Source organism: Crocodylus siamensis, chromosome 3, assembly GCF_052110815.1.
Source record: "Crocodylus siamensis isolate JL-2025a chromosome 3, ASM5211081v1, whole genome shotgun sequence".
NCBI lineage: Eukaryota > Metazoa > Chordata > Crocodylia > Crocodylidae > Crocodylus > Crocodylus siamensis.
The window spans coordinates 103,983,549-104,127,727 of NC_143397.1; the positions used below are offsets into that span (position 1 = coordinate 103,983,549).

General features: G+C 47.4%; 2 pseudogenes; both read right to left on the reverse strand.

Moving 5' to 3' along the window:
* Positions 1 to 30,544: 30,544 nt before the first annotated feature.
* Positions 30,545 to 89,384, reverse strand: LOC149868611 (fibrous sheath-interacting protein 2-like; annotated as a pseudogene).
* A 35,131-nt stretch (positions 89,385 to 124,515) lies between these two features.
* LOC149868612 (uncharacterized) lies at positions 124,516 to 142,557 on the reverse strand (annotated as a pseudogene).
* Positions 142,558 to 144,179: the final 1,622 nt, after the last annotated feature.

The following is a 144,179-nucleotide window of genomic DNA, read 5'->3' on the forward strand; positions in this document are numbered from 1 at the left end:
CTGGAATGGACTTTGTAGATCATCAGGTCCAGTCCTCCTGCATTAGGCAGGAAAAGACAACTGGGGCATCAAGTGACCACAGCAAGGTGACTGTCCAGTGTCCATTTGAAGAGTTCCAGGATAGGCGATTGCACCACTACTGGAGGGAGTTTATTCCACAGTCTGGACACCGTGACTGTGCAGAAGGTTTTTCCCTGGAATTGAGCCTGAAGTGGCCTTTCACAAATTTGTATCCATTGCTCCTGGTCCTTCCCAGGAGTGCCCTGGTGAATAGCTGTTCACCGAGTTCTTGATGTACTCCCCTGATGTAGCAGTAAGCTGCTACCAAGTCCCCTCTCAGCCTTCCCTTCTGTAGGCTGAAGAGGCCCAAGTCCCTCAGCCTCTCCTCATATGGTTTGTCTTGCAAGTCCCTGATCATACAGGTGGCTCTTCTCTGGACCCCCTCAAATTTTTCCATGCCCTTGTTGAAGTGCGGCACCCAGAACTGGATGCAGTACTCTGCCTGTGATCTCACTAGTGTGGAGTACAGTAGGAGTATCACTTCCTTAGTTTTGCATGAGATGCAACGGTTAATGCATGCCAGCATTTCATTTGCCCTACTGGCCATAGCATCACACTGCAGGCTCATGTTCATGCAATGGTCGATCACTAACCCTAGGTTCCTTTCAGCCATGGTGCAAGTCAAATTGGTTCTGAGCCTGTAGATATGTTGGGGATTTTTTGGCCCCAGGTGGAGTACCTCACACTTCTGAGTGTTGGACTCCATATGGTTCTAGTCCACCCAGCTCTGCAACCTGTCTAGGTACACCTGTATCTGGAACCTATCTTCTGGCATGACCACGCTCCCCCATAACTTGATGTCATCTGCAAACTTGGCCAGTGAAGTTTTCACCGCTACATCCAAACCACTGATAAAGATGCACCAACAAGTGCAAAGTGATGCACCAGGGGAGAAACAACTGGCACCATACCTACAGGCTGGGGAACTCCCTTCTTGTCAGTACAAAAGTGGAAAAAGATCTTGGAGTTATCATTGACGCCAAGATGAACATGGACCGGCAGTGTGGGGATATAGTCAGGAAGGCCAACTGTACCTTGTCATGCATCCACAGATGCATCTCGAGCAGGTCCAAGGAGGTGATCCTCCCCCTCTATGCGGCAGTGGTCAGGCCGCAGTTAGAGTACTGCATCCAGTTCTGGGCGCCGCACTTCAAGAGGGATGTGGACAACATGGAGAGGGTCCAGAGGAGGGCCACTCGCATGATCAGGGGGCAGCAGGGAAGGCCTTATGAGGAGAGGCTACGGGACCTGAACCTGTTCAGCCTCCACAAGAGAAGGCCTGTTACAAACTAGTGGCTTGTTACAAACTAGTCAGGGGGGACCAGAAGGCACTGGGGAAGTCCCTGTTCCCCCAAGCACTGCCAGGAGTGACCAGGAATAACAGTCACAAGCTGGCAGAGGGTAGATTTAGACTAGATATCAGGAGGTGCTACTTCACAGTCAGGGCAGCTAGGATCTGGAAGTAACTTCCAAGAGAAGTGGTGCTGGCTCCTACCCTGGGGGTTTTTAAGAGTAGGTTAGATGAACACCTTGCTGGGGTCGTTTGACCACAGTACTCCTTCCTGCCATGGCAGGGGGTCGGACTCGATGATCTGCTCAGGTCCCTTCCGACCCTAGAAAATATGAAACTATGCTGAAAATCACTGGTCCAGGCACAGACCCCTGAGGGGCACCACTGGCCACTTCTCACCAGAAGGAAACAGATCTGTTCACGACAAATCTCTGGGTCCTACCATGAAGTCAGTTTTCCACCCACTGAACTGTTGAGCGGTTAAGCCCACAGTTTTCCAATTTTTCCACAAGGATATCATGGGATACTAAATTAAAAACCTTTTGGAAGTCTAGGTATATAATGTTGACCTTCTCTCTCATGTCCAGGTGGTGAGAGACCTGTTCGTAGAAGGAGATGAGATTACTAAGACAAGACCTATCCATCATGAAGCCATGCTGGCTGTCATTCAGAATCTTACCCTCAATGAGTGCATCACGCATAGATTCTTTAATGAGTTTTTCCAGGATTTTCCATGGGATGGAGGTTAGGCTGATTGGCCTATAGCTCTCTGGGTCCTCCGTCTTCCCCCTTTTGAAGACGGGCACAATATTGGCCCTCTTCCAATCCTCAGGAGTTTTGCCAGGGGTTTGCCTGGAGTTTTGCCTCAAGCCCTTCCTAGAGGCCGCTGAAACCTTCAGCGCTGCCGATGCCCTCCTTAGTTAGACGATCCCTGTAGTGAGGGAATTTCAAAACCAAATGGAGAAGTTCCAGGGAAATCAATGTTCCTGACTGGGGCAAGCTGTTGCCAGCAGATGTGCAGGCACTGGTGACTGAAGGAGGGCATCAGGAAACGGCTTGATCTCTTGTGGTCTAGTACAGTCCACATGCTGGCTGCCATGTGTAACCTGAGGGTGAAGGGCAGTATCAGCATATGTGGCAGCAAAACTCTAAATCAGTAGATGGAGGTGCTGGTGAAGAGAGTCATGGAGGCAGAAGGCTGGAGACAGGGGGACTTGGAAGAGCAGGATACACTGTCCCATGCCAGCACAACATCCAGCAGCCAACGGAAGCACCTGTTCTGTCCCAGAAGCATCTGTCCTGTCCACCAACCAGTGTTCCAAGTAAGAGGGTGTTCAGCATGGCTGGTGATGTTGTGATACCCCACCACACCTCCTTGGATCCTGGTTTGGTGGAACAGCTGGTATTCCTCAAGGTAAACCTCCCGCTCCTAAGGTTCCCTAAGCTCCATGTGCCGATGGAGTGAGTACCAACCTTCTCTCTCCATCTACACTTTCTTCTTTTTTTTACCCTTGGGTTTCACAATGATTTGGTGCCCCACTCTCGGAGCTGGAGGGGGCACTCACTGTATCACAAGCCAGCAGGGGTAGAACATATCCCTGCTGAGCTCCCGTGCCAGGACAAACTTGGAGGTATGGTCAGGGGCTGTGGGGAAGGAGGAGGTCCCGGTCCTGGGCATGACCAGTAAAACTGTACCCTGCCAGGGTCGAGAGGTATGGTGGGACTGCAGGTGGTATGGCAGTCCCAGAAAAATGCCTGGACCAAGGATCTTCTTGCTGAAAAGTTAGTAGGAGGCACCTTATAACCTCCAGCCACCACCACATGCAGTCATGATTGGGGAAAGCCCAGGCCTGTCACGTCTTTGACAGGCCTGAGGTTTGCTGGTTGCAGTGGAGTTGTGAGGCTCCAGGTGAGCTCAGTTTAGCTGCCTGGGATGCCAGCTTTTGGATTGAAAAATGCTTCATCAGGCTGAGGAAGCACCTGCAGTTTCTGTGAGTGCTCTTCCTGGATGGAAGAAATAGTAAAGCCAGAGGCTGGCATGAAATGAAGTAAAAAAAATTTCCTTTGAGGATCAGGCCTTAGAGATTGGAGACAGGTAGTTGGGTGTTCTTGTCTTTGATAAATTTTCGGTGTGCACTCATTCTGGCGTATAGTTGTTGCTCAGTGTTGCACCAAGTGCCCTGATGGAGAAATGTATTGTGAAGATATCTCCACACTGGAGATATTGTTAGAAGGTTTTGCATGTCTTGTCATGGCATGGTCTGGATCCATTCAGTGTGTTTTGGGCTGCAGGAAGTTGGCTTCTGGTGATGAAGTTAGTGAAGTTCAGTGCTTGTTTGTTTTACAAGCCACTTTTCATGGAAAAGCCTCTGAATTGCACTTCATCAACCTCCTAGGTACAGAAACTCATTGACTCAATATACACATTGGAATTCTGACACTACAGCCTGCTGGACATCTGACTTCCCAGGTACCTCTCCACTTTTAATTGCTACATCCCCCTTCCCTCCCCAACCCAGCCTGTCCCTCACCCCCTGACACCTCCATTTCCATTTTCACTGACTGGCTTTCTTGCCTGCATTGCATGCCTGCCTCTGGCTTCTTTACTATTCCTTCCATCCAGGAAAAGCACACACAAACTGCAGGTGCTTCCTCAGCCTGATGAAGGGTTTTTCAACCTAAAAGCTTGCTAAGATATATTTCTACAACTATTCAGTTGTTCTACTAAAAGACACCAGATTGACCCAAAGAACCTTGATTGCCAGTGCCATGTCCGTAGACCAACACAGCTACACCCTACGCCCCTAGCACCTATCCCTGGTCAGCTGACCAGAAGAAGGCAGGGCCCTGGGGACATCTAAGGGCTGGGGTGCTGGGGAGAGTTCCTTCAGCAGCTTCTTCTCCAGCAGCTGCCAGAGAATGGAAAGAAAAGCTTTGTGACAGTTTGGCTGTATGAGATGCTAGTGCTATTATGCTGCTTACTTACCTGTTGTTATTTAAAATGGTGGACTGGGCTGAGTCTGTAGAGGAGGAGGCGGCCTCATTGGGACACACCACCATATTACGTAGAGGCCCCAGCACCAGCGAGGGCGCGCCTTAACACAGTCACACATGTCATGAGTTTTGCTTGTCACCAGCTTGAGATGCAGTTTCCCAGAAACTCCTATACTTATCTCCTTAAAACCTGGTAGGCTTCATGGCCTCAGTAGGGGCTACCGTGCCTGCTGTTTTCATCCTGCTGCACCTTCATATTTAGAAGTGACATGAGTTTTGCTCTGAACAGTTTGAAGTGCAGTTTCCCAAAAGCTCCTACACCTATTTCCTTGAAGTTTAATAGGCTTTGTGGTGGTCATAGGGGCTACTCTCCCTCCTGTTTTCATTTGAATCAGGCAGGAAATGACAAAGGTATAGGCATTTTTGTGATTCCTCAATATAGCGTGTGTGCAAAACAGTTACAATGAAACAAAACAGAGCATTACAAAATGTAATGAAACAATGAAACAAAACACTGTCCCTTTGAAATGGACAAATGAAAGTCGAAATGGAACAGTGCTGTTTTGCACAGCCCTACAATGCAGTGCCCCTCTTTAAAAAAAGGTGAGGAGGAGGACCTGGGGATATACAGTGCATTTAGTTTACCTAACAGATTACTGTGAGAAGTTATTGGAGCATATCCTAAGGTCATTTACTAGGATCTGGACGAGGAAAGGCTGACTACAAGCCAGCAGCATAGATTTATGAAAACCCAGTCATGTCAAACAAACCCGATCTCCTTCTTTGACAAAGTAACTACTTGGATGGATGAAGGGAAAGCTGTGGATATCTTGTATTTGGACTTCAGCAAGATTTTGACAAAGTCCCGCATGACTGTCTCATAAACAAATTGGAGAAATGTGGACTGGATAAAACTACTACAAGGTAGATAGCTAACCGGCTCAAAGGCTATAAGCAAAAGGAAATTATTAACGGGTCCATGTCAGAATGGCAGGAGGTTTCAAGTGGAGTTCCACAGGGGTCTGTCCTTGGGCCAGTGCTGTTCAATGTGTTTATTAATGATTGGGATGCTGGCATATAAAGCTTCTTGAGCAAGTTTGTAGATGACCCAAAATGGGGAAGGATTGTGAACATGTTGGAGAATGTGAGTGCAATTCAAAAGGATCTCAACAGATTGGAATGTTGGGCTAGAGCTGAAAGGATGAAGTTCAATGAAGGCAAATGCAAGGCCCTACAACACGGGAGGAATAATCAAAAACAAAAGTACAAAATGGGGGACACCTGGCTAATGGCAGCACTATAGAAAAGAACTTGGGTGTCTTGGTAGATCAGACTCAATGTGAGTTTGCAGTGTGATGCAGCTGTGCAAAAAGTGAATGTTGCTTTTGGGTGCATGAGTGGAAGCATTAGGTGCAAGACATAAGAGGCGATAGTGCCTCTTTACTTGGTACTAGTTTGGCCTCATCTGGAGTGTTGTATGCAGTCTGAGCCCCACATTTTTTAAAGGTTGTGCAGAAGTTACAGAAGGCCCAGAGGCAGGCAACGATGATGATGAAGGGCTTGGAAAGCAAGTCATATGAAGAGAAGCTGAAGGAACTAGGCAAGTTCAACTTGCAAAAAAGGTGCTTTAGAGAGGACTTGAAAGCAGTCTTCAAATACCTGAGGGGCAGCCATAAAAAAGGAAAGTACTTTTTATTTCGTGCTGCAGAGGGGAGGACACAGACCAATGGCTTGAAATTGCAGCAAAGTAAATTTAGATTGGATATCTGGGAAAAAAATATCTTCACTGTGAGAACAGTGAAGTAGTCGAATAATCTGTCTAGGAAATCTGTGGCCTCTCCATCACTGCAGGTGTGCAGGAAGACATTGGACAGCCACTGATCAGGGTTGATATAAGCATAGCTATACCTATATTCTACCATGGGTATTTCCCATGCTTCTGGGCTTTGCTGGTTGCTCCTGCCTCCCCCCCTCACTATTCTCCCTTCCCCCTGCTCCTGCCTCCCCCCCACACTATTCTCTCCTTCTCCTGCTTTCCCCGCCCCCCACTTCCTCCTATTGGTTCTTTTAATTTCCCGGGAGACACTGGGTGTTGGCTAGAGCTAAGGTTGAGAACTTCAACTGGGGTGTGCTGACACTCCTGCTAGGAGTAAAGTCAGAGGTTCCTGGTTAGAGGGTCCCTCTGCTCAGGGTCAGACCAATCACTATATTTGGGGTCAGGGAAGAATTTTACCCCATGGTCACACTGGTATGGACTGTGAGGCTTTTTGCCTTCTTCTGTAGTGGGGAACATAACCCTCTACCCAGGACCTCTTATGCATATATTGACAGCATTTTATAGAAGCAGGACATTAGCTTCTGTGGTTCCCTGGGGCAGGTTAAAATGTTAGATCTGTATTGTTTCAGGGTTGAGGGTAGTTTTATGTAGAGTTTAAATTATGGTTATATGGAATGGCTTGGATAGGGATGATCCTGCCTTAGGCAGGACTAGATAACCCCTGGAGGCCCCTTCCAGCCCTACTTCTCTATGACTCTATATACTGTGGGGTAGACTTACAGAAAAATAAGGGACCTCAAGAAGTTATCTAGCCCAAAACATCAAAACCACCTTTTAAGGTACCACAGATAAGAGCACTCTCATTGGCCTGACACTGCAATGGCAATTCCTTAAGAGCTTCAAGGAAGAGGATCATACTCAGCCAACCCATTGTTCCTTCCCACTACTGAGGAAGATTAAGACATGCCAGAGTCCTTATTAAGTGAACTGTGGGGTAAAATTCCTTCCTGACATGAAATGTGATAATTAGTCTGACCCTGAGTAGAGGAGCAACAACCTCTAACTAGGATCTGTTTCTTTCTCTATTCTAGCAGGGAAAGCAGCACAGCCCAGTCAAAAATACCAGCCGCAGTTGTGTCCAATACCCAGCATTTCTAAGGCGAACATAAGAATGGTGGAGTGGTTCCTTTTGAATGTTTCAGAGTCCCAGGGAGCAAGTGGGTCAGTTCTTACGCATTCTCATGCATTTAGTCCCTTGGATACATCTATCTTTTCTAAGGCAATGAATCAAGAATTCAAAGGGAGACTGACAGGAGGCCTAGGGCTTCTGTCACTTTAGGGGGAGAAAATGCTGCAGTTAGGACTGAGAAAAGCCAGACAGAAGCTAGCTGTAAGAGGGTAGGCAGCTAGAGATCACTGCTGACAGGGCAGGGAGCTGAGTGTTATGAAAAAAAACACCTGCTGCCAGTCAGAGGACTACTGCCTAGAATACACTGGGTGTAAGAGAACTGGCAGCTAGGAGCCAGAGCAGGTTCCCAGGGGCTTACAGACAAAAAGTGACTGCTGCAGCTCCAGAGGCTTGGCCATAGAACAACAGGGAGAGCCGTGCAAGGGAGACAAGATGTAGTTGCTGCTGCTAAGCTAGGAACAGAGTTCCCCAGAGCCAATCCAGAAAGTTCAATTCAGAAACACCTGTGGGTAATTGAGGAAGTTGCATGATGAAAGGGGCAGGGTCTGGGAAGTGTTTAAGCTCAGGATCTAAGATAAAGCAGGCAGTCTGGCTTTGCAGAAGGCAGGGGAAAGAGCTTCAGGCTTGAAAAGCAGTAGGGGAGTGCACTAGGGGACTCTTGAGCTGCCTAAGTGATTGGAGCAAGGTGCTAAAGGGTTGCTGGTAATATGGGCAAAGGGAAAGCTTTCTATATAGCCTATAGGTATGACATTTTCCCAGGTATGGCCAGGGTGCTTGTTTTCTGTTTGTGTTTGAACCCAGTGCAGGGAGAGTTTAGGTGGCAGCTAGAGGGCTTATTCTTTTGGTATAATAAACCAAACCATTTCCTTTGTAATAGCATGCTGGTGCTTTGGGTGGGACTCTGGGGATGGTTTGGAGGTCCTATTAGTGTCCAGGGGCATTAGTGACTGCCTTGAGTCCTGTTAGGGCTAAGGCTCTAGCTGAGTCAGAGGGCTCACAGCCAAAGCGGAACAGACAGAGGGGCCAGGGAACCCAATATTTCCCTAGAGTGGCAAGAACCAGGGCCAGGGGCCTAAAGCCCACAAGGAGTGTAAGCACTGCCTGGGAGCGGTGAGAATCGGGTCTAGTGGCCCAAAGCCCAGAGAGGTAAGACCCAGAGGCCAGCAGGGTGAGACTAAGGGAAGGGCAAGACTAGGAATAGGAGTTCAAAGCCAGGGTGCAGGTCTCACTGTGCCTTTGGGGACAGCTCCTTCCTTTAGCTGCCCTGACAGCCCTCCCTGTAAGTGGGGCTCTGGGCCTTCCCAGTCTTTTGCCCCTGTGGGCAGCGTGGCTAGTCAGATGGACCATGTCCTGTAACAAGAGTGCAAGTCCTGTGCCTCTTGGTGGAGGGCTGGGTTCTGCAGAGCTGTGGACGAGGGTCCAGGTCACTACGTGGCTTTGAGGAAAGCTTTGTTCTTTGGCTGGCCTGATGGACCTCCCTGTAAGTGGGGCTCTGGGCCTTTCCCTTTTGGCTCTGTGGGCAGTCTGACTAGTCAGACAGGCTGTGCCCTGTAAGGAGAGTGCCAGTCTCAGCCTTATTGCCTCTAGGAGTGGAGGAGGATTTTCCAGTGGAAAGCTGGAAGTGAAGCGTTTTGCGGCATGGAGCTCCCTTCCAGCCTGGGAATAGTCTTTTTTTCTCCCTTGTCAGAGTGTGGATGGCGGGAGACAGGAGTGCCTGGGAATGAAAGTGTTTGTTATTTTCTTTTTGTTCTTAAAATTGCTGCAGCGTACTTTATTTTCTTCGCACTGCTGGAAAAGGGGGGAGAGATGTCCTTGTAGCCTTCTCCTCCCATCTCCTCACCTAGCGGGGGAGAGCACTGCTATACATTTCCATGCCTTCAGGCCTGGAGGAGTGTTAGGCCCCCCTAATACTTTTGGAAACAAGACCTATGTGTATCTCAAGGTAGGGTCCCCATCTTTTTGGGTGGCTAGCATGTTCTTGTGGCCAGCTGGTAGCTCTCAAGAAGGGTTCCTTCCATGTGAGAGGAGGCTAAAGTTACGGCCTTTTTATTCTCCAGACAAGGGGTATCTTTGACCCCTGATCAAAACCACCTGAGGCACCTGTCAAGCGGCATTCAGGTCTTTGCAGGTTGTCTCTGGGCTTCATGCCCCAGCAGTCAGCTGTGTGGAGGGCGTACTGCCCTGTAAGCAGGGTTGCCGTTGCTTGTAGTCACTGTTCATGGTGCCGCCCTAGCAGTTCTGTCCAGAGTCCTGGCCCATTGCACTGTGCTCCTGGCTGCCCTGGATGTCGACAGCTGAGCTGGCAGATATCTGCCCTCCCCCATTTCCATGGATAGAAGACAGATTAGCAGCAGATTCAGGTATGGGTTAAAGAGGGAGAGAAGCTATGGCCTGTGGACCCATCCTTCGCTATGGTGAGTTAAATGTACTGTGTGTCTGTATTTATTATAGGCCCTGGTAAGAGAAGCAGGAAAGATGACACACAAGCAAGAGTCAGCTGACAAGGAGGGAAGAAAACCATGGCAGCCCATGGACAGGTAAGGGTGTTTCCACACTGACATTTTGGTTCCATTGCCAAGCTGTAGACCTGGGATCAGTGGGCATTTGAGGGCTGGATCGCTGTCACCTCCTTATAAGGAGGATTCATGTCTTGGCTCCCAGTGTTGTCATACACAGATAGGTTTTAGGTGGAGTACTGAGGATCCTGTAAACCAGAGATATGTCATGTCCTCCTTCTTTTTACAAGGCAGCCAGCTCTTTAGGACAGTGGGCATTGTGAGCTTGCTGTCACTTGGGTTCAAGTCTGTTCCAGCTGCAAGTGGGCAGTGGCTCCTTCCCCTACTCACTGCTGTCATCTGGGGCTTTGTTACATCCCCCGATTGAGTGCAGATGTTTTGAACCTTTTTTGGTCCTTTGAGAGCTTTGACTTCCCTGTCAGGAAACCATGGTTTTTGCCCAGTGTCCTCCAGGTGTGGGGCGGCTTGCTTTTTTTTGAGCCGCACCATCTCAGCAACCATTGTTCAGTTGGCTTTCCACCACAGAAGACGGTGTTTGGGAGGGGGCTCCATCCTATAAGTTTAATTCCTGGTGCCTTGTGTTATCACATATTGTGCCATAGTATGAGTTCAGCCCAGGCTTCTGACCCATGCTTTCCATTTCCAACTGACTCAGTCTATGGAAGCTGAACAAGGAGACTCCTTCTCGTCCCTCTGTCAAATACAAGACAGATTAACAGGGGTCATAGGGAGGGACTAAACAGAGAGATGTTACAATTTCTAGTCCCAGTCCATGAGGGAAGACTAAGTATTCCATGCCCAGGTCCTTGGAGATGAGTGCCCTGGCACTTGTCCAGCCATTTTTCTGTGCCCCCATGCAGAATCCCCTTGATTCTCTGCTTCTTGTTCCACTTGGTGAGGCTGGCCAGAGATGACATCCACGGATTGCAGGGAAGGTTGTAGGCTTGTGGAGGATACTGAACGTGTTGGGACACTGAGGCTTCATGACCTTCCTGTAACTCATGTCCAGGTCTCTGCTCCTCTGCTCTGCTGCTTTGGCATTATTGAGATGTCCTCCTGGCCTCCGGTAAGCAGGGCCTGAACCCCTTCTGGCCTGGGGGGAAGAGGCCACGTTTAGCTCTTTGGGCTCTGTGGCTTCTGTGACAGAATCATAGAAGTAGGGTCGGACGGGACCTTGTAGATCTTCAAGTCCGACCCCCCGCCTGGGCAGGAGAAAAACTGGGCTCAAATGACTCCAGCCAGGTAGGCATCAAGCCTCTTCTTAAAGACCCCCAGGGTAGGAGCCAGCACCACTTCCCTCAGAAGTTGGTTCCAGATCCTAGTCACCCTAACTGTGAAGTTCTTACGGATGTCCAATCTAAACCTCCTCTCCAACAACTTGTGGCTGTTATTCCTTGTTATGCCAGGGGCCCCTAGGGGAAACAAGGTCTCCCTTAAACCCTTCTGGTCCCCCTTAGTGAGTTTATAGACTGTCACCTGGTCCCCCCTCAGCCATAGCTTGTGAAGGCTGAACAGGTTCAGGTCCCGCAGTTTCTTATTGTAGGGTCTGCCCTGTTGTCCCCAGATCATGTGGGTGGCCCTCCTCTGAACCCTCTCAATGTTGTCCACATCCCTCCTGAAGTGGGGTGCACAGAACTGGACACAGTACTCCAGCCTGACCAGTGTCACGTAGAGGGGGAGGAGCACCTCCTTGGCCCTACTTGAGATGTACCTGTGGATGCACGATAAGGTCCGGTTAACCCTGCCAGCCGTGACCTCGCACTGTCGGCCCATGTTCATCTTGGAGTCAATAATGACTCCAAGATCCCTTTCTGCCTCCGTGCTCTCAAGGAGGGAGTTTCCCATCTTATAGGTGTGCTGCTGGTTACTACTGCCCAAGTGCAGCACCCTGCACTTGTCAGTATTGAAACGCATACTGTTTTTTTTTTTTTTTTTTTTTTAGCCCATCCCTGCAACCTATCCAGGTCTTGCTGCAGTCTTTCCCTCCCTACTAGCCTGCTCACCTCACCCCAAATTTTGGTGTCATCAGCGAATTTAAACAAGTTACTTTTCACCCCGTCGTCCAAATCGCTGATAAAGAAATTGAACAGTGCAGGCCCAAGGACTGAGCCCTGGGGGACTCCGCTGCCACTTCTCCCCAGGTCGAATATGACCTGTCCACCACCACCCTCTGAGTATGACCCTTGAGCCAATCTGCAATCCATCTGACTGTGTAGTCATCAATGCCACAGTCGCCTAGTTTTTTAATGAGGATGAGGTGGGAGATGGTGTCAAAGGCCTTGCTGAAGTCCAGAAAGACTACGTCCATGGTAACACCTGCATCCAACGCTTTTTTAACCTGATCATAAAAGGCAATCAGGTTGGTCTGACATGACCTGCCCTTAACGAAACTGTGCTGGTTGTCCTTGAGCATTATCCCTGAGGCTGGCCAATCGCAGATGTGCTCCTTGATGATCTTCTCAAAGAGTTTCCCTAGCATTGAGGTAAGGCGGACAGGCCTATAGTTGCCCGGGTCCTCCCTCCTCCCTTTTTTAAAGATAGGGACCATGTTGGCTATCTTCCAAACATCCGGTACCTGGCCTGAGTGACATGAGCACTTGTAAAGCTATGCCAAAGTCCTTGCAATAACCCCTGCTAGCTCCCTCAACACCCTGGGATGGAGAACATCTGGACCCGCTGATTTTGAACACGTCCAGCCCCTCCAGAAGCTCTCTAACCCGGTCCTCCCCACCCTGAGGTCTGGAGGCGTTCCCCTCGAGTCCGTCTTGCATCACAGTGGGGAAGTCCCAGTCCCTGCCCAAGAAAACAGAGGTGAAGAATTGGTTAAAGAGGTCTGCTTTCTCCTCTGGAGCAACCAACAGATTGGCCAGAGAATCTTCCAGGGGCCCCACATTTCCTGGTGCTTTCTTCATCCTCCCTATATATTTGAAAAAGGACTTTTTTTATTATCTTTGATTTTGGATGCTAGTCCTATCTCTACGTCCGCCTTAGCTTCCCTGACAGCCCCCTTCCAGGCCCGAGCAGAAGAGGTATACTCCTCTTTGGAGACAGCACCCCCCTTCCACCAGTTGTACACCACCTTTTTAGCAATCAGGCATTCCCGGACACCCTTGTTGAGCCGGGGGGGCTTTCGGGCTCTCCTGCCCTGCTTTCTTCTTGTTGGGAAGGTCACCTCTTGGGCCCTGAGTATCATCTCCTAAAGGAACCACCACTCATCTTGGGCACTGAGTTCCCCTGCTCTCGAACACCAGCACCTCTCCCACTAATCTCAACTCATTGAAGTTGGCCCTCTTGAAGTCTAGGGCTACCGCCTTGCTGCAGGCCCTTGACATCCTGCACTGGATGGTGAATTCCAGCAAGCAATGATCGCTATCACCTAGGTGGTCAGGAACCTGGAGGCCCTTTATCAGGTCATCACCTGTGGCCAGGACCAGGTCCAACAGGGCATTTCCTCTGGTGGGACTGTGTACCTCCTGAATTAAGTGGAGGTCCTGTATCTCAGCCAGGAACCTCCTGGAATGGTTCGTCCTGGCTGACTGTTCCTCCCAGTAGATGTCCGGGTAATTTTAAATTGCTCATGACAACTACATCCCTTGCCTTAAGTGCCTCTGCAAGCTAGCCCAAAAATTCCTGTTCCAACTCCTTCCCTTGGTTGGGGGGGTCTGTAGTAGACCCCCACAGTTAGATCCCTCTCCCCACGGCCCCCTTTGTATCTTGACCCAGAGCACTTCATCTTGCCCCTCCTCTGACCCCATTCTGCTGGCAAAGGATGTGTATTGCTGCTTAACATAGAGCACCACACCCCCGCCTTTCCTTCCTTCTCTATCCCACCTGTAAAGCCTATAGCCCCTAATGCTAACTGCCCAGCTGTGGGATGAATCCCACCACATTTCTGCAAGCCCTATTATGTCTTGGTCTGAACTGACTATTCTGATGGCAAGTGCCTCCTGTTTATTCCCCATACTATGAGCATTGGTATATAGGCATTTAAGGCCTTGCCTAGCTGTGTGTGCCACGCCCGGATTTTGGGAGACTGTCTGGACCCCTGTTTCTTACCTGGGCACTCCTTGCATTTGTCACCTGTCTTGCTTGGGTGGTGTCTCCTCATCTTTCTGCAGCCCCCTCCCCCAGCGAGGCTAGTTTAAAGCTCACCATATGAGATCAGCCAATCTGGAAGAGAAGACACACTTGCCTTTAGGAGACAGGTGAAGCCCATCCCACCCCAGCAAGTCCCCCACCCAAAAGCATAGGTCATTATCTAGGAACCCAAGGCCTGCCTGGGAGCACCAACTGCATAAGTGCCGGTTAACCTTGCCAATGCAGGCCCTGTGTCACCACCCTGCCTATTCAACGGAAGAAGAGAGGACAATACCACCTGTGCCCCTATCTCCTTAAGTTTGTCCCCCAGAGCCTTGAAATCCATCAATCCCCTACCCTCCATCAATGCTGACCTCGTGAAGGAACACCTTGAGAAGCTGGATACCTTCAAGTCAGCTGTCCCTGACAATCTGCACCCCAGGGTACTCAAGGAGCTGGTGAGCGTCATAACCCAGCCCCTGGCATGGATCTTTGAAAACTCCGGGTGCTCTGGTGTAGTGCCTGAAGACTGGAAGAAGGCCAATGTGGTGCCGATCTTCAAGAAAGGGAGGAGAGTGGATCTGGCTAACTACAGGCCCATTAGCCTGACTTCTATCCTGGGGAAGATCCTAGAAAAGTTTATTAAGGAGGCCATCCTTGAGGGACTGGTCCAGGCTAACATCCTAAGGGACAGCCAGCATGGGTTTGTTGTGGGTAGGTCTTGTTTGACCAATCTCATTTCCTTCTATGACCAGGTGACCTATCACCTGGACAAGGGAGAAGAGATTGATGTCATATATCTTGACTTCAAAAAAGCTTTTGATCTGGTATCCCATGATCACCTCTTGGCCAAGGCTCCACCACGATCCGCTGGCTGGGAAATTGCCTTCGTGGTCGGACCCAGAGGGTTGTGATTCATCGCAGTCACTCATCATGGTGCCCTGTGACCAGTGGGGTTCCTCAAGGCTCTGTCCTGGGACCCATACTGTTCAACATCTTCATTAATGATGTGGACATTGGAGTCAGGAGTGGACTGGCCAAGTTCTCCGATGACACCAAACTTTGGGGCAAAGCATCCACGCCAGAAGATAGGCGGGTGATCCAGGCTGACCTGGACAAGCTCAGCAAATGGGCAGACGAGAACCTGATGGTGTTTAACACCGAAAAATGCAAGGTTCTCCACCTGGGGAGGAAAAACCTGCAGCATCCTTATAGGCTCGGCAGCGCTACGTTGGTTAGCACTACAGAAGAAAGAGACTTGGGGGTCATCATTGACCACAAGATGAACATGAGCCTGCAATGCGATGCTGCGGCTAGTAAAGCGACCAAAATGCTGGCGTGCATCCATAGATGCTTCTCAAGCAAATCCCGGGACGTCATTCTCCCCTTTTACTCAGCCTTGGTGAGGCCACAGCTGGAGTACTGCGTCCAGTTCTGGGCTCCACAATTCAAAAAGGATGTGGAGAAGCCTGAGAGAGTCCAGAGAAGAGCCACGCACATGATCAGAGGTCAGGAAAACAGGTCTTACGATGACAGGCTGAGAGCCATGGGACTCTTTAGCCTGGAAAAGCGCAGGCTCAGGGGTGATCTGATTACCACCTATGAGTTTATCAGGGGTGAACACCAGGATCTGGGGGAATGTCTGTTCACCAGAGCACCCCGAGGGATGACGAGGTCGAACGGTCACAAACTCCGCAAGACCGTTTCAGGCTGGACATAAGGAAGAATTTCTTTACTGTCCGAGCCCCCAAGGTCTGGAACAGTCTGCCATCGGAGGTGGTTCAAGCACCTACATTGAACACCTTCAAGAGTAAATTGGATGCTTATCTTGCTGGGATCCTATGACCCCAGCTGACTTCCTGCCCTTTGGGCAGGGGGCTGGACTCGATGATCTCCCGAGGTCCCTTCCAGCCCTAATGTCTATGAAATCTATGAAATAATGTGGTCAGGGTTGCCCCTGGCCATGTCATTCGTTCCCACGTGGATGACAAGCATGGGGTACTGGTCTGCAGGTTGGATGTAGGCTGGGATCCTCTCTGTGATGTCTCTAACTCAAGCCCCAGGCATGAAGCAGACCTTTCTCGTCATGGGGTCAGACCAGCAGATGGGACCTACCAGTCCTCATAGGATGGAGTCTCTGATGATGAGGACCCAGCATTTCTTCCTGCTAGTGTTCACTCTCTGCCCATTCTTTGTCATGTAGGGAGTGGCATTGTCCCCGCCGCAGATGTCTCTTTCTTTCTCCATCACAGCTGCCAGGGCATCAAACCTGTTCCCCAGGGGAACCTGGGGAATTTCCACCACCCTAGGCCTAGCAGCTCTGGATTTGGACACCTTCTGCTACTTCTGCATTGGATGCATCTCCTGTGGAGCCTCTACAATGGGCAACCGGGCCTGCAGAAAACAGAAATAGGCATCAATTTCATCCTCTGCATCCCTGATCCCCCTCAGCCTGCTCACATCTGCCTCGAGCTCCCTCACCTGCTCCTCCAGGGCTCTAAGTCGTGCACAGAAGGGATAGGCAAGGGGACCACCAGGCCCCATCCCCCCCAGGACCCCACTGAGCACCCCCACAGATGGGGGGGCAAGGGGCCACCAACCCTGCCATGAGCTCCGTCTGGGCAGAGGCCTCAGAAGAGCTCATGGCAGGTGGCTGTGCCTGGGTGGGGCACCTGGCAGCTGCGCTCTGCATCTGCATCATGTCTGCAGAGCTGCGTCTGCTGCTTTTGCTCACTGGAGGTGCCGTTCTGGGCAGCTACCTTGTGCCCACCTTATGCAAACACCAGTGTCCCCTTACAGAGCACGCCTATTTGCATGCACTGTTCACATGCGCTATGTGCGCGCGGCTTGGGAGTGCGGCTCCCTGTTGGACAAGCTAAGAGGGCTCCGGAGGGCTTCCCCTCTGGATCTGCGTCAGCTGTGCTGTACCCCCTGCCCCACTTACCTTAGGGGGAAATCAGCTGTTGCTGACCCCGCTGCTGTCTCCTCCGCAGCTGCTGCCTTTGCCGCCAAGGTAAGGTGGGTACGCATGTGGCACACGTGCGCTCTGCTCCTGCTCCCCAACTGCCAAGAGGCTGAAGTTTGTGGTCCTCTTGTCCTCCAGACACATGGGGCACCTTTGACCCCTGATCGAGACCACCTGAGACACCTGTTAGCTGGCTTTCAGGTCTTTCCCCGTTTTCTCCCAGCTTCATGCCCCAGATGCCAGCTGTGTGGAGGGAGTACCGTCCTGTAAGCAGGAGAGCCGGTGCTTGTGGTCATTGTTCATAGTACCATCCTAGCAGTTCTGTCCAGAGTCCTGGCCCACCGCACTCTGCTCCTGGCTGGATGTCAGAGGCCGAACCTGCAGATGTCTGCTCTTCCCAGTTTCCACAGACAGAGGATGGAGTGGCAGCAGGTTCATTTTACAGGTAAGAAGAAGAGAGAAGTTGGAGCCTGTAGTTCTGTCCTCTGATGTGCTGACTTAAATCCAATGTCTGTTTTTTTTAAGCTCCCAGAAGGAGAAGCAGGGAAATGACAAATGTGCAGGAGTTAGCCATTAAGGAGGGGAGAGACCCACGCCAGCCCACCCAGGGGGAAAGGTAAAGGAGTTTGGACACAATGTCTGTCCTCTCTGCAAGTTGCATCCCCAAGTTGTTGACCTTGTGGTTTAACATGTCGTGGAAGGTTTGGAGCACTGGGACCTCCTTATACACAGGGTTCGTGTCTTAGGTCCTCCTGTTGTCATACATAGGTAAAGTTAGTGGGGTATTCCTCATTTAGGAAACCAGACATATGTCACATTTCCCTTGTTTTGAAAGGATACCAAGTTTGAGAGTACAATAACCATTGTGAGCTACATTTGTTTATATTTTAAGGTAATATGCATTTCATTGCCAGTCAACTTCACTTCTGTTTTCGGTACTATTGCAGGTCCCTGAAGGGCACCTGGAGAAGAACAAACGGAAGCAGGAAAAGAAACTCTGGAATGAAAAGGGAGGATTGGGGTGGGCAGGAGGGAGGGAGGGTAATTTTAGATAAGTACAGATGGAGACTGTGTATCTCTACACTTTCAAACACCCATTAGAAACAAACAGCCCCACGCTTCAAGTTGCATTGTGCATTCAGTCTTGGGTTTGCCCCAGTTGTGTGTGACAAGGTTGAGGCATTGTGCTGGTTGTGTATATCGATATGCGGCAGTCAACATTTTTGCGGGTAGTTTGGCTGGTTAAGCGGTTGATGAAAATAGATGTGATTGGAGGCAGCGTGTAGGTTTTTGTTGGTTGGGTTGTTGAGTGGTTCCTGGTGGTAGTGTAGAAATGCAGGTTTGTGCATAGTTCTGTTAGTGCCTTGGCTGTAGCTTGCTTCAGCTGTAGGTTGCGATGCCAGTAGAACGACAAAAGGTATAAAAAAACTTTTCACTTTGTGGCTGGAGCTTTTCTGAACTGAGAATATTCAGTCATTATCCTTCCTACTGTGAGCTGGCTGAAGGAATAAACCTTTTCATTCTATCTACCGATCCGATCTGTGTTCTTACTTGTTTAATGCAAATATTTCCTGTTGTGATTTACGTGATTTACAAGTGGTAAAAGAATGTATAACAGATGGTTCCTAGTCATCAATTTACAGTTGGTAATGCACTGTAGGAAATCAGTCCTGATTCTCTGAGCAACTAAAAATAAGGTATAGTGAAGTTGTGATGATTTGGTATGATCTGTTGAAGTTCAGCTGATCCTTGCCTAAAAAGAAAAACCTGTCCCAATAAAAGTAAAATACTCAGGAAACTTGTGAGCTTCTTGATGTCTTTTTAGTTCCATTGTTTCAGACCGTGTTGTCTGCATGCCTCTACTATGAGTCTTACTACTTCTAATAGCATGGTAGGTGCCTTTTTCTGTAAGGGGCTGGGTCAGGGCCGTGGGAAGATGCACTTGTCACCTTGCAAGAAGGAGAATGACTGTGTCAAACCCTGGAGGCAACTGGGGATTCGTGAGTCCCTGAAATTCAGCTGTGGTCCCCCCACCTTGCCTGTTCAATGTAATGTCTGTGGGCTTTCAGCCATCTCTACCTGTTTCTTCCCTTAGGGGTTACTGAGTTGTAAGGGAGCCAGACACATTTTCTTACTGCCATTATATTTTTTTAAATAAAAATTAATCGAAAATTTTATATAATTTATTTTCAGACATATTACTTATTTTAATTATTGGGGAAATGTTAAGTCGGTGACAGTCAGCATATTTCCCAGCACATTTGGCTGGAGGGAGGTTATGAATATTTTTTTTTAACCACTGAAACAAAAATGCATTTGACTAAGCAGAGGCTTCTGATTAACACAGGGTATAAGATACAAAGCTACTCTTGCTTTTGGCTGATCCACTTCAAAAACAAAAAAAAATACCAAAGAAAAAAATCCTGCTCAGTGCTGCTGTCCTGAGGCACTGGCTCCACAGGGCAACCCATAGGTGAAGCTGGGGAAAGCAAACCCTGCTTGGGGCAGGGCTGAGCTGGGAGCCACAGGGCTTGGCAGAGGTGGTGGGCCCAGCCTATGGGACATGGTATTTGCAGGTCCGGAGAAGAGGTGTGGGGCAGTATGAGCCAGTGCTGCTCCATGGGATGGTGAGGCTGGCTGGGGGGATAGGCTTGTATTCGGAATGCTGATTAAGGGTTAGGGGAGTTGGGTGCCTGGCTGCTGGTCGAGTAAAATTGGCAAACTTTTCAGCCTTTACTGAGATGAAGTTCTTGCCACCAGGGAAGCCTTAAAGTGAGAGATAGAGGTGACTCTGTCTGGTCACCTCCAGGGTTGGGCAGTTTTCCCTTATCGGGGCTTGACCTCTAGTCTTTCTTACATACTAGCTTGGGACTTAGTTCTGAAGACATGCTACCCACCAGGCTACTGGAAACACTGGCTAATATATGTCTTCCGTTAAGCTGGTTCCTCCTTGTAGTCACTAAGTGCCCCCAGGTGAGAGCCTCAGAAAGCACAATGGTTACAGCCCTAGCCTGAGGTACTACGGCCTGTTGGTTTTAGTTCAGGGTCCAAACCTCCATTTTTCACTTCCCAACAGGGGAATGGGTCCAGCTAGGTGAGAGCTGGAGTACCTCACCCAGAAACCCCAGCAGCATGGCGGACAGCTCAGCTGCTGAAACTTAGACTGGAGACCTGGGATCACGGCTCTGCTCCAGGTCAGGTCAGTCTATCGGGTGTACATTTACCCTGACTTTTGGGGGCTATGTGGTGAAGTGCTACGACCAGGTTAGGCAGCCTGGGAGGTGAGTCAGGTTCCTGGGTGGGCATAGATACTGCCTGCCTTTCGCACAAGTTGGCCTCATGCAGCTCCTGCAAGCCCCAGCCATCAGGCCTTATTTACTCCCTGCACTGCCTCCCCCAGGCTGCGCCAAGTTTCTCTGTGCCTGACTTACCTGGAGCATGCCAGGAACTGTGGCTGCACATGGGCACATCCATCTGTGCAAGGAGGCTGCAGAGGCCTCTGCTGGTCCTGGCCACCAGTGCCCCAGCTGTGGCACTTGGGCACGAGTGGTGGGGCCAGAGCCAGTTGCACCACACTGTCAGGAGTGCTCACCAGGTTCATGACAGATGTTGCTTGTGAGTAGTGATTTATGCTTTGCTCAGTTACCTTCCACCTGTATTAGATGCTGTGTGGGGCAGCAGTCCAGTGGCCAGGGACTTGCACCAAAGCTGCAGGGAGTTGGGAGCTCCAGGTTCCTGGGGGAGCAGTGGGACAGGTGCTGATCATGGGCAGTCAGGCCTGATGGGCAGTCAGGCCTGATGGGCACTCTCAAGGCTCCTTCCCAGGACAAGCCACCTGTGGCTCCAAGCAGCCCCTGGGTAGGCAGGGAGTGGACTGCTGGGTTAGCCACTCATGCCTGGGATGCAGCAGGGACTCAGGCCCCAGCACAGGCTAAGACAGGGAACCGGGGATGGTATGGGCTCCATGACACGTGGCTCTGACACCCCAGAGGCAAGGGCTCCCCTGCAAGGGCCTCTGCCTCCCCTTCCAACCAGCCTTGCTGTGGGGGCACTGCCAAGGGCTCTGACTTGGACTCATCTGCCCCGGCTGGGCAGAGGCAGGCCTGCTACAAAATGGACTGCAGAGATAGCCATCACCTCTCACTGTGTTTGCTGTGAAAGTCCCAGACCCTATGAGACATACAGAGATATAGATAGAGATATAAAGTGATATATAGAGCTTTATATATCTCTATCTCTATCCCTATCTCCATTTCTCTCTATAGATAGAGATGTATAGAGAGAGATTATATATCTCTATTTCTGTCTATCTCTATGTCTACATAGAGATAAAAATTTATATGAGATGGAGACAGACATATATCTATTTATAAAGAAAAGAAAGTAGCAGCCAATGTTGTAAGCTGATCCTCATGGATGTTGCAGCTTTCTTTTCTTTTATAGCCAGTCAGTAGTGATGCAGCAACATGAGCCCAGGCATGCTGTCATCCATATTTCTTAAACAGTGTGCATATATGTATGTATGTGTTTGCTGCATCACTACTGACTGGCTATAAAAGAAAAGAAAGCTGCAGTCTCACACAAGAGACATCCTGCTTCTCTGACCTACAACCAGACAGTAGTGAAGTAAAAGGTGGTACATACTTTTCAGGAGTAGGAGGACTCTACTGCATGACTATATGGGTCTTGAAAGAAGCAGCATGGTTTTCAAGCAGAGAATGAGGGGTACTAGCTGGTGGAAGAGGTTCACAAAAGTTGAGGACAGCACTGTCAAAGCAACATTTTTAGAAAATCACAGCAATTACTGGCAAAGTGCAATTTAAACACTCAGGAAACACCTAAAAATGTTTGCTTACAATGGTATAAAATGACTAGCTTCCAAACAAATGAAACAACCCTTTTAGCTTTGTTTGAATCGCTGTGAGTTGCAGTACATCTGCTCCATAAGCATACTTGAGCAGGAAGCACAGGGGCAGGAGCCCAGGAACCTGGGGCCCTGGGGTGAGTCCACACAGCCATCTGTGAGACTGGCATCAATCCCATGACAAACGTGCACGTGGCACGCTGATTTTTCCCAAAATGTTAGTCCCCTCCTCCTCTTCGGCCTTGGCACCTTCTGGACAAAGAGGTATTTGTACTTTGGCTGACTTCCAGCAGACAGGGCTAAGGCAGGGTATGTAGCTGCATTTTTACAGACTACATTAATCCCGAGATCCGTAGACATCCATGAGGATCAGCTTACAACATCGGATGCTGCTTTCCAACAATTCTCTGACGCTGCACTAAGCCCATTCTTCTCCGTGCGAAAAAGCTCCTCTCATTCCCTCTTCCTTCCTACCTCAGCTGAGATGCCGCCAACTTCAGCCTAACTCTGAGACATCTCCTCCCCATAAGAGGGAAGAAATGGGCTAAAGCCTCAGCTCTGCACCACCCCCAGACAGGGTCCACCCTGAGATCCTGGCATCAGACACCCCCCACCCTTGACCTTCCCCTGGGGAGGTGCCACCTGTATCACCAGTGCTGAAGCGAACAGAAGCAGTGCCAGCAGCCTCAGGAACAGCCACAGACAGGACACACCATGAGCAACACCATCTTGGGAGGACCAAGGTTCAAAGAAAAGGATGACACCCTAACAATGCAGGAAGAAAAGATGGGAAGCAGGTGTGTGACACAATACCAGAGCAGCAGGGGAGCACAGCAGGAGGAGGGATGTAAGGGAAGAGGAGGCAAGTGCGAGCACAAATGAAAAGGGGAGGGCTGAAATTGGGCTGAAACTCCAGGATCAGCAAAGAGGCAGGAGCTGAGGGCAAGGAAAAGGGGAACAAGGTGACAAACTGAACAGGGGAGTCAGGTAAGATGGGGGGTTAATAGACAACAATAAACGGGGCGGGGAGAAGTGCAGCTGCAGTACCATCCCACATTTCACATACGCTAAAGGTCAACACAGTCGGACTTCCCTCAGCAACCTACAACCCACCACCAGTGTCAAGCCCCAGCCTACAGCCAACCAAACTAGGGGCTGCCTCCGTTCACATCCTGAAACCAGGCCTATAGGTTATGGGCAGTTGCCACCAGCTGTGCCCGGACAGCCCTTCCCAGTTCAACTCCCAGCAAATTCCATCAGGAATCCAAATTAGTGGCCTCCAACCAGAACCCATGAAGCACATGTTCTCCATGCCAGCCCCACCCCTCATGTTGCACCAAACATGGTAAGATTTGCACATGTCCTAAGCTCTGAGGTGCAGCCAAGCAATCCTCGCATCCTGGTCACATCAAGCCTCTGTCCCCAGCACCGCCAGCCTTCGCTCTTCCTGCCATGACAAGGCCCTCCCATGTGCACCCCACTAAGAAGGAGCTCCAAAGGGAGCAGCCAGTCAAGCCAGCCTACGACCATACCAACTTTAATCCAACAAGCCAGGACTCCCTTGCCATGTGGAAAAACCCACCAAGTACTAGTTAAGGGATTGCTCACAACACAGCAAGACAGGGTGACAACCTGCCCCACACCCAGACCAAACATCTGTCTCACCACCATCACACAGCCCAGCCAGCCCCCCACTCACTGCCACCACACAATGTCTAGTTCAAACCAGAGATGTTCCTATCCCTGTCCAAACCCAAATATGGAACCCAATCAAGACAGGTATCCAAGCCCTATCTGCATACAACCAATCAAGGCAAACTACCAATTAGTTCAGCCCCCTGGCAACATCCCACCTGAGTATCTGGCATGACCCAAAAATGTCTCTTCCCTGAACATCAAGTTTAGATTCAATCTACTGAGGACCTCTCTTGCAACCCAAGCCCCAGGCCACAGCCAATGTCACTGCCCCATCTACTTTCCAAAGCCCCCAGGCTGCAGGAAAATAAGCCCCATAACCAGACTCTGGGTGCAACTCCAGGATGCTCCCAACCAATCAAGCCACCTCCCCACCCTAAGCCTGTGGCAGGAAGCCACCTTTGTTTCTCCCTAAAATCTCTGCTTTGTGACAATTTGGTTAAGATGGGCCCAGCAGAGGAGACACACCTTTACCCTATCTCTTTAGGTAACCTGAGCTGGCTACATTCCTGAGGGAGGGGGGAAACCTGCTCCCTCTGCCTACGTGACTGGTATCACCTACCTGGGTGAGAGGCACCTACCTGGTGGGCTAGAGTCTGCTCAGCAACTAGTGATGTATTTCAAATTGGTAGGCTGACAGCCAACCACAGCTGGCCTCCACTGGACCAGGTGAACGAGGTCACAGGAGCTATATAAGTTAAGACTGCCCAGGAGGAGGGGCAGCAGCCATGTGGGGGAGTCAAACTAGCTCTCTCTCCCATAACTCATGAGCTAGGATCAGCCTGCCTCCAGAGGAAATCTCCAACAGCCTTGGGATGATGCTTGTGAGTAAGCTACTCAAGATCTGATTAGATATATAGCTGGCAGTAACTCAGATGCATGATCAAAAGGCTACCTCAGCCAGACTGTTTTGCTCTATGGGACTTCTATGATATCGCTCTATCTTGTACCCTATTTTTACCCTACCCCTGTAATCAATAAAGTTCTCTTTTGTGACTGGTGTAGGAGACTTATTGAGGGGTGGGTGTAAATTATGCCTAAGAGGCCCCTTAGGTCTGCGGACTAAGGGAGACTTTCCTTTTTGGCCCGCGATTTGGGGAAGTGCCCCAAGTGCCTGTACTGGGTCGAGTACCCATAGAACCATTAGGCCTGTGTTTCCCCGAGGACACAGGGCTGAGGCAGTCCCTTCTCGGGGTGGTGGCAGCTTGTGTTACTCCCAGGTTAGTGAGTGTGCTCCAGGAAGGGGGTCAGTCAGACGTGAGGCACCCCTAGGGGGGCAGTTGGAGCCTGGAAGGTGGTTGGGTGCAGTGAGGTGGGTGGCTCAACACAGGAGCGCCCCCTACTGGCCCGCCAAAGAGCCCACAAAATCCAATTAAATGATGCAGAAGCCTCCAAGCTTCCTAGCCTGCTCCTAGCTCAACAAGACTCCAAGCTCACACATGAAAGGAGCCAAGACTCTTCTCTCAAAGCCTCAGAGCTCCTGCCTCCGGAGTCCCTGAAATACAGTGCAGATACAACCTACTGCTTGAGTACCCAGGATGCCCCACCACCTAATCAGTGCCCCCACAACTACATCCCAACCCAAACAAGATGCCCTGCAATCCTACGCAGGTTGCAGCCATCCCAGCCAGCCCTCACCCAACACTCAAAGCTGTTACCAACCCCACCCAAACAGAGCACCCACCCTAACCCCTGATCCTCGACATCTCCATTCTCAGTCAGCCTCTCCCTTGCCAAAACACCCCAACAGCAGCCAACCACAACAGGTTCCCACCGTCTCGGTACAACCACACAAGGCAAAACACCAGACCACATCCTTTATGGAACGCTTCCCCAAACTCCCCCATGCATCCAACCAAGCCACAGCTCTAATCTCTCCTACCTCCACCCACAGTCTGTACTGATTGAATGACCAACCACCCTTCCTGGCCACACGTGGCACCCAACCAGGCTAGGAAAAAGCAAATGTCATTTTCTAGCGGGATGATAGTTTCTTTATGAGTAGAAGGCATGCCTGTTTAGGATGCGTCGGAGACTATATGATCAAGTGCACACCAACACTGAAGGATGCCTATTTAATACCAGTGCACCACTGCTCTAATTCCAAAGCATGTCTCATGGTCAGGGGTATGTTTATGGTGGAGATTTAATAAATAATTCAGTGCCTAAGCAAGTGTTTATGGCCCTGGGTAAAAGAAAGGCTAGAAAAAACAGTTCATTCAATCAAGTGTCAGGGGTCTCACAGATCGAGCCACAGAGCAAGCACTTTATAGTGATACCTATCTTATTCACAAAGTCGGGCACACTGCTTAAGAAATGTGGGTGACTACTGACTGGCTGTAAAAGAATGATGCAGCAGCACAAGCCCAGGCATGCTCTCTCACACAACTACCATTCTGCTTCTCCAACCAACAATCAAAGCATAGTCCGGTAAAAGGTACCAAATATTCCAGTTGCCCTATATGCTAAATATCACCCTCCCTAAACAGCATATCCCCACTAGACTCATAGCATAATGCACCCATGCACTGAAATAACTGGGGTTGGGCACAAAACCTGATTGATTTTGAAAGTTTAGCTGTAAGACTTCTGCTGTTTTTCACAAAACTAAATCATACTGGGACTGAGATGGTCGAGGCCACAGTTTCCCAGCTTAACCATGAGGACATCATAGGAAACATGTGCTTTGGGGGGCAGTGGGGTAGTGCTTGAGTTAAACACCTTTGTTTTCATCTCACACACTGCTGGGCATCTTGCACGCACTACATGGGTTTTGGCAGAACTGTCCCCCCTCTGGCCAGGCTAGCCCCGCATTGTGCAGGACGGGCTTCTCTTGTACTGTTCTCTCCAGCCTTGGGCACTGGGCATTATCAGGGATGGGATACAGGATAGCTAGACTATATGGTGAAGGGACTACTATGGTTAGGCGATGAGTCCAGCTGGGTGGGGCAGACCGTGAGCTCACAGAGATGAGTCGGTAGGATATCAGCCATTGGGCCAGAGGGGCAGTGACCTCACAGAGGGCTGACATCAGCCTGCAGGGCCAGTTCCAGAGCCCCAGGCCACAGGCTCAGACTTGAACAGCCCTTCATGGTGGCAGGTCTCTCTGGCTGAAGCTGATACAGGTGAGGGAGAATCTGATTCCTATTTCTAGTCCCAGGGCCACCTGTCTCATCTTCCCATCCCTCCTGCCCCACAGGTGACACCCCCAGAAGCTCTTGGGTTTGGGCCAAGTGATGCAGTTGGGCCCCTCTCTTTTCTTAGTCCCCAACCCTTCCTCATGGTTAATGAGTTCAGGGCTGTAGCCCTTCTCAGTCACAGGCTGTAATTCAGGCCCAGGTCACAGGGTCCTGGCATGCAACAACATGGGAGTAATTTTGGTGTAAAAGTCAGTTGTGATTTCTGCCAAATCTCAGCCAGTTCAGGCCCCCTGAAATATTTGGACTTGGGATGAAATATCTAGTTGTGCCCTTCGAATGGGTGGGGAGCTTTGATCCCCATATTCCCCTCCAGCTCTGTCTGTCTGTCCAGCTCTCTGTCACTCTGTACTTCATCCCCAGTGGCTGAAACATGGAGCAACCTTTTAGTTTTCAGTGCAGCAGCACCCGAGTCGTACTGCTGCACATTTAACAAAAGCTCCGCCACCACTCCTCTGACGTCCACAGGGGCCTTTCCACCCCCTCTTAGTCCTCCCTTAATTTCTCCTCCTGCCATTTCCCTAGTCCTACACCTGGTTCTGCAGAGCAGCTGTGCTGTGTCTGAAGGGATCTGGGGAGACTGGGAGGGCTCAGGTGGGTGGTCAGGAAGGAGAAGGGGTGGTCAGGGGAAGGGGGGGTTAGGAAGTCAAGAGTGTGGCTAGGGACTCTGTCTTTCTGTGCCTGACAAAGGCAATGCAAGTGAGAAGCAAGGGTGTGGGGACACTTTTGGGAGTGACTTTTATTGGACTGGGTGTAAAATTTGGGAGCAAGGACACAGAAGAAGGGCACCTGGTACCCAGAAACTTCTCTCCCTTCGCACCCTCTTTGCCAAGGCCCCGCCAAACTTCTTTGCCAAGGCCCCGCCCCTACAGCTCACCACGGACCATCCTGGAGCCCCGCCCTGCCTCTCCCACTGGGCTGCAGTGTCGTCTCACCACACCTCAGCCTGGCCCCTCGCACTTCCCTTGAGCCGTTGGCTCTGTCCTTCTGCCGCAGCGTCGCCCCGCTGAGGGACCCTAGTGCTCCGGGCCCCGCCCCCTCCCTTCAGTGTGCGCTGAGTCTCTGAACCGCGCCGGCCCCGCATGCTGCGTGCTTGCTGCCCACGTCTACACCCCACAGGAAAGCTTCCTTGGCTGGCGATGTGCCACAAAACCCTGAATGTCTGATTGATTGATTGAAACAGAAGATACCTTCCCTTCCATATCTCCAGGATAGGTTTTTTGAGCATTAAAAATTCATATTGTTTTCATCCTTTGAGAATGTACAGATATTTGGGAGGAGCAAAGGAGGAAAACCACCGCTGACTGCAGGAGAGTGAAACCAGATCACTGCAAGGAGTTTAGGGCCACCCGGGGCTGTAGTATCTGATTGCGGTGTTACACAGGCCAGGGAGCTTCCTGCATCAAGCCCGGATCTGATGATTGAGCTAAAAGCTTTTTCTAGGAAGAGACAGAGGTTGTTTCAGATACTGCCCTGCCCCTGCATCAGGTAGCAGGTTACAGGGAGGTGTCCTCAGTCATTCCTCTCCAAAACTCTGCAGTATGGGTTCATTTCGCAGGGGTTCCATCCCATTCAGCTGGTCGTTCACTCCATGTCTGCGTGCAGTATCCATAGCGGCAAGTGCAATGTGTAGCCAGGCTGACCGGGTGGCATTTACAAGGGGCTGCCTGGGAGTCCCACCCTGTGTAAGTGAGAGCTGCATCTTCTTGCTCTGATGACAAGAATCACACTGACAACGCCGCGCCAAAATGGGACTCCGGTCTGGCTCGTGCATCACCAACAGGAACATCCAAGTGGGCTTCCCTTACCATGCTGCTTTGCAATGCCACAAACGGGGAATAACAGAGGGTGGGATTACACCTTGCTCGGTGGAAACCAGCCCGCCCTTCAGATCAGTGCTACGCTGGCTAGCGCTATGGAAGAAAGAGACTTGGGGGTCATCATTGACCACAAGATGAACATGAGCCTGCAATGCGATGCTGCGGCTAGTAGAGCGACCAAAACACTGGCTTGCATCCATAGATGCTTCTCAAGCAAATCCCGGGACGTCATTCTCCCCTTGTACTCGGCCTTGGTGAAGCCGCAGCTGGAGTACTGCATCCAATTTGGGGCTCCACAATTCAAAAAGGATGTGGAGAAGCTTGAGAGAGTCCAGAGAAGAGCCATGTACATGATCAGAGGTCAAGAAAACAGGCCTTACGACGACAGGCTGAGAGCCATGGGGCTCTTTAGCCTGGAAAAGCACAGGCTTGGATGATCTGATGGCCACCTATAGGTTTATCAGGGGTGACCACTAGTATCTGTGGGAATGTTTGTTCACCAGAGCGCCCCAAGGGATGACAAGATTGAACAGTCATAAACTACTGCAAGACCATTTAAGGCTGGATGTAAGGAAGAATTTCTTTACTGTCCAAGTCCCTAAGGTCTGGAACAGCCTGCCATCGGGGGTGGTTCAAGCACCTACACTGAACACCTTCAAGAGCAAATTCGATGCTTATCTTGCTGGGATCCTGTGACCCCAGCTGACTTCCTGCCCTTCGGGTGGGGGCCTGGACTCGATGATCTTCTGAGGTCCCTTCCAGCCCTAATGTCTATGAAATTTATGAAATCATCCCCCCAGCCCTTGCAGCACATCCTTGCTGACAACCTCTAACCCTCATCTTCTCAGTGTCCAGGGCCCAGACCTTGGACACTGCCACCAAACCGTCTGTTCAAGAGCAATGCACCAAGATCGTAGGGCTAGCACTAGAAACCCTTCTTTCACACGTCAAAAGGTAGACAGCTATGTTCCAGCCCTGGCCTGTGAACTGGTCGCCAGGTGACCTCATGTGGGTCTGTGGTGATGGGCTGGTGAGTGCTTGATAGGGCAGGATGTCGTGTTTCCCACCGGAGAGGCAGAGTAACCCAAACACAAGGTTCAGAGAGGATCTCGAGGCGTGTGACTGCGACCCAGGAATCCCAGGCGAAGGATGCAAACAGGTTGGTGTGGTAGGCTGTTCTGAGCTATGAATTTACCTGGGTCAGTCACCAAAAGAATTCACTTCTGTCTACTTCTTCACCTAAATCTTGAGCTGAGAGAGGGGCTGATTGACTAGCTTCAGAGGGGCAATGGTGACCCCATTGCTGCCTTGGAGTGAGCTGCTTGAGAGAGATGTGATCTGAAGATTTTACTTGTGGTTATCAGCTCATCAATGAAAGGGCATCAGTGAGGCAGTGGGATGGACTGCCTAGAAGAGTTGTAGGCTCTCATTCATTGGAGGTATTCAAGAAAATGAAGGCTAAGCATTGCCAGGGATGACCTGGGAATAGCTATGCCTTTGCTCTACTGGGAGTATTTCTCATGCTTTGGAGCATTGCTGGCTGCCGCAAGGGTCAGGAAGGGATTCTCCCTAGTTGTCAGATGGTACCGGCTGTGAGGGTTTTGCCTTTCATTGTAGTGGTGGGTCATGTTTGTACTTGTACAAGTGCTAACACTGCATGGCACCCTGCGGCACCCCTAAAAAGATCTCAAGACACTCCACAGTGCTGTGGCACCCAGCTTGAGGATTTTATCCTAGTGAATTCTGGATGTACAGCAGGTGTAGATGGAAGAGATGCTCTTGCTGTAATGCCCCTCTGCTGAAAATATCCTCCCACCAGCTGTGGTTGTATAGCTTGATCTGGGCATGGGGAGGAAGCATACAGCATGGTGGCAAGGTAAATTAGCCTTGTATGGAAGCGGAGAGTCCCTGACACATGCTGGTCCCACTGTGTTGCACCAGTGAAAAGGTCTGGTTACAAGCAAGAAGAGAGTTGGGCAGAGCACTGCGCACCTTCATACTGAACCTAGTCTAACCTAGGGACCGCTCTGTCCAGAGACCTCAGATGATCCCCCTGCACCAAAGCTCCCACTCTTGCTTTGCTGCATTGCCAGAAAAAGTTACCTTGATTGTTCAGTGTTCATGGATGCATCAAATGGGTTCCACAAATACAGAGAAGATTCAGCTGGAATGGTCTCCTCGATTTGCTGCAGCTCTTCTTCCTCCTCCCACTGCTGCTCTGATTCAAGGTTGTCTTCCACCCTCTCCTCTCCCTCCTTATCCTCAGTGTAGTGAGCTGCCAGTTGTTCAAGGAGGTCCACCTTGGGCTGATGAGCTTTCAGAGTGGTCAACACAGGCTTCAGCACCTTCCCCAGTGAGGTCCTGCTGAAGGCCTGAAATCAAAGAAAGTTTTGAGGAGGACACCTCAAAGTCAGTGCCACATGAGCATCTTAACAAAAGATCCAACTGGAAGCAAAATAGCATTCACAAAAGAGGATTGCCCCTTCCTTATTCTTTCCACTTACCTGCCCTGGTCTTCCAACTGCTTGTCCTGTGCTACCCAGAGGGAAATGGCTGTCTTCTTGTCTCTGTGCCTCAGATCTGGATCTTTCATCTTGAAGCCACTTCTCAGTCAGCGATGCTCGTAGGTCTCTTAGGGCACCCCCAGCTTGAGCAATGAGTGCTTCTTGGGGTTCCTCAAGAGGTTCTGGTTTTATGCCAATGACTTGTAAATGATCAGATCCCAAGCCTGGAGCAATGGGCACACATTTGATGCTAACACAATGGATTCTTTGCGGAAGCAACTCCTCTGTCCCTGCTGGGGTCTTGTTTGCACTTGTACGTGGGATTGCCTCCTCAGAACTCCTTGTCTTGCCAACAAAAATGCCAAAATCAGCAGGTTCTGCACTGCTTGTGCAAGCTGACTTGGATGGGTCTCTCATCACCTGGCTATCTTCAGTAGGTAAAAGATCTTATTCACTGATGTGTTCATTCATGTTCATCTGTTCTTTTAAGAGGACTACTTGTAAATTCTTTTTGTAGTATTTTTCTAGCTGCATCCTTCAGTAACAAAGTCTTTTCAGCATCCAAGTCCACAATGGGAAAGAGGGAAGGAAACGTGGTCAGAAGATTTGCAGCTAGTTTTTTGATGATAAGATGAACTATTTTACTAAGGACTGATGGTGAGCTGTTTGGGTTCTCCAGAGGCTCGGTAACATCTCTTAGTGTATCTCCAACAATATTGTCAGCTTCGGCACGGTGGTGAAGTGGTGATTCTTCAGAAAGAATGCTCTGCAATGGACTTCCAGAAATCTCTTGGAAGACCAAGTCACAAAGAGCTTCAGAAATAACCAGGCACACATTTCTTAAACAGTTCTGCATGTTGAATTGAGACTGAAACTGTGCCAAAAGCTTGTCATAAACTAAATCAGCAATGGTTTGAATCACAGCATCCTCTCTGGAATGTGGATGTTCAGTATGCTGGCTACAATTGTCATCATCTTTAGAGATTTTTGCCATCACTTGTCTGATTACCTTCAGGTGAAGCAAGTCAAATTTTGCAAGCTCCATTTTCTTTTCTTTAGAGGAAGATGTGCTGGTGGCAGCAGGGAAAATATCAGATAAAAGCCTGCTGATTATATCTTCCGAATATCTGAGGCAGACCTCTGGAGTTGATGGTGTGGGACTTTGGCACTGGGAGGTGCTTGTGGTAGCATCCCCTAAAAGCTTCTTATCAGTTTTGCCAGGCTCTAGAGGTTTATACAGAGCTGAAGGGGGTGCTTTTGCTAAGGGTTAGTGATCAGTAACTTCTCTCCTTCTCAAAACACTTAACCCCTCTGCTGACACACTCTTGTTGCTTTTCATGTTTTTATAAACTGTAACTTTAGAAGCACTTTTGTGCAGAAGGTCAGATAAACTAGAGTGAATAATTTGGGCTGTCAAGGTATCTATGTCAGGGAAGAGACCCTGATCTTCAGAAACCTTCCAGGCTTTGGCCTGGCATCCAGAAAGCTTACTTAACACCGAATCAACCATCTCTGTACTGAAATGTGAAGGATCACTTCCACAGATCACGCTGTCCTAAGCAAGTAAGTTTTGGGAAGGGACATATTTGTTCCTTAGGTCATCACATGTGTTTTTCAAAAAGGCATCAGCATAAATACCGGCAAGAGACTGCAAGGGCTGAGGCTCAATGGTGTATCTTGGCAGTGGTGGTTCCTCTTCAGGGAATATTTTTCTGTGTGATGACAAAAAGGGCTTTCTCGCAAGCTGTTTGCCAATCTGGGGTAGAGTTATACTTGACCGAACTGCCCTTGGCTTGGTAAATATGTCCTGGGGGGATGCAGAAGGTTTGAGCCCCAGAGCTCCTGTGCAGTAATACAGCTTTCTGATGCCTCCTGTGGTAGGTTATGCAAGCTTGGGGACCTGAAGCTGTCGTGGCATTTGCTCTTCCCTTTGGACTTGTTCCCTAGAACAGAGTTCTCTTTCCTGGGCATTGATCAGTGAAAATAATTTTCTAAGCTTCCCTGTTTTAGGGCACTCTTTTGTGACATCAGAAGAAATATCTTCCCCAGTGAGATGGGTTTCTAATTGGCCATCTTTTTGTGTGGATTTGTATTGAAAGTAACTTTGGCCATGGGGAAATTGCTCAGCTTGGAAATTCTGCCCAGGATGCTCAAGAAGAGCTCCCATGCACATACTCTTCCTCCACAAATGAGAGAAATTATTAGCCAGATGAGGAGGTACTGCTGCCGGTTCAGTCTCAGGAGGATTGTCTTCCCAAAACTGTGGCAAGACATGGAGACAGGTCAGGTGAGTGTTGAGAAAAATGTGAGGTTAGTTTTCCTCTACTCCCTTTCTTCCCACATCCTGGTGAGCTGCTGGGTGTTATCTTTCTACCTGTGCAGACACACTTTTTGGCATTGGCCTTGTTGTCACTCGTATCTCTCTAAGTTACTTTTCTCTCTTCATATTCTATTGTTGCGGGATAGATGATATCTGTTACCTCATGTACACACCACACCATTATATTCATAACTGCATGAGTCATCTCCTTGGTCTTGTTCTTCTGTAGCAGGAACAATTGAGAAAGGACAGTAAAGATGTTACTTAATTCCTTCATTCTCCCTTCTGCACAGGACAACAGAGGTCTACTGGGTGCGATTCAAACTTTTAGGATAAATAATAATAGCCCCCCATGAAACGTGATATCAGTTCATAGAAGCTTAGGTCAGAAGGGACCACAACAGATCACTGCGTCCGCCCCCCTGCCTGGGCAGGAAGGAGGGCTGGAGTTGGGGTGAGATATAAATCTAATAGAATAAATATAGTAAATAAAGAAACAGCTGGTTCAGGAAAGGTCAGTGAAGGGCAAACTAGGATCAGCATTGCTTCTCCCCAAGTTTGTTCCTGAAGAACCAAATGTGTTGCCCCCATTTTGCACTTTGGCCCTACAGCCTGAAGGACCAACGTGAAGACCATGGAAGAAAATGCTGACCATCTTGAAGGCCAGGGGAGGTTTGTCACTGATTCCAGCGGGGCCAGGGTTCCCCCACATGAGCAAAGAGATGACCTAATTTTGCCAATTGACCCTACTACAAGTGTCAGGGGAGCGAGGAGTTGGATACACCTCTGGACACCCTCTGTGCAATAGACCCTGTGTCCAGAGACTCTGCCACGGGCTGAGTGGGAAACGAAAGCAAATCTCACATCCCGTATTTGAACATGTGCTTAGGCCTGACATTGGGACTATCTGTCACACCCTGCCCCCCTGCAAAAAAACACGTAACAACTAGCTTGCTTCTCTATGCGGAAAAAGAATCAATTAATTGGCAGGCATTTAATCCATCTCCTACCAAAACGCAAAGGCTGTGCTCTCCCTGGGCAGTGCTGCCCCCTGCTCTTTCTCATGATGAGGCATCTAAACACTTTGTCTGCTGTGCAGCTTTTGTTTTTCAAGGATGGCACAGACGTTTGCTAATGAGCACCCTCACCCGTAGTGCAGGAAGAAAATAGTTTTGTCCCCATTTTGCACTTTGCAGAACTAATCTGTGGCCACCAGGCTCTAGTGCCTTCTGTAGTTTGGTCACACTGTTGTTTCCCTTGGTGTTAAGAAAAGAGTGTCTGTCACACAACCCATCCCAACACAGCACATCTAGCATTATATCCTGCTCACTTGTTTCTGAAAAGAATGTGGACGATTGTGCAAAACAATGCCACTTGGGAGGGCTAGTCCCATACAACAATACATGTCATGGCCGGTGCACTTTATCTTCCAGTTTTGACATCTCCCCATGCCCTGACTTCTTACTTGAAAGGATGATCGTTTCTTGTTTGTGCCTTTATTAGCAATTGACACAAATCTAGGCTGCTAGTTACCTGACATGAAAAGCAATAAATGCTAGGATAGCCCTAAATGTTGAGTGTAAACTGCTTGCAGGTCTAAGAATTTGTATCGCAAGCTGTGCTATAAAAGCCCAACTCTGGGGGTGAGAAAAGGTAAAAGCTTGGCCCTACTGAATTAAATGGGAGTTTGGACATTGACTTTGGTGTAGCCAGAGTTTTGCCTGAGGGACATAACCGTTTTAATGGAAAGACAGTGAAAAGACCGATACAACAGTCGAGACAATACCAGGAGATCAGGACTTTTGAGCATTATAGCACTTTGCTCATCAAACTTAGAAACCACCACGCCCAGCTGGTTCTGTGTTGTACCCTGATCCTGCAAACATTGATGCAACGTGCTAAGAAACAAGCACGGGAGCAGTCATGTTGACCTCCCTGTGATCACAGACATACTTGGAATAAGGCATGTGCATCTTGTTAGATTAGGGCTGTAGTCATCAACTTCTTTGTGAAAGCCTAAAAAGAATTGCCAGCAGATCCATAGGCCACTATTGACTCTAGCCATTTACCGACTGCCTTGTTAAGGTATATATGATAAATATACATATATATGTAAATTGTACTGTGGCTTTGTTTCTAACCTTCATTGCTTTATGAAGCATGCGGTGTTTCTTTTTGCTTTGTTATTTTTTAAGTACATCCAACTGAATTTTTTTCTGAGAAGCTTTTGAGTTTTTTGTACACTGTTGAAACCTTGGCTGAATCTGCTGAGAAAAACATAAACTGTTGGTTACTATCACTTCTGCTGCAGTCAGTGGCTGCTCCACTCCCTCCTTTACCTGGGTTTCTTTTTGCTAAAGCGATTGTGGCTTTTTTGAACAGATCCAAGAAGTTACTAATACCATTTGTGAACTAGAGCTTGGAGGTTGGCAAACTGTTTCAGTGGAGTGTATTGTTGATGAATTTACACAGGCCATGTCCTGCCTTTTCATCAGCACAATGAGAGTGGAAGGATGCATCTTTCTCTTAGGAGCCAGAACGGGGAGCATGCTCCATGTTTCTCTTTTTTAGGAGATGTTCTAAGTCACCTCCTCAATGCATTTTAGAGTAAGGCCTTGCAGTGGGATCTGAGCTATCCAATTGAATGCTTGGATGCTTGGCATGGAGCCAAGAATAAGGAAAAATGTCACTGCAGCGGGGTCAAGTTGGAAGGGACCCAAAAGCAGAGGTCAGGCTTGTTGGGGGCAGAGAGTATGCCCAGGGCCCTGGGTTCACTCGGGTGAACCCCTCTTCAGATGCCTGAACATCCGTGAGTCTCCCCATTCTTGTACTCCCAGCAAATTTCTGCGAGCCATACTCGTAAAGTGTGTCCTGCTCCCCTACCCCCACCTCACTCTAAACCAGTGGCCAGAGAGGTGGCCAGCCCATTGAATCACAATCACCTTGCGCTTAGCAATCACCTGGCCATGGTCTCCTAGCATCAAATGTGGGGGCGGGGCCTTGGCAAAGAGGGTGGAGCCAAGCTGAAGCTGACGCCAAGGGGGCGGGGTATGGGGAAGCAGCAAGGGGTGACGGCAGGTGGGGCGGGGCCTGGCAGGAAAGGCAGTGCTGGGCCTGACAACAAGGCGGCAGGGCCAAGCGGAGCCTGCGGAGAAGGGTGCGGGGCCAAGCAGAGCCTGAGAAGGGGCGGGGCCAAGCGAAGGGTGGAAGGGGGTGGGGCCAAGTGGAGCCTGGGGAGAAGGGGCAGCTGAAGAGAAGGGAGCGAGGCCACCGGGAGCCTGAGAAGAAGGGGGCGGGGCCCAGTGGAGGCTGAAAAGAAGGGTGCGGGGACTAGCCGAGGCGGAGGAGAAGGGGCTGGGATCAAGGTGGGCCTGAGGAGAAGGGGCCTGGGCGAAAAGGGCAGGTTCATGTTGAGACGCTGAAGTGGGGCCTGGGGCAGCAGCAAGAGGGTGACCACAGGCAGGGTGGGCCTGAGGGGAAGGGGGCGGGGCTGAGCCGAGGCTGAGGAAAAAAGGGGGTGTCATTTCCTGCCCAAGCCCCCACTCCTCCTCCAGCTGCCCGTCTCCGTGTCTGTGGTGGCTCTCATAACTGCTGCGTGCCTAGCGCCCATGCCCCAATTACCCAAGATGCTGACTCCATTGCTGAAGAATGGCTAGTGGCAGATGTCGCTCCACTTGGCTTTCTTGGAGGCAGGTGTTGGAGATTGAACCAGCTGTGTGAGGCTGCAGCCCCAAACAGCCTGAAGTGGATCCTTTTCGGGATCAGCCTGCATTGGCCCAGATGACCTCCTGTGCCTCCTGGCCTGCAAATGAGGTCCAGGTCTCCTGCCCTTATATCAGCGTGGGCAGTTATTTTGGGCAGAGGGCCACTTGCTGAGTTGTGGCAAGCCACCGAGGGCCTCATGACAGGCTGCTGGGGGCAGGTTAATGTTTTCTATATTTTTTAGGGGGCCCGTGGGCTGGATACAATGGTCTCGTGGGCTGCATCTTGCCTGCCCCTGCCTTAAATCTTCTCATCTCAGGTGCCTTTGTGAAGTTGACCAGAGGTATTGCCCATGGGTTATGGGGAAGGCTGCAGGTTTCCGGAAGGAGGATCAGATTGGGGAGCAGTGGGAAAGAGACAAAGAAGGAGGAAAGCCAAACAGAAAAACTTGATGCGAAGGAAAGGGACTCTGGACAGAGTCTTGAGGGCTCGATCATGTATTGGCCACGTTTTGGCTACAAGAGCCTTTCAGCAAGTTCCCCATAACCTGGAAGTGGGTCTCTGGCCTTGGAGCTCCTTCCCACTGTAGGAACAGACTTTTTTCCCTTGTCAGAGTGTGGATGGTGAAAGAGAAGAGTGCCTGGGAGTGAAAGTGTTTGTTATTTTCTTTTTGTTCTTAAAATCGGTGCAGTAATCTTTATTTTCTTCCCAGTGCAGGAAAGGGTGAGATTTCATAGATTTCATAGACATTAGGGCTGGAAGGGACCTCGGGAGATCATCGAGTCCAGCCCCCTGCCCAAAGGGCAGGAAGTCAGCTGGGGTCATAGGATCCCAGCAAGATAAGCATCCAATTTACTCTTGAAGGTGTTCAATGTAGGTGCTTGAACCACCTCCGCTGGCAGACTGTTCCAGACCTTGGGGGCTCGGACAGTAAAGAAATTCTTCCTTATGTCCAGCCTGAAACGGTCTTGCAGGAGTTTGTGACCGTTCGACCTCGTCATCCCTTGGGGTGCTCTGGTGAACAAACGTTCCCCCAGATCCTGGTGGTCACCACTGATAAACTTGTAGGTGGCCATCAGATCACCCCTGAGCCTGCGCTTTTCCAGGCTAAAGAGTCCCATGGCGCTCAGCCTGTCATCGTAAGATCTGTTTTCCTGACCTTTGATCATGCGCGTGGCTCTCCTCTGGACTCTCTCAAGCTTCTCCACATCCTTTTTGAATTGTGGAGCCCAAAACTGGACGCAGTACTCCAGCTGTGGCCTCACCAAGGCCGAGTACAAGGGGGGAATGACGTCCTGGGATTTGCTTGAAAAGCATCTATGGATGCACGCCAGCATTTTGGTCGCTTTACTAGCCGCAGCATCGCATTGCAGGCTCATGTTCATCTTGTGGTCAATGATGACCCCCAAGTCTCTTTCTTCTGTAGTGCAATCCAACGTAGCACTGCCGAGCCTATAAGGGTGCTGCAGGTTTTTCCTCCCAAGGTGGAGAACCTTGCATTTTTCGGTGTTAAACACCATCAGGTTCTCGTCTGCCCATTTGCTGAGCTTGTCCAGGTCAGCCTGGATCACCCGCCTATCTTCTGGCGTGGATGCTTTGCCCCAAAGTTTGGTGTCATCAGCGAACTTGGCCAGTCCACTCCTGACTCCAATGTCCACATCATTAATGAAGATGTTGAACAGTATGGGTCCCAGGACAGAGCCTTGAGGGACCCCACTGGTCACAGGGCACCACGATGAGTGACTGCCATCAATCACAACCCTCTGGGTCTGACCACGGAGCCAATTTCCCAGCCAGCGGATCATGGTGGAGCCAAAGCCACAACCGGCCAGTTTGGCCAAGAGGTGATCATGGGATACCAGATCAAAAGCTTTTTTGAAGTCAAGATATATGACATCAATCTCTTCTCCCCTGTCCAGGTGATAGGTCACCTGGTCATAGAAGGAAATGAGATTGGTCAAACAAGACCTACCCGCAACAAACCCATGCTGGCTGTCCCTTAGAATGTTAGCCTGGGCCAGTCCATCAAGGATGGCCTCCTTAATAAACTTTTCTAAGATCTTCCCCAGGATAGAAGCCAGGCTAATGGGCCTGTAGTTAGCCAGATCCACTCTCCTCCCTTTCTTGAAGATCGGCACCACATTGGCCTTCTTCCAGTCTTCGGGTACTACACCAGAGCGCCAGGAGTTTTCAAAGATCCATGCCAGGGGCTGGGCTATGACGCTCGCCAGCTCCTTGAGTACCCTGGGGTGCAGGTTGTCAGGGCCAGCTGACTTGAAGGTATCCAGCTTCTCAAGGTGTTCCTTCATGAGGTCAGCATTTATGGAGGGTAGGGGATCCCCATCACCCGGATCTCCCTGTCCCATAGCAGGCATGGGCGTCCCATGGGATTGATGAAAGACTGACGCAAAGTACCTATTTAATAGGTTGGCTTTTTCCTGGGCGTCAGTTGTCAGTTGCCCCATCTGGTTTAGCAGGGGTCCAACATTGCCCTTGCTTTTCCTCCGACTCCCCACATATCTGAAAAAGGACTTTTTGTTGTCCTTGATGCCTGACGCTAGTTGGAGTTCAGTTGCAGCCTTGGCTTTCCTGGTTTGCTCCCTGCAGGACTGGAGCAGCATGGAGTAATCCTCCTTGGAGGTGAATCCCGTCCTTCATCCTTTGTAGGCTTTCCTTTTTAGCCACAGTAGGTCCGCTAGGTCTCTGGAGAGCCAGGGGGGCTGCTGTGCCTTCTTGCTGCCTTTCCTCCGTGTTGGAATAGATTTAGCTTATGCACTGAGGATCGCTTCCTTGAGAAGCAACCACTCTTCTTGAACTCCCAACTCCCTGGGGTCATGGTCCCTGAGGGCCTGACTGACTAGCCTCTTGAGCTTGTCAAAGTCGGCTTTTCTGAAGTCAAGGACTTCTGTGTTGCTGACTGACTTGCCAGCTTTACGGCGGATGGTGAAGGTGATCAGCTCGTGGTCGCTGTCACCCAACTTCCCATCAATCACTAGGTCGCTGATTAGGTCGTCCCCCGTAGCCAGTACCAGGTCAAGCAGCGCTTTGCCTCTCGTTGGCCCATAGACTTCTTGAGTCAGGTAGAGGTCATCCACGCACAAGAGAAAGCTTTGTGCCCGGTCAGATTTAGCTGAGTGATCTTCCCACGAGATGTCCGGGTAATTGAAGTCACCCATGACAACCAAGGTCCTGGAGCAAGCGGCCTCAGTCAGTTCCTGGGTGAACTCCTGGTCAAGCTTGGGACTTTGAGTGGGAGGTCTGTAGTAGACTCCCACCGTTGTGTCTCCTGTGCCGAATTCCCCACAAATTTTTACCCAGAGGGTCTCTAGCTGTCCATGCCGGTCGCCAACATCAGCTTGCAGGGACATGTAGCTTTCCTTCACATAGAGAGCTACACCCCCGCCCCTTTTGTCAACACGATCCCTCCTGTACAGGGTATAGCCCTCTATACCCGTGGTCCAGTCATGGGTGGAGTCCCACCAGGTCTCCGTTATCCCAATGACATCATATTTCTTTGCACTGAGCAGGAGGACGAGCTCGTTCTGCTTGTTGCCCAGGCTCCTGGCTTTAGTGTACAGGCAGGCAAGTGTGCCCTTGGGGGCTCTTGCCTTGCCCACAGATTGTGCCAGGGCTGGGGCGGGGTGGGCTCCCTTAAGTGCCCCTTTAAGTGCCTTGGTCCGCTGGCTTTGCAAGGGCCGTTCAGCGGGCCAGCAGGGGCAGTAGTCCCCCCATCCCCCAGCGGCCTTAGTTTAAAGCCCGGTGGAGCAGGTCAGTCAGCCTGGCTGAGAAGAGCCTCGTCCCCAGGGGAGAGAGGTGGATGCCATCTCTTCCCAGCAGCTCGCTGCCTTTCTCTCCAAAGAGTGCGCTGTGGTCATGGAAGCCAAAGCCTTCCTGATAACACCAGCGCTGCAGTCTTTGGTTCACCGCGTGGATCCTCCTCTCCCTCCTCAGCCCATAGCCCGAGACTGGGAGGATCGACGAAAACACCACCTGAGCTCCCAGATCCCAGATGCGTCCTCATAGCCTTCCCCTCCCACCTCCTCACCTAGATGGTAAAGCAACATAATAGCTTTCCATGCCTTCTGGCCTTGCAGACCATTGCCCCCCCCGCCCCGCCTTAATATGTGTGGACACATGATCTCCCTGTATGTCAGGGGTCTGATTTTATGCCCCTCTTTTTGGTTGGCTAGCGTGTTGTTTTGGCTACTTTGTAGCTCATGTGAAGGGCTACTGCCCTCCTGGCAGTGAGTGCCCGGGCAGTTGGCCAGCCGCTTCTTCTGCACTCCTGCCCTGGCCTGCAGCCTGTAAGCAGGTTCCATGTCTGCTTGATTCTCTGGGTCGGGTCTTGTTTCACTTGGTGAGGTTGGCCAGAGATAATAGCCACGGAGTACAGGGAAGGTTACAGGCTTCTGGAGGATACTGTGTGTGTTGGGACCCCAAGGCTTAGTGACCGTCCTGTAACTCAGGTCCAGGTCTCTGCTCCTCTGTTCTGGTGCTCCTGGCAGTTTTGAGATGGCCTCCTGTGGCACCCTGTAAACAGGGCTGCACCCCCACCCCTTCTAAACTGGGGACAGAAGGCCTTGTTTAGTCCTTTGGGCTCTGTCGCTTCCATGACAGGAGGCTGAAGTCATGGCCCTTGTGTCCCTGGACATGGAGCAGCTTTGAGTCCTGACTGAGACCGTCTGAGGCACCTGTCAGCTGGCATTCAGGGCTTTGCAGGTTGTCTCTGGGCTTCATGCTCCAGCAGCCAGCTGTGTGGTGGGAGGACCACCTTGTAAGCAGGGTTGCTGGTACTTGTGGTCACTGTTCATGGTGCCACCCTAGCAGTTCTGTCCAGAGTCCTGGCCCATCACACTCTGCTTCTGGCTGGATGTCAGAGGCCAAACCTGCTCTTCCCATGGACAGAGGATGGAGTGGCAGCAGGTTCATTTACAGGTAAGAGGAGGAGAGAAGCTGGGGTCTGTAGTCTCATCCTCTGATGTGCTGACTTAAATCCAATGTCTGTCTGTGTCTTTTAAGCCCCCAGAAGGAGAAGCAGGGAAATGACAGACAAGCCAGAGTTAGCCACAAAGGAGGGAAGAGACCCACATTAGCCCACTCTAATGGAAGGTAAAGGAGTTTGGACACAATGTCTGTCCTCTCTGTAAGTAGCATCCCCAAGTTGTTGACCTTGTGATTAACGAGTCATGGAAGGTGTGGAGCACTGGGACCTCCTTATACACAGGGTTCGTGTCTTAGGTCCTCCTGTTGTCATACATGGGTGGTTGCTGGGGGGGTACTCCTCATTTAGGAAACCAGACATATGTCAGATCTCCGTCATTTTTTAAAGGATAACAAGCTTGAGAGTGCAATAGTCGTTATGAACTACATTATTCTATATTTTTAGGGGGGTGTGCATTTCATTGCCAGTCAACTTCACTTCTGTTTTGGGTACTATTGCAGGTGCCTGAAGGGCAGCTGGAGAAGAATGAACAGAAGCAGGAAAAGAAACTCAGGAATAAAAAGGGAGGGTTGGGGTGGGCAGGAGGGAGGGAGGGTAATTTTTAATGTATACTTAGACAAGTACAGACGGAGACTATGTGTATCTCTACACTTTCAGACACCCATAAGGAGCAAGCAGCCCCACGCTTCAAGTTGCACCGTATGTTCGGTCTCGGGTTTGTCTTGATTGTGTGTGACGAGGTTGAGGCATTGTGTATACTGATATGCGGCAGTCAAGGGTTTTGCGGGTAGTTTGGCTGGTTAAGTGGTTGATGAAAATAGATGCGATTGGAGGCAGCGTGTAGGTTTTTGTTGGTTGGGTTGTTGAGTGGTTCCTGGTGGTAGTGTAGAAATGCAGGTTTGTGCATAGTTCTGTTAGTGCCTTGGCTGTAGCTTGCTTCAGCTGTAGGTTGCGATGCCAGTAGAATGACAAAAGTATAAAAAACTTTTCACTTTGTGGCTGGAGCTTTTCTGAACTGAGAAGATTCAGTCATTATCCTTCCTACTGTGAGCTGGCTGAAGGAATAAACCTTTTCATTCTATCTACTGATCCAATCTGTGTTCTTTCTTGTTTAATGCAAATATTTCCTGTTGTGATTTACTAGTGGTAAAAGAATGTATGACAGATGGTTCCTAGTCATCAATTTACAATTGGTAATGCACTGTAGGAAATCAGTCCTGCTTCTCTGAGCAACTAAAAATAAGGTACAGTGAAGTTGTGATGATTTGGTATGATCTGTTGAAGTTCAGCTGATCCTTGTCTAAAAAGAAAAACTCGTCCCAATAAAAGTAAAATACTCAGGAAACTTGTGAGCTTCTTGATGTCTTTTTAGTTCCATTGTTTCAGACCGTGTTGTCTGAATGCCTCTAGTATGAGTCTTGCTACTTCTAATAGCACAGTGGGTGTTTTTTTCTGTAATGGGCTGGGTCACGGCCCTGGGAAGATGCACTTGTCACCTTGCAAGAAGGAGAATGACTGACTGTGTCAAAACCTGGAGGCAACTGGGGATTCATGAGTCCCTGCAGTTCAGCTGTGGTCCCGCCGCTTTCCTGTTCAATGTAATGTCCGTGGGCTTTCAGCCATCTCTACCTGAGTTGTGAGGGAGTCAGACCCATTTTCTCACTGCCATTATATTTTTTAAATAAAAATGAATTTAAAAATTATATAATTTATTTTCAGACATATAACTTTTTAATTATTGGGGAAATGTTAAGTCAGTGACAGTCAGCACATTTGGCTGGAGGGAGGTTATGAATATTTAACCACTGAAACAAAAATGCATTTGACTAAGTGGAGGCTTCCGATTAACACAGGGTATAAGATACAAAGCTGCTCTTGCTTTTGGCTGATCCACATCAAAAACAAAAAAAAATACCAAAGGAAAAAACCCTGCTCAGTGCTGTCATCCCATGGCACCAGCTCCGCATGGCAGCCCTGTTATGGGCCAGCTGGGCACTGGGAGTATATCAATTTAGCCACTCAGCTGTTTGGTTTGGGATCGAGGAGGCAGAGTTGGGAGTAAAATAATGGTAAATTTATTATAGGTTATACACACACACACACACACCAGTTAACAGAAGGATAAATACAATAAGCAGAAAATGCAATATTAAAGAGGTAATAGTAAATAATAACAGATAAATAGATCCATCTGTCACAAGCCAGCTAGGCACTGTGAGGGTATCAGCCTCTGGACTGTTTAAAACAACAAATAGTCGGACATGGGTTGGCAACTTATTGATAGTCCCTCAATGCCAGGTGTGCACCAGGTGATTCCAGCAAAGTCAGGCATCCCCTATCAATGCTGTCTGAAGGATTACCAGGCAAGGTCCCTTGATCAGGATCTGATCCTCACTCACACTGGGAGTCTGGAGTCCGGGCTTGGAACAGCAATTTCTGTCTTGTTCTCTCTTTCCTGTTGGACATGAGCTTTTTATACCAAGTCTTATGCTAATCTGCTGGTCTTAGGGCAATTTACATTCTTGTTTTAACACCTTTTAATCCCATAAGGTAATAGGTATAAAATTATTATAAAAGGTTACTACCCAGACTTGGGTTTATCCAATACGCAAATTGCAATAAAGCATCTTCAGGTTTGAAATTAACATTACCCCACTTAATCCAGCCTCTTTAGAACTCTGACTATGCTTTTTTGAGAAGTCCTTTCCTGGAATGTGCTGAATAAGCTAGGCAGTGGAATCCAGTTTTTATCATCATCATGATGAAATTCTGAGCAAGAAAGAACTATTACGTCAGCTAATTTCACAGCTGTAGCTTTGTCTTTGAGGCCTAGTCAGTTCCACAAACAGTTACAAGTTACATTTGTGGGTTACAAAAATACAGTCTTTATATTAGACAAAAGTTCCAAATGCCTCCAAGAAGCACATATTTATTGCCTATTAATTCCTTTGGTTCTGGCCATCACAAGCCTGCAGGTGAAATTGGGGAAAGCAAACCCTGCTTGGGGCAGGGCTGAGCTGGGAGCCACAGGGCTTGGCAGAGGTGGTGGGCCCAGCCTACGGGACATGGTATTTGCAGGTCCAAAGAAGAGATGTGGGGCGGTGTGAGCCAGTGCTGCTCCATGGGGTGGTGAGGCTGGCTGGGGGGATAGGCTTGTATTCGGAATGCTGATTGAGGGTTAAGGGAGTTGGGTGCTTGGCTGCTGGTCGAGTAAGACTGGGAAACTTTTTGGCCTTTACTGAGATGCAGTTCTTGCCACTGGCAAAACTTAAAATCAGAGATGGAGGTGACTCTGATGTCTGGTCACCTCCAGGATTGGGCAGCAGCTGAGTAAGTGTTTTCAGTTAACAGTATAGGATTCAGGCTCCCAGCTTGCAACCTAAGCCCCACTTTACATGTGCAAAGTCCTTTTTTGTTTGGCTCTGCCCCTGAGTGTCAATCTGAACCTCATTTCCACGCACGAAGTGTTCCATGTAACAGGTCTTCGCTTCACAGGGGTGCAGTGATGATGATCCCTGGGTTAAGTAAACCAAGGGAAGACTGACAGAAGTCTAAGATGGCCCTAGGTAGGGTCTGCATCAATACAGTAACACAACCCAGTATTTAACCAACTCCCTGTGAGGGCAGGGGGCCAAGGCCTGTGGAACACCCTTGGGTCTCCAGCTGTCTCCCTCCTATGTCACATTGCAGGGTTTTTTGCTTTGTCTGTATATCTCTATATAGCTCTCTGTATATCTCTATGTCTGCCTTACTTGCTTGCACTCACACCTCTGCCCCAGCACTGACACCTGGGCATTGCAAGTGGTGCCATGCAGCTGAGCTGGGCCTCTAGAAATTGCTATGGTTGGGAAGCCCTGGCTCCAGGTGGGAGGACTGGGAGCTCTTTTGCAGCCTCTCTCTTGCCCCTGCCAGGTGGGAGAAGGACATGGCGCTACTCATTTCCTGGCAGGTGCTAAGGGGTCTGCTAAATGGGAGCACCTTCAGCACCTGCCAACTCAGGCTTTGGCTCTGGGGACTGTGCAGGAAGGGGAAAGAACCCCTGGAAGAGCAGTGGGCACTTTCCCCCCAGGGGAAACCCCAAACAGCTAGGCATGGCAGTGTTGGGGCCGTCTCCCTGCCAGCACCGATGTCCTCAGTGACTCCCTGATGCTGGCTGCTTTGTTCCTGATGGGAATATTCAACTCTAACTTGAGCCCTCCCTCCACCTTGGTTCCCAGCCCCTTCTTGCATATCCTCCCTCTGGTGAGAGTCTGGTGGAGCATGGGACCAGACCTGAGGCCCCTCCATCACCTGCTCCTTCCTCTGTATCCCATACAGCTACAGCAAGATGTGGCCGCATGGTCCAGGGCTGACCTGGATGCTGGCTGACGCTTGAGAAAAGCCCCAACAGCAAATTTAGGGGTCACCCACAAGGCGGACATCTAGCATGGGGCCAGTACCAGGCAGCAACTACAGCACTGGAAGGCTCTGGTCTCTGCCTCAGAGGGAGCAGTGATTTTGAGGTAGGGCTGTCTAGGGAAGAGTAAGTGGGAGGGGTTGGGCTTGATAGCAATCTTCAATGGCAGAGGGGTGGTCAGGGAGAAGATGGTGATCGACTGCTTCTTACCCACTGATGAGAATGAGACAATCCCTGGAATACAGATGCCAGGTCTAGTATAGTGGGTCTAGGCAGGAGGGTCCAGCAAGAGAAGAGGGGCAGAGGCTGAGGCCGCAACAAGGAACAGGAAGGTCTAGAACAGCCTAAAATTGGACTTGGGCCAAGTGCCCCTGAGGTCACTAACTAGCAACACCGGTGAGGCATAGGCATGGCTGGAGGGGATGTCAGAGGCTATGATTAGCCCATAAGGCAATTAGTGTCCTGGGAACATGTACAGGTCACGAGGCCCACCTAGTGAAGGTTTGGATTTGTGCTACCATGGTTTAGAAGGGAAGCCACTGGTGAAGATAAGACTAAGGCCTACTCTAGTACTCTTGAACAGCTTCTTTTTGAAAATTAACCATTATATCGAGGCATGAAAGGAGAGTGTAAAGGGAAGGTACTTAGAGCTAATGCAGGGTACTAGCCTTGAGAAGACCAGGGGGCATCACAGCTGCCCTTACATGCCTGGTCTTGCTACAGAGACATCAACATGACAGGAGACCCCAATCATTTCTCCTGATATAGTTAAATTATAGACGTAGTTCCTGCCCTTGGGGATTGGGAATCTTGCATGTGAGGCTGTATGTTTTTGTTGGCAGTTGTGTGCAGCTGGGTAAGAGCACCAGCCCACCCAAGCCCTTATTACAGCTGGCTTTTTCAGACCTCTGAGGTGTCAGCTGTAGAGTAAAAACCCCAGGGACAATAGGTCCGCTAAGGATAGATACATAGCAGCAGGGGAAGGAGCTGGGGTGAAGCCACCCATCTTCTGTGACCCAGTTAATAAAACGTGCCTAGACCAGGGGGATGTGGCTTCTGCCACATAAGCTGCAGTGTCATTCTGCCAGGAGTCAGGAGCTGGCCGGGCAAAACACAGACATAGCCTCATATTGACTTGTGGAATAGTGGGAACTTTAGTGAGTCACTGCAGTCCCTTGGCCACTTGTCACAAATGATCCTTCTCAGCAGGCTAAATTAGCCTACTACGAATTTCACACTAAAGCAGTTATTCTGCTCCCAGGACCCAAGACAGCTCATTTAAAGCTAGGTCAAGTGTCTCTACACAGTACTGCACCATGTCATGTAGACATCTCTAGAGATGCCAGAAATACAGTTAGCCCTGTAACCAGCAAATGTATCATTTACTTCTCAAAAGTAGAATTGTTCAGTCTTGCAAGTTTGTGTATTGAAATCTATATAGTTTCTATGTAGACATTTACTAAGTAAGAATAGGTTGTACCAAGAAATTAATATCATCTCTTACCTTCTGAATTACATGCCCTGAGAAATTTTTTCTTCAGATTAAAATTCAAATTCAGGGGCAGGCCACTGCACAATTCAGAGTAGAATAGAGCATGCTACATGGAATCTACAAATAAACAGAACTAGGACCTGATCCTAAAGCAAAGTCATTGGAAAGTTTCCTTTGTTTTTCAGAAACAGAGGGTAAGACCCAAAATCATGCCCTTGTAATAAATAAATACATACATTTCTCCACATAAGAGAGCACATTAGAACACCAGATAGGCATAAATGTTCATCCAACCATCTCTCAGTATTTTGGGATGGCCCACTAAAGAGCTTCTGTTGCCTCATAGAAAATGTGGAAACAAACCTATTTAGGAATAATTCTACTTCTACATTACGCACGTTCTGCATTTCTTTCCCCTTGTACTTTATTACCAAGGACATTTGAATGCAAACATAGTTTTTAAACAGCTCATCTTCTTTTCAGCTGTATGTTCCTATGCTTAAATCTTAACCTTTCCTTTCTGTCTGTACAGTAACAAAAGATTAAGATGACAAAAGCTAAGGAATGTTGCTTCATTTGGGGAACTGGCAGCACAAGATGAATTCTGAACACAAATTACACACATTTAAGTAGCAATAAAGAAATTAAGAGAGTACATTTTTCCAATATTGAAAAAATCTTGTTGTATTGATATTCAAGATCCATGTAAGGTGCATATTCAGCAAAACATTTAAGCTTTCACTACTAGTTTATGTCCCATTCAAATCAATGGGACATACATTTTATGCATCTAAAATAAGCATGTACTACTGAGTCAGGGTCTAACAGTTAATTGGAAGAAACTGAAGAGTCCTTCATACTCATCTTACTGACCATGATCCTACAGATTCTTAGTCAGGTGAGTAGTTTTAAAGGGGATTATAGTTTCATAGTTTCTAGGGTCGGAAGGAACCTGAGTAGATCATCTAGTCCAACCCCCTGCCATGGCAGGAAAGAGTACTGGGGTCAAACGACCCCAGCAAGGTGTTCATCTAACCTCCTCTTAAAGACCCCCAGGGTAGGAGCCTGCACCACTTCTCTTGGAAGCTGGTTCCAGACCCTAGCTGCCCTGACCGTGAAGTAGCGCCTCCTGATATCCAGCCTAAATCTACCCCCCGCCAGCTTGTGACCGTTATTCCTGGTCACTTCTGGCAGTGCTCAGGGGAACAGGGACTCCCCCAGTGCCTGCTGGTCCCCTCTGACTAGTTTATAACAGGCCACTAGATCCCCCCTCAGTCTTCTCTTATGGAGGCTGAACAGGTTCAGGTCCCGTAGCTTCTCCTCATAGGGCCTGCCTTGCTGCCCCCTGATCATACAAGTGGCCCTCCTCTGGACCCTCTCCATGCCATCCACATCCCTCTTGAAGTGCGGTGCCCAGAACTGGATGCAGTACTCCAACTGCGGCCTGACCAGTGTCACATAGAGGGGGAGAATCACCTCCTTGAACCTGCTCGAGATGCATCTGTGGATGCATGACAAGGTGCGGTTGGCCTTCCTGACTGCCTCCCCACACTGCCGGCCCACGTTCATCTTGGAGTCAACGATGACTCCAAGATCCTTTTCCACCTCCATGCTGACAAAAGGAGAGTTCCCCAGCCTGTAGGTATGGTGCCAATTGTTCCTCCCCAGGTGCATCACTTTGCACTTGTCTGTGTTGAATCCCATCCTATTCTCGTCTGCCTATCCTTGTAATCTGGCTAGGTCCGATTGTAGTCTGTTACTTCCTTCTAGCATGCCCACATCCCCCCACATCTTAGTGTCATCAGCAAATTTGAACAGGGTGCTTTTTACCCCCTCATCCAAATCGCTGATGAAGATGTTGAACAGTGCGAGCCCAAGGACAGAGCCCTGCGAAACCCCACTGCCCACGTCCCTCCAGGTTGAGAAGGACCCATCCACTAGCACCCTCTGGGTGCGGCCCTCCAGCCAGTTGGCAACCCAGTTGACTGTGTGGGTGTCTACACCACAGCCCCTCAGTTTCTTAATGAGAACAGGGTGAGAGACAGTGCCAAAAGCCTTCCGGAAGTCCAGGAAGACTATATCCACTGCTACCCCTGCATCTAATGATCTGGTGATCTGATCATAAAAGGCCACCAGGTTGGTCTGACAGGACCTGCCACTGATGAACCCATGTTGGTTTCCCCCTAAGCATGCAGTCCCCAGATGGCCCCTCATGGATGTGTGCCAGAATAATTTTCTCAAACAGCTTGCCCAGGATTGAGGTAAGACTAACTGGCCTATAATTTCCCGGGTCCTCCTTCGTCCCCTTTTTGAAGATGGGAACCACGTTGGCCCTCTTCCAGTCCTCTGGCACCACACCAGAGCACCATGAGTGCTCGTAAAGCCATGCCAGGGGTCCTGCAATGACCTTGGTCAATTCCTTTAGAACTCTAGGGTGGAAATCATTCAGACCAGCTGACTTGAATACAACCAGTCCCTCTAGAAGTTCCCTAACTAGTTCCTCACTAACCCTTGGCCCAGGTGTGCCTCCCCTGGGGCCCGAGGGGGGCTCAGCAGGGAGGTGACTGTTCTGGTCCCTACTTAGGAAGATGGAGGCAAAGAAATCATTAAATATGTTAGCTTTGCCGTCTGGTGTGACAACCAGATTTCCCAACGTGTCCTGCAGGGGCCCCACAATACCCGGAATCTTCTTTTTACCCCCTATGTATTTAAAGAAGGAATTCTTATTGTCCTTAATCTGGGAAGCTAGCCCTAATTCCATCTCTGCCTTGGCCTTCCTGACTGCCCCCCTACCCTTTATGGGTATATTTAAGTACATGTGTTTTTTGCAATATTAGGATCAAGGATCCCAGATCAGGAACACACATAAGCACTAGGGGTGTCTGAAGCGGGCTATATTCCATTTGGATTCAGTCAGATTCAGGGGACAGCAATTCAATTTGCTGATTTGGATCACTGTCCCAATTCAATCTGGCTGAATCGAGATCTGAAGATTTAATTCTGATTCGGAGAATCAGCAATTAAGCCATAGACACAGCTTTATATGTTTTTTTCTACATACCTTGAGGTACCAGGCGTGGCTTATGAACGCTGAGATGGTGGGGCAGGTGGAGAATCCCTCAGAAACATGGGGGGGGAGGGTCCGCATGCTTGGCAGCAGACCCGGAAGTGGACTGGAAGTGCTTCTGGTCCATTTCTGGGTCTGCCGCACTCCTGTGGGACACTCCATCCACCCTACCATCTCAGCATTCATAAGTTGCCTGGTACCTTGCAGTATGCAGAAAAAAACAAACACTAAAGCGGTGTCTATGGCCAAATCATTGAATCTCCCCTAATTGAACTGAAGGCTTCTAATTCAATTCAAAGAGATTAATGAGCCTCCTGATTCAATTTGGATTTAGAGATTCGGCCACCGAATCAGGCTGAATGTCTGCCACATCAAAATCAGTGACCGAAGCTTTGCACAGCCTTAATAAGTACATCCTTACATTCATCCCTATTCAAAGAATCAATGAATAGTGTGACAAGGGGCCATCCCAGGGCTGGATCTCAAGTTGGCTCACCCAACTGTCTAGGGCAGACTGCCCAATCTTATCTGCCACTACTTGATGTACAATTTAATGCAATAAGTGGGAGGCTTCCCATAACTGCCCCAATGCCAAGGGGTGCTATCCATGGCCCCATACCTCCCCTCTTCTCTCATGCACTCTAGCCAGTACACATGCCACCCTACTGTGCATGGCCACAGGCCTTCTGCGCCATACTGGGATGAATTCAGCCATTGGTCCCTCTTTGGACCACTCTCAGCCCCCTACCTGGGGCTTCTCTCTCTGCCCCTTCACCAGGGCCATCAGGGTCATTTCTCATTTGGCTTGCCCTTTGCCCTTCTCTCTGCAGGCTATAGGCCCTCAGTCTATGGGGCTCAGGTGTCCAGAGACATGCCTGGTCCCCCCTGTCTTTTATCTAAATGACTCACCAGATGGTGGGGCTAGGGTTAAAGTGCCCCTACATGCCTTTCACCAGGGAGGTAACTGGCCTGGAATTTCTTGGGGGCTGTCCCACCACAGACAGCACCACCAAGCTACCCTTCCCTGGCAGGGTGCAGTTTTCAGTCTTACCCAGAACCAAGAGCCTCCTGCCACCCCCACAGCTCCTGCCCTAACCTCCAAGGTGTTCCTGAGCAGCCGCTTAGCCAGGTGTTGTTTTTCTGGCTGCCAATAGCAGACTGCTTGCTCAGCCCTGAGCGCCTAACCTAAAATGGGGTCTGCTGAGCTCTCTCCTCCAATCACAGAACCCTCAGAGGGTCACGCGACTGCCTCATCAGGGCTGGTGTGCACCTGCTGGCTGCCCTGCTGCCACTCAAAGCCCTTAAAGTGGCAGACACCAAAGCTGCTCTACCACAAATAGCATGTACTTAACACTAATTTTCTGCTTCTGCTCCATTGACTTCAAGCATCACATCACATTCAACTGCATATTTACATATTTTCTTGAACTGGGCCCACAATGAGTAGCTTCTGTAGAAGATTATAACAGGGGGCTTTCTTGGGGCCGGTCTACCATTGGCCCACCCACCTGAATCTGGGCCAAATGCCTGCTTCCTTGTCTGCCACACCTTGTTGTTTCTTAATTGGTTCTAATAAGGCGGGAGGCTGCCCGTTCTTGCCCTAATGCCAGGGGGCACCATCTGTGGCTCTGTTCCTCCCCTACACCACAGCCCAAGCCTCACAGATGGCATCCAGGTGACAATGCTCCCAGCCTACAGCCAGACCAAGCTTAGCCCTCATTGTCAGGCCTCAGACATGCACACATTCATACCACCCTCCTCTCACTAGGGCTTCTAACACTCCACCCCATCTCCCAGGGTCTTTTTTATGCATCAACAACTTATACTGCCTTGCTCCCCCTTGGATCATCCCCTTCAGGCATAGGCTTTATCCAGCGCACACCTTGGGTGGCAGACATACCATCTTTTGGGCCACTCCTGCAACTCTCACTGGGGTAGTGGCCAGCCAATTACCTGAGCAGAGCCAAGTTTGCCCTGGCCCCTCCGGTGGCAACTCTATACAAACTCACATATACACCAGGCTCCCAGCCCTCTGGTTTCCACTGGGGTCTCCACATCTCCATGCCCTCACTGGGGTTATGGGACCTTCCCTCCCCAGTGAGGGCTTAGGTGGCCATAGCCGTGCCTGGCCCCAACTGCTACTCACAGTCATGTGGGGGCTGGGGGTTATTAAGGCAGCCTAACCTGCCTTCAACCAGGGTGGTAACTAGTCTGGTATTTTCCTGGAGGCTCCCACACCACTAGAACCCCCACCATGCTGCCCACTCCTGGCAGGGTGCAGTTTTAGGTCATGCCCAGGACCAGGAGCCTCCAAACTCACCGGAAGTGCCTGCCAGTGATCCCGCCCCCCTGCACTCCCCCACTGGGGGGACCTGGTGGCACACGAGGTATACTGCCTACCTGGAGCGAGGATTCAGGATTTGAAAGGGATGCTCCAAATTGTAATCCAACCCACCAATTATTACCCCATGGACCTAGTCCATGTGGGCACTAACGATGCGGCCAGGAGGAGCCCTGATCACCTGATGGAGGGCTACCACGCTCTGGGGCGCATGCTGAAGGAGATGGGCGCACAGGTGGTTCTCTTTTCTATCCTGCCAGTGAGTGGAGGAGGCAGTCGGCATGAAACGTGCATCGCGGAGACCAACTGGCGGCTGCAGGAATGGTGCTTCGAGTAGGGCTTTGGCTTCCTCAGCCATGACTGGCACATCACGACGAGAGACATGCTGGGATGGGATGGGCTCCACCTTTCCGTTAAAGGTAAGCGTGTGTTCTCTTCTGGTTGGTGGACCTCCTCTGGCGGGCTTTAAACTAGGCTCGTCAGGGGAAGGGGAAGATGACGGTGGAGGAAACATGAGACTGCTAGACCAAACAGCACTCATAACTAAAGCCCAGCCCAAACCAACAAGCGAAGCAAATAAACAGGTAAGAGATAGGGGCCAGGGTAACGATGGGACTAGGGGGTCAGTACACACATCCACAGGAGGCCTCAAATGCCTCTACACAAATGCTCGTAGTATGGGTAACAAGCAGGAGGAACTCACCCTCCTGCTGGCTGACACCAGCCCGGACATAGTGGGGATTACGGAAACGTGGTGGGATGCAACGCATGATTGGGTGGTCAATGTCAAGGGCTATAGGCTGTACAGGAGGGACAGGATAGGAAAGAGAGGTGGGGGCGTAGCACTCTATTTTAAGGAGGAATAATCATCCTCGTCAATTAGCCCGGAGTCAGGGGAGGGGCACTCTGAAGTGTTTTGGGTTAGAGTACAAGGCAATCGAGGGGAAAGAGACTTAACGGTGGGGGTCTACTACAGACCTCCCAACCAGGGAGAAGAGCTCGACCAGGAAATCTTGGGTCAGCTCACAGAGGTAGTGAAGGCTAAGGATGTGGTAGTCATGGGGGACCTGAACTTCTCAGACATCTGCTGGGAAGAACAGTGAGCCAGGTCTGAACGCTCACGTAAGTTCTTGGACAGAGTGCAGGACCTCCATCTAACCCAGGAGGTGCACAGCCCCACCAGGGAAGACGCCTTGTTGGACCTAGTGCTGGCCACGGGTGATGACCTGGTGAGGGGGCTGCGGGTGCTGGACCACCTGGGCAACAGCGATCATCGCCTGCTGGAATTCACCATCCAACGCAAGGTGGCAAAGGCATGCAGTAAGGCAGCGGCCCTAGATTTTAGAAGGGCAGACTTCAATGAGCTAATGAGGATACTTGGAGAAGCGCTGAGGTCCTGGAGGGGAGGGGAGCCAGGTGTCCAAGCAGAGTGGTCGCTCCTTAAGGAGACGATCCTCCAAGCCTAAAGAGAGGTAATCCCAATGAGGATCAAAGGGAGCAAGAGAGCACACAAGCCTACATGGCTCACCAAAAGCATCCGGGAATGTCTCCTTGCTAAAAAGGAGGCTTACACCCAATGGAAAGAAGGGGTCGTCACCAGGGAGGACAATTCTGATGTAGGGGGGTAGTTAGGAAGGCCAAGGCAGAGATGGAACTGGGACTAGCTTCCCAGATTAAGGACAATAAGAAGTCCTTTTTTAAATACATAGGGGGTAAAAAGAAGGTCCCGGGTAATGTGGGGCCCTTGCAGGATGTGTTGGGAAATTTGGTCATCACACCAGACGGCAAAGCTAACATGTTTAACGATTTCTTTGCCTCTGTCTTCCTAAGTGGGGACCAGAACAGCCACCTCCCTACTGGGCCCCCCTCGGGCCCTGGGGGAGGCACACCTGGGCCACGGTTAGCGAGGATTTAGTTAGGGAGCTACTGGAGGGGTTGGACGTATTCAAGTCAGCCAGTCCGGATGATCTCCACCCTAGAGTTCTAAAGGAACTGGCCCAGGTCATTGCAAGTCCCCTGGCACGGCTTTACAAGCACTCATGGTGCTTTGGTGAAGTACCGGAGGACTGGAAAAGGGCCAACGTGGTTCCCATCTTCAAAAAAGGCAGGAAAGCGGACCCGGGAAACTATAGGCCGGTTAGTCTTACCTCAATCCTAGGCAAGCTGTTTGAGAATATTATGCTGCCACACATCCAAGAGGGGCCAGCAGGGGACGGCATGCTTAGGGGCAACCAACACAGGTTCATCAGTGGCAGGTCCTGTCAGACCAACCTGGTGGCCTTTTACGATCAGATCACCAGATCATTAGATGCAGGGGTAGCAGTGAATATAGTCTTCCTGGACTTCCGGAAGGCTTTTGGCACTGTCTCTCACCCCGTTCTCATTAAGAAACTGGGGGACTGTGGTGTAGACACCCACACAGTCAACTGGGTCGCCAACTGGCTGAAGGGCCGCACCCAGAGGGTGCTAGTGGATGGGTCCTTCTCAACCTGGAGGGACGTGGGCAGTGGGGTTCCACAGGGCTCGGTCCTCGAGCCCACACTGTTCAACATCTTCATCAGCGATTTGGATGAGGGGGTAAAAAGCACCCTGTTCAAATTTGCTGATGACACTAAGATGTGGGGGGATGTGGGCACACTGGAAGGATGCAACAGGCTACAATCAGACCTAGACAGGTTACAAGGGTGGGCGGATGAGAATAGGATGGGTTTCAACACAGACAAGTGCAAGGTGATGCACCTGGGGAGGAACAACCGGCACCATACCTACAGGTTAGGGAACTCCCCTCTTGTCAACATGGAGGCGGAAAAGGATCTTGGGGTAATCATTGACTCCAAGATGAGCATGGGCTGGCAGTGTGGGGAGGCGGTTAGCAAGGCTACCCACACCTTGTCATGCATCTACAGATGCATCTCGAGCAGGTCCAGGGAGGTGATCCTCCCCCTCTATGCGGCACTGGTCAGGCCGCAGTTGGAGTACTGCATCCGGTTCTGAGCACCACACTTCAAGAGGGATGTCAACACCATGGAGAGGGTCCAGAGGAGGGCCACTCATATGATCAGGGGACAACAGGGCAGGCCCTATGAGGAGAGGCTGTGGGACCTGAACCTGTTCAGCCTCCAAAAGAGAAGGCTGAGGGGGGGATCTTGTGGCCTGTTATAAACTAGTCAGAGGGGATCAGCAGGCATTGGGGAAGTCACTGTTCCCCCGAGCACTGCCAGGAGTGACCAGGAATAATGGTCACAAGCTGGCAGAGGGTAGGTTTAGGTTAGATATCAGGAGGCGCTACTTCACGGTCAGGGCAGCTAGGGTCTGGAACCAACTTCCAAGAGAAGTGGTGCAGGCTCCTACCCTGGGGGTGTTTAAGAGGAGGTTAGATGAACATCTTGCGGGGGTCGTTTGAACCCAGTACTCTTTCCTGCCATGGCAGGGGGTCGGACTAGATGATCTGCTCAGGTCCCTTCTGACCCTAGGAACTATGAAACCATGAAACCATCCCCCATAAACTCCTGCCCTTACCTGCAAGATGTTTCATACAGCCTTTCAGCCAGGCAATGTTTCTGCCTAGCCTGCCAACAGCAAACTGCTGTGTTTATATATTTGGCTAGAGTTCTAAAATGGCCACTGTAATCAAGCACCGGCTGGCTGTTTGGCTCAGCCCTTAAAGTGGGAGGCACCAACAGTGCCCTGCCACAATGATGAGCACTTCAGTCATGGCTATATTCTCAGGCAAAAATAATGGAAAAAGAAATCATGATCTTTGGTCCTTTCATATTAGGCCAGTCATTGCATGAAACCATTTGTTAAGTGTTGCCTTAAGTCTTTCAGGCAAGTGACTCCTAAAAGTTCAAACTGTTGTATTTTAATGGTATTACATAATTATACATTAAGATTCATACCTGCTATTCTAGTTTAAGTGTGCAAGGGGTGCCTATTTCTTCATGTATGTTATAAATACCTCCCTAAGGTCCTAATGGGCTACACTTAGGCAGTTACATTCTCCTGTGCAGAGTGTTTTTTTACTTCATTAAATACAGTGAGAGATAATACAAGGAATGAAGTTTGATACTTAGACCTATAAAGATATTAGTATCTTCTGGAACATAAAGCACCAGCTTCTTTTTAATATTTAGTACTGCCTGTACACCCCAGAATTTGTTCTTGAAACCACCTTTCTTTAATCAGGCTTACCTAGTTTCATTAGCACAGTATCTTAAATGCCATACATTGTTTTAATTTCCATGTATTACAGTCGAATCCTCACAGATGTTTCATCAACATTTTGTGCAAAAGATGATGCCTTTACTTTCTGATCTAAGTAAAGTCTGTTAAGACTTCGACTCTAGTGATTCAGTGTAAAAACCCAATCCTTTAAATTACAACTATCAGTGTAATAAGAAGATGTATTCATCAGTGACACTAAGCTGAGGTGTATCAACAGTTTTATCAGAACTGGGCTCCAGTCTGAACCCTTACTTCAAGCATGACTGAAGTTGGTAAAAATAGAGATAAAACTGAACTTTGATGTTAAGACCTGTTACCAATTTGTTTTATTCTTGCTTTTTTGTGTTTATTTTTCAAAGTCTAATTCAGCAATCTGTGTGATGTCTTTTCAGCAGATGAATAGATTTTAAAGCCACATTTTGTTTTACTTATTTAAATGTTAGCCTGTATAATCACTGGTTTGTTTAGAAACTGCCATCATAGTGACAGCAACATTGAAAATGCACATCCCAATGCAGATTTCATAACAATGAGAAACTAATTCTATTCCATGAAAGCCTATTAGAGAATCTGCCAATTGAACTGTGTTGCTCCTAATAGCTCTTTAGAAGACAAATGATCAGCCTGAAATGGGAATTCTAATTTAGATTTAGATTAAACACTACATTTCAAAAAGAAAACTTCATCTAAATATAATTGAATAAAATTGCACTGAGCTATTGCCAAACTCTGCCAGTTTGAGGTAGGTTATTATGACTTCAATATCAATGACTGTTATCCAAGGAGTGAAATATTGCAACTGGTGGGTTTAACAGTTTTGGCAATTAACCAAATAAACAGGTCAGTGCAACACTCAGTGCTTGTTGATCCATTCTACTGATGTCTTTGGCTACTCATTGTTTCTTTCTAGACTTTGATTTAGCTACAACAGGTGAGTGAGAATTTTCGGATCTATCTACATCTTATGTGGCCCATCAAAATAAGAAGGTGAAGCATTGGAGGAAAGCAAAAAGCTTAACAGGAAAAAAATACCCACAGCTTAGGACTGCAGGTGCCCACTGGTGCACCAGGTCTCATTGTTGAAAGCCATTAAAATACTGTCAGTATCCTCTGAGCTTCCCTTCTTCCTCCCAAAGGCACATAATGGGTATGTTACAATATAAGTGCACCCATAATAGCACCAAGCTTGCTTGAATTTTACTCAGTCTCCTTCAGTCCTTAGATACTTTTGAAGAGCCTGAATACTGCAGAGAATTTACTGTTCACATGTGAACAGCAAAGGCTAGGGACAGACGTTCAAAAAGCCTGACCCTGAATTGATTCAATCTTTGCAGGTTAGTCTACCCTGCCTAGGCTGAATTAGTTTGTAACCACAGAGACATCCCCTTTGGACTGAAACAAGAGAGATAACTGGGTTATATCCATGCCTATTTTGCTCCAACCAGCAGAACAGTCTAGTGTACAGAGAAAAGATCTTGCACCATTTAAGGGGTAGAACAGAAATTGTAATCCACTTGTGGTCTAGAAAGCTGTAGGATGGTTTGTTCCTCTGCATTGTTCTAGCTCCTCAAAGCTAAACAGAAGCCATTGAGTTTTCTGGGCTGTTCCCATCAGAAACTTCCAAGCCTAGAAGCTTCCAAATTTAACCGTTTTGCAAAGGGAAAGTACAACACTGACAAACAAAGCATCTTGTCACCCTCCAGACACAAGCTTCAAGGACCACCAAGGCTTTCATAAAAATCCACATTAATATGCCTTCTTTTTCAAATAGAGACTGCATCTGAGTATGGGGGTAGAAACTGATACTTCTTGATATCACATCTGTGCCACCATAAAAGAGATTTATGGTGGCACAAACAAGCAACAAGCAAACAGACATCACTATCTTTTGTCATTGCCACCGTAGTATGACAAAAAGTAACGGTTAAAAGTGCCGCTTTACTGCAAGTCATCTAGTTGCTCTGTGGTACACCCTCCAGACATCCCATGTACGTGCTTCAGGGACTTGAGAGGTTTAATCCTATGCACCATGGGAATTTCTGGGCAGGAGGGCTACTGCTCCAAGCCCCCAGAGCACCTGCCTTGCTTTCCCCACTTTGAGACACACCCTGAGGAATCTCAGGGTACCTCTCTATAAACAGGAAATGTTTGTGTTCCCCACTTGTGGAGGCTCACCCCAGAATCTCTAGGGGCTCATCTCTGCAATTTGGGACAATAAAAAGGATAATTTAAGAATAGTGGTTTTAAAGGGAAAGAGGCTGGTGGATATTCTTCTCAGTAAAGGTTAGGAAGTTTTTTTATTTGGAGACACACAAAGTGCTCCTTCAAGTAGTGTTAAGGCAGGCTACATTGCAGTAAACCTCAGAACTACTACAAAGCCTATCAAAAATAACAGTAATAAGGTATCCAGGGTGTTAGATCAGATTTCAGCAATTCTACTTAATTCAGGGTTTAAATCATTGTCTATGACTTCACCCAGTGCCAAGGGAAGATCTATGAGATAAGTGTTAGTGCTGTATGAAGATATGTCTACTACTAAATATCCTGTGCCACATGCCAGTGTAGTGTGTAAAGTGGGTATAAGTGGGTTCAAAGGTTTAAAGTAGCTCAATAGTACAAGGGAAGATAGCACAAGAAGATGTATAATGTTATTGCATACATGTCAAAAAGGCTGGAAGATAGGCATTGAGGGAGAAAAATCTCTCCAGCTCTAGGTACAGAGAAAAGGACCATCCATTTTTTTTTTGGTCATTTCATGCAGATAGGTGCACTCAGATTCCCTGGGATCTGACTACAAGACCTGATTCCCAAGAGGTGCATGAAAGGGTTCTGGTGGATTAGTACTTTTTATGATACTTTATGCATTGCCCCCAAATCTAGCACAATTTTATCTGCTATATTTCTATCCCTGGTAACTGAAGTATAGTTGTCCTCTAATACTACTCTCAACCCAGTTCTTCCAGGAACAGATCTCTGGGTCTATTATTTAATATTTGTCTTTGATAACTCTTGAACCAATGTTCAGCAAATCACTGACTAATCCTCCAAGCTACTTGATCCTTCATTTCAACAGGATGCAAGAATGATCACTGTATCATAAGAACCAGCCCTTGGTAAACTTTAAAACAAAGAAAGGATGATTGTGTATGTTATTTATCTGTCAGTTCCTGTGCCTGTTGGAGAAATCCAATTTTCTGAATCTTTAAAATCAAGGCTATTTTTCTTTATTATTTTCCAAATATTTGAGGCTATAGACTATTTGTTTTCAGTTCTTGTAATATACAGCATAATGTCATCAATTATATTAACCACCTAGAAGTAAGAGGATCAATAAAAGAAAGTACAGGAACATATCTTCAGCTAGTGTCAATCAGTGTAGTTCCCTAGGGTATATCTGAATGCCATGCAACTTGAAAGTTATATACCTTTTTTGGTTGGAGTTTTGCTGTTTGCAGTTTCATCCAACCTCATCTCACTTTGATCATATTTCAGTAACACTGTCACAAAGGCCAGGGACAGACATTCAAGAAGCCTGACCCTGAATTGATTCAAGCTTTGCAGGTTAATCTAACCTGCCTAGGCTGAATCAGTTTGTAACTACGAGACATCCTCTTTGGACTGAAAAAATGCAGGCACAAACCTTCAGTGGCTCTGGCTAGAATCCATGGGGCACTAGAGCATCCCTCCCTTCCCTTCCACAGTCCTGAGCTAAGGGGGAGGTGTGGCCAAACCCTGGCAAGATGATCCAATTAGGGAGGTGCCCCTCCCCGCCCTTGATAATAGAGGATTTATCAGCATCTAGCACAACATCAGAAAATAAAGCCTCTTTCATTAGTTCAAGCTCTTCTTAAACAACTTTTTCCAAGGAAGGGAACATTACAAGGAGGGACATTACCAGCTACCTGTTGATTAACTCCAAAAAGTCCCAAGTCAACCCTGTCCTGTCTGTCTTAACAGACAACTCTCAGCATTAGTTAGCATACCACATGCTGGCTATGGACTGTGCAGTGGGGAGAGGGGGAGATCCCTGCTTGAGGAATAAGCAGCATGGGCAGGGAAAACCAGGGAGACACTGCTGTGCCTGTAAGTCTCTGCCAGAGCTCCAATGAAGCAGCAGCAGGGAGGGCCATCCCAGCAGACAGCCCCGCCCAGACCAGAGAGCCAGGATACTGATGCTGGGAGACTGATTTAACTTAAACCAGGAAGGGGTCTGGGACAGACATTGCATAATGTATTTGGGTCAAACTGGTTTAAGTCTGATACTACATTCAATCAGGTTTATCTCAACCCAGTTTCAGCTATTTTCAAACAGGTTTATGTGCACTGACTGTCTGTTCTGTTGCAAGCTTAAACCAGTTTCTGATCACTTAAACCAGTTTATGTGTAATGTCTGTCCCTAACCAGAGTGTCACTTGGGCCTTGAAGTGTTATTTTTTCTACTAACAAAACTATTTTGCAGTGGCTGAAGTGCAAATGCTGGCCAGAAAACACGATGTGCCAAATTTTCAGCAGGTATATATTATCTGAGTTGCACAGAGGTAATTAGATCTACCTTCAGTAGCAGAACCAGGAGCAGAGAAGGAGGGTGAGCCCCACAACTTCAGCTGTGCTGGACATGGGCAGTGAGTTCTGAGCTCACTGCCTGGTCAGTACAGGCTCCTGCTGGAGCTTTGTATGAGCAATGAGCTCTGAGCTGTTCAGCTGATCTGGGCAAAATGTGGCTGGAGCCCCTGCTTTCACATAACTTCAGAGCCCAGGGGGTGAATATTGCTGTTCGCACCCCTGTGCCCCATCCTGAAAGAAGGGGACAAGAAGTGGTGGCAGCATTCAGCTTCTGAGCTCCAGAGCAGTACAAAAATGCAGGGGCTCTGGCCAGACTCTGCACTGAGAACACTCTGCACTGCACGGCCAAAGCAGGGGTGCAACTGCTCCACTGAATCCTCTCTGGATCTGCCCCCGATTACATGGATAAACTAGCTAAGGATCTGACCCAGGGAACTTAGGCCTGTGTCATTTTAGGGAGTAGAATCATTGCCTGACCTTTCCAGTCATCAGTACTATTTACATGATAGAAAGAAGCATAGCTCCATACCAAAGGCAACTGCTGTTGCTACTGCCCAAACTGGCACAATTGTAAATGAAGCTGGTTATAGGAAACTAGTAAAATGTCAGTATTCAACAGAAGTGATCACAATAATATCAAAGATGCCACTGTATGGGCATAATCCAATAATATAAAAAAAGTCAACAAGAACCTTATCTTTTACTTTGCTGGGTGCTGACCTTGATCCTTAATTCCTACCCTCAGTATAGAAAATAATTGGTGTTATTGTAATAACAGCAGGGGAATGATTATTACTTAATACTTAAAACTAAACCACGTCAGACTCTGATAGATAGTAGTAACAGTGAGCATACTTTATTTTAATAGGGCAATTCCCTAGGTCGTTTCTAGTGCACTACCAGTCAGAAGAAAAAAAAAAAAAGGTGCAACCTAAGATCAGAACAATGATAAAATGAGAGAAATGAGAATTTCAGGCTTGGTCCTCAGCCAGAGTAAACTGGCATAGTCCAATGAAGTCTGTTGAGCTGCATAAACTGAGTAGCTGCCCCAGCCTGTTGTTTCTGAGATAAAAATAAAGATGCTACAGTTTAAAGAGTCTTTCAAATATTCTTGAAACTCACAAGTCTCTGTGGTGACTGCGATCCAGGGTTCTATTTTCTTCATTAAAGGAAACTTACAGCAAACCTCCCTCTGTTTCTAGGAATCCTATTCACAACAGAAGCTTACGAGTTTAACATTTTCATTCAAATTCATTACATTTTGTTGCACGGGGAAATTATTTCTACTTTCAGCTAATTCAAATGTAGATGATAGGTACAAAAAGAAATAGGAGGCAACTTGTGGTTTCCTTCCTCTGCTCTGGTATTTATCAACCTCACACATGCAAATCACTAGATCTGAACTGGGTTATTTACTCAAAGTTATTTGCTGTGAAGTTGTTCTATAGCTGTCAGTTTGCAGTGTTGGTGCAGGGGATCACATCAGAATAGGGAAATATAGTGAATTCCTTTGTTCTATTTAGCCAAATGGAGCAAAATGCTGATATTTAGCTATTTAATAGAGATTATTGGTTTGTTTGTCCTATAAGAAATTCTCCTTAAAAAGAAGACCAACCCCCCAAAAAAAATATTAGTAAAAAGTATTCAGAACTCAAAATATTTTGTAGAACAGAAATCCTGAAATACGTTGATTCAGAAGTGCCAAAATGACCTTCTGAAAAGTTTGTTTCAATAATGTCAAGCCATTAATATTAAGGAATAAAACATGTTATTAACATCAATTAGAAGAAAATAAAAGTCAAGTTGTTAGTCAGAACCAACAAAGTTAATCAAGCAATGTAAGCCAGTAAATAAACTTGAAAGAATGGTCCATTTTTAGTTTAAAGAGTATTTGAAAATTTCACTGAAGTCAACAGAAACCCCATTAAGTGTTTCAAATTTGATGAAAGAAAAGTTTACCATATTTCCTCAATTTTGACAGGCTCCGTTTAAGCATGCGAGTCAATATATTGATGCAGAAATAAGTGGGAAGTTCTCTGGCCTTTGACAGTTCATACCAAATTCTGCAAAGTTTTCAAGTCTACATATTAGGGCTGTGTGACGCTTTAGTCACTGATTCAATTCGGTGGAGATTTGGCAACTGAATCTCCAAATCCAGATCGAATCAGGAAACCCTTTAGTCTCTCTGAATCAAATCAGAACCCTCTGAATCCATTTGGAGAGATTCAATGATTCAGCTAGACACAGATTTAAGTGTTTTTTCTACATGCCTCAAAGTACCAGGCAGCTCATGAATGCTGAGTTGGTGGGGTGGATGGAGTGTCCCACAGGAGTGTGTGTGTGGGGGGTCCCCATTGCACTTAGCAACAGACCCAGAAGTGGACCAGAAGCACTTCTACTCCACTTCTGGGTCCACCACCGAGTGCACAGGGTCTCCTGGGTGTGGGGGGGGTGGGCACCCAATCACTGAGCTGGGGAGGTGCAGACCCCCCCTCTCCCTGTGCACTCGGTGGTGGACCCAGAAGTGGACCACAAGTACTTCCAGTCCACTTTTGGGTCCACCACTGAGTGCACAGGGGGTCTTCCCCCATGTTCCTGTAGGACGCTCCATCTGCCCCACCGTCTCAGCATTCATGAGCTGCACCTGGTACCTCAAGGTATGTAGAAAAAACATTTAAAACGGTCTATGACTGAATCACTGATTCTCCAAATCAGCATCAAATCTTCAGATTCGGCCAAATTGAATTGAGACAGTGATCCAAATAAACAAGTTGAATTACTGTCCCTCAAATTGGGCCGAATCCGAATCAAATATGGCCCACTTCCCATACCCCTAAGTATGTAGCTGTACCACTGCCTTAATCTTCATATAAAAGATCAGAGTAGTTTCTGCTGAGAATTGTTAGAGATGTCAAGTACTGAAAAAAGAAAAGCCTGTACAAGCTACCAAAAAAACCTGCAAAGAACATTATAGACCTTACCCAAAGTTACAAGCTGATTTGCACTTAGATGGATACGAGATCTAGCTTCACCAGTAAGGCTGTTTTTAGATGGTACCTGTCCCACATGTTAAATGCTCTTAAGGCAGAGCATTTGTTAAGGGAGGACAAGTCAATCTAAGTGCTCTTTCAGGGTCTCAAAGTTACACATCTTTGGGTGAGGATTATCTCCAGCTGGTATTAGGCAGCTTGTGTCACAGTAACATCATTCTGCTCTACAGGTCCTCCAGTATCCCAGGTCTCCTCCATTTGGGCTACCTGTTATTTAGATTTACACTGCCTCAGACTGACAGAGAGCTGGTGGGAGTTAGGCAGCTGCAGCTGAGTGGGGAGCCAAGGTTAGGGATGGAGGGTAGGGAGGAAGGCACCCTGCTTCTTGGCCCTCTAGCTGCAAAGTAGAGCTGTGCAGGTTAAAGAGAATATTAACCCTCCATATATGACTGTTCATAGCAAGTGCTAATTTTAATATAGTCTAATATTCCTTAGAAATAGCATGTGTGATTTGCAAGGTGTAATAAATCCCTAACTCATTCAGTCTTCTCCCCAAATGGAACAAATATCAGTCACCTGCCAGGCAGGATATTTGGTTAAACTAGATATGGGCTAGAGAAAAAGCCAGCCCCTGGCAGACTATTCTTATTGTTCAATGGTGTCTTTCCCCCCTTGATAAAAACATTGCATCATCTGCACAGATTCAAATGCAAAAGGCAGGCTATCCAGAGGGCGAAATAGTGCCGCATCAACTTACTGCCCTGTCTGGCTTTCTCTTCTTAGAGGCATGCTCCCAGGAATCTTGAGACCTTTCCCTGCTTACAGACATGTCCCAGAGGCTAGTTAGGCTTCTAGCTTCTTTTTACCTGGCCAAAAAAAAAAAAAAAAAAGGGTCGTTTTATATCTGATGGAGCAATACTCACCTTTTCAATACCTTAGAACTGTTCATGCATGTAGCACAGTCTGGATGTGTATATGTGATATCCTTCCCAAAGTACTCTCTTACAGCAGTAGCCAGCCACTGTTCCAAGTACTTGAAAGTAGCTGTGGACTTAAAGTCCCCCTGAACAGAACACCTACAATTCAGCTAGTTTTAAACACCGTCCCCACAATCATTTCTAACCTCTGATATGAGGATGGTATTCAGGGACTGCACATACTATTCTGTTCTGGTCAGCCTTTGAGCAAATTCAATCCAGTTCAACTGGCCATGTTCCACAAGCAGTGACCATAGCTTTCATGATTTATTGAACACACACAACTTTTCAGACAGGAGGAAATGACTTCCTATCAAATGAAATCTTCTGGTAAAATTATCAATTACTTCTTCCCCCACCCCCACCCCATTTTTTATTATGGTCTTTATCAGAAAGCAGTAAACCAATTTTCTGCTTTTCAAGTTTCAACATGTACCTGAAGCCAATTTTCCTAAAACCCTATTGGATCAACAGAAATTGAGCAATTTGGCATGTCCCAAAATAAGGCACCAATTCAAGAAAGCATGTAAGTGGAAGGATCTGTGTAATCTATATTAACAGTTCTGGCCTGGGGAAAAAGGAGATCTGGGTTCTGTTACCAGCTCTATTACTGACTCAGTGTCCATAAGCAAGCTGCTTCTGCTTCATCTTCCATATCTTTTTATTCCTGTTCTAGCCTAGTTAGACTAGGAACTCTCCCTTATTGTACATTTAAATAATGCACAATGCCATGAAGTTGCCAGTCTCATTTGGCTTATCCACAGACTATCATACAATAAATATGTTCTTACATTTAATAAACATGCTGTAGTCCCACCAACCTCTATGGGATTTTATTCTGGACTTAACTTCTCTGCTGAATCAGCATTCAAGCAGTTCCTGAAATCTTTCTTGTGACCATGCGGTGCATTGTGGGAGTGACGTACACCAAAATATAGTCTCCTGGGTGGATCTGTGCTCCTTGCTGTTGTCTGCATCAAGCGTTTCTGTAGTTGCCATCCCCTGTGCTTGCATGTATTGTCTGCTATTGGTAATTGTCTTTCAAGAGTGGTATAAATGGGTTTGGGGGTCAGTACAGTCAAGGTCTTGGAACGTATCCCTATTTGTTACATTTTAAAGTGGGTTTCCTTTATGTGAATTTGAGTTATGCACCAATTTCCAGGAACACATGTACAGCATAAAGTGAGGAAAACCTGTATCTAAGTGTGACAGGGGGTCATCCAAGGGCCAGTCACAATATCAGCCTGCCCAGCTGTCTGGGGTGGTCCACCCTGATTCACCTGCCACACCTTGATGCATCTAAATAGATGGAAAATTTGGGAGGATGCCCATTTAATGTTTTGATGTCAAGGGCAAAAGGCATGGCTCTGACCTACCCTTTACCATGTCTCATGCCTCACAGAAGGCATCTAAAAATCACTACCCACTGTTAAAGGTGCACTGATACTTTGGTCCCACATCGGATTAACACTGATATAAGAAAAATTGAGTTTCAGCAATCGGGTTTTTTTGCCCAAGATGGCCGATAATGCAAGCAATAAATGCCCCCATGCACGCACACAGCTGCACCACAGCACAGCTTGCAGGAGAAAGGAAGGGGCATGGGGGAGACTGAAAACTGTGTAGTGAGGGAGGGAGGGAGGCAGGCACTGCACAGCTGGGTCAGGGCATGGGACGGAGCCATAAGTGGTTCATCCAGGGACCATGGGGGTGGCGACTCCCACCACTGCTTGCACCACAGGAGGGCATGGGGTGCATGTGCCCCCAGATCTGCATGCAGGGTGAGGGCAGGCTGCCACTGTGGGCTGGGTCCAGGGCTGCACTGGGCTTTTCCCAGTGGCTGTGCTCAGGGTGGATGATGGTGGCTACAGTGAATTTTGGGGTGGCTGCAGTCCCCCACCCTTGTAGCCCCACTCCTAGCACTGCCACCATCCATGACAACCACACCCCAGCTCAGCTCCAGCCAGAAAGAGCACAGCTCCATCCCCAGCCTCAGCCCATGCAAAAGCCAACCCTCACTCTGTGTGTAGATCCGGGATCATACACCCATCCCCCTGCCCCCATGCCCTCCCAGGGTGCATATAGCAGTGGGAGCTGCTCCCATCCCCACACACCCTGGACGGGCAGCTTTTGGCTGTCTTGTGCTCTACCCTGGCTGTGCAGCACCTGCCCGTGCCCCTGCCCCACTCCCTTCATCACTGCAGGGACCTTGATCTACGCCCCCATGCCCCTTCCCTCCCCCCACAACTCACTTACCAGCTGGACTCTGCTCTCCAAGCTGCTGGGCCACATATCAGCAATCAGATCAGTACTGATAATGATAATAATAATAATGAATGATGAAAATTGGCTATTAGTATTAGCCCAAAAAATGTGCATCAGTGCACATCTACCCATTATCATTCCCCAAGCCCCTTAACTGGGCCTTACTTGGTCTCTGGCCCAAACTTGGCCTCAGGTGTTTTGGACATACCTTGGCTACATACTCCCCCACTGGGCCACTAATTCATCCCTGACTGGGGGCTTCAGGCATCTGCTGACATGCCTGGACTACTAATTTAGCCTATGGCCCACTCAAGCCTCAGGCATCTGTCAATGTACCTGGACCTCATTTGGCCTCTTGTTAGGCCTCATTCTCTAAGGACTTGGGCCTTCCTGGCTCTTGTGCTGTTGCCCAAGCCTGGTGCTTTTCTCCCAGGGTGTGTTCCCCTAGACTTTACCCTCCACAGGGACACCCACAAGGGAGTAGGGGCTGAGGCTTTCCACCACCACGTACTTGCCTTTTGCTAGGAAGGCACAGGTGTGGCATTTCCTGGAGACTTCCCCACCACAGACAGGCCCACTACACCATCCAACCTCAGCAGAGTGTAGTTTTAAGTCATGCCCCAGGACCAACTGCAGACCTACCTGCCCTGGTCTTTCTTCCCCCTACTGGGCTTCCTGATGTTCCTCCTTAGCCACTTGCTCCTGGGCACTCCAATATGTTCTCTACCTTATAACCTGTTTCTCATCCCCTGGCCCCATCACTCATCCTGCAAGGGGCCTGTATCTCCTATCAGGAGGCTGGGTTTCAGCTTCCATACTAGCCTGCTTGCTGACTGACCTTCTGTCCTCTCTCAGCAGTGGATACCCTGCCCAAAGGCCCTGGCTTCACCTCTGGGCAAGTTAGGGTACCAATAGCTCTCCACAGCCCTGGCCTGCGCCTTCTGGTAGGCTTACTTGCTCTTTCGCCTATTGATCCTGCCTCCCTTGCATTGACTAGTTGAGGATCAATGGGAACTACCTAGCAGCATCTGACCTTACTACTCAGCAGGGGTCCCCACCATAAAACAATAATCTCATGCCAGGCTTGCCTAGAGCCCCAGAGATCTTATACCTGGTAGCTTTTTACTCCACTGGGCTCATCTGAGCCCCTGACCACACCACCAGTTTTACTCAGGGGTTTGTCTATCCCCTCAATAGGCCCACACTCACTACACCCCTTTCCTAGGTTGGCTTAGCTCTTCCTTAGGACCATGGCCATTTCCTCAGGGCTTAGGACCCCACTGCATCCCTAGGAACCTCCTTCCCTATAGTTCCTACCCTAACCTCCAAAGTCTTCCTAGGAGCAGCAAGGCAATATTATCTCAGAGACATCTCTACAGCAACTGCTAGCTCTGCTCCTCAGGACCTGGTCTTATATTGAGGCTGCTCAGCCCTGCTTCAATCAGGCGGCCTTCTGGCTGTCATGTGACCACCTGATTGGCTCTTCTGTCACCTGCAAACTGCCTTACAGCTTATTCAAGCCCTTGAAGAGGTAAGCACCCCAAATGTGCTCTGCCACACTTAGGTATAGCATGAGTTTCATAGTGCAGTTCTTGAGGAATTCTTCTTCCAGGTGGTCCATAAAAAGGTTGGTTTATTTTGGGGCCATTTTGGTGCTGTACCCATGGCTTGGAGGAAGTGTTGGTTATTGAAAATGAACACCTCCAGTTGTTGTATGTGAAGATGAAGTGTATGAATTCAGTAATATTTTTAGGTCTGTTCTCTGAGTTGTAATCTTCCACTTCTAGATATGTAAAGCAGGCTTGAATGCCACCCTGGTGTGGGATGTTGGTATATAAGCTGGTAACATCCATGGTGGCTAGGAGGGTATTGCTGGGAAGGTGGTCTATGTTTTTAAAGTTTTTGTAGAAGGTCGGTTTTATCTTGGACAAAATTTGCTCTTTGGATGATAAGGGGTTTTAGGATGGATTTGATGAAATCTGATATTTCCTGAGTTAAAGTTGTATGCCTGGATATTATAGGTCTCCCTGGGTTCCCTTGTTTGTGGATTTTAGGGATCATGTAAAAAGTCTCTTGGTTGGGTAGCGGGGAGATCAGTTTCTGTAGTTTTTTATGCATTTCATATGGAAATGATTTGATGGTAGTTTTGAGACGAGACATGAGATGTATAAACCAAGATATGAGATGCACTGCAACTGTTAATTTTAGGATTAAAGAATAAAAGCAAGGTCTCAATTAAAAATGCTTTTTTTTTGTGAGATGAGTCAAGACAAAAGAAAACAGTTAAGCATTCCATAACTTACACATAATTGCCAAATCCATTGCACATACAAGTTCAACTGACAAGGTAACTAAATACCTCAGCTCTACATTATTTTTAGGTTATGTGCTGAATCACAGAGTACAATATTCTTTTGACTCAACTTGAACATTTATATTTAGAGTCAAGTTCCTCTCAATATTTTCTGTTTAAGAGGTTTTGTTTTTCCTAATATTGTGTTCAGCTTCCTGTGCCCCTTGGATCTTTCCCTTAGCTCCTAACAATCTCTGGATTTGATGAAATTGTAATACCATCAAATGTTCAAGCAGACATTTCTGATTATTTTATCCAGACCTTTGCTCAAGGACAAATTTCCTTCATTTGTTCTACAAGAGAATATGAATTCTGAGATTGATTATATTCCCAGCTCCAGCCTCTATCTGTTTTAAATCACCAGTATTCTTTAAGGTATAATACAAGATCATATCTTTGGATTGTTATTATATTTTCTTCATACATTTGGGGGATAGAGGAAACCTTCCATCTAATAATGCTATTGCTGAAAACATTCTTCCTAAAATGTATCATACAATGGAAAAAGCCTCATGTTTCAAGGTGTAAGTTGAATGCTGTCTGGAGTTGGAAAGAAACATACCCTCTGGACAGGTTAGTTCATAATTGCCTATTAAAGGGTTTCTTGCCTCTTCCTCTGAAGCATCTGGTAAAAAATACTGTTAGAGCCAGGATACTAGGATAGTTGGAGCACTGGTTTCTTCCAATGGTAATTTCTGCTTGTGAATGAGGGATATTACAGTATTTTGCAAGATATTATACTAATAGTTTGTTTGTGCCAGCATCTTTAGAGGCTAAATACCAGCAGAGATCATGCCTCAAGAACTCCTCATTCCTGATGATAAATGATTTTAATTTGTCTTGATTTTGCTCGTATATAAATGAATTGCACAATTGTATGGTTAATTTAAAAGCCAAGAAATGAGCAAATTACAATTTGTCTATCAGCTTTCTAATCAACCAGCCACTGGAGAAAACGACCAAAGTATTGCTTTGCTGCAGGCATAAAAAGCTAGAATTAAAAATTCATTGCATACTAACTTTCCCATGATGGGATGACTGGTCTTGCAAGCTTTCTTATGTGATGGCTGTTTTGCTTCTGTATGTTCTATGTGTTTGCCTCAAATACATAACCTTGGGAAGGTTAGTTTTCTGCACCACATAACTGCATGCTTTTATAATTATGATAAGCTATTTTAGCGTAGCTAAATCTCTCTGATAGAACTAATTTAATTACCTGAATTAATTCCAAGATGCTATTAAGCATTAGCCTTGAAGAGTCATGTGTAGCTGACCATAGCAAAAAATATGGAATTTGAATGGGGAAGAACTAAAACTATTTTCAATCCAGAATCTCTCTGTCTCTTCTCGAAGGGAGGCATGGTGAATGACTCTTATATAACATGCTGGCCCCCAGCATTAAATCATATAATTACATTTGGCATGGATTAGCATTTACTAAGCCTTCTGATGTGAAGGGGTTTATAATACGATTGTCAATGACTGTAGTTCAACGATGACTGAGAAGCATTGCATCTATATCTGAATTTACCCTTCAGTAGTTCCAACCGTAGCTAGAAAGTAGGATACAGTTCTGTGGAATTACCAGGCATATGGTTTTAAAATGTTCTTTCCTGTTCTCTACTTTACTTAGTGTTAGCAAAGTAGCTTGATGAACATTTACAAACATGGGAGAAAGTACCTTCAGTATGTGGATTCCTCATTCTATTAATAGAGGCTGCCTGTACTGTTGAAGTGCTCTCATGATACCATCACCAGGTGGTCTTCAAATGATCTTACCCTCAACTTTGGGAAAACAATTCCCATGCGAGACAATGGCAGCCTTTCCAAACTGATGTTTCAGTGAAATAAGAAAAAAGGGGTGGGGGGGGCACCAAAACCCTATAGTTTAGCTCTACTCTGGAGTCATATGATGGGTTCTTCACTCTTACCTATTGGGTGTATCTGCAGTTTGTGGCATGACAGAGTCTAACCTCACTATTGCAATGGATATATGCTAAGCACCAAAACACATGAACAAGCTGTCATATAGAAAGCTGTGTATTTAACACAATGAATGAAGATTTCCCTTGGATGCACAATCAAACTCCACAGGCTTTGTGCAACTTCAAGGGCATTGTTGCTGTAACAAATGCTTGTTGGACTACGAAGCTTGAGTAATATTATTGATGCCACTTCACAGGTTCCCTGCAGGTCAGGAAAACTGTTTGTAGCTGGTGCAGACTCCAGCTATGTGATGGTGATTGTAATGTACTTGCTGTAGTATACCGAAATTGCTCAGTCTTTCTTTTAACAGTTCTGAGAGGCTTCTACTTGTCCTCATTGTGTTGTTTTGACTCTTTCCAGAGTCACAGCAGGTGTATTGAAGCCAGACCCCATGGATAATATCTAGTCAGCAAATACAGCTATAACTGGATCCCAGTGCACTAATAAGTTTCCTTCATGTTATGCTGTGTACATAGGAAAAAATACATTATTTACATCATACATAATACTTCACTATTACATTGTGATTTTCATTGGCCAGTATCACCCTTATCCTCAGTTTACCTGTGAGGAAACTGAGGCACAGAGTATGGAAATGATTAATCAGATCTCACTTATCAGGTTGCCGGCTGAACAGTGGCATAACTAGGGCCCAGCAACCAGGGTGGCTGCCCCAGGCACTAACTTAGGTGAGCAGGTAGATTGTACAACAGCTGCCCAATCATGCCAGTGGCATAGCAGTAACCAGAAGTCACTGCTGCCCTGTGTGCTGCAGCTGCCTCAGATGCCTGGCTACTAGGGCTGTGTGAAGCTTTAGTCACTGATTTGATTTGGCAGAGATTCGGCCCGATTTGGCAGCCGAATTTTCAAATTCAAATCGAATCAGGAGACCCTTTAATCTCTTCAAATCAAATCGGAACCCTCCTAATTGATTCAGACACAGACACAGCTTTGAATGTTTTTTCTACATACCTCAAGGTACCAGGCAGCTCATGAATGCTGAGATAGTGGGGTGGATAGTGCATCCCATGGGAGTGCGGGGGGTGGTCCCCAGCACACTGAATCAAATCGGGATAGTAATCCAAATCAACAAATCGAATCACTGTCCCCCGAATTGGGCCAAATCCAAATCTGAATCGAGTACAGCCCGCTTCACGTACCCCTACTGGCCACATCATTACATCACTGCTTCTGAGTTCTAGTCTTTAAGTCTAGAACTAGGCATTTGAAAGAAACTGAGGGGCAGGGGAATTTGGTTGTACAGTTGCCCTTTAATTTGCTCAGCCAGTGCTGAATTGTAAGGATTGATGGATGTCAATCAAAACTCTCCATTTTGATCTTTCAAGGGGCAGCCTTAATCTGAATCAATATGAGAGATCATTCAAAATCAGGGCTGCCATGAAACCAGCACACTGTCCATAAGTATGGATTCATTCCCATCTTGCCTTTGTGCTGACTTCAATGGTGAGTGTAAAACTACTATTTGAGCCTTTGTAGATCTCCCCTTTAATTCCCTGGACCAATATGTGGTCTGCTATAGCTTTAACCCATTATTTACGCAGGAATCCAGTTATTGGGAAAAGCTGCATTTTACACAGATATAAATAAGTATTTGCTGTGGGGCATTTTACACTATGATTAGCCTCACAGAAGTGTTCAGCTCTCACTATATCACTTATTGGTTGCTTGTAGAAAATGTGCAAGATATATTATACAAACAGGGCTTAAGGGCTTCACTGGTGTCCAGCTGTCTTGTAAACTCATTCACAAGTGACTAGTGGCTGTGCTTGGCAGATAGCAATACACAGTGTTAGTTGTTTTGATGCAGGGTCTCACCCAGAGCAGAATTACTTTGGGCAATCATGTGTACTGCCAGCGTGTGAAATATATTCTAGTTGGTTTTAAATTTGCTTGTATTTTAAAATCTCATATTTAGAAGGCTGCTACAGCACACAGAGATCAACGACTTCCATGATGAAAATAATTTGCAAAAGACACAAAAAAATAAAGGAAATGTGTCATCTCTGAGAAATATGTTTTGAGTATGTGGATTTCAAGGGCTAAATGGTATTTCACTTTATGACCCTAAATGGCACATATGAAACCATGCAATGTAGTTTCTGGCACTTGCACACAGTTTGATTCTATTTCTCCCTTGAAGCTGGTTTACTGAAAGACACATCAAGTCAAAAGGAAGAAAACAAGTCAAATGGGTGCATGTTTCAGGGGGATGGTTGCTGTCCTGGAGGAGAAGGGGATCTGGGTTCTTGCCTAAACCTTTGCTCCCAGTAACACAGCACATTTTCCAGGGCTGCTATCCATTTTTATCCAATGGGTGTTACATCCAAGAGGACCAGCTTTAAGAGGAGGTCTGGAGAGAGACCTGGACAATGCTATCCAGTTGCCTAGTAGGTACGTGTAATCTTATTTCACCACACAGATGTACAGCCAGATCAGTCCTATTAAGCATATTCATTTTGCCTTGGACTCAGCCCCAGGAGTGGAGAGTTCCTCTTAGGCACCTTTCCTGTAGCCTTCCCATGCCTGCATCCACAGCCCAGTCCTCTAGTTTTAAGTCTTGTCAGGACATAGTCATAGAGAAGTAATGCTAGAAGGGGCCTCCACAGATCATCTAGTCCTACCCCCTTCCTGAGGCAGAATCATCCCTATCCACACCCTCCCATATAACCATAATCTAAACTCTACATAAGCTACCCTCAACCCTGACACAACATAGACATAACACCCTAACCTGCCACAGGTAAAGCAAGGGAACCATGGCAGCCAATGTCCTGCTTCTATAAAAAGTTGTCAATATATGCTCAAGAAGTCCTAGGTGGAGGGCCATGCCCACCACTGCAGAGGAAGGCAAAGGCCCTCACAGTCCATGCCAATCTGACCATGGGGTAAAATTCCTTCCTGACCTCAAAACTGCAATCGGTCTGATCCTGAGCAGAGGACAAGACCCTCTAGCCAAGAACATCTGGCTTTGTTCCTAGCAGGACAATTGGCCACATCCCAGTTGAAATCTGCAGCCTTAGCTGTGGCCAACACCCAATGCCTCTGGGGAAGCTTAAAAAACCCCTGACACATGCAGAAAAGGCCAGGATGGTGGGCAGGAGTTACCAGTAAAGCCCAGAAGCGTGGGAAATACTCATGGTAGAAAATAGGCATAACTACACTTAGATCATCCCTGACCAGTGACTGTCCAACCTCTTTTTGAACACTGTAACAGGAAACCCCTGTTCCTGTTACAAGTGGGGCTTAATAGGGTAGGTTATTAGAAATAACAGCACTGCAGGTGAACTAAGCTAGGGACTGATAAGACTAGACAACTAAAGAGCAATGGGCTTCACCTGGTCACTGGGTACAGCAGACCCAGTCAGGTGACCAGGAGGAGGCTGGGTAAGGAGATTTAAACCCAGCCTGGGGCCATACTAGGGGGATTGTGGCAGGGTGAGGATCTGTGAAGAGTGCAAGCAATGCTGGAGGAAGACAGGCACCTAGGCTGCCTAGGGGAGCCAAGGAGGAAGACTCATACAAAGGTAAGCTATGAGGACACCATTTACCTAACAAGAAAGGCTACCATTTTTTTTTTTGAAGCATCTGGTATGTTTGAGTTTTTTGTTTGTTTGTTTTTTCAATTTGGACTTGTCACTAGGGCTGTGCAAAATTTTGTAGGGTATTTCATTTCAAAGCTGTTTCGATGCATTTCAAGCTTAAAACAGCAACATTGAAATGAAACAACTGGCTGTGAAATAGCTTTAAAACAAAGTGAGGGCACTCAATGTTGTGAAAGTTTCAAAACGTTTTGAATTTCAAAGCTGGGCTTGGTGCAGCTAAACAAACGAAGGGGAGAGAGAGGGAAGATGGGGTGGGGGGGAAGCACTGCTCTGATACTAACATCTAGCTCCCTGTTTGATTCCCCACCTCTTTGATCACTTCCCCAGCCCTTCCATGGGGGTGCAGGCCCCCAATCTGCATGCAGGGTTTCAGCAGGCTGCCACTGCTGAAACCCAGTGTGTAGTTCTGGGGGCCCATGAACTCTGGGAAGAGCTCAGGAAGTGATCAAAAAGCTGGGGAACTGAACCAGAAACCAGGGGAATGTTCAGGTCCCCAGCTCTCTGATCACTTCCTCCAGCTCTTCCCAGGGGGTGTGTGCCCCCAGATGATGCGGGATGACAGCAGGCTGCCTCTGCCAGCTGGGACCAGCACTGAGCACAGCCTGTGCTGAGCACCAGGAAGCCTGGTGCTGCTGATGGCCCCAGCCAGCAGCAGTAGCATGCTGTCATCCCATTCACAGACCTGGGGCCGGAACCCCCTGGGAGGGCTGTGGGGCTGTTCCATACTCCTCCCAGGGGGTGCAGACCCCAGGATCTGTGCACGGGGTGATACCAGGCTGCCTCTGCCAGCTGGGACCAGCACTGGATGCAGCCCATGCCAAGCGCCAGGAAGCCTGGTGCTGCCACTGGCCCTAGCCAGCAGTGGCAGCATGCTGTCATCCTGTGTGCAGCTCCAAGGACCAACACCCCCTGGGAGGGCTGCAGGGCTGTGCCAGACTCCTCCCAGGGGACACAGGACCCCAGATCTGTGCACAGGATGACAGCTTGCTGCCACTGCCAGCTGGGGCCAGCGACAGCACCACAAACACTTCCACTGATGAAGAGTCACAACTTCCCTAGGCAGTCTATTCCACCACCTCATTAGTCTTCCAGTTAAGAAGGTTTTCTGGATATCCAATCTAAAATTACTTCACTGCAATTTGAAGGCATTGGTCTGTGTCCTGCCCTCTGCAGCAAGAGAGAAAAGGTACTTTCCTTTTCTTTATGGCTGCACTTCCAGTATTGGAAGACTGGTATCATGTCCTTTCTAAAGCACTTCTTTTCTCAAGCTGAACTTGCCTAGTTACTTCAGCTTCCTCTCACATGACTTGCTTTCCAACGCCTTCATCTTTGTTGCCTGGTTCTGGGCCCTCTCTAACTTCTCCACATCCTTTTTAAAACATGGATCTCATAATCATGCACAGTGCTTCAGACAAGGCCTAACTCGTGCCAACTAGAGAAGCACTTTTACCTCCGTCTTGCACCTAATGCTTCTATTGATGCAACCAAAAGCCACATTCACCTTTTATACAACTGCATCACAGTCTCACTGAGTTTGATCCTGGCACCATTGAGTCTGATCTACCAAGATTTCCAAGTCCTTTTCCATAGTGCTGCCAGCCAGCCAGGTGTCCCCCATTTTGTATTTTTGTTTTTGATTATTCCTCCCAAGATGTAGCACCTTGCATTTGTCTTATTGAACTTCATTCCCTGTAGAACTCCAGTTAAAACTTCCTCCCATTCTGACATGGGGGGGCGGGGAGCCAGGTCCTGCACTGGGAGTTTGTGAGGGCTGGCTGGGAGGAAACTGAGGCATGGGCTACTGGGTAGGTTGGAATTGTGAGTAACACAAGTTCAGGCCTGGACAGAAAACCCACAAGAGGTAAATATCATAACTGTGACAGTTTTATTTCTTCTGACTCAGGATTGCTGGGGAGCTGGGTGAAAGGAAAATAGAAGCAGAGACTAACCTCCTCATCATCGAAGTTCAGGTAACTTTTTTTTCTGTGGCTCTTTTTTGCCTGCTTCTGGAGTATGGTCACCTAGAAGGGTTGTGATGTTTCCTAGTGCTCCAGGGAAAAGAAGGATTGCACCTGCCATGGCATTTGGTGAACTGGCTATTACCTGAGTTGGCATGAGAATGATGCCATTAACTCTCCTCAAGTAGAGGAGGATATGCAGTATGTATGCCTGCTGCCTTACCATTGTGGCACAGATATATTTTTCCAATGTTGGTCACTTCATCCAGGAAGGACTAGCATGATTCTGCAATGGGCCAGAGGGCTGCATGAGTCTGGAGGGCCATTTCCTGGACCCTTTCTGAGCCCCTACCCAATCTCTGCACCTGATCCAGGAGCTGGTGATCTGAAGCTGCAAATCTGCTGATGAGTTCTTAGTGACTATTCCAACCAGTCCCCCTGGCACTTGTAGGTGACAAGCAAGATGTCAATAATGCTGGCTTAGCCTGTGGAAGATGCCCTGAGGTCCTCCAGCATCTGTTCTTGCTAGTCCTGCCAACAGTTTTTGCTATTGAACATCCTCTGAGCGGAAGCATCCTTTCATATCCTTGGGGCAACATCAGTGTTGGAACCTCATGAGTGCTCACAGCCTGGAACTAACTCCAAAGAATGAACAGAATAGACGTGATCTTGAGTGTGTTTCCGTATTTTGCAGATGATGTGTATCGGTTCTGGATTTCCATATATACTCTGCAGGTGTGCAGACAGCAGTTCATTGACAGCAAAGCAGACCTGGAAATTGTTACAAACCCCTAGCATATGAAAGGAAAGTGAGCATCTTGCTTTCTCAGCACACTCATTTCCACAGGCAAGCAGAACAACACTGAGACCATGCCATGGTACAGACTCTCAGATATCTGCTGTCAGCTAGGCTCCGTCTATCTCCCACAACCCCCCATGCTAGCTTGTCTGTCTCATGTGGTTTTATGGCTGTGTTCCTCAGGGAAGGAAACAGCCAAGGTTGATGGGTCCCTGGGAAAGGCAGCAGTTCTGTAGAATGTGCATGCAGGTTTGGAAACCTTCCTATGCTTGTGTTGCAGCTTCATAGCTCTGCCAGACCTCCCAGCAGAGGAAGCAATGATCAGTCATGTCCCCAAACCAGGGTCACTTCACCCTTCCCTCTGCATACTCTCCCCAAAAGAATAATGTCCCAAGCCCACTGTTGCAACAACCCCAACCTGTGAGGGAGACCTGGAATTCTGAAAGATGGTGGCTTTCGTTGCCACCCGAAACGGCTGCATCTGGTATCCCTGGGGTGACAGACCACCATGGTGCCAGGAGCAGAATCTTCCTTAATCAGACCTGACTGTGCCTGGCACCCACAGAAGAGCATATGCCACCAGCCATACCAGCAGTGCTTTTGGGGGGCAAGGATGCAGGGCAACATGAGGTTATGGTCTATTTTATACCTCCCCACCTCTCGGAGCTTTACCCACTTTGCTGTCTCTCAGCTCATGCTCGTATACACTTAAATAAAAGCCTTTGATTGTGTGCTTGTATGGGCTGGGGCCCCAAAAAGCTGTCCCAGGGTGGGAGGGAGCGGGGGAAGGGGTGTGAGGCTTGGATCCTGGTTGTGTGCACAAAAGCTCTGCCAGGCCTGCCCTTAGGTGCTTGCACATGGACTCTGACCAGAAGTAACTGATATCCGTGGATCACAATGGGGATGCCCCTATGAAATCAACCAAAGTACCCCAGTGCATGTGAGATATCTGGAGAGGAAGGAGATGGTTGACTACATACTAACATTGCTTGGCAGGGTGGTTTGCAGTGACAAGCAGTTTGGGTTTCCATTGACTGCTTTGCATGCATGAATTAAGCCTCACCTAGATCACTCAAATTCATCAAGCCTTAACTAGCCCACATACATTTGCCATAGTCTAAGCATGCATGTACCACCAGTGCACACACCTTCTGTATTGTGGAAAGCACATCACCAACTTTGTTTTCATGAATCCCAGGAGTAGGAAGCAATCTGTACTGATTATCACCCTTGCACCAAAGAACTTCATTGAGCCATGCAGTATACCCAGAGTGAGCCTCAAATCACCCCTGAACCATGTGCCACCCCCCAGAGCAGGTGAGTCATGAGTCACCCTACCAGTCATCCTTCCCTCCCAGCCCCCAGAGTTGCTGGTTCTGATTTCTGCTATAGTATGTGTTATGTCATTCTCAGATTTATCAGCAAAGGGAGATAAAGAAGGTGTTAAACCACGGTTATAAGTGGCCTACTGACCTACTGAACTATGTAACAACTAACTAAAAAGCTAACCATTACTCTTTTATCAATTATGAGTCATTTATAAGTGGAACACCTTAATACAAAAAAATGTAAAATAAAGACATTAGGACTGAGGTATTCTAGCCACCCAACAGATTCAGGTACCCTTTCATTTTAATAGGATTTATATCTTCTAGGCAACTTCAGGCATCTCAGCTTAGAAGTTTGGGATTATTATTTAAAAAAATAAAAAAGTCTATAGATGGGAAAAAAATGGCTTTTTAAAAGTCAGCCATCTATGAAAAACTTAAAGTTGGTTAAACTGCAGAGGACTGCACATTATAAGAATGCTTAGTATGATGAGCAAATGCATTTCAAATCAAGTACATTTCAAGTGGTTAAATTATGTTTAAAAAGTTTCTTTGGAGTTATAAATTGATGTTTCTGTTCTAAAAATGCATGAAATTGCATATTGGCAGCGATTTGATAAAATTATTTTACTTTTATAACCTCATAAGAAATCCTTTGTGAATGACTGAGGATCTACAATAGATTGGCCAAATGTAATACTTTTTATTGCTCCATTTACCAAAGATGACATCTTTCATAATTGTTTATTGAATGACCTCATTGCATTTTGTCTCAATGGTCTTGCTTAGCAAAGGGTTATTCTACACATTCATTATTATCTGTATGGAAAAGCTACTTTCTAAGACCTATTTTAAATCTATTTTTCCTAGTTTCCCCTTAAAGTCTTTTGTCTGTTGTCAGTACTACACAGAATATAGCTCATCAAAATGAGGTTTTTTCAATCTCAGCTGAAATTGATAGTTCTTTTTTTTTTTTTAAATGTCTTCTTTAATAGATACATATATCCTTATTTTAAAGATTATCTTTCAGGGAAGCCACGAATTGTAGAGTTGCAGAGAGAATATAGGGCTAAAGTAATTACAGTAGTATTTAATTTAGTTAAGAACCAAAAGTATAATACTAGTGTGGTTTCTTTGGAGCTTGGAACCTCTACCGAGTAGCAGTTATAGTGTCTTGGATAGAGATTCCAGCTCAAAAACTGAAGTAGTTTTCTTACAGGAAGCAAAACTGATTCTATTGCTGTAGGACACTGTTTTGTTTGTTTTTAACATGACATTTTTTTATTGTTGATATTCATTACTATTCGTTTTTTCGTAAGAGGTCTTCCATTCCCATTATGATTCCTCTTCTCCCCTCTGGTGTTCAGTTGAACTGATTTTGGATTTTTCATTTATATTTTCATGAAAAAATAAGTTTTTACAGTGCATTTTACCTGCTTTAGAGAAGAACCATCAGGGCAGAACTTTGAACAAAACTTCAAGTTTCTTCTGAGTAAACCTAGGAAGATATATATACCTTTAGTGCTGGATGACATTTCTGATCATGTTAAATTATGTTCTCTTCCTGGGCACATGGGCCCCCAAGCTGCCTACCAGATGATAAGCTGGAGCTGGGCACAGCCTGCACCCAGCACCGGGAAGACTGGTGCTGCCGTTGGCTCCAGGCAGCAGCACCTGGCTCCTGTCATCTGGCAGATAGATCAGGGGCATGCATCTCTGGGAGGACTCTGGCACAGCCCCCGCAGCCACCCCAGGGGTGCCAGCGGGCCCCCTGATCTGCCTGCCAGATGACAGGAGCCAGGTGCTGCTACCTGGGGCCAGCGGCAGCCAAAGCTGTCCCTGGGAGGGAGCAAATTAGGGTGACCACCCTAGGCCCCATGCTTTGGGGGGCCTTGCAGAGCTGGGTGTAGTGGCCGTGGAGACTCTACGTTGCCACTACCACCGCTGCCAGCTTCGCATCTGGCTGCTTGCTACCCTGCCCTGCTGCCACCGCTGATGGCAACAGCTTCTTTGCATCCAGGTCATGCAGGATTGGGGTTGGGGCAGATCCCCACATGAACTGCTTTGCCCCGGGCCCTACACCCTTGGGTAGTGCAGTCTCCATAGCTACTCTGCCCAGCTCCACAGGGCCCCCTAAAGTGCAGGGCCCAGGGAAGTCACCCTGATTTGCCTTCCCCCCCCCTGCCTCCCAGGACAGCTCTTAATGCTGCTGGCCTCAGGTAGCAGCACCCGGCTCCTGTCATCTGGCAGGCAGATCAGGGGCCTGCTGGCACCCCCAGGAGGGCTTCAGGGGCTGTGCTGGAGTTTTCCCAGTGACGCATGCCCCCAATCTGCCTGCCAGGTGACTGCACCCAGTGCTGGTCTGTCATCTGGCAGGCAGATCAGGGGCCTGCACAGCCCCTGCAGTCCTCCTGGGGGTCCTGTTACCAGATTTGCCCACCAATTCGGGGTGCACTCATTTATTAAGGATACATTTCTAGGGTCTTTGTAATTCTATCAATGTGCTGCTTGTGTACTGGTGTTTCTATATGGAGCTGTATCTCTCCCTTCTGCAAGTCCTTACCCCCAATGGAGCTATCTTGCAGGACTCAGTTTAAGTGGGGCTGGGTTCCTCTAGCCACTAAATCAGTCATACACACAAACGCACACAAATTAACGTGACATGCCTGACCCAGCTGGGTTGATCAACATGGACAGGCTGACATCTTTGTATACCAGGAATCAGTTCATTAAGGTAACAACAGAATGCAGTCAGACACAAGCACACAGATAAACAGAATACCTCTGAATCCAGCTAGGTGTCCAGCTGACACCCCCATGGGCCAGCATTCAGTTTATTAGGGCACGTCTGAGCCAAACTAGGTCACTCAGCCTTTAAAAGCTGATCCCCTTATGTGTCTCAAACTCAGTACATCCCAATCTTTTGCCCTAACTGTCCTAGTAGTGGTAGCCTCTTGATGAGTGGACCCCACAGTATTTCTGGGCTTCACAGGGATCTTTGGTTTAGGTAAAAGAAGCATTGCTGCAGAGCAAGTGGGAAAGGGGAAGTAGAGAAGGAAAACTATACCCAATTACTACCAGTTTGACTATAAAAGTTATTTATTGCTGAGTATAGGAAATGTATAATGGTACTAATAATAATGGACATGCAAAGGAAAACAAACACAAACAATTACAATACTACCCTGGTTTCACTAAGTATTTGGGAAAACTAAGTATTTAGCTCAAATTTAACTAAAACAATTCAGGTTCGGAAATCTATGCAGAGAGAGAGCAAGAGCTGGGATCTCACCGGTCCAAGGCACTTGGGTTCAAATGCTGACAGGTAAAGTTCTTAGCACAATCCTTGAAGGGAGACAATCCATTTCTTCCAGTTTCTTGAGAACAATGGATGGTGTCAGAGAGATTTCTCTCTTGAAGCACACTGTTTGCTACTTTTACAGCTTTCTTATACCCCTAGTTTAGCTTCTTCAAAGCATTATTTTAATTGTGTAAATAATTGTCTTTTCTATTGACAAGGGCTTATCTGGTTTGGGACATCTCAAGAAACTGATCAATAACCAGGAAAAACATAAGGTTAGGGAGTAACCAGACACTTAGGAGCCAGCTTGAAATTCCTGTGGATAGCAGATATACTGGATGGCATACCTCATTGTTTCTTCTCAGATAGCTTGCAGCATCGGGGTTTTGTATTTTTACCTGTTGTGAATAAACCTCAGCTTAGCATAACTTCCAGATCTTACTGTAGTCTTTTAACAGACTTACGGGGATTCTTGGAGTGTTTATAAACTTTGTGGGGAGGACGTCCACCAGTCGTCCCAGGAAAAGTATGACAAAATTTGTGGTCAGGGCTCCAATGGTCTGGACGCTGTGATGAACTCTTTACCTCTGTTCAAATGTTGCCCATACCCCCTCTGACTCAGTCTCTTGTCTCAGCATTCCCTAACCTGGCAACCGAGTTTTAGTCAATCAAGTTTAAATAGGCCTCCTATAGTGGGACCGGGGAATGTATGGCCTGAGATGCCTAGTAAACGTTTCTTCAGCTTAGTTCTGGTTAGACGAGGGGTGTGTGTGTGTGGGAGGAGGGGGGTGGGGGTGCCAGGCCTCCCTCTGGACCACAGAGCTGACAGGTAACAGTGTGGGCAGGCCCCCAGTCTGCTTGCCAGATGACAGGAGCTGGGTGCTGCCGCCTGGGAGTGGCACTAAAGCCAGCCTGGCTTCAAAATTTGCAACTTTTTAAAATGTTTTGAGTTCCCTTGTTTTGTTTTGCTGCTGTTTCAAAGGCTTTTGTTTTGTTTCAGTTTTGCTATTTCAAACTCGAAATGAAACCCTGGGCAAAATGTCATACAGTCCTAATGGCTATATTATGTCTGCCTCAGGGTGTAGCATACACAGTACTTGGACAATGTGTGGCTTAGTCCTTTGATAGTGCAGACATACCCAAGTAGACTGGAGCTCCATGTTGTCATTTTTGGATTTCTTTTTCACACTAATCACTGTAAAGGATATAGAAGAGGTCTGTAATAACTTCATTCATTCTATCTTTGCTATGTGTTCTCAAGAAAAGGAGGCCAAGCTACTACAGGTAATCCCTCAGGTACAGCAAGACAAGACCATGTACATAGGCAATTGCTACAGAACAGCTGATATGTTATAGAGTCGTACCTTCCTTTGCCTCTCAGTTATTTCACCAAAAAGCGCAGAACATTGATTTCAGGCAATTCCCCAAAACTTACTTGACCTAGACATACATACCAATTTGGCAGGTTTGAAGTAAAAATACTCAGGGAAACAGGCTTTTGTTTTTATTTCAAGTTCTCTGGTAACTAGTGCTCCCATATGCTGCATCCAGACATGCAGGGGCATGTGCCTGCAGTGGCACAAGCAGTAGTGGCACAAATTTGTGCCGCTACTTTCTGCCACAGTGCATGCACCTGCACATGTGCTTCGGTGAGGGACAAGTCTTTGCACAGCATCTCTCCTCAGCAAAATGCTCCTCCTGGTAATTGGCTTGTTGGAGCAGCTGGGAAACAAATGAAGTAGTAGAGATACTCTGGCCAGCAACCAGAGCATCTTTTTGGAGGACTAAAGCCTCTGTTTATTCTGGTGCATGCATGTGCAACACTGTATTTTGCAATCCCAAGAGCAATTTTTGCCCCTGTGCTGCAAATCTGCAGGGCAGGGCATGTTTTAATATTCCAGGAAGGCAGTTTGTGGCACAAACTACACATGCCTGCATGTAGCTATATAGGCCGGAAGTACCCAAAGAGCAAACTCTTTTTGCAAACTTCAGCTTTCCAAGTCCCATAATGAATATTAAGAGATGTCTCCCTAGTGAGAAAAAATATAAAGGCACAGTTTTGGAGGAAAGACATAAGAAAATTTTAAAAAAGAAGACTGAATGGGTGATTCAAAGGGCCTTGTTACACATTGATTTTAGGTGACTGCTGGAGCTTTACCCCTGGATAGTCCATACATTTTAATACCTGAAACTAGTTTTAAGCACATTTAAGGAGCCTTAAAGTTACACCACTCCAGGGCAGGCTTCTCTCAGACCCACATTACCCAGATCAAGTTCCATTAACTTGTGGCTACTCCCCATGGATAAGCTACCCAAATTGCATCTTGAGATACTGGGGGACTGCAGTGCCCCTCTGCCCCCTGCACACCCTCCTGTTCTAGGTGGACAAAATGTCCACCCCCTGAACTCTACTGCCCAGTGAGTGATTCTGGCTCCATGCCAATGCCCCCTCCTGCCCCTGGAGTTGTGACCTTCCCGTCCCCAGGTGCAACCCTGGGCAAACAGCCTGAAGAGCATGTCAGCTAGCCAAGTTGCAGGGCATGGACAAGTCTGGGTGTGGGATCCAAGGATGAGGGGGGGCCAACAAGGTAGGGGACAGACTGGGTCCCCATGAGCTGGGGATTCCTGCCTAGGGCAGAGTACCACCCCCAGAAGCACCTTCTATCTCTGCTCCCACCTCTCAGCCACACAAGGAACCTCATCAGCCCCTCCTCACCACATACAGCTAGGGTTCAAATTACACTTTGACTCCAGGGGTTCTGCAAAAAAACCCAAACAAACCAGTTCACTGATTAACAAAGTCCACCTAAGTGAAGGAGCAATCTGATCAGCGACCACCCCCCTCCCCCCCGTTATGATTTTCAAATCTTACAGGGGAGCTCTCATCTCTTATGGGAGTGTTGAGGAATTTGTGACCCCTTGCGGAGCTATTCCCAAAGACACAGAGTCGCTGTCAATCTCAAAATTTATTCAGCATGCTAGGCACTCTGAGCAAACTCAGAGGCCCTGAATAAAACTGTTAGTGGTGATTTATAGTTTATAGACAAGATGTGCGCGCAGGTGGGAATTTTCCACTGTGAAGGAAAACAAGACGTTAGGTCAGTGTGGGAAAATTCTTAATTGTTTCAAAACTGGTTTTTGGCTGCGTGTTAACTAATGCAGGGGGAGGGCTGTATCTCTGTTTCAGACTTCAAGGCGATGAGGCCTGTGTCTTATCAGCCTGTCCTTGAAGCACTGAGCCTGCTATACTGTTATTTATGATTTTGTTAGTTAATTTCTACAGGAGGGCTCAGCCCCCACAAGCTTCCCCTTAATTTACACCCTGGATGCTCCAATCCCAATTTATTGAAACATGAGACCTTTATTTACTTTTTAAAAACTTCTCATACTATCCTTTAGTGGCCAGTTCCCCGCATTTTGCCATCCTTCCCTCACCCCCACTTCCTTTCTACCTTGCATTTCATTACCCACCCCCATCCCATTAACTCTCAGGTCTTCCAACTTCATGTTCCAGCTCCTCCAATTCATCTCTCCAACACATCTCCACCTAGAGCAAGAATAGAAGCTTGTCCTGGTTCACCAGCCTTCCAGTAGCAACTCAGCTACAGTTCCTAGTCAAGTGCCTTGTTACCAGTCCTCGTAGGAAGTGAGAGCTGTGCAGGTGAGACAGTCAGAAAAGGTTTTTAAGCTTAAGGTGTGACTGCTCCAAACTCAAGCTAGCACTTACACCAGTCAACATTTGCACAGCTCAAAAGTGCAATGTGTTGATCAGTTAGTGCTAGCTTGAGTTTAGAATAGTCACACTTCAGGTCAGCAGGAGCCTGGAGCACGGAAAGGTAAGAAATCCCACAGCCCCCACCTATTCAAGTCTACCCAGAGAGTAGCAGCAGCTGTGGCCACGCAGGCAGGTTAATCTTTCCCTGCTTGCTCCACCCAGACAGACAGTGTGGGCAGCCAAAAATAAGTGGGGGTGGGGAGTGGGCCCAATTTGGGCCAGCAGATGTCAAATCATTTTTGAGTAAAAGAGAAAAGGAACAATTAAGTAAGAGCTTCATGATTTTGTAGAGTGGGAATTTTGGCTGAAGAAAGACTTCAGGACTCCTTGCTGGCTTTGGGTGGGGGGTGGGGGCAGGTAGCAAGGAAGAGTGTGTTCTCACTAACAATGAGCATTTGGACATACAGAAATAAAAACTTACTGCTGCTTTGTTTGAAGTTCCATTTACTTTTTCCTTGGGTCATGTTCTCACTTTTAAGTCAATGAGTCAGTATAGGGAGTCTTTGTTTAGTGGCCACTACTTGGTTTCCATTTGTTCTCTATGGAGCACTTCAACTCCACTCTGCAGCATCTGCAAAGATTGGGTGCTTTAGTGGGGCTTGTTTGGTGCTTTATCCAATAGCTGATTGAATCAGTTAGCTAAAAGTTCCAAAAAGCCCTGCTGAAGCACCTGATCTTTACAGATGCTACAGAGTCAGGTTGAACATGCTTCTTCTAGGAAGGCACGTTTTTAACATCTGCAAGCATGGGACGTGGGTGCTGAGTACCCGCTAAAGTTTTTCAGTGGGTGCTTGAGCTCCACAGCACCCATAGAGTCAGCACCTTGACCTTCTGTAAGTAAAAGCCATAACCTGGATACTGTTTCCCTCCCACCTCCCATCTCTGCTAAGGCTATGATATATGAAACAACTTGAGCTCATGAATAACTCTAATATGATTGCTGAAGTTCTTTAATTTTAAAATGCAACATCAAGCTTTTTTTGGAAGTTTTACCACTAGATATAAATGTATGCACTTATAACCTTGGCTACATGCTCCCCAGCTACTGATATGCTGCTGAAACCCACCAGCTCTGAGGGCCATATCTGGCCTGTAGACAGATCTGGCCCTGGTCTATCTGCTCTTTGCTAATCTCTCTGAACTCCCTCTTGAATGGTCTTGCTCTTCCACCTATCAGAGTGTTCTTTCTACTGCATCTCTCTTGTCTAGTAGCTACTTGATAATGTCTCTTATATTCTCATTTCATTTACAGATGGAGTTTTATATGGGTCTTTGTTCTGTATGCTATTTAGCTCAATCTTGGTCTGCATTTCTGTCAGACCCAAGGAAATGTACTTGGTACTGAAAAGCTTGTCTATATCCCTCCCAACTATACATGTGGTCCAAAACATTACCTTGATATTATATTTAGGATTTATGGTCTAGAACCAGATTCTCAGATGGTACAGCATAATGCTGCTGAAGACAATAAAGGTAAACCAGTCAGGACCACAGGAGCATATTGATACAAGAGGTTTAGAGAGGAATTCTTGGCTGATAAATAAGCTTACATTTTTCAATAGATAGGTGTTGTCATGTGTCACATGAGATACAATCCAATGTCCCTTTTGAACCTGCTACTGAGAGTGTCAACCCAAACATGGGAGCTATGACATTTTGTGGTGTTGGCATGTGCTCATTTGCAGCTTGATTGATATAAACCTTTTCCTTCATATAGGTCATCATATATTAGTTACAAAACTGGTCTGCATGTCCATTACTTATCTCCTTACGTAACAAGAACAGTTGAAGTTTTAAGAGTGCCACTTAGTTTTAGCACTGCAGATCCTATTGACAATAGGTATTGTACTACAAATGACTTCAGACCACGTGGGGCTCTCAAACTTTTTAGACTCAAGACACACCTTGTTAGACAAAAGGCATCCCTCTATAACTTTCAAGAATTGAGTGGCACCCTATTTCAATGCTTACCTTGGGGATGGAGGAGCAGCCAGGTAGCCTGAGCTCACTTCTTCACACCTTTCCAATTTCATGGCGCCCTCCAAAGGATCTCTACATCACCTTGTTTGATAATCACTGCTTTAGGCACTAGAAAGTCAATCTTGTTTTGTAGGATTAGGGGAAAAAATTATACGGTAGCTCACTGCATGTTAAAATTTCCCTCCTCCCAACCCCCCCACCCCATCTACAAAACATGGACACTTTTTTGCACCAGTGCCATTGTATGTCTTGGTTTGAAAATTAGCCACATTCTTCAGTCAATTTTGCAGTAAATGGTCCAAATATCAAACTGAATTAATTAGAAAAAGGGTAATAAAAAAACCAAAAACACTTTTCTTCTTAGGAAGTTATCTTTCTATATACATGGCAGCTGGCCAGAGTGACTTAAAGTTACACCATCTATGTTATTCAGTTTATTTTTTAAAAAAAGACTGAAACAAAGTTTGAAGGTTGATGGAACAGCATTCAAGTCTTCACCTATCCATCTATACTGTGTTTGTGAGTTTTATTTAGTACCGAATCAGTACAAATTGGCCATGCCTATCAATTTGGAGAGGCTGTCCTACATGGAATAATTATTTCTTTAATGAACTGAAAAAAACAACCTACCCTAAATTCCAAGTTAAATCTGTCCAAAAATAATAATTCATTCCCACACTGGTTTTACAAGCTAGAAAGAGGTGTGGAAAGTATGGCTGTAGATCCCAAGTAAACAGCTAGGCTCACTACTCTACTCCCTCCCTCTTTCCCCCAGTCCAACTCCTGTGTAGAAAGCCATAGAACAGCCCTAGCAATGAAGGAATCTATGTACCATATATTACATTGTGACAACACTAAAAACAGTGTTAATACCACCACCACTTATAATGAAAATTGTAGTTTTGATTAAAATCACAACTGTTAATCTACTGCATATGACTTCTTTTGCCTCTAGCCAGGACTAACTGTGCCATGGAGTCGGTTTATATTTATGGTAAACTGAGTGACTTATTACGCATTCCAGCAATAAAAATATATTCTTACCTAGCAATAAAGGTTTTTCCTCCCTTTCTTTTGCTAAACTACTGACACAGATTGAATATAGCTGGCATTATATTTCACCCCTTTCCTTCCACAAAGGGAAGTTGATGTTCCATTTTTGGAAACAAATTAGAATAATACTCTTTATGAAATGCATCTGATATGAAGAGACTAATTTACCACTGTTGCTTAATAAGAATGGGGTTATTTGTATTAACATATTGTTGCAGATATGCCACATTATGGAGTTTTCATATGACAACTGCTAGCCAGGTCACTGGAGTTACTATCACATGCAAGTAATTTGTTCTTTTCGATTCAGGTGATTTCTTTATAATGAGAAGGGAAGGGGAAAAAAGTTCTCATGTTGTTAGCATGCCAGTTGGAAGGCTATACATGCGCTGAAGCATAATATTCCAAAAGAGTTCTGGATGGTGGAATTTCATGCATCGTGAACATATACAGTAAAAGGATGAGCTGGAAAAATGGGTATCATTAATGATATTAAAGGTTCAAGATAAAATATAGGCCATTAACTTCCTTTAATTATTTTTGAAATTTTACGAACTATGGCAGTAAAGTACATTTGTGGAGATACGCATTCTTAAAAGGCATTATTTTCTCTTTGTATTACAGTGCTAGGAGGTCCCACCCAATAGTGAGCTCCCACTGTATTGGAAGTTGTATAAATTCATAATAAGATATAGGATAGCCTCGGATAGCCAACAGTCTATAAAAGAGATAAGGTAGAAGAAAATAAAGTATTCTCAGTTTTACACATGGGGAAACTGATCCACAAAGAATGATTTTCCCAAGGTCACAATGAGTGACCAAGATCTGATGTGTTTAGTATCCTTCGTCTCATGAAAACCTTTACCTCCATGGTTGTAAAATAATGATAAACAGAGTTCCCTGTCAAAATGCTGATTAACTTGTTTCAAATTAGTAATAAACTAATTATCACAAGCACCAAAGACTTGATAAGTTTTAATTCACCATTGTTAATTAATAAGATCTTGCAAACTTGGGGTCAAACACAGTTGAGCTATCCTCTTGTATTAAAGTGTGCATCAAAACCCGACATGCGTCAGAAAACACATCTCTTGCGACTTCTTCACTTTCTGAGAAAGTTTCTTTGCGCCACTTCTCAGGTGAAAAAATTACAGGAATTTTAATATTGTTACGTCTGTACTTGAATCTTGATCTTGTTATAAAAATTTGTATCCAAACCCTAGCCCATACCTAATCTAGATCTGAATATTTTCAGTTGGCTTAAAGCCACTGAACACAACTATTCTCTTAACTTCAAAGGGTCTTGGCCAATACTGAAATGACCAGCATAGAAAGGCACCTAATAAAGTCATCTAGTCCAACCTCCTGCTCAAAGCAGAACCATCCGAAATAGGTCATCCCACCCAAAGCTTCATCTAGCTGGGTTCTGAAAGCCTCCAAGGATGGAGCTTCTACCACCTCTCTGGGTAACCTGTTCCAGTGCTTTACTACCCACCTAGTAAGAAAATTCTTCCTAATATCTAACCTAAACTTCCCTTGCTACAACTTGAGACTGCTTGTGGCTCCTTGTTCTGTCATCTGCTGCCATTGAGAACAGTCTAGCTCCATCCTCTTTCAAATTCCCTGCAGGTTTCACAGTTTCATAATTTCTAGAGTCAGAAGGGACCTGAGCAGATCATTGAGTCCGACCCCCTGCCATGGCAGGAAAGAGTACTGGGATCAGACGACCCCAGCAAGGTGTACATCTAGCCTCCTCTTAAACACCCCCAGGGTAGGAGCCTGCACCACTTCTCTTGGAAGTTGATTCCAGACACTAGCCGCCCTGACCATGAAGTAGCGCCTCCTGACATCTAACCTAAACCTACCCTCTGCCAGCTTGTGACCGTTATTCCTGGTCACTCCTGGCAGTGCTCGGGGGAACAGTGACTCCCCCAGTGCCTGCTGATCCCCCCTGACTAGTTTATAACAGGCCACAAGATCCCCCCTCAGCCTTCTCTTTTGCAGGCTGAACAGGTTCAGGTCCCGTAGCCTCTCCTCATAGGGCCTACCCTGTTGTCCCCTGATCATACGAGTGGCCGTCCTCTGGACCCTCTCCATGCTGTCGACATCCCTCTTGAAGTGTGGTGCCCAGAACTGGACGCAGTACTCCAGCTGCGGCCTGACCAGTGCCGCATAGAGGGAGAGGATCACCTCTTTGGACCTGCTCAAGATGCATCTGTGGATGCATGACAAGGTGCGGTTGGCCTTCCTGACTGCCTCCCCACACTGCCGGCCCATGTTCATCTTGGCATCAATGATGACCCCAAGATCCTTTTTCGCCTCTGCGCTGACAAGAGAGGAGTTCCCTAACTTGTAGGTATGGTGCTGGTTGTTCCTCCCAAGGTGCATCACCTTGCACTTGTCCGTGTTGAAACCCATCCTATTCTCGTCTGCCCACCCTTGTAACCTGTCTAGGTCTGATTGTATCCTGTTGCATCCTTCCAGTGTGCCCACATCCCCCCACATCTTAGTGTCATGAGCAAATTTGAACAGGGTGCTTTTTACCCCCTCATCCAAATCGCTGATGAAGATGTTGAACAGTGCGGGCCCAAGGACCGAGCCCTGCAGAACCCCACTGCCCACGTCCCTCCAGGTTGAGAAGGACCCATCCACTAGCACCCTCTGGGTGCGGCCCTCCAGCCGGTTGGTGACCCATTTGACTGTGTGGGTATCTACACCACAGCCCCCCAGTTTCTTAATGAGAACGGGGTGAGAGACAGTGCCAAAAGCCTTCCGGAAGTCCAGGAAGACTATATCCACTGCTACCCCTGCATCTAATGATCTGGTGATCTGATTGTAAAAGGCCACCAGGTTGGTCTGACAGGACCTGTCACTGATGAACCCCTGCTGGTTGCCCCTAAGCATGCAGTCCCCTGCTGGCCCCTCCTGGATGTGTGGCAGCATAATTTTCTCAAACAGCTTGCCTAGGATCGAGGTAAGACTAACTGGCCTATAGTTTCCCGGGTCCTCCTTCCTGCCTTTTTTTGAAGATGGGGACCACGTTGGCCCTTTTCCAGTCCTCCGGTTCCTCACCAGAGCACCACGAGTGCTCATAAAGCCATGCCAGGGGACTTGCAATGACCTGGGCCAGTTCCTTTAGAACTCTAGGGTGGAGATCATCCGGACCGGCTGACTTGAATACGTCCAACCCCTCCAGAAGCTCCCTAACTAAATCCTTGCTAACCCGTGGCCCAGGTGTGTCAGGTAGTTGAAGGCTGCTATTAAGTCCCATTTCAATCTCCTCTTCTCTAGATTACATAAGCCCAGTTCCCTCAGACTATCCTCAGAAGTCATGTCCCCTAGCTCCCTTACCATTTTTGTTGCCTTCTGCTAGACTTCCTCCAATTTGCTAGACTACACCACATCCTTTCTGTAGTGGGGGGCCCAAAACTGAACACAGTATTCCAGATGTGACCTCACCAGTGAGGAATATAGAGGGGAATAATTACTTCCCTTGACCTGCTGGCAACATACCTACCAAGGCAGCCCAGTATGCCATTAGCCTTGGCAATGAGGGCATACTGCTGGCTCATTCAGCTTGTTGAACACCTCATGAGATTGCTTTTGGCCCAATCCTCCAATTTGTCTTGGTCACTCTGAATCCTAGTCCTACCCTCCAACTTACCTACTACTTCTTGCAGGTTGGTGTCATCTGCAAACTTGCTGGGGGTGCACTCCATGCCATCTTCCAGGTTGTTGATGAAGACTTTGAACAAAACTGGCCCTAGGACTGACCCTTGGGGCACTTTACTTTACACCACCTGCCAACTAGACATCAAACCATGGATCACTACTCTCAGAGCCTGATGCTCTAACCCGTTTTCAATATGGTCTTCAACTTTATAGTCCATTCATCTAGCCCATACTTCCTTTAGCTTACCTGGGAGAAGGCTGTGAGAGACCATATCAAAAGCCTTGCTAAAATGAAGGTACACCACATCTACTGGTTTCCCTGTACCCACAGAGCCAGTCACCTCATCATAGAAGGCAATCAGGCTGTAGGGCTGTGCAAAGCTTTGACTTAATATTTGATTCGACAAATATTCGACATATTCGACCTTGAAAAGTGAAAGCTGAGTCGAATAGCAGCTGGTCGAATAGCTCTTGAATCGAATACCAGAAGTCAAATATTAACAGCGTGGGTTCAATATTCAACAAGGGTCGAATACACGACTGGCGTATACTGGATTCCCTGTGGATGGGAAAAAAAAAGGAAAGTAAGGGGAGGGAGGGGGAGAGGGGGAAGGAGTGCTTTCATGACTGACATGTGTGGCTGGCCAGTGACCTGTCAGCATTCTCTGAGGTCCCTTCCAATCCCAGTGCTCTGGGGGAGGGCCAGAGAAAATGCATAAAAGGCAGCAGTTTTTCAGCTCCCCTGCTTTCTGCCTTTGGGTCAGTTTCTGAGCTGCTGGTGTCCTCCAGCACCTCTGCATCAGACCACGACAGCTGGAAGCCCTGATCTTCAACAGATTCCCTGCTTGCAACACTAGCAACAGGGATTTCTGAGAACTCGGTGCTTTTATTTTATAACTACTTTTCATATTAGTTTACGCTTATATTGGATAGGGTTAGTAGTAGCCTAGGATCTATTCTATATATAGGAATTTAGTTTTTTATATATATATTCATACATCATTCATTCTTTCCACCACACCAGTGTTTCTCAATGTATTATCTACCCACACCAACACATTTACAAAACATCCAAAAATCTAATCCACGGCGGACAGCACACGTAGAGGTTCCAGTTTACATACGAAGGAACACATTATGAAGTGGGGTGGAAAGGCAGGTGGCCACAACGGCCAGCCTGCATGAAGGAGCAAGGGGGGTTGCAAGCAGGAGAGCTGCAGTTTCTCCCCCCACCAAACTCAGACGCAGCCTCTTTCCTCCTGCTACAAGGGATGAGGCTGCTACAAGCAGTAAAGAGAAGGGAGCAGCAGTACCACTAGAGCCACTGCCTAAGACTCTCCCATGTCCAAACACAGCAGCCACAACCTCTCCCATTATAACTGCAACCAGCACAGCAGCGCACTCCAGCCTGTGTCACTGCCTATGCTGAGCCTCCCAGCGCCAGAAGAAGAGCTGGTGCTGGATCTGGATCTAAGTGCCCTGGCAAGGGAGGTCTCTGGAAGGAGGGGGAATCACTCGAGTTTGTGCTTGACCCTCCTCAGGTTTTTTCCTTTCAAGCCACGAGGCCTTTCCCAGAAGGCACTTCAGAAGGTGCCTCTGTACAGGTGAAGGCAAGCGGCTCAGCTGAGTCCACTCTTTCTCTTGCTGTGCCTCTGACTGCTGAAGAGGGGAAGAGTTCAGTAGCATCCACAGATGTACCCGCATGCCGGAGGGAAAGGCCTAGTACTAGCATGGTCTGGGATCATTATGAGCTGGCAGATGATCCCGCGTTTGCTATCTGCGTGCACTGTCGAGCCAAAATCAGCCAGGGCAAGGGAACAAAGTGCATGATCACCTCGGGGATGCTGAATCATCTCCACAGGTACCGCCCCTTTGCCACAGGAACAGCCCTGCTCACTCCACAGCCCCCTCCGCCCCACAGCAGAGGCAGTGCACCCTGGAACACTGGGGGCAAAAGGGACCAGTTGCAAATGTGAGCAAGGTCACCCAGATCCTTCAGGAGATGCTTGCTCTGAATGGCCAGCCCTTCACCTTTGTTGAGTGGCCAGGGTTCAGGTGGCTCCTGACACTGCTGGGTCCATCCTACCAGGTGCCCACATGCACCATCTTCAGCAGGACGGTGGTGCCCTCCCTATATGAAGCATGCAGGGAGCACTTGAGGGAGGAGCTGCACAAGGCAGGTCTGCAGGTGACCGTACACTTCAACTCAGACATCTGGAGCAGCTGGGGTGGAGCTCATGCATACCTCTCACTCACAGGGCACTGGTGTGGCCAGTAAGGCCATTGGTGGGCTCTCCTTCATGCCAAGGTGATGGATGAGTCCCACACAGCAGCAGAGATAAGGGGGGCCATGAACCACATGGTGCAGGGGTGGCTGGGCATTGGGCAGGCTGAGCTCACCTGCGGCTTCATGGTCACCGACAATGGGGCCAATATGGTCAAGGCAGGCTGTGATGCCAACTTTGTTGGTATTCGCTGTGTGGTGCACAATTTACATCTGATTGTGAGGGATGCCTTGGAGGGGGATAGGGCTGCCGGAGATGGTGCCAGCAACACCAGCAGGCTCATTTCCAGATGCAGGAAGGTGGCAATCAAGGGGGGCAAGATGCTGTGGGACAAACAAGCAGAGCTAAATGTCCCACAGCACAGAATCATGCAGGATGTGGGGACTCCACATACCAGATGCTTGAGAGGCTGGTGGAGCAACAGAAGGCCATCCATGAGCCTTGCTTGTGGAGATTGGGTTCAGCAGCCCCCTGACCAAAGCTGAGTGGGATGCCATGCCCCAGATCTTGCTGGTCCTCAAGCTCTTCCTCGAGGCCACTGAGACCCTCAGTGCTGCTGATGCCTTCCTCAGCCAGGTGGTTCCCATAGTGAAGTTGCTCCACAGCCAAGTGGAGAGCTTCCTGGGGGCCAGTGTTCCTGGCTGGGGCAGGCCACTTTCAGCTGATGTGCAGGCACTGGTGAGGTGGCTGAAGGGGGGGCCTTGGGAAAAGGCTTGAACCCTTGGGGCCAAACACAGTGCATATGCTGGCCACCATCTGTGACCCAAGGATGAAGGGCACCCTATGTGGCAGTGAGACACTGAGTCACTGGAGGGAGATACTTATTAAGAAAGTGACGGAGGCGGAACGGCGCAGGTGGGGGAAGTGGGACGGGGGATCCACTGCCTGAACCCAGCCTGCCATTCACGAGCCAGTCTTCCCCTCCACCACAGGCATTGCCAATATGGACTAGGCCGTGGCAAACATTAGGGGGTCCAGACCCACCAGACCCCAGGATCAGGCAGACAGCCCTCACACCCTGGTTTCTGCCTATCTTGCCAAGCCTGTGGAGCCCCTGGACTGTGAACCCTTGGCCTACTGGGCAACCTGCAGCCCAATGTAGCCGGATCTGGCCACAGTTGCCCAGGAATATCTGTCCTGTCCACCGACCAGTGTGCCAAGCAAGAGGGTGTTCAGCATGGCTGTGGATGTTGTGACACTCCACTGCACCTGCTTGGATCTTGTTTGGTGGAGCAGCTGGTGTTCCTCAAGGTGAGCCTCCCGCTGCTGGGGGTCCCCAAACACAAGGTGCAGATGGAGCGAATGCCTCCCGCCTTGCTCCATCTGGATCACGAGTTTTGTCTCTCAGCAGCCTAAGGTGCAGTTTCCCCCAAACCCCTGCACCTATCACCGGAAAGTTGGCAGGTTTTGTGGGCTCTTCAGGTGCTGGCAAGCCTGCAGTTTTGAGCTCCCTGTGGCTTTCCACACAGAAGTCACAGAAGGTTTTCTCTCAAGAATTTGGGGTGCTGTTTCTCCGAACCCCCTAAAACTATCTTGTTGAAAGTTGGCAGGTTTTGTGGACTCCTCGGGAGCTACCATTCCTGCAGGTTTCATCAAGCTCAGACAAGAAATGCCAAAGTTATAGCCTGCTTCAATCTTCCTCATTATAGTCTATGGGGAAGTCAAAGCAGCTTGAATATTTCATAGATTTCATAGACATCAGGGCTGGAAGGGACCTCGGGAGATCATTGAGTCCAGCCCCCTGTCCAAAGGGCAGGAAGTCAGCTGGGGTCATAGTTCCATAGTTTCATAGTAGCTAGAGTCGGAAGGGACCTAGGAAGATCATCTAGTCCGACCCCCTGCCTTGGCAGGAAAGTGCACCGGGGTCAGATGACCCCGGCAAGGTGCTCATCTAACTTCCTTTTAAAAATCCCTAGGCTAGGAGCCTGCACCACTTCCCCTGGAAGCCGGTTCCAGGCCCTAGCCACCCTGACTGTGAAGTAGCGCCTCCTAATATCTAATCTAAACCTACCCTCCGCCAGCTTGTGACCGTTATTCCTGGTCACTCCTGGCAGCGCATGGGGGAACAGGGACTCCCCCAATACCTGCTGATCCCCCCTGACCAGTTTGTAGCAGGCCACAAGGTCCCCCCTTAACCTTCTCTTGTGGAGGCTAAACAGGTTCAGGTCCCGTAGCCTCTCCTCATAAGGCTTGCCCTGCTGACCCCTGATCATACAAGTGGCCTTCCTCTGGACTCTTTCCATATCGTCCACTTCCGTCTTGAAGTGTGGTGCCCAGAACTGGATGCAGTACTCCAGCTGTGGCCTGACCAGTGCCGCATAGAGGGAGAGGATCACCTCTTTGGACCTGCTCGAGATGCATCTGTGGATGCATGACAGGGTACGGTTGGCCTTCTTGACTGCCTCCCCACACTGCCGGCCCTTGTTCATCGTGGAGTCAATGACGACTCCAAGATCCTTTACCGTCTCCGTGCTGGCAAGAGGGGAGTTCCCCAACCTGTAAGTGTGGTGCCGGTTCTTCCTCCCCATGTGCAACACCTTGCACTTATCAGTGTTAAACCCCATCCTATTCTCATCCGCCCACCGTTGCAACCTGTCAAGGTCAGCTTGTAGCCTATTGCACCCTTCTAGTGCACCCACATCCCCCCACATCTTAGTGTCATCAGCAAACTTGAACAGGGTGCTTTCTACCCCCTCATCCAAGTCACTGATGAAGATGTTGAACAGTGCGGGCCCGAGGACCGAGCCCTGCGGAACCCCACTGCCCACGTCCTTCCAGGTCGAGAAGAACCCATCCACTACCACCCTCTGGGTGCGGCCCTCTAACCATTTGGCTACCCATTTGATCGTGTGGGCATCGACACCACAGTCTCCCAGCTTTTTGATGAGGACAGGGTGAGAGACAGTGTCGAAAGCCTTCCAGAAGTCCAGAAAGACTACATCCACAGCAACCCCTGCGTCTAATGATTTGGTGACCTGATCGTAAAAGGCCACCAGGTTGGTCTGACAAGACCTGCCACTGATGAACCCATGTTGGTTGCCCCTGAGCATGCATTCCCCCGCAAGGCCCTCCTGGATGTGTGCCAGGATAATTTTTTCAAAGAGCTTACCCGGGATTGAGGTAAGACTAACTGGCCTGTAATTTCCCGGGTCCTCTTTTTTTCCCTTTTTGAAGATAGGGACCACATTGGCCCTCTTCCAGTCCTCCGGCACCTCACCAGAGCACCACGAGTGCTCATAGAGCCGCGCCAGGGGTCCCGCAATGACCTCGGCCAGTTCCTGTAGAACCCTAGGGTGAAGATCGTCCAGACCAGCGGACTTGAACACGTCCAGCCTCTCCACCCCTAACTAACTCCTCGCTAACCCCTGGCCCAGGCGTGTCTCTCCCGGGGCCCGAGGGGGGCCCAGCAGGGAGGTGGCTGAACTGGTCCCTACTTAGGAAGACAGAGGCAAGGAAATCGTTAAATATGTTAGCTTTGTCATCTGGCATGATGACTAAGTTGCCCATCGTGTCCTGCAGGGGCCCCACATTACCCGGGACCCTCTTTTTACCCCCTATGTATTTGAAGAAGGACTTCTTATTGTCCTTAATCCGGGAAGCTAGTCCTATCTCCATCTCTGCCTTGGCCTTCCTGACTGCCCCCCTACATCCTCGGGCGACTGTAACATAGTCCTTCTTGGTGATGACCCCATCCCTCCATTGGGTGTATGCCTCCCTTTTAGCAAGGAGACATTCCCGGATGCTCCTAGTGAGCCATGGGGGTTTATGTGCCCTCCTGCTCCCTTTGACCCTTGTTGGGATTACCTCCCTTTGGGCTTGGAGGATCGTCTCCTTAAGGAGCAACCACTCACCTTGGACATCTGGCTCCCTTCCCCTCTGGGTCCTCAGCGCTTCCCCAACGATCCTCCTTAGCTTGTTGAAGTCAGCCCTCCTAAAGTTTAGGGCTGTTGCCTTGCTGCAGCCCTTTGCCACCTTACGCTGGATGGTGAATTCCAGCAAGCGATGATCACTGTCTCCCAGGTGGCCCATCACCCGCAGCCCCCTCACCAGGTCATCACCTGTGGACAGCACCAGGTCCAACAAGGCGTCTCCCCTGGTGGGGATGTGCACCTCCTGGGTTAGATGGAGGTCCTGCACTCTGGCTAAGAACCGACGTGAGCGATCAGACTTAGCTGACTGCTCTTCCCAGCAGATGTCTGGGAAGTTCAGGTCCCCCATGATGACCACATCCTTAGCCCTCACTGCCTCTGTGAGCTGACCTAAGAATTCCTGGTCGAGCTCTTCTCCCTGGTTGGGAGGTCTATAGTAGACTCCCACCGTTAAGTCTCTATCCCCTGGACTGCCTTTTACTCTAACCCAGAGCACCTCAGAGTGCCCCCCCTCATAGGATCACAGCAAGATAAGCATCCAATTTACTCTTGAAGGTGTTCAATGTAGGTGCTTGAACCACCTCCGCTGGCAGACTGTTCCAGACCTTAGGGGCTCGGACAGTAAAGAAATTCTTCCTTATGTCCAGCCTGAAACGGTCTTGCGGAGTTTGTGACCGTTCGACCTAGTCATCCCTTGGGGCGCTCTGGTGAACAAACGTTCCCCCAGATCCTGGTGGTCACCCCTGATAAACTTATAGGTAGCCATCAGATCACCCCTGAGCCTGCGTTTTTCCAGGCTAAAGAGTCCCATTCTCTCAGCCTATCATCATAAGATCTGTTTTCCTGACCTCTGATCATGCGCGTGGCTCTCCTCTGGACTCTCTCAAGCTTCTCCACATCTTTTTTGAATTGTGGAGCCCAAAACTGGACGCAGTACTCCAGCTGCGGCCTCACCAAGGCCGAGTACAAGGGGAGAATGACGTCCCGGGATTTGCTCGAGAAGCATCTATGGATGCAAGCCAGCATTTTGGTCGCTGTATTAGCTGCAGCATCGCATTGCAGGCTCATGTTCATCTTGTGGTCAATGATGACCCCCAAGTCTCTTTCTTCTGTAGTGCTATCCAACCTAGCACTGCCGAGCCTATAAGGATGCTGCAGGTTTTTCCTCCCAAGGTGGAGAACCTTGCATCTTTTGGTGTTAAATACCATCAGGTTCTCATCTGCCCATTTGCTGAGCTTGTCCAGGTCAGCCTGGATCACCCGCCTATCTTCTGGAGTGGATGCTTTGCCCCAAAGTTTGGTGTCATCGGCGAACTTGTCCAGTCTACTCCTGACTCCAATGTCCACATCATTAATGAAGATGTTGAACAGTATGGGTCCAAGGAAAGAGCCTTGAAGGGACCCCACTGGTCACAGGGCACCACGATGAATGACTGCCATCAATTACAACCCTCTGGGTCTGACCACGGAGCCAATTTCCCAGCCAGCGGATTGTGGTGGAGCCAAGGCCACAACTGGCCAGTTTGGCCAAGAGGTGATCATGGGATACCAGATCAAATGCTTTTTTGAAGTCAAGATATATGACATCAATCTCTTCTCCCTGGTCCAGGTGATATTCGACTGAGCTTCAACCTCGACTCAAAGCGGACAGCAAATCAAAGCAGGACCCAGTTTAATATTCAACATGGCTGTCGAACTGAATATTACCTTCTCCGCACAGCCCCATCAGGCTGGTCAGGCATGAGTTGCCCCATGGTGAATCCATGCTAACTGTTCCTAATCACCTTTTTCTCCCCCAAGTTAGAAATGGATATCTTGAGGATCTGCTCCATGATTTTTCCAGGGACTGAGGTGGGTCTGACTTATCTGTAGTTCCCTGGATTCTCCTTTTCCCCCTTCTTAAAAATGGGCACTGTGTTTGCCCTTTTCCAATCATCCAGGACCTCTCCTGATAACCATGAGTTTTTAAAGATGATGGCTGATGGCTCTGCAATCACATCAGCCAACTCCCTCAGCACCCTTGTGTGCATCCCATCTGGCCCCATGGACTTACATGCATCCAGCTTTCCAAGTAGTCCCTGAACTGTTCTTTCACCACTGAGAGCTGCTCACCTCCCCAAACCATGCTGCCCAGTGCAGTAGTCTGGGAGCTGACCTTCCCTATGAAGACTGAGGTGAAAGAGGCATTGAGCACTTCAGCCTTGTCTGTACCCTCTGTCACAAAGTTGCCTCTCCTATTCAGTAAACGTTCCCTGATACTCCTCCCCCACTACCGACATGCTTGTAGAAACCCTTCTTGTTACCTTTCACATCCCTTGCTAGCTATCATCCAATTGCTCTTTGGCTTTCCTGACTTCATCCTTGCATGCCCAAGCAATGCTGTTATATTTTTCCCTAATTATTTGTCCAAGTTTCCACTTCTTATAAGCTTCCTTTTTGTGATTTTAGTTTACTGAAGAGTTCCCTGCTAAGCCAAGCTGTTCTTTTGCCATACTTGCGAATTTTCCTGCACATTGGGCTGTTTTTTTTCTGTACTCTTAATAAGGCTTCTTTCAAGTACTGCCAGCAGTCCTGGACTCCTCTCCTCCTCAGATTGGCTTCCCAGTGGATCCTGCCCATGAGTTGCCCCAAGTGAGTCAAAGTCTGCTTTTCTGAAGTCCAGGGTCCTTACTCTGCTCCTCTCCATCCTTCTTTTCCTCAGGATCCTGAACTCAGTCATCTCATGGTCTCTGCTGCCCAAACTGCCATCCATCAGCATCTAGCAGTTTGGACAGAAGTAACTATTGAAAGGTTTCAGGCACCTTTAAAATGCATCAAAAGGCCAGTAGTAAAAATGTACATGCCTTCTGAAACATCCCAGAAGCAGCTGGAATGCACCAGATTATCTTGAAGCATATCACATCTCGTTATGTGTGCACAGGGACAGGGGACCCATAGGTCTGGTGGAATTCCAGTGCTCCCCCCACTCCATAGCATAGGGAAACAGTCTGCCTGATTGTATCTACCAGGTCCCTTCTCCATGGTGTTGGATGCTGCAGTACTCGGGGCCTCTACTGCCACCAGATGCAGGACAAGGGGGAAGAGGACCTGCAAGTTGCTGCACTCCCTGTAGTACTCACTGGCTAGAGATCAGCAGCTATGGCAAGTTTGAAGCATTCCAGCTGGTGGGCTGTACACATGTCCTGTGGCAAAACTTTAATTTTTTTCTTAATATTCCCAAACCTGTTACACTTGGAAATTTTTTTAAAGTTACTTCCATCCACACACCAGGTCACTTTCCAAAAGACTTCTGAACTTTTCTCAATATTTTTTTATGGAATAGGCCTCACTTTCTTCAGATCATCCGTCTCCTGAACTAATTATTAGAACTGGTTTATAAAGTTCCGACCGTGATATATTCTATGAAATTATGCAGGTGTTTCTGCCTGGGGGGTTGTTTTTTAAAAATTTTCATGTCAAATTATTAAAATTATGAAATAAACTGAGCAACTAAAAAATGTTTAAATGTTTAATTTGAATCTGAATGGGAAAAAAAAATAGAATTTCACATGAAATAAGAAGTTCTGATACAGCTCTATTCAAAATACAGATCCTGATCAACCCTGGGTGCTTTCACTTTTGTTATTCTCAGATGTTAATATTTTAGCTTGTCACACAAAGCTCCATTAACTGTTATGATTCTTCTTTCTGCCTTGTGGAAAGAAACCTATCTGCGATCCTTGGATAAATACAAAGTTCTTGCCTTCTGGTTAGAGAGAGCCATTTCTCAGGAATTAGTGATAAGCCCACACAATTTCAAGTTTAAGGGGAAAATGGATCCAATTTCCAATGACAGTCCCAAGTTCCTTAGTTCAGCACATTTTCCCCCCTCAATCCAAAGCCCTTCTGCTGTTACAGGGTGCCACTGATGGCTGACCCCAGAATTTCTGTCCCAAGCTGGTTTCATACACCCCTCTCTCTGTCAATTTCCTACCATGCCTTCGTGATAAATAACGTGGAAATATTGCCTCACCCCAGAGAGGCAGGAGGGGGGCAGAGTGGGAAGAGGAGGCTTCACTGCCTCATCTTTATCCAAATCATTGCTATCAATGGCAGGCCCCCTTCTAGAGCCTCCACCTGCAAGATCCCTCCCTGCCCCGGCCAAAAGTCCTGACTGTGTTCATCCTAGGTCTCAAATTTAGAGCCCTCAACTCTACAGGCTAACGCATCAAGCTCTGGGCCAAGTCTGTAGGCTTTTAGCCTCGGGTGTCCAGGCAGGTCCCAGGAATTGAAACAAGCACTAACAACCTGCTGAGGGTCAATTACAGCAGCCCCCCATTTTGGTTCTCTGCTATACAGCCTCCACATTGCCCCTCATAGCCAAGTCCATTCCACAGACTCCATTTCTCAGCAGCCCCTGCCCACATGGCTGGGGCTGATCTCCATGGAGAATCCAGGTGTAGCTGCACTGTGAAAGTGCAAGGCTGGGGTTGCCATGGAGACTGGCCCCAGCCACACTTGCAGGGTGCAGGACAAGGCAGGTCAGGGCAGGGGGCTGCCCTGGAGCCACTAGGATCTTGTGGTGGGGGAAGGTGGGTTCAGGGCCAGGGCAGAGCTGCGATCTGCAGCCTGCATGCTGTGGGAAGGGGAATGCAGGCAGTGGATCACAGCTCTGCCCCACCTCAGGACTAGGCTGTCACTGTTGCAAGGAGCCAGGGCAGAGCTGCCATCTGCCGCCTGAGTGCCCCTGCCTGGAGCGTGCAGGATACAGATTGTGGCTCCGCCCTGGCCCAGGACCAAACTGCCCCCATTGCAAATTCCCATACGTTTAAACACATACATTATACATTTAGATACATTCTACATGTTTTGCTTCTCTTCATAACAGGATTTCCCTTTTCTTCTATAAACTGTTCTGAATTCTGAGTTTATTCTGTGCTATGCAAAAACAGGTGTTTTTCATTCCCATGTGTCTTTTTTCCTAAACAATAGGCTTTAAAATATGTTCCCTTCTCTTCTTTGATGTGCAAATTCTGTCTGCCCCTTGAGCTCCTAAAATATAAAGAGCAGCCTGCAATATATACTTTTAAATTTAGTTTGGAAAACATATTTCTTTTGTGCAAGTCTCCTAAACTGCAAACTACAGACTATTAAATATATAATTTTTCTCCCATTTGAAAAAGAACTATAGTTCTCCCCCTTTGGAACTCCTGAAGAACAGTTTGATAAGCAGATTCCCAGTTTAAACCATATTGGCCAAAAATTGTCAAGATTTTAGAAATCTCAATAAATCTTGTTGACCAAAATAATGATGTTTGGGGATATCTATAGTACTTTCCTGACTCACTCCACAATGAGCATATGGTTTTGGATACAGAATTGTAGCATCTGCTCCTAAGTATACAGGAGAAGGCACATATAATGTACTGCTTGCTCGTGGTCTTTTAGCTGTCCTGGTTAACATTGGTATGTCTGCAGTTGCCCAGGTCAGAGTAAGTCTTTTCACAGTGCATGTGGGCTATATAATAGGACATTACTAATACTATCAAACCTATGTAACTAAATATTCCTTCCAGCAGGACAATTTTTATGGCCTCCTTTTCCATGCATTTGCATGGGTCCAAGAACAACTGTGATACTAGCTATGGATTTTACTTCCATGTGCAAGCATCCACTGAAATGAACAGATTCTGACTTAATAATAATATATTTGCAAGTTGTGCTTTAAAGAGACATCCTCTTGGTATGCAGAACCACCTGCATAAGTTCTGAGATGTATTTGCTGTTAAGTACCACTGCAGTTGAAATTGTAGCATTTTAATAAATGCTGCAGCCTTGGCCTTTAATCCAATTATCAGTATGTTGTGTTTTATATCCTCATAATCTACAGTAGCATCAACAATTATAGATTGCAGTGGTTACTGTGCTTTATACTGCTCCATAATATTCTGATTCATTAAAGAAACAGCTAATTGCAAGTGACAATCCCCAGCGATACTGAGCTGTCCTTTATACACCCTCTTTGAGCAGAAAGGGTCAATGGTTGCTGTTAACTGGGTTTAATTGTTTTTATTTATTTTGGCTTGTAACTTTTAATTTGATGCTATTCAGAGCATGGCTAGCAATGCTTTGCACATACTGCTGTTTGTTGTTGATTTAAACTAATACTTATCCATTTTAAGATCTGTGAATTTTTGTTAATGTGGGTCTAGCAATTGCATCACTGTAGTAGGAAAGCAGAGAAAAATAAACTTATGAAGTCACATGCCCAGACAGTTTTGAAACAGTAGTAAACCTTCGCTGGTACTGAACAAGTTGCTAGCTTGAATGGCTAGTTAGAGAGTATATGTACATATTCATGCATAGACAATTGATATATATATATATGTAGTATCCCTTATGTCTTTATGCATGTTGCAAAGCTTTTGACCATTCCATTTTTACTGCTTCTAATTTAAAATGCTTGTGGGTTCATGAATCAGTCATTTATCTCTGCAGCAGAATTAAAGAATGGCTTCACCTGTTTCTCTCTCTCTCCATTTCATGGTCGGTTGAGGGATTTGAAGAATTTAGACTGATTCAAGGTCATTTTGAGTAAAATATTCACATTGTCTCTCAAATTATGTGTCTCAATTTGCTTCCCTAATTTGATAGGAAGAAAATGATACTAGAATCTTTAATCTTGACAAAACTGTTCGTTTGCATGATCTTAATTTTTCAGCAAGCCCAGACAAGTTATAATTCAATTTTCATCCAAAAAGACATGCTTGTGAGTAAGTGAAAGATGTATCATTCTATGGCTTATTTTATTTGCTGCAGATACCATCACTCTGTAGCTGACACATTCCTCAGTATTAGAGCATTGCAGCTTTTGTTGAAATTTCACAGAGGAATTTACCAAATTTAGATGTTTTAGTCAATTGAACACAGCTGAGGAGAGAAATACATGTATGGGCAATGAAGTCTTCATAGCCCTGCTTAATATCCTGACTTCTTGGTCCCAGAGGAGTGCAGGTATATTTCTGTGAGCAGAGATGACAGCCTGGATATACAGTGCTAAATCTTTCTAATGAATATGGACTTAGCTCTGCTTTTTGAAATAAGGTCATTTTAATGGTCATGCCTAGTAAGATAAGCTTCATTAGCATTCAGATTACAGTGACCTGGACAACATTATACAATGTTGACAGCCAGCAGTATTACAAATCTCTTATCACAAGCTACCTGTACTATAAAGAACAAGAGACTTAACAGATACAGCAGTATTAATGGATTCAAATTAGCATTATACTCTATATGGATCATTGGATTTGTTGAAATTTTCCAAGAGAACTTAAATTATATTTTCTAAAGTCACTTTTGAAAAGGCAATGTAGGATCCCCAATCACTTAGGAGCATTTTAAATTTTATTCCTGGTCTACCCATTGACTTCTTCTGATATATATTCCCTGAGGCCCTGACCTTGTATTTTTTGTTGTTGTTGTTCTGAATACCTTTTATTTGAGATGCCAATATTTTTGCAATGTAGTTTGTAAGATAGTCCATCTGCTGTTAAAAACTGGCATTTTTGTTAGTTGATTTTCTATCTGCTTATTTAGATAAATGGCTTCCTTTCAGAGTAAAAGCCACTACTGTGACATTGCTCGAGAAGATCAGTGCAAAATTCACTTCACAAGACAAATGCAGATATTATTCAGTTCGCATCCTTCTGTTTCTCATTTTGTTCTCTCACATTTGCCTTTGAGTTTTCAGTTTAAGAAAAGGCAGAGTCAGAACAAATATATTGTAGATATTTTTAGGTATTCTCTTGATCCCAGACAGAACTACTAATTCTGCCCACATTTGACCTTAAATCCATAGGTTGGGGCCAGGTGGTGTCATGGTTCAGCAAATTAACCTTATTTGGTAATTTAACTGAGGTGGGATATGAAACATAGATTGAGTTTTGATTCCGTTAGAAGGGGAAGACCATTTCAGACCATCCTATAGTCTCCTGTAGTTTCTTTTTGTTTTAGTTCCCCAGTTGTGAAGTGTGAATAGCAAAGTTTTCATATACCACTTTTTTATCTCTCTCTCCCTCCCCCCCTCTCTCTTTTCATTAAGGCAGAGATTGTATATACAGAAAGGAGGAACAATGCCAAACACAACAGTATTCTGATTCCAGCCAAAGCCTCTAGATGCTACCATACAATTAAATACCTTTCTAGCAATTCAAGAGTGATTCAATCAAAAAGCAAATGCATCTGGCTATGAATAATCCCATGCTAATTATTTGGGCTATGCTGATATTTGAAAATCTACCCAAGCAGAAGTGTGTACCTTCTGGGTAGATCTGTACTGCATCTGCAGTGCTATTGAACAGCCATTGTGAAACACAGTATTGTCCACTTACAGCAACAAGGTGGCAAAGCCACCCTGAGGTACTATTTGCTGCTGCTTTCAGGCCAGTGTTATGGGAAACCTCCATTGTGGCTTTATTGACTCCTTCTTGGCTTGGCACAGGTGAGAAAGGCTATGTTTCTTAATGACATCCTTGAGTATAGCCCTAGGAAGAAAATAATCACATAAAGAGTGGATAGAAATTACATTTGCAACTGTGTAAAAACAGCTTAGTATGAATGAGAAAATGATTTATCAGGATTCCCTGAACCCCTACCCGATTAAAAAGAGGTGTGTAGAGGTGTGTGTGTGAGGTGGGGGTATATTTTAAGAGAATATTTATTAGGACTACGCAAAGCGTCGGTACCTGATTTGATTTGGTGGCGACTTGGCCCAATTCAGTGGCCAAATCTCTGAATCTGAATCTAATCAGAAGACCCTTTAATGTTTCCAGATCAAATTGGAACCCTCCAGATCAATTTGGAAAGATTTGGTGATTCGGACATAGACACAGCTTTGAATGTTTTTTCTACATATCTCAAGGTAGCAGGCGGCTCATGAATGCTGTGATGGTGGAGTGCATGGAGTGTCCCACAGAAGCATGGGAGGCTCCCCAGCATGCTCAGCAGCAAACCCAGAAGTGGACCAGAAATGCTTCTGGTCTACTTCTGGATTTGCGGGGGAGTGCATGGGGCAGCCCCCCCCGCCACATTCCCCTAGCTCGGTAACTGGTGCCCCCTGAGTCTTGGTGGGGCACCCAGGGTCTGCCTGCAGCCAATTGCGAGCTGGGGGGAGGGGCGTGAGGGTGGGCCCCCAGAATGCTGAGCAATGGGCCCAGAAGTGGAACAGAAGTATTTCCGATCTACTTCCAGGTTCACTGCCAAGCATCCAGGGGACCCCCTGCACTCTTGTGGGACGCTCTATCTGCCCCAGCATTGCAGCATTCATGAGTCATGGCTAGTACTTTGAGAAATGTTTTTTCTACATACAAAGCTGTGTCTACACCCAAATGGCTGATTCTCCAAATCAGCATTGAATCTTCAGATTCGGCCAAATCAAATCAGGGACAGTGATCCAAGTCAACAAATCGAATCACTGTCCCTGATTTGGGCTGAATCTGAATTGAATATGGCCCGTTTCACACACCCCTAATGTTTATGCTAGAAAAGATATCCTCAGTTGGCTAGACAGATCCCCACTTCACTTTCTTCCAAGGTAATTGTTATGTATTTATTTCTACATATAATTAACATTTTAAATGATTTTGGCTCAACACTGTCACATCATAAGCATATGGAGGGGATGCTGGGCAAAGAAACCCCCCCCACCCATGAGGTGTGGACAAAGGAGAAGGAAATTTTAACTTGGAGAAGATGACAATTGTTTGCAGTCCAAAATTAGAAGGCTAGCCATTTTTTCAGGTATACTATATGCCACATAGAAAATACAAATATGGCATCCTGGGGCTCTTAGCCATGCCACCATCCATCTGAAAACAAATGCAAATGCATACGTAGGCAGGCATTTGCTAATGTTCAAATTATCTGTTAGTTCTTGTACTATAGGATTAATTGATTTCAGAAGAGCTAATAGATGGAAAGGATCCATCTGATGAATAGAACAAATTCCACAATGTGGAATTAGGATGATAAAAGCAAGGTCATTGGAGTTTAGGCTTTGTTTGTCTCACAGAGCCTTGCGAGGGAAGAACTCCCCTTTCCACATGGCCCAGGACCTGGAGCAATGCATAAAGAGAGATAAAAAAGTGGTATATGAAAACTTTGCTATTCCCACTTCACAACTGGGGAACTAAAGCAAAAAGAGACTATAGGATCTACACAAGAAGCCTGTGATAGGGAGAGAACACCCAGGTTTCTTGGGTTTCCATTCCTTATGTGAACCACAAGAAATCCTTTTCTCTGGAAAGAATTAATTATTGTAAACAGCAATAACACTACACATTTAAACTAGTTTTGAAAACAACCACAAATATAGTTTGACAGATTTGCAAAATGGTGTCACACACAAAGTCTGTTTATTTTAAGATTAGGTTGTTGCAATCAGTTTGGCACTTGTCAAGCTTTTATGTTATGTTATTTATTTAATACTTGACAAAATTCAGCTAGATCTAAGAGGTATTACCAGCTTTCAGTTTAATTGCTACCTTTCATTCCTACATGTTAAAAAATAACAGTGATAATAACTACACTAAAAGGAACGCTAACCAGAGAATGGACAACTAATTAAAACAAACATTAGATGTTATACTGACATCAAGTGGTGAAGTCTTGATCTTCATACTAAAGAGGTAGCAAGGTCGCTTTTGCTTCTTTTTTATGTGATTTCTCCTTTCCCATTTTCAAACTGTTCTGTAGTGACAACAGATTTTTATTTTCTGTCATTCTCTATGCTTCTCCTTGTGTCATGTTAACACTTTTCTAACATTAGCAATCAATCCTCAGGAATCATTCGATTATCGAGATTATCTAGCAAATAATTTAGATGCTATTACCACAAGATATTGCAGCATCTACCTGTTTCAAACACATGAGCAATCCCAGTGATACTGATAGCATGACACAAATATGTTGCATGAATATTAGTTGTCCAGTTGTAATCCAATTTTGCATCTATAATGATTCTTCCCCTTTCCTGTATCTTGTCCTGTATCAAAGAATAAACTTATTCCCATAAGTCACTAAGTGAAAGTAGGGTTTATCTAGCTCATTCCAACAAAAATAACAAAACCTGACCAAATATAGGAATGGTGCAAAAATCTTCAGAAAGGCCTGTCTAGAATGGAATTCACAGAACTGATGCCAGCTTGCATCCTTAAATACATATCAGCTACAAATAAAATTAAGGGAAGTAGGTAAGGTGTGGGGGCAATTAATGAACCTGAAAAGGGACACATACCAAAGACCGTATGAAGTCCAGGAGGGACTTCCAATTTTAAAGAAAAAGCACTTGGCTACTCATGCAAAGTAGCTACCACACAATAAAAAGCTCCAACCAGCTATCCAGTTTGATCTTGAAAATGTGTACTAACTTCATAGCTGGTTGCTATTGAGCTTTAATTTGCACATGTAGCAGGGTCTTCTCTGCAGCTTGGAGGCCCATCAACTAACAGGGCTCCCAGCCACAGGGTGCAACCCCGAAAACCTAGGGATCACAGCTGCTGTGATTTCCCCAAGGCTCAGGGGTATGTGAAACCCCCCAGGTCCACACAAGGCTCTGGGTCCGTTATTCTTCATGTACAGCTGGGAATGAGAGTCCCACAGGTGACAGGGCTCTAGGTCTCAGCTGCATGTGGCCTGCTTGGCTGGCAGCCCTCTCAGCAAAAGGGGCTCTCAGTTGTAGGTACCTGCTTCTTGCTGATGCAAGGGAAGCTCAGGATTGGGCTTCCCCTTACATATGGCAGGAGGCATGATTGTATGATTCATGCATTAGATCCAATCTCACCTTATCTGAATGTGTAGAAGGGACCTTTCAGTTTCAAAGTTACCACTGGTGAGATTTTTAGAAGTCCCTCATCACTTGCTTAACTCAATTCCTACTAAAGTCAGTGAGAACATTTCTAGTGCTTAGGCCCCAATTCAGAAAGGCAATTAAATTGGTTCTTAATTTTAAGCATACTAAAATTAGGAAAGCATTCCTCAGTCGATAAGAAGTTCATCTCAAGGTCATCTTTGTGCAGTGCTTAGCAAAACTGGGATCGGAAACTGAGATGCTAACCATAGTGCAAATCCATAAGAGGCCAGACACACTATGTCAAGTGAAAGATACTTGTAAAATAAGGTATTTATAAAGGAATGATGGATTCTAACCCTAAAAGGTGAAGAAAGAACATATGTAGTAGAACAATAAAACATTTACAAAAACACCAGCGTTAATATTTTTTTCCCCACAGTTTACCTATTCTAAACATCCAGTAGAAACTGTTATGAATCTGCCTGTAGGCACTGGTGAATGAAGTAAAATGATCTGTTGATAGAGGAACAGTGCACAGAATAACAGCTGTTTTGACTCTATGTGCATTTGGAAGTGTAATTTTGTTCTTCCTCACTTGAAGTGTACACAGACTTCAGTGTACCTGCTTAAAGATTTCAGGACCATACTCCAAACTCTTTGCTCTTCTTTTTGAAATGGCGCATAGTATAATGTGTGTATGCATGTAAAAGTTGGAACTGGTGTTTTATAAACAAAAATTAGTGAGTAGCTATTAAGAACAATGATGTGACAATTTCATGATCATTGGCAAGTTTTCAAGAAGCTGTGCTACTTCACTGTGTAGTGAAACTAGTATACAAAGTGGTGTTAATTAAAAAAAGCAAACAAAGAAAAAAACCCAAATCCGAGCCTAAGCAGTAATAACAGGATAGAAGTGAAGACTCTGAGTCCTTTTTTTTCATTAGAATCAAACTTCAGTTTCAGGATCATTCCAGATGCCAGATTCTGGATCCTCAGGGTGCTAGTAGCCCTGGGAACCTCCTCAGGCAGCTCTGCTGACTAAGGTGTCCCTTGGAGAGCTGTGTTCCTCAACCTCACTGCACAAGTATTTACTTTAAAACCAATAAACAAATGGGTTTCTTTATCATACACAACTATATACAGAAAATAAATGATTAAATCAAGAAGAGAAATATCAATAGTTAATAATAAAGTCAACAATTTGAATAGAATTTACAAGTGCAACAGTAGGTGAATAATTCCACCACACTGAGTGGTCCCACTTGCAACAAACAACCTCAATCCCTACATTCACCTGGTTATAACACTTTAAAACCATTGGTTCCCCAAAACTCAGGTTGATTTCCCTCTGGTCACACTTCCCTTTCCATGACAATAAATGGCAACACAGCTTTAACTGTGATCCACCACTGGGTGGCAGAGGCAAGGCTTCTGCTGCTCCCAGGAAGGTGGACTCTTTGCTCTTTCTTGGCAACTCAGAAAAAAAAAAGTTTCCAATCAACCACTGCAGATAATAGGCTTCTCTAGTTTCCTTCTGTGCCACTGATCACACAGCTCCAACCCTGGGTGGGGAATCAGCTTCTCCTGGGATGACTCGTGCTCTCCTGTGTCCTGAAATCCACTCCCCAGCAAGCCTCAGCTCCATTCCCTCTGCCTGGGAGAAAGGAGGGGCTGAGTCTCTGCCCTTCTATCCAGGCTGGTATAATTCTTCTGCAATTTCTCTCTCCAACTGCTTTTCCCTCCCTCAGCTTTTATGGCTCCATAGTAACCAATCAGAGCCCAGGGTTTGCACTGGGAGCTCTGGTTACAGTTCAAATCCTCCAGTAAAAAGCATTCATTATGCACAGTATACCCTCTGTTTGGAAAAGGTATTGCACCCTCTGCAAACGTTTTGCCACCTTTCTTGCAAAGTTCTTAGGCATCACAGCTGCTACATAAAAACATTAGTTTTGGCATTCACTAGATTGACTGAAGGTTGGCAAGTGTCTTGCAGGCATATGAAATTCTTTATTTTGAAATCATTCATTGAATATTTTTATATTATAAAGTGGGACACATTTGGGGGTGCTTGCCACTTGAGGGCTCTCACAGGCTTTGAGGGGAGCCTGCTTTGGAGGAGCAGCAGGGGAGACCTTCCCCAGGTACCATTTAAAGGGGGGAAGGGTGTGGCAGGGCACTGTAGGTGCCTGCCACTTCAAGGGCCTGAGCCAAGCTGTCACTAGGTGCCTGACTGTGGCAGCCATTTTAGATCCCTGGCTGCCTTTATAACCAGATCAGTTCCCTGCTGGCAGAGGAGGTAGCAACATAGCTTGGGTACAAGGCTGCTGGTATTATCCTGGAGGTAAGGGAGGAGCTGTAGGGGATGGCTAGGAGGCTCCTGGTCCTGGGCATGACCTAAAACTGCACCCTGCTGGGAGTGGGTGGTCTGGTGGGGCTCTTACTGGTGCGGGAGCCCCCAGGAAATGCCAGGCCAGTTATCACCCTGGTGAAAGGCAGGTAAGAGTGCCTTAAACCTAGCCCTCACCTTCGGGTGGGTCTGGTGACACTGGAGATAGTGGGGCCAGGCATGGCTGCAGCCACCTGAGCCCTGTGGGGTGCAAGACCCCAAGGAGGGAGAGTGTGTCTTGCAGCCTACCTGAGCCCTGTGGGGAACAAGACCCTGAGGAAAGTTAGTTGGGGCCAGGCATGGCTATGCCTACTAGTGAAGGAAGCACCAAGGCCCCAAGTAAGGGAGTGGTATGGAGCCCTGAGTGAGGGGGGCAGAGATGGGGCTCCACACCATCCCATTTGGGGTTACTCAAGTAAAGGGGGCAGAGATGAGTAGCCCCAGTGATGGGGTGGTGTAGAGCCCAAGTGAAGGGAAGTAGGCCCAGGCATGTCTCCAGACACCTAAGGCAGTAGTTTGGGCCAGAGGCTGAGTAAGGGGGCTCAGTCCAAGGGAAAGGGGTAAGTCCTGACCCCAGTAAGTCCTCCACTGCTGGGAGGCTGAGTGTGGGTCAAAAGTAATATCTAGAGTTGAGCACAATGACCTGCTGATCCGGGGGGGAGTAAGACTCTCCATGAGACCCTGGAACACCAGTTGTGGTGTGGGGAAAAATGCCCTGGTGAGGGGTGGCCCTAGAAAGGGGGCAGAGAGGAAAGACCCCAGTGGGGGGAGAAGAACCAGAGGGCTGAGTGCCCAGTATGTTTACATGTATAGAGTTGCCCCTGGAAGGGGCCAGAGTAAGCTTAGACCCGGTTGGGTAATTGGCTGGCCACCACCCCAGAGTTCGTCTGCCACCCAAGGAATGGACTAGCTAAGTCTGTGGCCTAAGGGGCCTGATCCAAGTGGGAACAAGGAAGTATAAGTTGGTGATGCATGAATGAGACCCTGTGAGAGAGGATGGAGTGTGTGAGGCCTGAGTGAGAGTTGGGCGGTATGAATGTTTTACTTTGAAGAAATTAGAGTGTTCAAAGCAGGCTGGTCACCAGAATACTCCAGCTAGGAATAACAGAATAGGTCCCTGGTTCCACTTAGTTGGTTTTTGGAACTGGGGCCATGTGTGACTGAGGCTTGATGGTGTTGCCTAAGCTTGGTCCAGCTGTAGGCCGGGAACACTGTAACATCTGGATGCCGTCTGCGAGGCATGGGTTGCGGTGATGGGGAAGTATGGAGCTGCAGATAGCACCGCCTGGCATCAGGGCATGAATGGGCAGCCTCCTGCCTTAATTAACATCTTAATTAATTAAGAACAAGTCATGGCAGGAGAGTCAAGTGGGTAGTGTGCCCAAAGGTAAGTGGGGAACCCAGGACTGTGGCTATGTGGGGAGCCCCACTTTGCCACACTGTAGTAGATTTATACCAGCTAACAAAGCCAATGTTCTCTCTAACGTGTAGTGGTCTGTGAGCACACCACTTCAGTCCATGAGTGTGCTGCTTCAGTCTTGCCTCCCACTTTTGGTGTGGCATGGGACACTTACCAAAGGTAAGCTCCTTATTTCACACCCAGGGCAGACAGTGGGGGCTGAGGCCTGGGGCGGGCTCCACTGGCTCCAGGGAACTGCTCCGCTCCCCTGCATCACCTCAGGAAGTGAGGAAGCACGTGGCATCAGGGCTGGGGAGTGGAGCACTTCCCTGGAGCTGGCAGAGCCCACGGAGCAGTTCCCTAGAGCCAGCAGAGCCTCATCTCGGGGCAGGCAGAGGCTCCTCCCTGAAGTGAGGCAAGCCAAGGCTGGGGGCTGGCACTGGCTCTGCTGGCTCCAGGGAACTACTCTGGGGAGGTGCTGGGGAAGGTGTCTGGGGAAGTGCTCCACTCCCCAGCCCTGATGCCACGTGCCTTCTCGCTCCCCGAGGCAATGCGGGGGAGCGGAGCAGTTCCCCAGAGCTGCCCCCGCCCCTGCCTCAGGGAGGATTTTACCTTCAGTAAGTGTTCCATGCCACAGCCCAGCTCCTCTCATCAGTAGGTGCTACTTCACTGTCAGGGCAGCTAGGATCTGGAACCAACTTCCAGGTGAAGTGGTGCTGGCTCCTACCCTGGATCTTTAAGACAAGGCTAGATGACCACCTTGCTGGGGTCATTTGACCCCAGTACTTTTTCCTGCCAAGGCAGGGGGTCAGACTTGATGATCTGCTCAGGTCCCTTCTGACCCTACAAACTATGAAAATCTCCTGGTGCACGGCCTTGAAAAGTTGGTACATGGCCAGACTTTTATTTGTGTGCAGCTGTGCACATGAGCACCTTAGATGAAACCTTACACAAAGCATAGTAATTTAGATCTTTCCATCAATCAGGCCATTTTTCATTTAATCAAATAGATTTGAATTCCAGAAGCTGGTGATTTAAATGGGAAGGAGGAGTATGACATAGCAGATAAGGCCCCAGTTAACTGTAGGCATCTCATGGCACTTTTATGTCCTCATTCAGCTCATGTTGTATCACTTTATCTGCAATAATTTTGACCTCAAAATGCCCCTGTGAGGTTGGGAAATACAATTATCTCCATTTTACAGATGGGGAATTGAAGCACAGAGGGGGCCTCCAGATGAGTGTGCGAGCTCTGGGGGGCTGTACCTTGTGGGAGGCAGGGAACCCACTCCTCCTGTGTAGCCCCCCCCCACAATCCCCCATGATCCACCCGCACACCCCACATCCCTTCACAGCCAGCCACACTGCCCCCCCCTTCTGCAAACTTCACATTCCCCCCAACACACACCCATCATGCCCAGCTGCCAGATGGGATGAGACCTGCTGGCAGGAGCTGTGGCTGCAGGGGCAGCTGTCCCCACATCCTGGTTGGTGAAGGGGTCAGGGGAAGCTTTAACTGCTCTATGATGAAAAAAAACCCAAAGGCAAACAGCAGAACATAGATATTTAGAATTAATTTTGTTATGATTATGGAGACACTGGTAGGCTTCCAAATTGCTTTAACACTGTAGATATATCAGTAAAACATTGCCCAACTGATTGCTCGCTCTCTCTGTCTCCCACATACATACATACATATAGTGGTCTTTTGTTTTAATTGTGGAGAAACATAGATTTGGGTGTATTTTACAATGACTTTGGGATTTTTTTATCTGGGACTTTTCAATTTTCAAATAGAAAATACCAGAATTCCTGGTAGGGAGGCAAGTGGTAGGACCCAGGCAGAGAAACCTGCTCAGACCTAGCACCTGAGATGCAGCCAGAGGTGGCTGACCTCTTGACCAGTTGGGGCCAGGAGGACATGCTTTGACAGTTCAAAGCAGGCCACCACACCAGGAGCATCTGGGGGGGTAGCTGCCCAGATGGCCAGGTGCATATATGGGAGCAGTGCCACACAAAGGTCAACGCTGCAGCCACAGCCGAGTGGCAGCTGGTCTAGAGGGGAAGATGCCTCTACTGGCTGTGCAGTCCCCATCTGTATCTGGCAGGTGTGCATCCTTGGGGCCATATGCTGTCGCAGGTGGCAGCAGGTCATAGCCAGGCAGCAGTTTCCACTGCCAGACTGCTGCAGTGGGTAGAGGGTACAGGGAACTCTCAGGGCTGCTTCAGCAGTCCAGCTGGCACAAGGGTAGTGTCCCCAGGTACCAATTAGCCAGGCTTCAGAAGCTCCTGTCTATTTGTAACATGCAGCCAGGTGGGCTTTAGGGCCCACGGTATAACTAGTAACCCCATGTGGGGCTAGTGAGTGAGTGGTACACCTAAATTCTTGGGACAACTAATGAAAAAAAAAAAAACATGATAAGAGTGTCATGTGGGTCCAAGGGTCAAAACATGAAAATAAGTGCGCCTGAGGGGGACACCAAGCAGAGTCTCCCAGGCTGCACCTCAAAGGCACCCAAGGAGCCAGTGGATGCCATCCACTGGTGCTTTGCCCGAAATTGTGCATGGACAAGTGAGAGGAAAGCAGCCCCACAGTCTCCAGGCACTTTCCCAGCCAAAGCCTCCCTCCTGGCCAAGTACAGGGTCCACTTGGCCAGGGCCAGGGGCAGGGGCAGGGCCAGGAGGAGGTTGACCAGGAGGTCCCAGGACTTGGTGGGGCCATGGATGAGGTGACCAAAAAAAAAAAGTTGGGAGGTGAAATTTACCCAGAACATCAGGAGAAGGTTCTGGAGGTGGAGGTGGAGAGGCTGCAGCCTGGCGGACTTGAGGGTCATGTGCACCAGGGTCTCCCTCTGCCCGCAGAAGGGACAGGAGACCTGGGTGTCTGTAAAGCTCGCTGCATACATGCCCATGGCAACTGCTTCATGGAGGAGCCACCAGCTGAGGTCCCCAGTGGCTCATGGGATGAGACCAGAGTACAGACTCAGCCACTGGGATGCCCCAGCCACCCCAGAAGCTCCTGAGAGTGAGTAGCTCTGAGCTACTTGCCATGGCAGCTTTTTATACTGGTGGGGCCAGCAGAGGTGCTGGCCCCAGGCTGTAGCTCCCCCTGGCTGCAGATCCAGGAGGAGACAGGCAGGGTTATTTTGCCTAAAGTGGCACAACTTGCACCATACCAAAGTGCATGTCTGGGCATGTGCACTGAGGCAAAAAGCCCCGGCTCAAATTTGCACTGCTTCTATTTGAGTTCCTGCAAAGGCATGTGCCTGCATGTGTGGATGCACCCAGAGATCCTAAGTTGTTGTGCCACTCAAACACTAGGGCCCAGATCCACAGAGATACTTGAGCGCCCAACCCCACCTAAAATGTAGTAAAGTGATTTAGATACTAGCAACCAATTTTCAAAGGTGACTTAGGCACAGATCTTAAATATCACATATCTTTAGCTATCTAAATCATTTGGCCCTTGCCATGCTGACCACTTTTAAAAATATAAGACTAAGTCACTTGGGCAAAGACCCACAAGAAATCTATGGTACAGGAAGAACTAGTACCTGAACCAGTAGGGTAATAGAATAATAGAAAATTAGGGTTGGAAGGGACCTCAGGAGGTCATCTAGTCCAACACCCTGCTCAAAGCAGGACCAGCTCCAGCTAATTCATCCCAGCCAAAGCTTTGTCTAGTTGAGTTTTAAAAACCTTCCAGGATAGAGAGTCCACAACCTCACTGGTAACCTATTTCAGTGTTTTATGACCCTCCTAGTAAGAAACTTCTTACTAATATCTAACCTAAACTTCCCTCGCTGCAACTAAGACCACTGCTCCTTTCGAACCCCCCTTCAGGTAGTTGAAGGCTGCTATTAAATCCCCTCTCAGTCTTCTCTTCTGTAGACTAAATAAGCCTAGTTCCTTCAGCCTCTCCTCAGAAGTCCTGTGCCCCTGCCTCTGAACCATTTTTGTTGCGCTCTGCTGGACTCTCTCCAATTTGTCCACATCCTTTCTGGGGGGGGGGGAATGAACACAGTACTCTAGATATGGCCTACCAGGCTTGAATAGAGGGAAACAATTACTTCCCTAGACTTACTGGCAACATGCCTACCAATGTAGCCCAGTATGTGGTTAGCCTTCTTGGCAACAAGGGCACATTGTAGGCTCATATTCAGCTTATTGTACACTGTAACCCCAGATCCTTTTCTGCAGAGCTGCTGCCCAGCCAGTCAGCCCCCAGCCTGTAGCAATGCATTGGATTGTTTCATCCTAAGTGAAGGATTTTGCACTTGTCCTTGTTGAACCCTCAAGATTTCTTTTGGCTCAATCCTCTAATTTGTCTAGGTAACTCTGAATTCTAGCCCTACCTCCGGCTTGGTGGCATTTGCAAATTTTCTGATGGTGCACTCTATGCCATGTTCCAGGTTGTTGATGAAAACATTGAATAAAACCAACCCCAGGTTCAACCCCTGGGGCATGCCATATGATACCGCCTCCCGAGTAGAGTAGATTATCCCTGGTGCAATAGGATTAGTTACCATGTTTTGCCATCTTCAAATTATATGGCATTCTTTGGAATGAGATACAGGAAACTGAGTGGACAACACAATAGCTTGCTACTCTTCCCCAGTTTGGCCAATCATTAGATAACAAAAGAGCCCACAAAAAGAAGCTGCAGTGTAATGGTGACATCTTCTGGGGTTCCTCCTTTTTCTGCTTAGCAAACATTTAATGGCAGAAATGTTCATGCTTACAGAATATTTCCATTTGAGGAGAAAGGTTTTGACACAATTTGCTGAACAGTATTATTCCACATTTGTCATTGCTTTGTGTTTCTCTTGGGGGGATTGCAAAATCCTCCAAGCAAGTGAAAGAATTTACAGTTCGGCAAAGCAGGTAGAAAAGTAGAAATACAGATTTCAGTAATAAAAATCTCTTTTGTTTATGAAGAATGCTTGAACAATGTGCATTGGTGCAATCTATTCTCCTGAGTCCGGTAAAAACTAATGTTTTGGTAAGCTGTTCATCGTACAGTTTGACAGTTGTAGGTTAAAGCACTGCTTGTTTTTACAAAGTGGTTCAGTTGCACACTGAGTCAATACTTAACCTGTCTACTTCATGGAGGTGGAGTCCAGCAAGAACCATGGCACCCAGTTACCCTCCACCTATACATTATTACCAATATGATTACAAAGACACTTCAGCAGTGACCAAGAGTTATTTTGTAGGCAAGTCTCTTTCTCAAATGAGTTTGATGCTAGTCCGCACACACCTAAACAGCAAAGTTCTAGCAAAATTTTATTCAAAAGCCAGGCCACCTTAGCAACTTCACACTGACCTGCCTCCCTAGGGACCCTCTTAGTGTGAGGTACCTTACTCCATTTTCCAATTACAGGAAGGCACTTTGTACAAAGTCAATTCGAGTGCACACTAAAAATGTCCTGAAGAGAGTTGCATGGAATAGACAGTCTGCTGTAAATTTTTAATCTAGCCTGCTGCATGCCAAATTCCATGTGTAGGCAAGCCTTTGTTTTATCTTTTCACAAAACAGGTTCTCATAGAAAAACAAATATTTGTGGGAACAAACACACTAAGCAGAAACGTATTGATTTCAAACTAGCAATAAACCACAGGCTTCTTTTCCTGTTGGCTTACATGTTGGTCTGCTATAGTTTGGACTTCCAAAGTCTGGAACTCCGAATTAGGCCCATTCATACAGATCTATGCTCCAAAGCTGAAAAACTGAAATCCCCAGTTCTAGGCATATTTCAGAGCCCAGCTAGGGAGGAATCGGGAAGGCCCCAAAACAGCGATTCTCATCTAGGGCATGTAGGGAACACCTACACATGATTTCCAAGATCAACACAGAGATTTCAAATAGAAAGACCATAAGAGGTCAGAATGTTTAACATTGGATTCCCAAGTTCTTTGCAACAAAAGAATTACTTTATTTTCTTTCTGTAGTCAAGAAAGAAGTGAAGGCTAAGGGCATTTATACACACGATCTGGGAGCAGTGTGGGGAAGGGGGGCGCTTTAATTAGAGTGGCTTTGACAGCCACTTTAATTAAAAATCACCCAGAGCATCTCATGCATGAGCATCCCCAAGCTTTAAAATGGTGGTGGGAGCGCTTCACCTAAAGCTTGTTCAATGAGCTTTAGTTAAAGTGTCCCACCACCATTTTAAAGCATGGGGACGCCAATGCATGAGATGCTGGAGCCTGCGGGAGTGTGGTAATCACTACACTCCAACAGACTTGATTAACTGAATCTGCTCCAACAAGCTGCAATTACAGCACCTTGAAGCAGCCTCGCTGCTCATATATAGTTGCCCTAAGAATGGCATTTTCTGAGGGGTGCTTTAGTCTAAAAAGGTTGAAAACACTGCCAACAAACTTCAGCTCAAACTAGGGCCCTTGGTACTCCTATGCTCCAGTTCCCTGCTCCCCCCCAACAAAGCTTGAAGCCTTGAGTGATCTAGTTTAGCTACATTTCTTGGAAACTTACAGAACCTCATTGTAGAAGGAATGGATGTAGCCCAGACTTGTCCAACATATGGCCCACAGGCTGCCATCCGGCCCACCACAGCATTTTCTGTGGCCTGCAATACTGCGACGGGAAACCCCTTATCCCTCCCTCAGCCCCTCAGGAGCTTCCTAATGGCTGCTGAAGGGATGGGGAAGGGACAAGGTTCCTACATGCACCGCATCAGTGTGGCTCAGCCCAGCCGGGTCCCTCACAGGGCTGGACCCTTCCCCGACTGGAGGCGGCATTGGCTGTGGCTGCTGAGTGGCCCTGCCCACCGCCCCGAGGAGTCGGTGCCTGCCCGAGTGGCCGCAACAAGTGCTGCAGGCTCAGGGTAGGCACAGGGTGGAGCCTTCATGTGAGAACTTTGCCACCGGGTGGTAGAGGAGCAGCTCCATTTGTGGGCCTGGGACACGCTGATCACTGGCAGGGAGGATGCACATCTGGGAGCACCCATGCTCCTGCCCTTGTCTCTCTGCCCCTACACAAGCCCATGCCCATGCCCTGCGCTGCTGGAGCGGACCCGTGTGGGAAGCCAAGCAGCGGCTGCTGGCATTGCCAGCCTGCGCCTGCCTCCTTACCCGCCCGCTTGAAGCCAGTCCCACTGCCCTTCCCCACAGCAAGGCGGAACCTGCTCCCTCGGCCAGTCTCCCCCCCCCCCCCCCCCCCCCCCCCCCGAGCGCTGTGGCTCTCTAGGCCCAGCCACCCGTGCACAAGGCCTCGAGTCCTGAGGGGGCTGCTTCTCATGTGCTGCTGGGGATGGGAGGCAGCGTGGGCACATGCAGCCACCGGGGCAGTGAGGTGGGCAGCAGCAGAGCGGAGGGCACCTTTGCCGTCCATCCCAGGGAGGCTGTGGCTGGGGGGGACAAAGAGGAACCCAAGCTGGGGCTCCTGTGTGTGGCAGCAGCTCTCGCTACCCCACTCCATTTCGTGCCCAGCTGCAGCTGTGGCTGTGCCCAGCTGAGCCGAAAGTCTCTCTCGCAGCCTCTCAGATGCACTGAGGAGCCCCTGCTCCCTCCAGCCCCTCGCAAGACAGTGAGCGGTGGAGGCTGCAAGTGCCACACAGGTGTCTCCTGCCAGGACACATCCCTCCACCTTTGATTAGTTTCCACTCTGGCTGATAACTTTTCCACCTTTGATCTGTTGACTTGTATTATGCTTCTTTCATTATTTGACAGTGTTTCTTTTAGTCAAGTGTTTAGTACTATTTCATTGTTGCTTTTATATTGTTTTTATTTTGGATTTTAAACCACATTTCCAGACCCATTTCATTGTCACTTCCTGCAGCTTCATTGGTGTCAAAGGTCACATGACATCACTTCCTGATGTGATACCACTTCCTGTGAGGTCTTTGAATATGGCTTGCCAGCCCACTGGGTCATAAAAAGTTTGTGATCTGGCCCCACATTCAAAAAGGTTGGACACCCCTGCTGTAGCCCCTCTCTTCCTTGATCAGAATTCCCAAGTCAGAAAAGTCTCACTCACAATTTTTGTCTAATCTAAAATACCTGCAAAAATGATTTCCCTCCCCCCCCCGCAGAAGAATGAGTAAACCTTATGGTGAAGTTTAATAAATGGCCTGTTTACACATGCGTTGATTGCTTTTCTTAATGCTCATTACATTTAGTACCTATGAGCACTTTTATTCATGCTCCAGGAGTAGAGGGGTGGCAGTGCTTTAAATAGTGGCTCAGAGAGTAGCGTTAATAAAAGTGCTGCTGCATCTCCTGTATCAGTGTCCCCGCACTTAAAATGGTAGTAGGGGTGTTTGAACTAAAGCTCATTCAACAAGCTTTAGTTCAGATACCTGCATTACCATTTTTAAGTGGGAGGACAGTCATACAGGAGACACTCCAGCAGACTCAGCTACTTGAGTCTCCTCTGATGTCCTGGTATTCCATCATGTCAGAGCAGCCTCTGCACTCATGTATAGGTACCCTCCACTGTGAGGTACTAAATAAATGCGCATTAGCCTCCCCTAAAACGTGCAGTACTGAAAGTGTGCATTTTTAAAGTGATGCTTAGTGCACAGTAACCTATTTTACTGCTCATTCGTGCAATTGCATGGCTTTTTACATGATGCTTTAATGCCCAGTAAAATAGGCTACTGCACATTAAAGCACATAGCAAATGAAAAATATAGGGGGTTTGGTGAGGAGGGGAGGAACTCTGTTGCACCTTAGCTAGTACATCGTGTTTTAATGTGATTAGATAAGGGCCTCCACAGTGCAGCTTTCAGATGTTGATGCTGAGCACTGAAAAGAACCCCAAGTTTGGTGAAACTTCTTTCCATATCAGCTGAATTTATAGTTAGTTGCTGGAGAACCATGCAACCTGGCAAAATATGCAGTGGTCTTCAAAACAGCCATCCAGAACTGAATAGGATCCTCTGCAGCTGCAAACCCATCTTTGACAATTCCTAAATACACTAGCCATCCCACGCTGCACTCATTGGACGGCTTTGAGTTCTGATTTCAGTTTCACAAACAGAACCAATTTGTTTAGGATCCAGTGCTTGAACAGCATGGACAAGAAGTCAATGACCAGCTGCTTACTTTTCATGCTGTACTGTGTTAGTTTACCAGCAGTGCTCCGAACAGCTGTGAATCCTTTCACATTTAGCACCTGCTAAGACAAGACACTCCAACCACCAAATTAAATCCAAGACAGTGTTGTACACTTTGTGTACTTGGCATTTTGGGACTGTAAGAGGTCCAGTGCTGTCATGAGGTGTCCACAGTTCTCTGCAATGTACTTCACATCATTGTGCAGGTCTGCTACTGCTAACAGGCTGGCTAGTTCCTGTTCGTTCATATTTCACAAACCCATGACAGAGCCAGGAGTACTGTGCATAGTACTGGACACAATTGAACCATGTGTTCCACCTAGTTCTGCTGGAAGTGCTGCAGAATCACCATTCTGTTTCTCCAGGTCTCAAGAACTGTGCATGATGAGCTGGAGCTTTCACTAAAAGTGATTCATTAAAGCAAAGAAGTGATCCACTTACATGGTGAGAGACTTTCAAGCATTTCCTGCCAAAGCAACTCTACGTGCATAGCAATAAATATGTACAGTTTGATTACAGACGACAAAGCAAATTGTTCCAAGCCTTCATCATGTAGCTCACATTATCTTTACAAATGCCAATATTTGCTCAAGTGGGATGGTGAATTCCATCAAGCAAGAAATCAAGGCTTGTGCAATGGAAGCATGATTAACTTTCCTCAGGCACTGTCTTTACCAGCTTTGGTGTTGGAACGTTAGCATGCTTAGGAGGCTGTGCGATGAACACCTGAGATAAAATGTTAAAGACTTGGGGGAGTTTTTTTGGAAGTCAGTTGTTTCGTTGGCAGTCACAGCAATGAAGCTGCCCTTAAACTCATTATGGCGGCGCTGTTTCTCCTCTTCAAAAACTGGCCAGTGGGAATATAACTGGACCTACAGGAGCATGGCACCACTTCTATTAATGTACTTGCTCAAAAAATCCCTGACAACAAGTTAACTCCATTTTAGGCAGAGGAATGTTTGCTTTTAAACATATTTGAATAAAGTCCAAGGTGATGGTGACACAGTGAGCTTTGGCAGATGTAGAACACTAGAATGCTGCAGTCACTGCATTGTTTCTTTGATGACGCTGCTTTTTCTGTATCCTCTCGTCATTTCTTTTCATTCCGTTTGTGCTTAGTACTTTCCATGTGTTCTATTATAGTCTGCTTTCTATCATGATCTACAGCCTTGTTGCATGTTGTACAGAGCATCACAGTACCATCAGTATGAAATTTATCCTTGCCAAAGTGAGCAACATGGTCTTTAAGTACAAGTTTCACAGTCTATATCATCTTTTCTGGACTTAAATGCAATGTCTGGAGACTGAAGTAACAATTTGATAGGAATCAACACATGGGCCCTTGTACATAGGGATTAACTGAATTCACAGTTGCACTTTTTTCATGGAAAAAGTGTGAAATCAAGTGTTTTCCATGGGGAAAAAAAGAAAGCAAGCAAGCCCTGCATTTTTGTTGGGGCTGGGAGGAGAAGAACTTCCTCATTCCAAGCTGAAAGGTGGGAAGCCTTTCCCCACCCTAAAGCAAGTTGTGGCAAGCCCTACTGGAGCCTTGGAAGCATGGAGGCAGGCATCTGAGGGCAACACAGAATTGCCGGGTGCCAGCTGGCACTGCCTGTGGGGCTTGGCCCAGTGCAACCACTCAGCAGCTGCTGAGAGAGTCCAAGCAGAAGCCCTGGCCCTGCTGCAGAGGAAAGCAACCCCCCTGCCCCCCCAGTCTATACCAGTCTGACCAAGGGAAAACTCATTCCTGAGCCCAATGCAGCAGTCTGACCCTGAGCCAGATGGGCACACCCTGTATCTAGGACCATCCAGGGCCAAGTCTCAGCAGGAGCATTGGCACATCCCTGAATGGTGGCAGACCAGTCTCCTCTTGAACACCTCCACTGCAGGAAAGTTTGCTGCATCCCTGGGTGTCTGTTCCACTGCCCCCTGCTCCCACTGGGAGTCAAGCTGGAACTGAACCAAAAAACTTAAGAGCTAGTGTTTTGATTTGCCCCTGAACCATTATTTGCCCTGTCCTACTGAAACACAATGGGAATCAAGCCACAAAAATCACTGGGGTCACCAGTTAGACTTGTGTCACTGGTTAAACCAGAGTTACTGGTTAAATGGAGGTCACTAGTTATCCTACCAATTAAACTGAAGTGACCAGTTCAGTCTTCATTAAAACTGCCAATAATTTATTTAAACTATCATAGAATCATAGAAGTAGGGTCAAAAGGGACCTTGTAAATCTTCAAGTCCGACCCCCTGCCTGGGCAGGAGAAAAACTGGGCTCAAATGATCCCAGCTAGGTAGGCATCAAGCCTCCTCTTAAAGACCCCCAGGGTAGGAGCCAGCACCACTTCCCTTGGAAGTTGGTTCCAGACCCTAGCCACCCTGACCGTGGAGTAGTTCTTACGGATGTCTAATCTAAACCTACTGTCCAGCAACTTGTGGCTGTTATTCCTTGTTATGCCAGGGGGTGCTAGGGAAAACAAGGTCTCTCCCAAACCCTTCTGGTCCCCTCTAGTGAGTTTATAGACAGTTACCAGGTCCCCCTTCAGCCTTCTCTTGTGAAGGCTGAACAGGTTCAGGTCCTGCAGTCTTTCATTGTAGGGTCTGCCCTGTTGTCCCCAGATCATTTGGGTGGTCCTCCTCTGGACCCTCTCAATGTTGTCCACATCCCTCCTGAAATGGGGCACACAGAACTGGACACAGTACTCCAGCTGCGGCCTGACCAGTGTTGCGTGGCGGGGCGGGGGGGAGGATCACCTCCCTGTCCCTTCTTGAGATGCACCTGTGGATGCACAACAAGGTCCGGTTAGCCTTGCCAACCGTGACCTCACATTGTCAGCCCATGTTCATCTTGGAGTCGGTAATGACTCCAAGATCCCTTTCTGCCTCCGTGCTCTCAAGAAGGGAGTTTCCCCATCTTATAAGTGTGCTGCTGGTTACTACTGCCCAAGTGCAACACCCTGCACTTGTCAGTACTGAAACACATCCTGTTTTTCTTAGCCTAACCCTGCAACCTATCCAGCTCTTGCTGCAGTCTTTCCCTCCCTACTAGGGTGCTCACCTCACTGCAAATTTTGGTATCATCAGCAAATTTAAATGGGTTGCTTTTCACCCCGTTGTCCAAATCGCTGATAAAGAAATTGAACAGTGCGGGCCCAAGGACTAAGCCCTGGGGGACTCTGTTGCCCACTTCTCCCCAGGTCGAATATGACCCATCCACCACCACCCTCTGAGTATGACCCTTCAGCCAATCTGCAATCCATCTGACTGTGTAGACATCAATGCCAGTCGCCTAGTTTTTTTTAAAGTGAGGATGGGGTGGGAGATGGTGTCAAAGGCCTTGCTGAAGTCCAGAAAGACTACGTCCATGGTAACACTTGCATCCAATGCTTTTGTGACCTAATCATAAAAGGCAATCAGGTTGGTCTGACATGACCTGCCCGTAATGAAACCGTGATGGTTGCCCTTGAGCATCATCCCTGAAGCCGGCCCATTGCAGATGTGCTCCTTGATGATCTTCTCAAAGAGTTTCCCTAGAATTGAGGTAAGACTGATGGGCATATAGTTACCCAGGTCCTCCCTCCTCCCTTTTTTAAAGATGGGGACCACATTGGCCATCTTCCAATCATCTGGTACCTAGCCCAAGCACCACAAGCGCTCGTAAAGTCCTGCCATGTGGCTCACATGAAAACAAAGATAAAATTATCTACTCACTGCTACCACAGAGACTTGTCCCACTGCTCTCTCACAAATCCTGTGTCTTTCTGATTTTGCAATTTCTATCACACTTCTCTTTCACTCCTTTAGTCTATACGCTTAACAGAGAATGGACTTAAATGCATGTAAGCAGCTATAAGTAAAGAGTCCACTAAGAAAGCAGTGATATTATTCTTACAACTGCTTAAAGTAAACTAGTTCCAAATGCCCATTTCCAAAGCTTGCTTAACACTTCATGCAGTTGTAGCATGTAGGAGGTGGAGAGGGAGGGGGCCAGGCAGGCTCATAGGCCAGGGGTAGGCAATGTTTTTTGGCCGGAGTGCTGAAAAACACTACAGTGCCTACCTTGGAAGGTGATAGAAAAAACAAAATGAGGGAAGGGGGTATATGGCAGGATGCCCTGCTTGTGCCCCATGCCCCCCAGCCCAGGCTCTGTGGCTGTCAGCAACTACCCCAGCTCTGGGTAGCTGCTGGAACCCAGGCTGCTCCCAGCAGGGTTTACAATGTCCCAGCTGCCATGTGCAAGCCGTTCCGCCCCCAGGCCATGTGTGTGGTCCACAAAGGGACACCACTGCCCTCACCCCACTCAACCCCACTACTGGGAGAAGACAGAGCAAGCCAAGATGGGGGATGGGGAGGCACCACGGTGTGCTGCATGAGACAAGCAACATCCCACACACCCCTCCCTTAGAAAAGAAGGAAACTATGGGAATGCGCCAAGGGAGACGCCACTGCTGCACCCTGGGTTGTACTCCATCCCCTTCTGCCTATCCACCTGGACTGAGGGGAGGAGAGATGTTGTGGAAAGCCCCACATGGAGCAACTGCCCAGCCAGTGGCATGTGGAACCAGAGTAGCTCTATGGGCCCGACACCTCCATGTGGAGCTTCCCTTAAGAGCAGACAGTGTGCTGTTCCAGTTCCACATGCCACTAGCCAGACAGGAACTTCATGTCTTCCCTCAATGCCTCCTGGCTCCCCAATCCAGCACCCTGAAGGAGTGCCTACTCAGCCAGCAGCACGTAGAACTAGAGTGCTGTGCTAATCAGCCCTTAAGGGATGCACATGGAGATGCTGAGCCTGGTTGGGCGGATAGTGCCACTCATGATCCATGTGCAACTGGCTGAGCACTCCATGTCTTTCACCAATACCTCCCCACTCCCTCTGTTCCCAGCCAGCTTCCCATCTGCACCCCCCCAGCTCAGCCCCTACCCATCTTCCTCCCCAGCCCTGCCCCACAACTTCCCAGCCCTCTGTACCCAACCTTACAGGCTCCATTAAAAGAAATTGAGCCTGAGGCAAGCCTTGGGACCAAATTTCCTGCTGTGGTCCCACCTCCTCCTTTCGGCACACCCTGCTGCAGTCCCCACAGGTGCATAAAGCCTGCATAAAGCTGTATAAGAGTCAGGGACCCTGGGACTGTAGTGGGGTGTGATCAGCCTTGTCTGGGATCAGGGACCCCAGGGACTGGGACGGGTGGACGGAGAGGAGCCTTGTCTGGGCCAGAGACCCCAGGGGACCTGGACAACATATGGAACAGGGCCAGGGGCCTGGAGCCCAAGGAGCTCTTATGCCCCACACGGGGCCGAGTCTGATGCCGTGTGCCTCCTTACTCCCAGAGGTGAAGCAGGGGCTGGGGGCTAATGTAGGCTCCAGCTGCAGCCTGCAGCAGTAACAGCTGCCCTGCCCCCTGGTAACTATGGCAGCATATCACATTGTCCTGGGAGGAATGGGCTGGAGCTGGGGAGTGGAGCAGTTCCCCAGTGCCAGCCCCAGTCTCCATCCCTGCCTCACCTTGGGGAGTGAGGAGGCACTCCTCCCCAAAGCAAGGCAGGGGCTGGAGCTGGGGCAGAGTTGCTGCCTAAGCTTACCTCTGGTAAGTATCCTGTGCTGGCCCTGGTGCATCCACTGTGCTCTGCATCCAGCTCCTTTCTGAGTGGGTGCGCAGCCTTAAGTTAGTGTGTAGCAAGATTTTAAATCATGCATGGCCGCACACATGCGCACCTTAGAGGGAGAAGGGAAGGCCTTGATGTTCTTAGTTCCAAGAAAAGCTCCCTCCAGGCAGGGCTGGAGGTTTCCTACCCTTTTTGCAATCAGCTCTTGCAGGCTGGAATTCTCCCAGCCTGCAGTGCTCTTTTTTTGTGTGTGCGCAAAAAAAAAAGTGAAAAATCTGTGGGTTTCAGAAAATCCACATTCTCCAGTGAAGATGGGAAATCCATCATTTTCTCTGTTTTTCCATGGGAAATGGGAAAATCTAGAACCCTAGTCATTACTAACACCATCTTGAGACAATGTGACAGGTACAAGACAACATGATAACACCCCCACTCAAAACAATGGCACCTCCTCAAATACTTATCTTTTTACATGACATCCTTTTACAATATTCACATCATGCATGTTATGAGAGGAGCTGATGATTTCCAGACATATCAGCACTTGGTAAGATAAGTCATGTCCATTAGTTTTCTGTTGAAGCATTGAAAGCAACCTGAATCAGTCCGAAGACAGTACATCAAATGCCTTCAGACCCCTAGATACCAAGTCCCTCCAATATATCTTAACAAGAAAGCTGCTCATATTAATATTGAAAATAACACTTATATTGAACTTCAACATAATAAACACTTATGTTGAACCTGGTGCCATGCAAGCATCATGGGTGACTTGCTTTAGAGTTTAAAGGAAGCCATCCATGTTGTTTGCATGGCACCAATTGGCTTTATATTACCCAACACCATCAGGACTTATTTCATGAAAGCAACACTGAGATCAAAGCCCTTCTCAAATCAGATGAGAAAACCTTTGTGACTGGCAACCTATGTTCAGTCAGAAGCAGGGAACTTTTCAATAGTTTAAGGCTGAGGTCCAGAGGAAGTGTTGAGAAAAATCAAAAACAAATGGTGGGAAGAGAAGGTGAAAGAAATCCAGCAACTTGCTGACAATCGTGACATGTGGAGCCTCTTCAAATGCAATCAAGACTATGTATAGGCCAAGCTCTTGTGGATTCACTCTGCTTAGAGCTGAAGATGGCAGAACAGTCCTCAGATACAATGAGTCCAACACAAACCACTGGAAGGAGCACCACAAAAAGCTCCTGAACTCAGAAATTGATGGTGGCTGACAAAACCATGAAATCCAGTAAAGGAAGCATTTGCCAGTCCACCAACCGCTGAAGAAGTCTACCAGGTGATAAGACAGATGATGAACAACAAAGCTTCTGGCTCTGATAGCATACCAGCTGAGGTCTTCAAAGCTGGTGGGGAAACTATGACCAACAAGTTCTACACACTGTTCATGGGCAACTGATGCCTCCTGAGTCAGGGAGGGAACTTGCCCCCCCAGCAGACAGTCAACAACCAGGAGTGTCTCCCTATCACTGATCTTGCTGACCTGCAAGTGGCAGCAGTGCACCGCTGGCACTTCTGGGTGAGCACGATTAGCTACAGGGGGACAGCTTCTCCTGATGCTCTTGCTTGTGGGCGGGGCAGCACCAGTGCTCTTTGTCTGCCCCCCTCCCCACTGCCTAGGAAAGCTGGCTGTCAAGGGGTGCATGTGCATCACCACTGACAGCTTCTCAAAATTTGCTACACTGGGGAAGTTCCTGCTGACCTTAGGAATGCCAATATTTTCACCATTTATAAAAAGGGAGATTAGTTTCCACAGTAAGACTTTCAAGGTATTAACCTCTTCATTGCTAGAAAGAGCCTTGCTCAAATTCTGCTGACATGACTGTTTCTTCTTGCTGAAGAAATCCTTCCCAAGTCTCAATGCAGCTTCAGACCACCAAGAGACACTCTGGACATGGATTTTTGCAGGCTGGAAATTCTAGGAAGACTGCTGAAATGACACCAGGAACTGTATATGGCCTTTATGGATTTAACCAAAGCCTTCAACACTGTTAACTTCAAGGCTGTATGGAAGATACTATTGCGGTTTGGCTGCCCAGGGAAATTTATCGCCACTAAGTCATCTTCATGATAAGATGACTTCCTCCGTCTTATGCAGTGGCTCCCTTATGGAGTCCTCTGCCATTTAAAACTGGCGTCAAGCAGGGGTACATGACTGCACTAGTTCCGTTTTTCCTTTTTCTTGCAATCAAGATGCTTATCCATGACTGACTGCCACAAGGCATCGTCATCAAGCACAGCATACATGGGGACCTTTTTAAATTTCTTCAGCCTCCTTGTTAAAACCAGTTACTCTGGCCTTGGTTGTGGAACTTCAGTATGCTGATGATTGTGCTGTCATTGGATATATGGAGGAAGACTTACAAACAGCTTTTAACTGCTTCTCTCAAGCACATCAGTGCTTGGGATGGACCCTTAACAGTGGAAAAAACAAAGGTACTTTTTAGCATTCTGCTTCAACCCAGTGAAAGATCCTCACTAATGGTCAGGAGCTGGAGAATGTTGAACACTTTGCATACCTCAGCAGCCATCTCTCAAAGAAGGCCAACATCAATGAGGAAATTCAGTATAGGATTGGTTGGGCCATCTCTGCCTTCAGAAGACTGTATCATTATGTGTTCAATGATCCGAACTTCAAGAATCAAACAAGCTCTTACTTATAAGGCTGTGGTACTCCCAACTCTTCTGTATGGCCGTGAAGCTTGGGTGACCTATTGAGACCACATGAAAAGCCTAGAACATCAGTGTTACCTCTGGAAGATCTTTGGCATAATGGGAGGATCACCACACAAATGCCAGTGTCCTCACTGAGGCCAACACCACCAGTATGGAAGTATTAATTACTCAACATCAGCTGTGGTGGACAGGGCACTATAATGCATGCCTGATGTATGTTTTAAAAAATAACTGCTATACTGCCAACTCAGCCAAGGACAAAGGACATGTAGGGGGAAGAGGAAATGCTTCCACAAATTCAGAAAAACTAGCCCAAGGCAGGGCTGCATGGCAATGCTTTGTGAGAGAAGGTACATCTTACTTTCAGGAAGATTGTCTCACCTTGAAGGCAGAAAAGTGACAGTAATAGAAGGAAAGGTAACAAGACTGAGAAATCCATGGTCCAACCCTCCCTTTAACCACTACCAATGGCATCTAAGAGAGTCTGTGGGCTCTAGGGATGGCCATCTTAGCTATCAATGGATCCATTTATAATTCTTTACTTGGCCCATGGGAGAGATCATCCAGGACCTTGCAGGATTTCCAATCACCACTACCAACTTCCATAGTTTGCTTGCAAGAAAGTTGTGGGAGACAGTACAAAAAACCTTGCTAAAATTAAGATACATCATGTCCATTGCTCTTCCCATATCCACTGAGCCAGTCACCTCATCACAGAAGGCAATCAGGTTGGTCAGGCATGACTCAGCATGGCTTCACCAAGGACAACTGTTCCTAATCACTTTCTCCAAGTGCTTAAAAGGGCCTACACCATGATTTTTCAAGGGACTGAAGGCGAGGCTGACAAGTCTGTAGTTCCCTGGATCCTCCTCCTTCCCTTTCTTAAAGATGAGCTCTATATCTGCCATTTCCCAATCTTTTGGGATCTCTTCTGATTGCCATGAGTTTTCAAACATGATGGCCAGTGGCTCTGCAATCACATTGGCCAACTTCCTCAGCACCCTCAGGTGCATTCCATCCTGCCCCATGGATTTGTACATGTTCAGCTTTTATAAATATTCCCCAACCTGTTCTTGTGCCACTGTTGGCTACTCATCTTCCCTCCAAACTGTACTGCCAGGTGCTGTAGTCCAAAAGCCAATGTTACTTACAAAAACTGAGATGAGAAAGGCATAACAGTACTTCAGTCTTTTCTGCATCATGTCCCTAGGTTGCCTTCTTCATTCAGTAAGGGACCCACACTTCCCCCCCTCCATCTTCCTCTTGTTGCTGAAATACTTGTAGAAAGCCTTATCACCCCTCATGTCCCTTGCTTAGCCACAACTCCAATTGTACTTTGGCCTTCCCGATTTCATCCCCGAATGCCTGAGCAATATTCTTATACATTTCCCTAGATGTTTGTCAAAGTTTCCACTTCTTGTAAGCTTCCTTTTTTGCGTTTTAGATCACTGAAGAGTTTTTTGTTAAGCCAAGCTGGTCTTCTGCCAGACTTTCTAGTCTTCCCACACACTGGGTTGGTTTGTTCCTGCTCCATCAGTAAGGTTTCTTTCAAGTACTGCCAGCTCTCCTAGACTCCTTTCTCTCTCAGGATTAGCCTCCTGAGGATAAGTTCCCTGAATAAGGCAAAGTCTGCCTTCTTTTTTTTTTTTTTTTTTTTTTTTTTTTTTTGAAGTTCAGGGTCCTTATTCTGCTGCTCTCCTTTTCTTTCCTCAAGATCCTGAACTCAGCCATCTCATGGTCACTGCCCAAATTGCTGTCCACTACTACATTCCCCACCAATTCATCCCTGTTCGTGAGCAGCAGGTCAAGAAGAACATGGCCCCTAGTTGGCCACTCCAGCACTTGCCCCAGAAAGTTGTCTCCATCACGGTACAAAAAACTTCCTGGATTGCCTACATATTGCTGTATTCCCCTCCCAGCAGATGTCATGGCGATTCAAATCCCCCCGTGAGAACCATGGCCTGTGAGTGGGAAGCTTCCACTAGCTGTCTGAAGAAAGCCTCATCCACCCCTTCCTACTGGTCTGGTGATCCACAGCAGATACCCACTGCAACAAACTTGCTGCTCTCCCCTCTAACCTTAACCCAGAGGCTTTCAACAGGCTTATCACCAGTTTCATACTGGATAAGACTTCAAGGAGTTCTGATTCTTCTTGCTCATTTTGTAGACTCCATGCATTCATGCACAGGCACCTAAGCTGATTGCTCCAATTTCTCAGGAAGTGAGAGCACCTCCCCTGTTGCCCCTTCCTGCTTGCTCTTCCTCCAGGTCTCCCATTTCCCCCAGGGCTTTGGTCTCCACCCCCTGGCAAACCTCATTTAAAGCCATCTTCACTAGGTTAGCAAGTTTGTCTGAGAAGGTGCACTTCCCTCTTTTCATCAGGTGGATCCCATCTCTTCCCAGCAATCCTTCTTGGGAGAACACCCTAGAGTTGAAGAAGCCAAAGCCCTGCTGATGACACCACTCTTTCCCTTGGCAGGAAGGGTCAAAGAACACAACCTGAGCCCCAGACCCCTTCACCCTTTACCCCAGAGCCCTGTAGTCACTTTTGATCCACTCAGGGTCTACCCTGGAAGGATCATTGGTGCCCACATGAATAAACAGTGTGGGGTGGTAGTCAGAGGGTCAGGTGGGACTTGGTAATCCCTCCATGGCATCTTGGATCCAGGCAGGCTGCAGGCTTCCCAGGACAACAAGTCAGGTCAGCAGATAGCTCCCTCTATTGAGCACCATCGCTTCATGGTAGCGGTTGTCTTAATCCTTCCCACATTGGTGTGCTCTTGTCTGTCCTCCTCTGCCAATTAAACATGCTCCTCTCTCCCTGGTGATAGGGCTGCATATCTGTTCTCCAGATGAACTGCTGCAGGTAGAAGGTGAAAACTTCTGCCAACTGCCAGGTCACAAGCTTCCAACTTCCACCCTCCTGGGAGTCCATGTCCTCTCTCTTCTTTAGCACCATCTCTGGCAGTTCTTCCTCCACAGTCCCAAAGGTCTCCTCTAGCATTGATTCAATGAACTCCTCATGGCAGAGGATGCTTCAGAGCCTTGTCAACTCCTCCTGTAGCTCTCTTGCTTTTTCCCTTGAGAGACACCACCAGGAGGCACCACTCAATCTGCAGGCACCCCTCCTCCCCCACAACCTGGCCATCATGGGAAAGAACCAGAAAGCTGCAGTCTCTACAGCACCAAACCTGGATCTAAGTGGAAGCCTCAGTGGTGCAGTCATGCCTGGGCAGAAGCCTCACAGGTGCAAGCAGAGCAGTGGCAGTGGCTCTGGCATTGCAACATCCTCCAGCTATTTCCTTGGGTCTCTTGATCTGCTTTTTCTCTTACTGCCCTTCTTCCAAGCACACCTTCCATAGCAAACTCACCTGGAAGCTGGCCTGTTCACTGCTTCCTGGCCCCAAAGGGTTCCATTTTCCTGCTTCCTTACACCAAGCTGAAAGGCTCTCCCCTCAAGGGATGGAGGAGGGCGGGGGGGGGGGAACTGACTTATTAACTGCCTGCAGACTGCTTATCCTGATTATGACAGCTCTACAATGTCTTTGTTCCCTTTAATAATGCCTTATTTTTCTTACGTACAGGTACGCAAAGTACCTTTTGTTAAGTGCTCATCAATTTTGCTCTTTAGGAAAAGTGTGTGATGCTCTCTGTTTCAAAGGTACTTTATTATTACCCTTTGAGGTGAGAAAATACAACTTCCAGTTTCAATGCCCATCCCTGAATGCTGGCATTTTATAATGTATTCTTTAAAATGAAAAAGCTTCTGTGGAATTGAACTGAAACACAGTCACAAAGAAAAAGAGGTCATAGAGATTCCACAGCTGACTGAAGTTATTCGATAGACTCTAGGTGGATGGCATTATAGACAAAACAGTCCAGATGGGTCTTATTTGATAATCCCCACATAGTGAACTGATCCTCTCTATTTGCTCTGTATTGACAGAGGAAGAGAAGTATTAATGGCAGCAGGGGCTATTGCATGACTCCTGGGGTTTCCCCTAGAGCTGAGCTCTCTAGTTCCAGTCCATCACAGCTTTGTAATAAACTACCAGGTGCTATTTTCTATATGTCAGGTAGACACAACCCACCAGTGGAAAAATGTACCTTTTTAAAGATGTGCATTCTCATGGATAGACACTATGGATTAAATAATTGCAGCCCTTTTTTCTTGCCCACCCTCCAAGTTTTAGAAAAGATCTTTGAAGCTTTCTTCCACAGTGACTTCCACTACACAGCACTTGCAGTTTAGCATGAAGTTACTTACTTCTCACCACCATCACTAACACTTATGTAACAACTGCCTGGTTTGGAGATGTGGTTGAATTTAAGTCATATGGAGGTCCTCAGTTCAGGAAGGATGCCAGAATCCATTTATTCTCTTTGGGCCAAAGCTTCCACTGGTGACAGTCACTGAAGTTTTAAGATTTAAACCATTTTGAGAATCTGGCCCTATGCCCATTGGAAAAAAAAACATTTAAACTGCTACCTTCAAAACTAATTAGTGGGAAAGAAAAAGATGTGCTATAAAACACAGAAAGACAATCCATAAGAATTTTGGATGGTAGAAATGAATTATTAGCTGTAGTATGTATAGGAAGTGGCCTGAGATCCAAGGCTTTCAAAGCCTGTAAGACTAATTCTGTTTAGTTAAGGGTAAAAAGTAGTTCACACTTTGTGAAATATGAAGGGATTTTTTTTTATTCCCCGATTTATAAAGCTAGCGAGCTGACTGCAGTCCTCTAATGGACTATTGTGACTATTATTGTTTCTTATGATATTAACTTCCATAACAACATGCCTTCAAGGTACTGCCTTCAACCAATATACTTTGTTGTAAATTTGACATCATTCCATCCCCAAGATTCAATACAGCAAGTTTAAAAAAAAACAAAAACAAAAAAAAATTATCACACCTTAACTCACAGACAGAACAAGTAGTTCTCTACCTTTGGTCCTTTCCATCACAGTCTCTTTCTCCAGTTTGCTTTAATGTCATCATACTATAGAACAGTGCAATGTTATGTCAACTAGTTTTTGAAAACCTTCTGTCATGACTAAATCTTATGAAGTGAGGAAAGATAAATATTCCTCACATTCATCTATGCAACAATGAGCAGACTGACCAGTAGCATCTGTGTTCCATGACTGAAGCCAGACTCAAAACAACCCCTCCCCCCCCAAAATTAGCCCATTGTTTTGGTTCAATTTCATTTGCCTAAACTGAGGCCCAGAAGCCTCTAAAAGTCTTTTTACCCTCAAACCAGAGAAATTATATTTCCATCTATTATTTGACTTACTGCCTGGAAAAAGCCATGCAAGAATTGCAGCTCTTATGTTAGGAATTGTATGGACACAAATTTTTCTTGCGTGTCCCAATTTGTTTTCCTTCATACCCTGGTTCAGTGCCATGTCTTCAAAGTTTATGCATAGCATCCAACCAAGCACATCTGTTTACTACCCTCAAAGCACCATGGAAATAGTTATGACTAAGGGAGGAAAAAGCAATGAGAGAAGAGGAACACTTAGTGGAACAGACAGAAAAGTGACACCCTATTCTTGCTTAAAGTTTATTGAAGACAAGTGAAAAGCAAGAGCTGTCGATTTCAGTGGTCAAGTGGTAGAAGTTTTTCTACATGAAAAAAAAAAAAGTCCCACAAAAACCAATTTTTGGGGAATTCATCCCAATGTTTACAGTCAAAACAACTGTGAAGTCTGGTTTTCATCCTGTTTTGCCACTGAATACTATAGAATGAGTTGTTGCTATACCCCCTCTCCCCCCACTCAAAGAGATATATACACTGATATATTTGCTTCACTCAATTTTTTTTTTAGCTAAATCATCTGCCTCTTAGGTAATTTATTATGACTCAGATATTGGTTTACAACCTTACAGCTTTCATTCAAACTTTAGAAGTTAAAGAAAAAAAGTGCTTATAAAAGGAGTCAGAAAGGTTAAATGTCATCTATGAACTAGGGCTGCCAGTTAAATCGCCATTAGTGTGTGACTAATGCAAGAACCCACTGACACATTAGTTTTTTTAATACATTAATCATGCCCATGGTTTTGAAGCTTGTGCCCAGGCTGCTTTGCCCCACTACCATCATCATCATCTCTAGCCTCTGCCCCTCCATAGGGTAGTGCTGGCAGTCCACATGAGCCAGAGGGCAGCCTGGGTGTGGGCTCTGGGTGGCTGCACCAGGAAGGTAGGGGAGGGGAGGTTGCACCCACAACCACCCATCCAGGTCCCCAAACAGTTGGGCTGGCAGCGCCAGGGTCCAAAGAGGGTGGTGCTGATCCACGGTGAGGCTGCCTGGCGCCCTCAGGCCCCATGGCTTTGGCTTGGAGTGGGGCAGTACCACCTAGGAGCTCTGGCATGGAGCTGCCTCCAAACCCACAGGTCCCCACGAATCCCCAATCCAGGCCCCCCAGGGAGTGGTGATGACTGTGGTCCAATGCCTTGTGTCTCCATAGAGGTAGCCACTGTTGGCAGGCAGGGGTGGGATTCCTGCAGGGCCACTTCCCACAGCCCCTGCCCTTCACCACACTGCATGCCTGTCCCCAGCACAGCATTGCCAGAGCCCAAGCTGTGCCCAGCACTAGGAAGAGCCACCTTTCTCCTCCCCATGCTTCCTGGGCTCCCTTCAAGCCTGAAAAGAGCTACTAGACCCACAAGCTCCTGGCAGGGGTCCAGGCAGTACAAGAGGAGGAACAGTGGCTATGCCCAGCTCAGCAGTAGTTGTGGCACTGGATGAGGCTTTGGCTCCAGCAGACTAGGCTGGGGTCAGGCATGCAGTGTGGTGTGGGCCGAGGGCTGTGAGAGGTGGCTCTGTGGGAATCCCATGCTTGCCCGCCAGCAACAGCTGCCTTCACAGGAGCACAGGGCTCAAAGCCACCATTGCTGCCACTCTCTGGGGGCCCAGACCAGAGATGCACAGGAACTTGTGGGCCAAGAGGCAGTGTGTATAGGGGTCCCCCCCTCCCTGGGCTCTAACTTCCCCCTGGGTTGATAGGCTGGCTGCTGGGCCTCTTGCCAGCCAGGACTTCTGTAACCTGGCTCAATGTGCTGTGGTTTGGGCACACATGCAAATACTCTCCCTGGAGCAATAAACTGTAAAATGATAGACACATGTAGATGCACCCACTGTTTGGCACGTTATTTTGATGGAATAAGATGTTAATTCAACTTTGTCCCTGTACAGCATGCAACAGGTAAACAAGATTCAGAGATTTAAGTTAAATTATAACCTGTGTGTTTACTGCAGTAAATGCAGCATGCATTTTTTGGCCAAAATTTGGACTTTACTAGGTTGCACAAAATAGATGTAATCAAATCAAGATACCCTATTTGAAGCTGAAAGGAAGTGGCTATGCAGAACAAGCTTGGTCTTTCACAGGCTACCAGTTAAAATCATGTTCTCTTGAGCAGTACTTTCAAAAAGAGTTCTGTTGTTTAGTTATGAGCTGAAAATAGTCTGACAGGTCTAGAAGCCAAGACAGACTGAACTAGAGGAAGTTTACAGGGTGGAACACAGAGCCTGGTCCTTCTCTCTTTGGGCAATGTCTCTTCTGGTGCACTGCTGATGGGCAGGCATCCTCAGTGGATGTACTAACATCATGTTTCAGTTGAGGCTTCTGAAGCTTAAGAAACATGGGACAAAAGCCTGATGTGAACCAGTCCTTTCAATCACTAGGAAGGGCGATTTTTTCCTCCTCTAAAGTCTTTTTATATGGGCTCCCACGTGAACAATGAGCAGAATAGCCCATCTTCTCTTTTGTTCACTAGGTAGGCCAGTTTTGATCCACTGATTTAATCTCACACTTTCTTTAGGACATAGCCATAGCACACCGTAGATTCGTTCAAACAAAAGGTTTACTGGCAGAATACAGTTTGTCTCCTTGTTGCAACAGTCCTCCTGTACCTTTCCCAATTTTGTTACAAGTAGCTGAACCATGTTATGACCCTTTTTAGTTTTACACAGTTTAAATTACAGTTAAGATAGCCATGCCAGGCTCCACTATTTTACAAGTTAAAACTTTTTTCTCCTCTTACTGAGAGGCCAGAGCTAAAAGCCACACAACGTCAGTGAAGGGACTTTAATTAGATGCTTCTTGCTTTGGTTAGATGTCCAAATTCAGGACCTCCACCACAAGCTTCTATCCTTTTCAGGATTGCTTTCAGATCCACTAGGTAAACAAAATGGCTAAATCAGACCAACTACCACCACTTACTTCAGTGAATATTGGACCAATTTATATCTGTGACTAATGTTCATATTCTGCAAGGCAATGGCAAATCAAAAAGCTCTCAACAGAGCTTACTGATGCATATATAGCACCATACTAGTTCCAGGTCAAGAGCTGGCACCCAAGTAAAATATCAACATGGTACCTTGAAGTTTGTAACTACACCATGTATGACCAATACAATCCATAGGACCACATACTGCTGGTTTGGGATTTACATTGGTAAAATTAGGAGCAGAATTTGGGTTGTTAACTCTGCAAGTGACCAGCCCCCACCCCCCCAAAACAAACCACAGATAAATGCATGCATCATTTACATTTAGTTGTGACATATTCAATACTTCTTTTGTCTTGAAAAGTCATGCCCTCTTCCTAATTTGGGATAGGCTACGGCACAGCCCAGGCACTGTTTTGTCTACCTTGGAAGTCTGCGGACACTACAAATCTGGCAGGTCTCCCTGGGCAGTGTCAGAGCAAAATTTTGAGTATGTGCTGCCAACACAGACGAGCTGGACTGACATGCACAGTTTGACTCTGTGAGTGGAAATTTCCAAGGCTCACCCAGCCCTTGCCCGCTGGGTGACCTGTGGAGCTGTCAATCATTGTTGACCTACTTTCCCCACAGATGCATGCTCAGATTGTGTCAGCTTCTGACTGAGAGCATGCTCAGTCAGAACCTGACATGAGGTAATCTGACTAGAAATTTCTCTGCGGAGAGGGTTCTGATTGGCTACCAAATTCATATAAAAGTTCAGTGAACCCCTCTCTCGCGGGGAGATCGCGTTAGCTGAGGACAGAGGCTGCTGCTGCAGGGACTGTCTCTCAGTCAGGCTTTAGGGCCTATAGATCGCCTCCTTCACTTGGTATTTCGCACTACTCGTTGCATCACGGTTTTGACTATGCTCGCCTGGTTTCTGATTCACCTTGGTACTGACTAATGGCTACGATTTTGGAACACCCTTTTGGACTCTGTTGTAACCCGGTTCCGGATCATCGACCTTGGCTTGTCACTAATTACAACTCGGCTCACTCCACTGACCTGATGTCTCCGCTGCATCACCTCCTGGCTTCCGACCTCGGCTTTCTCCTTCGACCACTCGATTGTCCATCACCTTGGACTGGCGTCACGCGGTTCATCGTTTACGTGTTACAGTTTGTTTTATTGTGTGAATCCCCCATTAATGAGCTGTTGACTAGCCCTGGGACTAGGTCTTCGAACTGAAGCACAAGTCAAATAAATCCTCTTGCCTTTCAATTCACTCCAGGTCTGTATCTCCTGACTCTACGCCACCCCGGCCCACCGTGACCTTGGGGCCTGATTCATTCTGTTAGGTTTTCCCCGACAGGCAGATGCCAAGGGACATTAAGGGCACCCTTTGGTGGTGACCGAGATGAGGGCCAATGGTCTTTCTTTTAGTTTTTTGTTAAGGTAGTTTTAAATGTAATGTTGCCTTTATTGGGTGGAGGGGAGGAGAAGGGAGGGGAGTTAAATGTGGAGGCCTTTTCTGGGTTGGGGAGAATTGGGGTGCGGGGTGACAGCCACAGCCCCTCTATGACAAGGGGTACAGGCTTGGAAAGGACATTTGTGGATGGTAGAGAGACCTCCTTTCAAGAGGTGGCAGGGAAGCGGGAAGTCAGGGAAGGGGAAATAGGAAAAAAAAGTCTTGTATCTAGATATGGCTAGTGATTAGGATTACCCAGAGGGTTTGTTTATATTGGGGTTCAGCTAGGAAAGTGGAAGTTGAGAGTAAGAGGAGAATTAGAGGTCAAGTTTTAGGGCATTGCTTGGGGAATCTTCTGTAGGTTTTGTCCATTTATTGTAAGCTACTCTGAGACTCTGGGATATGCCAGGATATATAAAAATAAAATAAAATCTCTCTACATAAAACTTTCTATACAGAATGATAGTTACATGGTGTCTGTGTAACTTTGGGTCCTGGCTCAAAAGCATAATAAATATAAAATTTTAACCTCACAAATAAAAATCAGGAAATACCAGAGGTCTCCATATGAAGCGTGCTATGTGTGTTCTAGCAAGATTCCTAGACTAAATTAAAAAGGAGGACAGATTTATACAGTGCTAGGTTTGGTGGAAGTAGTTAAGATAAACATACTTAGGGTCAGATTCTGTGCTTATGTACTCCAATACAACTCCAACTCTTAGAAGAGAAAAAAAAAAAATGGAGCAGAACATTAGTGTTCACCTTTAACTTAAATAAACTGTGCACAAATTTAAAAGCTTAAATTGGAAACCATTTGTACTATATACCAATTCATAAGTCAGGGGCACATACTGTTATGTAGATCTTATCTATACATCATTTTAGTGCATGACAGAAATATGATCTTATACATTCAGTTTAAAGATTACAAAGTTACTCTCCAGATACTTTGCATGGATGAAGCTCCAAGTCTTTCAAAAGAAGCATACGCCATGTTAAAATGTTGCTACCATTAAAACTAACTCACTGAAACACTCCATACTGATATGTTAAAGTGCTTGCTGAACTGCAGCCTTATCACATAAACAAGCTATTTATTAGGGTTGTTGGTATAATGTGTCAGCACTATATTTATGACCCAGATACTGTACCTTGTTCTGGATGGACCCAAACCCTCAGACTGACCACAGCCTCTCCATTTGATAATAAGCAAATTTTATTGCTACACAGTGATAGCAGATAAGAATAATGCAGTAATTCTATACCTACCCATGAGCTGTCAGTGTCAA